Raw genomic sequence first — 104,698 nt, forward strand, 5'->3', positions numbered from 1 at the left:
TCATGGACACTAGTGTGTACTCGACTTTAATTCCTTCAGGGGTCCTGTGTCTTTACATCAATAAATTAATATGTATGCTGATTCACATAAATGTACTTACTTTTCTTATTTCTAGCATTAATAAAAATTCACATTTTAACAGCTTCTACATGAATTTGCTTTTGTTTTATATTGCCTTGGTAAAACCATGAGTACTAATGTGTGGGGATCTCTCGTCTTCCACAGTTGAGTAGACTATAATATAGTATGTATTAGTTCTTCTTACTTCTATTCCTCCATACATCCAGCATGCTCAAATACACGTGTTGAGTTGGGAGAGTGGTAGAAATGTGGGGAACACATGGGGATGGAATCATCCAGTTTTTCAACAAGCACGTTACAGATACCCTGCGTCTATTTCTTTCTTTCCTTTTGTTGTCTATTATCGCAGGGCTATACTTATCTTTAGCACCTTGAGGGGGGATGCAGGTATTTTTTATTTCACTAGGTTTCCACCACACATTAGATGAGATAGTGTAGAAAGTCCAGATTACAAAAGTCAGTGCACCTTATTTCTTCTAATTAAATCAGTAGTTTGTGGTGGAAACCTTTTAAGTTAGCTTTTGATTCACTGGTGACAGTTTTATCTTATTTTCTGTGCAGCACCATTATTTTAGCTATTTTGTTTTTGGAATTGTTATTATTTTTTCTTTAATATTAGTTAATTTGTAATAATTTAGAATTAAAAGTTAAAACATAACTTTTAATTCTAAAATGATTACATATATATTTACATACAATACAACTAAGACACCACTGTGGTTTAGCATTCACAATAAAAATAGATTCATTGATTCATGTTCGCAATGATTTTACTTTGTGTGTTCATTCTACCCTGTCTTAAATACATTTGCAGTTCAGGTTCTGGCAGTTTGTATGTCATACATGTCAATCTTTGTGTAGAGCTATAGTGGATAAGTTTAGGTTGTTACTAAATATCTGTTATGTATGTATGTATGTATGTATGTATGTATATGTGTATATATATATACGTAGATTGAGATAGCCATGTGATGACATATACCAATCAGTCTCTGTCATGCTCCTTAACCCCTATACTGCTGCCCACGTCTCACTTAGATGTCTGTGGTTAGTATTGCTTTTGACTTGACAAAGGGAGGCTTTTACTCTCAAAAGCTCATTACAATAGAATGTAGGTCCATTAAAAAAGGTACACTTTTGCATTACATTACTACATGGGCGTAGGAACCCCTAAAGATCATTTTCCCCCCATCATATCCCCACTTTCTCCCCATCTCTTTTTTTTGCAAACACGTACAATAATATATAACTTGAAACACTGGTAAAAATAATGTACGTTTAATACATTAAATATAGGAAAAAACTAAGCTTTGTAACAAAAACATTTTTTTAAATATTGAAAAATTGGACCCTAGGCAAGCATTTCCTTTGGCCGCGCTCCATGCTCCCAAGCATGCAATCACTCCCTCCACTCCCACACCCAAAAAAATATATGTGCCCCACTGACCGTAGATTTCGGGAAGACTGAGAGTCAGTGCATTCTTCCCTCCTTCTGACTACTCTGTGACATTAAATCCAAAATAGAGAAGCAGAGGCTCAACACTGAAATGGTAAGGTGAGTTTATTTCACACAGGCAATGTTTCGACACACAGGTCTTTCACGTTGCCTGCGTGAAATAAACTCACCTTACCATTTCAGTGCTGAGCCTCTGCTTCTCTATTTTGGATTTATTGAAGGACTTGGTGGTACCCTGGCTCGTGCTGCATTCCAACCTTTGTTTCTGTGTATACTCTGTGACATTGAGACATCCTCATCCCCCCCGCCCCCCCCCCGTAATCACCTGAGTCCCTTTGTCCCTCATTCACTAAGCCACACCTCTCTTTTACTTACTCCCTGTAGTTCAGGTATAGATCAAATAAACAACACATGGAAACAGCACATGCGTGTATAGATTAACTGAAAAAGACATACAAACCCTATATTTGTAGGTATATATGAATAATGTATGGAAACATACCAGATATGGATCAACAGAATAAAACATAAACCCAGCTTTGCAGGTATAAATCAACTGGAATTCACATAAAAAGTCAGCATTAAAGATAGAAACCCCCTAAATTATAGGCATAGATCACAGGTTGCACACCCCAAAGGCCAGCCCTGGCGTCCACATTCCCCACATAGAACCTGACCAGCACTCAGATTACACAAACAAATTACAGTCCAGAGTGAGACAACTTTGTCCCCAAACAGCCCAGTGTGAGCCAACTTTGTCCCCAAACAGCCCAGCATGAGCCAACTTTGTCCCCAAACAGCCCAGCTCACAAATAATGAAAGCAATTCATCCACACATTAATTCATTATTTCACTCATTCACACAATTCATTCACATGTGGATTAATTAATTATTTTACTCATTCACACAATTCATCCACACATTCATTCGTTCATTCTCACTCAATATTTCAATATGCTTACTACCCCCCTTTTGTTACTTTTATCCCCCCTTCTCACACTATCTACCCCCTCCCTACCCCGCCTTCTCACACTATCTACCCCCTCCCTACCCCCCTTCTCACACTATCTACCCCCTCCCTACCCCCCTTTCTCACACTATCTACCCTCTCACTAACCCCTTTTGTAGTTCATTTACCCTGCAGTCTTGTGGTGGGAGCTCAAGGCCTCTGTCGCACTGCTCTGCCGCGATACGCGCGGCTTCACTGCTGAGCACCATCATATGACGTCATATGCCGCCGCTCAGCGTCGGCACCGAGACAGACGCCTCACCACTGCAGTCAGGGCAGCGTTGAGGCGGGTGGCGGCAGGGAACAGAGGAGACAGAAGGACGCCAAGTGGTTGCTGAAAACGACCGCTAAGCACCCCTCTCTCTCCTCCTTCGGCGTTTCTATTGGGGGGGTTCCTACGGCCCTGGGGGGGGGATTTCTTAATTATCGCCCCCCCGCATGAGTTACTGGGGGGCTCTGTCCCCCCCACCCCCCCCAGTTCCTACGCCCATGCATTACTAATTTTCACGGGCGTAACTAGAAACCACCACGCCATGATGCGAAAATTAACCCCGGGGCCCCCAACTTCAACAGCTAGTTTGTGCCTTCTTTGCTCCTTGCCCCCCGCACTGCCAACATAAAACATATGTAAACACTCATACATACACTCACTGGCCACTTTATTAGGTACACCTTGCTAGTACCGAGTTGGAATCCCTTTTGCCTTCAGCACTGCCTTCATTCTCCGTGGCATACTTTCTACAAGGTGCTGGAAACATTCCTCAGAGATTTTGGTCCATATGGACATGGTGATTTGTCAGCTGCACATCCATGATGCGAATCCCCAGTTTCACCACATCCCAAAGGTGTTCTATTGGATTGAGATCTGCTGACTGTGGAGGCCATTGGAGTACAGTGAACTCATTGTCATGTTAAAGAAACCAGTTTGAGATGATGCGAACTTTGTGACATGGTGCATTATCCTGCTGGAAGAAGCCATCAGAAGATGGGTACACTGTGGTCATAAAGGGATGGACACAAATACATATACCCCCCCCCCCCACACACACACAGATGTTTCTTGAAGTTGTTAACCAGGTTCGCACACAACTCAGGAGGGATTTTGTCACTCCAATTTGCAGATCCTCTCCGAGTCATTAAGGTTTCGAGGCTGACGTTTGGCAACTAGAACCTTCAACTTCAGACTGGCTTGGCCACTAGAGAACCTTAATGGGCTTCTTCTTGAGCCCATTAAGGCCGTGTGTTTTGGGTCATTGTCATGCTGGAATACTGATCCACGCCCCATTTTCAATGGCCTGGCTGAGGGAAGGAGGGAAGATTTGACGGTACATGGCCCCACCTATCGTCCCTTTGATGCAGTGAAGTTGTCCTGTCCCCTTAGCAAAAAAACATCCCCAAAGCATAATGTTTCCACCTCCATGTTTGATGGTGAGGATGGTGTTCTTGGGGTCATAGGCAGCATTCCTCCTCCTCCAAAAACAGTGAGCTGAGTTGATGCCAAATAGCTTGATTTTGGTCTCATCTGACCACAACACTTTCACCCAGTTCTCCTCTGAATCATTCAGATGTTCATTAGCAAGCTTCAGACGGACTGTACATGTGCTTTCTTGAGCAGGGGGACCTTGCAGGCGCTGCATGATTTCAGTCCTTCATAGTGTAGTACATTACCAATTGTTTTCTTGGTGACTATGGTCCCAGCTGCCTTGAGATCATTGACAAGATCCCCCTGTGTAGTTCTGGGCTGATTCCTCACCGTTCTCATGATCATTGAAACTCCATGAGGTGAGATCTTGCATGGAGCCCCAGACCGAGGGAGATTGACAGTGTTTATGTGTTTTCTTCCATTTGCGACCAACTGTTGTCACCTTCTCACCAAGCTGCTTGGCGATAGTCTTGTAGCCCATTCCAGCCTTGTGTAGGTCTACTCTCTTGTCCCTGACATCCTTGGACAGCTCTTTGGTCTTGGTCATGGTGGAGAGTTTGGAATCTGATTGATTGCGTCTGTGGACAGGTATCTTTTATACAGGTAACAAACTGAGATTAGGAGCAATCCCTTTAGGAGAGTGATCCTAATCTCAGCTCGTTACCTGTAAAAAAGACACCTGGGAGCCAGAGATCTTGCTGATTGATAGGGGATCAAATACTTATTTCAAATCAATGCAAATCAATTTATTGAAATGCATCATTCTGGATTTTTTGTTTTTATTCTGTCTCTCACTGCTTAACCCCTTCGCGACCTTTGCCGGTTCAGGACCGTCATGACAAGAAGGTCACTAAATGACCTTTGACGGTCCTGAACTGTCAAAAAGTTAAATAAGCTTAGAAAGTGATCAAGGATCACTTTCTTCGCTTAAATGGCCTTGCTGCAATGCCTCGATGTCGAGGCATTCAGCAAGGCCGAGATCGGCATCGGGGGCCATGTCTGGCCCCTCCCCGGGGCGTCAACAGCCGCCATACATTGTATGGCGGCGGACGCCCGTTTTAAAAGCGTTTAGGAGGCGATCAACGATCGCCTCCTAAACTTAAATGGTGTCGCTGGAATGCCTCGATCAGGAGGCATCCAGCGACACCAAACACTTACCTATAGGTGGGCTGTGACCGCTCCGGAGAGCGGTCACAGCCGCAGCTGCCGGTGATCTTCGCCATCAAGTAAGATGGCCGCCGCTCTGTAAAAAAAACAAACAAGAAAAAGTTTGCTAGATGGTCTCCAGACCCTCTAGAGAACTGGCTCCACTTGCTGGTTGAATACAGGTACTGCATTCAACCATGCAAGTCAATGGAGCCCAGCTTTCTAATCACTATGTGATTAGTAAAATATTCAAAAAAAATTTAAAAAAAAAAAAAATATGCTAACATTTAAAAATAATTATGCAGTGATGTCACTAGATGAACCATCCAGTACCAGCAAAATGTGTAAAAAAAATATAAAAAAAGTATTAAAAAAAATAAAAAAAATAAAAAAATAAAGTTTATTATTTTGAGCAAGTGCTAAAATTTCTCAAAAATCTCAAAGAGTTAAAATAAAAGCACTTCAAATACCCAAGGGGTGTCAAATATATAAAAAAAATGGCTGGGGTAAATTGGAGTGGCCTAGCTCACAGATAGGGCATAGGTACAGACTGACCAAAATGGAGAAAAAAAGCGCACTTCCCAAATGTGGCATTTTAAATCTGAAACAACCCGACAAACCCATCCATGTTGGGTAATCTCAGCTCGTTACCTGTAAAAAAGACACCTGGGAGCCAGAGATCTTGCTGATTGATAGGGGATCAAATACTTATTTCAAATCAATGCAAATCAATTTATTGAAATGCATCATTCTGGATTTTTTGTTTTTATTCTGTCTCTCACTGCTTAACCCCTTCGCGACCTTTGCCGGTTCAGGACCGTCATGACAAGAAGGTCACTAAATGACCTTTGACGGTCCTGAACTGTCAAAAAGTTAAATAAGCTTAGAAAGTGATCAAGGATCACTTTCTTCGCTTAAATGGCCTTGCTGCAATGCCTCGATGTCGAGGCATTCAGCAAGGCCGAGATCGGCATCGGGGGCCATGTCTGGCCCCTCCCCGGGGCGTCAACAGCCGCCATACATTGTATGGCGGCGGACGCCCGTTTTAAAAGCGTTTAGGAGGCGATCAACGATCGCCTCCTAAACTTAAATGGTGTCGCTGGAATGCCTCGATCAGGAGGCATCCAGCGACACCAAACACTTACCTATAGGTGGGCTGTGACCGCTCCGGAGAGCGGTCACAGCCGCAGCTGCCGGTGATCTTCGCCATCAAGTAAGATGGCCGCCGCTCTGTAAAAAAAACAAACAAGAAAAAGTTTGCTAGATGGTCTCCAGACCCTCTAGAGAACTGGCTCCACTTGCTGGTTGAATACAGGTACTGCATTCAACCATGCAAGTCAATGGAGCCCAGCTTTCTAATCACTATGTGATTAGTAAAATATTCAAAAAAAATTTAAAAAAAAAAAAATATGCTAACATTTAAAAATAATTATGCAGTGATGTCACTAGATGAACCATCCAGTACCAGCAAAATGTGTAAAAAAATATAAAAAAAGTATTAAAAAAATAAAAAAAATAAAAAAATAAAGTTTATTATTTTGAGCAAGTGCTAAAATTTCTCAAAAATCTCAAAGAGTTAAAATAAAAGCACTTCAAATACCCAAGGGGTGTCAAATATATAAAAAAAATGGCTGGGGTAAATTGGAGTGGCCTAGCTCACAGATAGGGCATAGGTACAGACTGACCAAAATGGAGAAAAAAAGCGCACTTCCCAAATGTGGCATTTTAAATCTGAAACAACCCGACAAACCCATCCATGTCGGGTATCACTGCACTCAGGAGATGTTCCTGAACACATATTGGGGGGTTGTTTGACAGTGACATATACCAGAACCTGTATATCTATAACTAAAGTACAATTTGTGTGAAAAAAATTACTATTACAAAGTTTGACAAAGTGTAGTTCTATAATTGGTGCATGGAAAGGGTTAAAATAACAGCATTCGGAATACCCTGGGGTGTCTAGTTTTCCAAAATATATGGTTTGAATGGGTTAAATTGAGTTAACCGGCTTCAAAGATATTCCAAAGAGGAGATGGAGCCAGAATGACCAAATGACCACCTGGATTACGCATGCCCCAAAAGTAGCCTTTTACCAGCCAAACAATCTGACAAACCCATGCATGTGGGGTATCGCTGTACTCAGGAGATGTTGCTGAACACATATTGGGGGGTTGTTTGATAGTGACATATACCAGAACCTGTATATCTATAACTAAAGTACAATTTGTGTGGAAAAAAAAATAAAAAAAATTACCGTATTTGCTCGATTATAAGACAAGGTTTTTTTCAGAGCAAATGCTCTGAAAAATACCCCTCGTCTTCTAATCGGGGTCGTCTTCTAATCAGACCTCAAATAGAGGTCTGATTAGGAGACTAAGATCCAGATCCCCCGCACCGCTGCAGGGGACCTGGATCCTCCTGTCTCACCCGACCCCCCCCCCATACACACACTTACCGGTGCTTCCTGCTTTGTTGCCGGGGCAGCGGGTTGACGTAGACAACGTCCGCTGCAGCCGGAAGGAGGTGTGGCTAGCAGCGGGGGTTGTCTGCGTCCGTCGCATAGACCTTCCCCGACTGTCAGAGTCGGGGAAAGTATACGCGACGGACGCATACAAACCCCCGCTGCTAGCCACACCTCCTTCCGGCTGCAGCAGAAGGCGACGTCAACCCGCTGCCCCGGCTGGAAGCACCGGTAAGAGAGGGGGGAGAGCGGGGGAAGGGGGGTGAGAGAGAGAGGGGGGGGAGTGAGAGAGAGGGGGTGAGAGAGAGAGAGAGAGAGAGAGAGAGGAGAGAGAGAGAGAGAGAGAGAGTGTGTTAGTTAAATGGGGTTATAGGGTGTGTGTGTGTTAAATGGGGGCATAGGGCATTTCTGGAGTGGCGTTAAGGGGGCATTTAATAGAGCACTCTGCCTCCTGAAATGCCTTATACCTCCCTATATGCCACTCTGCCCCATAATATGCCTTTTAACCCCCTAAATGGCAGAGTGGCATATAGGGGTATAAGGCATTTCTGGAGGCAGAGTGCTCTATACAATGCCTTTTAACTCCCTTAATGCCACTCTGCCTCCTGAAATGCCTTATACCTCCCTATGTGCCACTCTGCCCCATAATATGCATTTTAACCCCCTAAATGCCAGAATGGGATATAGGGGTATAAGGCATTTCTGGAGGCAGAGTGGCACATAGGGGGTCAAAAGGCATACCATGGGGCACAGTGGCATATAGAGGGTTAAGAGGCATATCATGGGCCACAGTGCCATATTGGAGTGGCAAGCCTGGGGGCAGATGTGCGTAACTGGGGGACAGTTTGGAAAATACAAGAAATAAAAACAAAAGAAATCTTTTTCTCAATCATAGCTTTTATTAAAAAAAAGAGTTTACATGAATTAACATTTACTGGTAAAACTTTTTTCCTTTGGGGTCGTCTTATATTCAGGCTTTTTCTTTTTTTCCTAAGTTAATATTCAGATTTTGGGGGGTCGTCTTATAATCAGGGTCGTCTTATAATCGAGCAAATACGGTACTATTACAAAGTTTGACAAAGTGTAGTTGTATAATTGGTGCATGGAAAGGGTTAAAATAACAGCATTTGGAATACCCTGGGGTGTCTAGTTTTCAAAAATATATGGTCTGAATGGGTTAAATTGAGTTAACCGGCTTCAAAGATGTTCCAAAGAGGAGATGGAGGCAGACTGACCAGATTTGTTAAAAAAGATTTGGAAATCATAAAACGCTGCTTGTACTTATTGCCCTATAACTTACAAAAAACAGCAAAAAAACATAAAAACATTGGGTATCTCTAAACTCAGGACAAGTAGTAGAATCTATTTAGCTAGTTTTTTTACTTGCTTTTTTAGGTGAGTAAAAGATTTTTCAAATAAAAGTCATAAAATGTCTTTTTTTTTCAATTTTTCACCATGTTTTTTTTTTTTTATAGTAAATAAGATGATACGATCAAAATAATGGTATCTGAAGAAAGCCCATCTTGTCCTGAAAAAAACAATATATAACGTATGTGGGTACACTAAATGGGTGAGGAGAAAATTACACCTGAACACAAGCACCACAAAAGTGTCAAAACAGCCTCGGTCCCACAGGGTAGAAAACGAAAAATGAGCCCGGTCCTTAAGGGGTTAAATAAACGTACCATTAAAATTATAGGCTGATCAAGTCTTTGCCAGTGGGCAAACGTACAAAATCAGCAGGGGATCAAATAATGTTTTCCTTCACTGTATATGTCCAGGTAAAAAATAGGAGCACTCGCAGGACTTCATATTAAAGTGCAAAAATATTTATTAGTTTAGGTAATATGGACGTTCCGGTCAATCGCTAGACATCTAAGTGAATAGGCACACCGATGTAAAAAAAAATCAATAAAAACACGCAGAAGGAGCCCATAAAGGTTAACTTTCTGGCAAAAAGATAATCGCTAGACATCTAAGTGAATAGGCACACCGATGTAAAGGAATCATTAAAAACATGCAGAAGGAGCCCATAAAGGTTCACTTTCTGGCAATATCTAAGTGAATAGGCACAGTGATGTAAAAGAATCATTAACACATAGAAGGAGCCCATAAAGGTTCACTTTCTGGCAAAAGATAATCGTTCGAAATCTAAGTAAAGAGGCACAGCGATGTAAAAGAATCAACACGTAGAAGGAGCCCATAAAGGTTCACTTACTGGCAAAAGATAATCGCTAGATTATCAATAAAAACATGCAGAAAGAGCCCATAAAGGTTCACTTTCTGGCAAAAAGATAATCGCTAGACATCTAAGTGAATAGGCACACCGATGTAAAGGAATCATTAAAAACATGCAGAAGGACCCCATAAAGGTTCACTTTCTGGCAAAATCTAAGTGAATAGGCACAGTGATGTAAAAGAATCAACGCGTAGAAGGAGCCAATAAAGGTTCGCTTTCTGGCAAAAGATAATCGTTCGAAATCTAAGTGAATAGGCACACCGATATAAAAATATCATTAACACATAGAAGTAGCCCATAAAGGTTCACTTTCTGGCAAAAGATAATCGCTAGACATCTAAGTGAATAGGCACACCGATGTAAAAAAAAAATCATTAAAAACATGCAGAAGGAGCCCATAAAGGTTCACTTTCTGGCAAAATCTATGTGAATAGGCACAGTGATGTAAAAGAATCAACGCGTAGAAGGAGCCCATAAAGGTTCACTTTCTGACAAAAGATAATTGCTAGACATCTAAGTGAATAGGCACACCGATATAAAAATATCATTAACACATAGAAGGAGCCCATAAAGGTTCACTTTCTGTCAGAAAGATAATCGCTAGACATCTAAGTGAATAGGCACAGCAATGTAAAAATATCATTAAAACATAGAAGGAGCCCATAAAGGTTCACTTTCTGGCAAAAAGATAATCGCTAGACATCTAAGTGAATAGGCACACCGATGTAAAAGAATCATTAAAAACCTGCAGAAGGAGCCCATAAAGGTTCACTTTCTGGCAAAAGATAATCGTTCGAAATGTAAGTGAATAGGCACAGTGATGTAAAAGAATCATTAACACATAGAAGGAGCCCATCAAGGTTCACTTTCTGGCAAAAGATAATCGCTAGACATCTTTGTGAATAGGCACACCGATGTAAAAGAATCAACACGTAGAAGGAGCCCATAAAGGTTCACTTTCTGGCAAAAGATAATCGCTACATTATCATTAAAAACATGCAGAAGGAGCCCATAAAGGTTCACTTTCTGGCAATATCTAAGTGAATAGGCACAGTGATGTAAAACAATCAACACGTAGAAGGAGCCAATAAAGGTTGGTTTTCTGGCAAAAGATAACTGCTAGACATCTAAGTGAATAGGCACAGTGATGTAAAAGAATCATTAACACATAGAAGGAGCCCATAAAGGCTCACTTTCTGGCACAAGATAATCGCTAGACATCTTTGTGAATAGGCACACCGATGTAAAAGAATCATTAAAAACACGCAGAAGGAGCCCATAAAGGTTCACTTTCTGGCAAAATCAAAGTGAATAGGCACAGCGATGTAAAATAATGAAGGAGCCCATAAAGGTTCACTTTCTGGAAAAAGATAATCGCTAGACATCTAAGTCAATAAGCACACCGATGTAAAAAAATCATTAAAAACATGCAGAAGGAGCCCATAAAGGTTCACTTTCTGGCAAAAGATAATCGCTAGACATTTAAGTGAATAGGCACACCGATGTAAAAGAATCATTAAAAACATGCAGAAGGAGCCTATAAAGCTTACATTTCTGGCAAAAAGATAATCGCTAGACATCTAAGTAAATAGGCACTGAGATGTAAAGGAATCATTAACACATAGAAGGAGCCCATAAAGCTTCACTTTCTACAGTCCCTTTGGTCTAACTGCTGGTAAAGAGGTTTGGCTGCTCTCAAAGCAAACCCTTGTGGTTTCATTACGTGATATGGTCCTTACATGCATTTTGGCTCATACCCTTTATTATCTTTTAGTCAAGGACTGAATTGTGCCGCACAGATTTTTCTGACTACAACCAGATTTTATGGCTTAAAGGATATGTAATTTAATGTATATATATATATATATAGAGAGAGAGAGAAAGAGAGAGATAAATATATATATATATATATATATATATAGTTTAATAAGCTTCTCATAACCGTTATGTCAGTTCATCTTTATAAAAAGCAAGGTGCCCCTCCCCCGTAGGTGCTGGCATGTGCCCTGCTCTCCCTGTCATGACAGCAGTGCTATTGTGACATCATCAGAGCATAATAACCTCACACTGGGCGTGGAGCTTCAGTACTAGAGGAGACAGCAAGCTACTTGTAGTGACTGAACCTCCAGTAGTGCAAAAGATTAGTAAAGAGACTGACTTTTATTTCTTCATTTTGACCCATTTCTCCTCCTGCTTTTGTGATCGCTGAGTGAGGCAAGTCAGGGCAGATATTGTCGCAAAAACAACTGACGAGATGGGGACAACACTAGGCCCCTGGGAATGGATGTGTACCTGCTGCAAAACCACATGTGGCCTATGCCGGCGTGCCTGCCCCTGCGCCTGTTCCTGCAACTGTCCTTGCTCCTGCAAGTGCCCCTGCAAGCGCAAGTGCCCCTGCGACTGCCCCTGCGACTGCCCCTGCGACTGCCCGCGGGACTGCGACTGCCCTCGCGACTGCCCCTGTGACTGCTCCCGCGATTGCTTGTCAAACCTGTGCCCTGAAGAAGTGAAGGTCGAGGAAGTGAGCGCCGAGGATTACATTGACGAGGACAAAAAGGAGGTGAGAGCCCAACTCCGAGAGGACAACGCGGTGAAATCTTCTCTGAGGAGCTGTGGCGCCTTCACCTTTGGGTTGATTCTCACCGCCATGTATGCGGCCATCGTCCTCTTTGTGAAGAACTATAGCCTGAAGTACTGCATCGTGTCCTCAGTGGTCATCTGCATCCTCCTCACCCTCGGCATGGCCTTCTTCATGAAGATGCGGGTCACAGTGTTCCTTATGCTGCCCCAGCTCTTCTCAATTGAGGGCAAGACCATCGTGCTCCTGGTCGCCTTCTCGCTGGCCTTACAGGGACCTGCAGCCAACACCTTGGAGAATTTCCGGCGCTCATCTGAGTCCGTGTCCTGCGGCGTGGAACTGGCCATGAACCAGACCAAGGAGCTCCTGGAAAAAGTTAAAAGGCCGTTAGTGAGTGCGCTGGATATTCTGAGGAACATCGGCCAGAGGCTGAAAGGAGTGGCCGATCGGGCCAGAAAGTTCTTCAAGACGGTGACAGACGGAGTGAAGCACATCGGACGCGTCCTGCGGAATGTGTGGCGTTTTATCGCCAATATCGGGGAGGTCTGTAACGAGGAACTGGAAGTTCCCTATCTAAAGTGCAGGAAAATATTTGACACGGCACGGAATCAGTGCTTCCAGGTGATGCCATTCTTGTCATTCCTGTGCTACATTGTGGACGCCTTCAAACCGCTGTGTGGACTGGCTAAAACCGCTACAATCCTATGCCTCCTGCCAAAGTATCTCCAGAAATATGTCCGAAAGCATGTGAAAAACCCCATCATCAACATGCTCCGCAACATCAAGGACAAGTTTGAGTTTAACGTGACGGTTATTCACGACTTCGACATAAACCTGAACTCCAGCAAGAGCATCAAGCAGGTGGCAGTCGGCATCATGAGCGAAGTGCAGAGCACACTGAACCCCTATCTGGATGTGCTCAGCATGTTCAGCTATTCAATGACATTTGTTTGCCTCTTCATCTACATCATGGCCGCTCGGTACCAGCGCAAGTACCTCTATGAAGATAACCACGACAATATCTACATAACGCGGTCCTTCATAGAGCTGGACGTGATGAGAGCCAAGCAAGGGCGCAGAACCCTCCTGCCCCTTTCCGCCAGAGAGGCCTACAACTTCATCCTGCCAGGTTCGCTTTACCTGACCAAACGTGAGAGGAAGGGATATTCTTTTGACATTATCAACGTCTTCCGAAATGTTCTGGTGGTCGCATTTATGATGGTGATGGACTTCATCATCTACTGGGTGCTGGACATGGTGTATTACCTGCTGCAAGCGGACGTGGTTGCCAGAGCTCCGGTGACGTTCTCTGTGCTGATCAACGGCTCCGGTTATGCCAGCGAAATCTTCTCCAATGTGGTGTCTGCGTTTGACATCCTTCAGAGAGGGAACTTGACAGTTTTGTCAAAGAAATGCCTAGTCGCTCCGTCCGCCCCAGACTTTAAAGGATACATACTCATAGGTTCAATGTATGGCCTGTGCTTCCTCATTGCGATATTTGGCGTCTACATACGGAGGCTGCAGCGCGTAATCTGTGCCTATTATTACCCATCCCGTGAGCAGGAGCGCATCTGTTTTCTTTACAACAACTTGATAACCAAACGCACAAACATTGAGGACTCCTTGATCAGGAGCGTGAGGATGAATGCAGAGGACGGGGGGCACTCTAGCTTCCTGCAGGTCCTGGCGGCAAAACTCCCCGGGTGCCGCTGGTTTGCCCAGCTGTTGGGCACCAATGAGCAGTACTGCATGGCATGTGCCAAGATAATCACTGGCAGCGAGGGGCAGGACTGCGTGGCCTGCATCACCCCAGGCTGTAAAGGGATGTACTGCAGGGGCTGCTTTGAGATCCTTGATAACATCTGCACAATTTGTATGGCTCCACTGGCATACTCTGAGGCTATCGAAGAGGAGGTCGACTCCAGTGACGAAGAACAGGTCCACCTCTGGATCGATGCCATGAAAACCATTAAGGCTGAAGAGAAAGGAAAGAGGAAGAAGCTGAAAGAGGTTGTGAAGGATCGCATCAAACAGGTTCTCCGTAGCCAGGGTAGCAGAGCAGCGTTAGGCGAGAAGCTCCTGGAGAAGTATAAGGAGGAGGTCCGTGGCAGGGAGGAAGATGAGAGCTCAGGAATCAGTGAGGTTGAATCCAGTGAGGACTCTGAAGATACAGATTTTGAATATCAGAACTCAACAGAGGACACTGACTCTTCAGATTCTGAGGACCACACGACCCCCCCATTCACAAAGTGGACAGAAGCACGAAGGAAGAGGGATCTGGTCACCCCCGCGCGGCAGAGGCCACCCAGGAGGAGAGGACGGCGGGCGGTGAAGAATGGAGGTGGAAACTAGAATGGAATTCAGAAATATACCCACCCCTTCTTCTACCTAAATTTCCTTTGTAATCCCTTCACCACCAAGTGAATCGGCTTGCATCCTGTTCCTGCTGGTTTAGACCACAGTTTTTTGCGCCTTTCACTCTTAAATAAATTTTGACTTTGGGTTTGGGAAAACAAATAGCAGGTTTCTTTTAAGACATTTTAAATGTTCTTTTTTTATTATTTTTTTAGAAAACGAACAAAAAAGGATTAATACTTCAGGTCTACTGTACGTATTCCTTTCAATATTTAATGTTCCCAGATGTGAGTCATTACTGCCAACTGAATGCCCAATCCATTCTTATGACAAGCAGATCCAACAGAAGCTAGCACTTTAGGTCAGTATTGCTGACAGTAGATCGTCTATACCTGCTGAATACAGAACTAGACTGATGCATCATTTTCAAAGCCATTCGCATCTGGGAGGTATTTAGTTTTGCTGGCTTTAATCGCCAAATTCACAGGTTTCAGCATCTCTTTAAATGTAATACTTATATTTTAATGCTACCGAAAAATATATAATGGGAAAACTAAAAAGAAAGTTACCCGAATGGTCAATTCCCGCATTCAGATTCAATGGTCATGTTGTAGTATAAGCTGCATAGCATAGTCGGAGATGTTTATGAGTACTAATGTGTACTGCTTCTATTTAAATTGTAGTAGATATGAACATAGGGATAAAAAAAGAAGATGGGGTGCAAGTCACATTTTACCACTCAGTAAATTAAGCCAAACACGCGTATAGATCATTCCCCATTATTATTATTATTATTATTATTATCTTTTATTTATATAGCGCCAATAGTTTACGCAGGGCTTACTACAGTACATGAATTCAAGGGATATGACAAGACAAGAATTGACAGAGAGAGCCCTGCTCGCAAGCTTACAATCTTGAGGGAATGGGGTGACAAACATAAGGCACAGAGAAACTGTGAGAGGTAGTGTGATGGTTGTATCAATGACAAGGAAGTTCTAGCAGCTAAGATGGTATGCTTCTCTGAAGAAGTGGGTTTTGAGATGTTTCTTGAATGTCGGGAGGGAGGGAGGGTGAATGCTGAAGGTTCCTTGGGAGTAGATTCCAGAGATATATGGCAGCTCGAGTGAAATCTTGTAGACGGGAAAAGGAAGAGGTGATAAGTGAGGAGGAGTGCCTTAGCCCATGGGAAGAACGTAGGGATCGAGTAAGAGAGTATTTGCTAATGAGGTCAGAAATGTATGGAGGAACCGTATTATGGATGGCCTTATATGTCAGTACCAGGATTTTAAATGTAATTCTAAAGGCAATTGGGAGCCAGTGGAGGGTTTCACAGAGTGGGGAAGCAGAAGAGGAGCGACGTGCAAGGAAGATAAGGAAGTCCCTCAGACCAGAGGAGGATGTCTGGAGAAAACCAGATCAAGTGAGTGTCCTCAGACCAGAGGAGGATGTCGGGGAGAGGAGTTTAGAGCTAGCAGAGTTGTTAGATATATCTAAAGGAATGTTAAAGTCACCCAGAATAAGGCAGGGGATATTAGGAGAGAGGAAGAAAGGGAGCCAGGCAGTCAAAGAACTGTGAGGTAGGGCCTGGAGGGCGATATATGACAGCAATTTGAAGAGAGAGTGGAGAGAAAAGATGGATTGTGTGAACTTCAAAGCAACAGAATGAGAGGGAGGGCTTGGTATATGCTGGAAGGTGCAGTCAGGTGAGAGAAGGATGCCTACACCACCACCCTTTCTGCCATCAGGCCTAGGAGTGTGGCATCCTGTTATCTATGAAATCAAAGAGTATTTTGTGGGGGGGGGGAATCAGAGCTTTTGGCATACAAAGAAGAATGGATCCAGCCCCAAAATACCTTACCAACGATTAATGCATATTAAAGTACATAGGACCTACTTGAATATTTTGGGGTTTTGTTTACGTGAAAGAAAAGGAATAAACACCTGCTGGAGACACTGCGGCGCCAGAGCTGTTCAATGGAACGCATCTCCAGCAAGGCAAAAAGCTGAGGGCGGGGAAACAGCGCAAACGAGTTCTGATTAATCGCTCTATGCTTTTGCATAAAAAACAGGAAAATAACAGGTGACCCTCGGCTATCACAAACATCAAAAGACATATCGTGGCTAGAGTTTAACTTTAACCAATCTAGACGTTAGTTGGGTTTTCTCCACACTGTCCATCTCTCATTGTAATGTAGTGTAAAATAATTTAACCAACACACTTTAAACAGAGTTTAAACACAGGTTTACTTTGAATCTACTTAAAATACATTTTGTACCTTTCACTTTCCTAGATTTCCTTTCAAGTCCTAGATTTTGCAGTTCCATACACTAAAACATATGCCACGATGTTTAAAGATTACAGATTTAAGACATATTAATATATGCTTCAAAAAACTTCAAGGGGCAGGGAAATGACTAGATAATGCTGCCTGTTCCACAGTGAGACATAGATCTCAGCTTCCCGGAAGTAAACTAAATCACTACAAAATTACACTAATAAAACAATGTATCTCATTAGTTTATGAAACTGTTAGTATATGGCCAACTGAGGAGAGTTCAAAGATTCCAATATACTGATATGAATTTTGAAACAGCTGCCTCAGCGAAAAAGCTGCAAGGGTAAATCAATGTCAGGTTTGAACAGTATCAATGTATCTATTACTTATACAGCTAAGCCATTCTCCTAGCCAGTTTTAGTGGCTTTCACCCTGCATACACACATAAGCCGCTGAAATGAATCTTTCTGCGTGACACATTTTTTCTACTCTGCAATCTTGTGGTGTGGTGAAAATGTCATTAGGATGTAAGCCCCAAAAGGTAGACCGGCATTAACATACAGGCAACCCTGGGCAGGGCACCTAGATGGTAGGGGCACCTCTGCCAGGATGTCTGTTGGATTAGTAAGGCGGTATACACGAGGAGGCTCCAAAACCAGAGTTAGCCACAATTGACTCAATGACCTGACTAAACTTTAATTGATCTTAATGGTGTAAAACCAAATAAACACACTGGACAAGTAAAGCAAAAACAAAACCTTATAGCAAGGGTGTTTAACCGTCTCAATGCTGACCCAGTGACTTTGTCAAGTTCTGTGAATAATAGACTTAGAATTATAAGAGGCAAATGAGCCCAATTTCCGAGTTGCTGAGATCCTTGCATACTGTTAGGGGATTCCTGCCAAAGCAATAATTGGGCATTCAGTACTGTTCTGGGATCTCCACCAACTTAAATTAGAAACATGTGTCTGTCATTTTACACTTTAGATACCTCAGGTCTCTTTCTACAGTCCCTTTGGTCTAACTGCTGGTAAAGAGGTTTGGCTGCTCTCAAAGCAAACCCTTGTGGTTTCATTACGTGATATGGTCCTTACATGCATTTTGGCTCATACCCTTTATTATCTTTTAGTCAAGGACTGAATTGTGCCGCACAGATTTTTCTGACTACAACCAGATTTTATGGCTTAAAGGATATGTAATTTAATGTATATATATATATATATAGAGAGAGAGAGAAAGAGAGAGATAAATATATATATATATATATATATATATATATATATATAGTTTAATAAGCTTCTCATAACCGTTATGTCAGTTCATCTTTATAAAAAGCAAGGTGCCCCTCCCCCGTAGGTGCTGGCATGTGCCCTGCTCTCCCTGTCATGACAGCAGTGCTATTGTGACATCATCAGAGCATAATAACCTCACACTGGGCGTGGAGCTTCAGTACTAGAGGAGACAGCAAGCTACTTGTAGTGACTGAACCTCCAGTAGTGCAAAAGATTAGTAAAGAGACTGACTTTTATTTATTCATTTTGACCCATTTCTCCTCCTGCTTTTGTGATCGCTGAGTGAGGCAAGTCAGGGCAGATATTGTCGCAAAAACAACTGACGAGATGGGGACAACACTAGGCCCCTGGGAATGGATGTGTACCTGCTGCAAAACCACATGTGGCCTATGCCGGCGTGCCTGCCCCTGCGCCTGTTCCTGCAACTGTCCTTGCTCCTGCAAGTGCCCCTGCAAGCGCAAGTGCCCCTGCGACTGCCCCTGCGACTGCCCGCGGGACTGCGACTGCCCCTGTGACTGCTCCCGCGATTGCTTGTCAAACCTGTGCCCTGAAGAAGTGAAGGTCGAGGAAGTGAGCGCCGAGGATTACATTGACGAGGACAAAAAGGAGGTGAGAGCCCAACTCCGAGAGGACAACGCGGTGAAATCTTCTCTGAGGAGCTGTGGCGCCTTCACCTTTGGGTTGATTCTCACCGCCATGTATGCGGCCATCGTCCTCTTTGTGAAGAACTATAGCCTGAAGTACTGCATCGTGTCCTCAGTGGTCATCTGCATCCTCCTCACCCTCGGCATGGCCTTCTTCATGAAGATGCGGGTCACAGTGTTCCTTATGCTGCCCCAGCTCTTCTCAATTGAGGGCAAGACCATCGTGCTCCTGGTCGCCTTCTCGCTGGCCTTACAGGGACCTGCAGCCAACACCTTGGAGAATTTCCGGCGCTCATCTGAGTCCGTGTCCTGCGGCGTGGAACTGGCCATGAACCAGACCAAGGAGCTCCTGGAAAAAGTTAAAAGGCCGTTAGTGAGTGCGCTGGATATTCTGAGGAACATCGGCCAGAGGCTGAAAGGAGTGGCCGATCGGGCCAGAAAGTTCTTCAAGACGGTGACAGACGGAGTGAAGCACATCGGACGCGTCCTGCGGAATGTGTGGCGTTTTATCGCCAATATCGGGGAGGTCTGTAACGAGGAACTGGAAGTTCCCTATCTAAAGTGCAGGAAAATATTTGACACGGCACGGAATCAGTGCTTCCAGGTGATGCCATTCTTGTCATTCCTGTGCTACATTGTGGACGCCTTCAAACCGCTGTGTGGACTGGCTAAAACCGCTACAATCCTATGCCTCCTGCCAAAGTATCTCCAGAAATATGTCCGAAAGCATGTGAAAAACCCCATCATCAACATGCTCCGCAACATCAAGGACAAGTTTGAGTTTAACGTGACGGTTATTCACGACTTCGACATAAACCTGAACTCCAGCAAGAGCATCAAGCAGGTGGCAGTCGGCATCATGAGCGAAGTGCAGAGCACACTGAACCCCTATCTGGATGTGCTCAGCATGTTCAGCTATTCAATGACATTTGTTTGCCTCTTCATCTACATCATGGCCGCTCGGTACCAGCGCAAGTACCTCTATGAAGATAACCACGACAATATCTACATAACGCGGTCCTTCATAGAGCTGGACGTGATGAGAGCCAAGCAAGGGCGCAGAACCCTCCTGCCCCTTTCCGCCAGAGAGGCCTACAACTTCATCCTGCCAGGTTCGCTTTACCTGACCAAACGTGAGAGGAAGGGATATTCTTTTGACATCATCAACGTCTTCCGAAATGTTCTGGTGGTCGCATTTATGATGGTGATGGACTTCATCATCTACTGGGTGCTGGACATGGTGTATTACCTGCTGCAAGCGGACGTGGTTGCCAGAGCTCCGGTGACGTTCTCTGTGCTGATCAACGGCTCCGGTTATGCCAGCGAAATCTTCTCCAATGTGGTGTCTGCGTTTGACATCCTTCAGAGAGGGAACTTGACAGTTTTGTCAAAGAAATGCCTAGTCGCTCCGTCCGCCCCAGACTTTAAAGGATACATACTCATAGGTTCAATGTATGGCCTGTGCTTCCTCATTGCGATATTTGGCGTCTACATACGGAGGCTGCAGCGCGTAATCTGTGCCTATTATTACCCATCCCGTGAGCAGGAGCGCATCTGTTTTCTTTACAACAACTTGATAACCAAACGCACAAACATTGAGGACTCCTTGATCAGGAGCGTGAGGATGAATGCAGAGGACGGGGGGCACTCTAGCTTCCTGCAGGTCCTGGCGGCAAAACTCCCCGGGTGCCGCTGGTTTGCCCAGCTGTTGGGCACCAATGAGCAGTACTGCATGGCATGTGCCAAGACAATCACTGGCAGCGAGGGGCAGGACTGCGTGGCCTGCATCACCCCAGGCTGTAAAGGGATGTACTGCAGGGGCTGCTTTGAGATCCTTAATAACATCTGCACAATTTGTATGGCTCCACTGGCATACTCTGAGGCTATCGAAGAGGAGGTCGACTCCAGTGACGAAGAACAGGTCCACCTCTGGATCGATGCCATGAAAACCATTAAGGCTGAAGAGAAAGGAAAGAGGAAGAAGCTGAAAGAGGTTGTGAAGGATCGCCTCAAACAGGTTCTCCGTAGCCAGGGTAGCAGAGCAGCGTTAGGCGAGAAGCTCCTGGAGAAGTATAAGGAGGAGGTCCGTGGCAGGGAGGAAGATGAGAGCTCAGGAATCAGTGAGGTTGAATCCAGTGAGGACTCTGAAGATACAGATTTTGAATATCAGAACTCAACAGAGGACACTGACTCTTCAGATTCTGAGGACCACACGACCCCCCCATTCACAAAGTGGACAGAAGCACGAAGGAAGAGGGATCTGGTCACCCCCGCGCGGCAGAGGCCACCCAGGAGGAGAGGACGGCGGGCGGTGAAGAATGGAGGTGGAAACTAGAATGGAATTCAGAACTATACCCACCCCTTCTTCTACCTAAATTTCCTTTGTAATCCCTTCACCACCAAGTGAATCGGCTTGCATCCTGTTCCTGCTGGTTTAGACCACAGTTTTTTGCGCCTTTCACTCTTAAATAAATTTTGACTTTGGGTTTGGGAAAACAAATAGCAGGTTTCTTTTAAGACATTTTAAATGTTCTTTTTTTATTATTTTTTTAGAAAACGAACAAAAAAGGATTAATACTTCAGGTCTACTGTACGTATTCCTTTCAATATTTAATGTCCCCAGATGTGAGTCGTTACTGCCAACTGAATGCCCAATCCATTCTTATGACAAGCAGATCCAACAGAAGCTAGCACTTTAGGTCAGTATTGCTGACAGTAGATCGTCTATACCTGCTGAATACAGAACTAGACTGATGCATCATTTTCAAAGCCATTCGCATCTGGGAGGTATTTAGTTTTGCTGGCTTTAATCGCCAAATTCACAGGTTTCAGCATCTCTTTAAATGTAATACTTATATTTTAATGCTACCAAAAAATATATAATGGGAAAACTAAAAAGAAAGTTACCCGAATGGTCAATTCCCGCATTCAGATTCAATGGTCATGTTGTAGTATAAGCTGCATAGCATAGTCCCAGATGTTTATGAGTACTAATGTGTACTGCTTCTATTTAAATTGTAGTAGATATGAACATAGGGATAAAAAAAGAAGATGGGGTGCAAGTCACATTTTACCACTCAGTAAATTAAGCCAAACACGCGTATAGATCATTCCCCATTATTATTATTATTATTATTATTATCTTTTATTTATATAGCGCCAATAGTTTACGCAGGGCTTACTACAGTACATGAATTCAAGGGATATGACAAGACAAGAATTGACAGAGAGAGCCCTGCTCGCAAGCTTACAATCTTGAGGGAATGGGGTGACAAACATAAGGCACAGAGAAACTGTGAGAGGTAGTGTGATGGTTGTATCAATGACAAGGAAGTTCTAGCAGCTAAGATGGTATGCTTCTCTGAAGAAGTGGGTTTTGAGATGTTTCTTGAATGTCGGGAGGGAGGGAGGGTGAATGCTGAAGGTTCCTTGGGAGTAGATTCCAGAGATATATGGCAGCTCGAGTGAAATCTTGTAGACGGGAAAAGGAAGAGGTGATAAGTGAGGAGGAGTGCCTTAGCCCATGGGAAGAACGTAGGGATCGAGTAAGAGAGTATTTGCTAATGAGGTCAGAAATGTATGGAGGAACCGTATTATGGATGGCCTTATATGTCAGTACCAGGATTTTAAATGTAATTCTAAAGGCAATTGGGAGCCAGTGGAGGGTTTCACAGAGTGGGGAAGCAGAAGAGGAGCGACGTGCAAGGAAGATAAGGAAGTCCCTCAGACCAGAGGAGGATGTCTGGAGAAAACCAGATCAAGTGAGTGTCCTCAGACCAGAGGAGGATGTCGGGGAGAGGAGTTTAGAGCTAGCAGAGTTGTTAGATATATCTAAAGGAATGTTAAAGTCACCCAGAATAAGGCAGGGGATATTAGAAGAGAGGAAGAAAGGGAGCCAGGCAGTCAAAGAACTGTGAGGTAGGGCCTGGAGGGCGATATATGACAGCAATTTGAAGAGAGAGTGGAGAGAAAAGATGGATTGTGTGAACTTCAAAGCAACAGAATGAGAGGGAGGGAGGGCTTGGTATATGCTGGAAGGTGCAGTCAGGTGAGAGAAGGATGCCTACACCACCACCCTTTCTGCCATCAGGCCTAGGAGTGTGGCATCCTGTTATCTATGAAATCAAAGAGTATTTTGTGTGGGGGGGGGAATCAGAGCTTTTGGCATACAAAGAAGAATGGATCCAGCCCCAAAATACCTTACCAACGATTAATGCATATTAAAGTACATAGGACCTACTTGAATATTTTGGGGTTTTGTTTACGTGAAAGAAAAGGAATAAACACCTGCTGGAGACACTGCGGCTCCAGAGCTGTTCAATGGAACGCATCTCCAGCAAGGCAAAAAGCTGAGGGCAGGGAAACAGCGCAAACGAGTTCTGATTAATCGCTCTATGCTTTTGCATAAAAAACAGGAAAATAATAGGTGACCCTCGGCTATCACAAACATCAAAAGACATATCGTGGCTAGAGTTTAACTTTAACCAATCTAGACCTTAGTTGGGTTTTCTCCACACTGTCCATCTCTCATTGTAATGTAGTGTAAAATAATTTAACCAACAAACTTTAAACAGAGTTTAAACACAGGTTTACTTTGAATCTACTTAAAATACATTTTGTACCTTTCACTTTCCTAGATTTCCTTTCAAGTCCTAGATTTTGCAGTTCCATACACTAAAACATATGCCACGATGTTTAAAGATTACAGATTTAAGACATTAATATATGCTTCAAAAAACTTCAAGGGGCAGGGAAATGACTAGATAATGCTGCCTGTTCCACAGTGAGACATAGATCTCAGCTTCCCTGAAGTAAACTAAATCACTACAAAATGACACTAATAAAACAATGTATCTCATTAGTTTATGAAACTGTTACTATATGGCCAACTGAGGAGAGTTCAAAGATTCCAATATACTGATATGAATTTTGAAACAGCTGCCTCAGCGAAAAAGCTGCAAGGGTAAATCAATGTCAGGTTTGAACAGTATCAATGTATCTATTACTTATACAGCTAAGCCATTCTCCTAGCCAGTTTTAGTGGCTTCCACCCTGCATACACACATAAGCCGCTGAAATGAATCTTTCTGCGTGACACATTTTTTCTACTCTGCAATCTTGTGGTGTGGTGAAAATGTCATTAGGATGTAAGCCCCAAAAGGTAGACCGGCATTAACATACAGGCAACCCTGGGCAGGGCACCTAGATGGTAGGGGCACCTCTGCCAAGATGTCTGTTGGATTAGTAAGGCGGTATACACGAGGAGGCTCCAAAACCAGAGTTAGCCACAATTGACTCAATGACCTGACTAAACTTTAATTGATCTTAATGGTGTAAAACCAAATAAACACACTGGACAAGTAAAGCAAAAACAAAACCTTATAGCAAGGGTGTTTAACCCTCTCAATGCTGACCCAGTGACTTTGTCAAGTTCTGTGAATAATAGACTTAGAATTATAAGAGGCAAATGAGCCCAATTTCCGAGTTGCTGAGATCCTTGCATACTGTTAAGGGATTTCTGCCAAAGCAATAATTGGGCATTCAGTACTGTTCTGGGATCTCCACCAACTTAAATTAGAAACATGTGTCTGTCATTTTACACTTTAGATACCTCAGGTCTCTTTCTACAGTCCCTTTGGTCTAACTGCTGGTAAAGAGGTTTGGCTGCTCTCAAAGCAAACCCTTGTGGTTTCATTACGTGATATGGTCCTTACATGCATTTTGGCTCATACCCTTTATTATCTTTTAGTCAAGGACTGAATTGTGCCGCACAGATTTTTCTGACTACAACCAGATTTTATGGCTTAAAGGATATGTAATTTAATGTATATATATATAGAGAGAGAGAGAGAGAAAGAGAGAGATAAATATATATATATATATATATATATATATATATATAGTTTAATAAGCTTCTCATAACCGTTATGTCAGTTCATCTTTATAAAAAGCAAGGTGCCCCTCCCCCGTAGGTGCTGGCATGTGCCCTGCTCTCCCTGTCATGACAGCAGTGCTATTGTGACATCATCAGAGCATAATAACCTCACACTGGGCGTGGAGCTTCAGTACTAGAGGAGACAGCAAGCTACTTGTAGTGACTGAACCTCCAGTAGTGCAAAGGATTAGTAAAGAGACTGACTTTTATTTATTCATTTTGACCCATTTCTCCTCCTGCTTTTGTGATCGCTGAGTGAGGCAAGTCAGGGCAGATATTGTCGCAAAAACAACTGACGAGATGGGGACAACACTAGGCCCCTGGGAATGGATGTGTACCTGCTGCAAAACCACATGTGGCCTATGCCGGCGTGCCTGCCCCTGCGCCTGTTCCTGCAACTGTCCTTGCTCCTGCAAGTGCCCCTGCAAGCGCAAGTGCCCCTGCGACTGCCCCTGCGACTGCCCGCGGGACTGCGACTGCCCTCGCGACTGCCCCTGTGACTGCTCCCGCGATTGCTTGTCAAACCTGTGCCCTGAAGAAGTGAAGGTCGAGGAAGTGAGCGCCGAGGATTACATTGACGAGGACAAAAAGGAGGTGAGAGCCCAACTCCGAGAGGACAACGCGGTGAAATCTTCTCTGAGGAGCTGTGGCGCCTTCACCTTTGGGTTGATTCTCACCGCCATGTATGCGGCCATCGTCCTCTTTGTGAAGAACTATAGCCTGAAGTACTGCATCGTGTCCTCAGTGGTCATCTGCATCCTCCTCACCCTCGGCATGGCCTTCTTCATGAAGATGCGGGTCACAGTGTTCCTTATGCTGCCCCAGCTCTTCTCAATTGAGGGCAAGACCATCGTGCTCCTGGTCGCCTTCTCGCTGGCCTTACAGGGACCTGCAGCCAACACCTTGGAGAATTTCCGGCGCTCATCTGAGTCCGTGTCCTGCGGCGTGGAACTGGCCATGAACCAGACCAAGGAGCTCCTGGAAAAAGTTAAAAGGCCGTTAGTGAGTGCGCTGGATATTCTGAGGAACATCGGCCAGAGGCTGAAAGGAGTGGCCGATCGGGCCAGAAAGTTCTTCAAGACGGTGACAGACGGAGTGAAGCACATCGGACGCGTCCTGCGGAATGTGTGGCGTTTTATCGCCAATATCGGGGAGGTCTGTAACGAGGAACTGGAAGTTCCCTATCTAAAGTGCAGGAAAATATTTGACACGGCACGGAATCAGTGCTTCCAGGTGATGCCATTCTTGTCATTCCTGTGCTACATTGTGGACGCCTTCAAACCGCTGTGTGGACTGGCTAAAACCGCTACAATCCTATGCCTCCTGCCAAAGTATCTCCAGAAATATGTCCGAAAGCATGTGAAAAACCCCATCATCAACATGCTCCGCAACATCAAGGACAAGTTTGAGTTTAACGTGACGGTTATTCACGACTTCGACATAAACCTGAACTCCAGCAAGAGCATCAAGCAGGTGGCAGTCGGCATCATGAGCGAAGTGCAGAGCACACTGAACCCCTATCTGGATGTGCTCAGCATGTTCAGCTATTCAATGACATTTGTTTGCCTCTTCATCTACATCATGGCCGCTCGGTACCAGCGCAAGTACCTCTATGAAGATAACCACGACAATATCTACATAACGCGGTCCTTCATAGAGCTGGACGTGATGAGAGCCAAGCAAGGGCGCAGAACCCTCCTGCCCCTTTCCGCCAGAGAGGCCTACAACTTCATCCTGCCAGGTTCGCTTTACCTGACCAAACGTGAGAGGAAGGGATATTCTTTTGACATCATCAACGTCTTCCGAAATGTTCTGGTGGTCGCATTTATGATGGTGATGGACTTCATCATCTACTGGGTGCTGGACATGGTGTATTACCTGCTGCAAGCGGACGTGGTTGCCAGAGCTCCGGTGACGTTCTCTGTGCTGATCAACGGCTCCGGTTATGCCACCGAAATCTTCTCCAATGTGGTGTCTGCGTTTGACATCCTTCAGAGAGGGAACTTGACAGTTTTGTCAAAGAAATGCCTAGTCGCTCCGTCCGCCCCAGACTTTAAAGGATACATACTCATAGGTTCAATGTATGGCCTGTGCTTCCTCATTGCGATATTTGGCGTCTACATACGGAGGCTGCAGCGCGTAATCTGTGCCTATTATTACCCATCCCGTGAGCAGGAGCGCATCTGTTTTCTTTACAACAACTTGATAACCAAACGCACAAACATTGAGGACTCCTTGATCAGGAGCGTGAGGATGAATGCAGAGGACGGGGGGCACTCTAGCTTCCTGCAGGTCCTGGCGGCAAAACTCCCCGGGTGCCGCTGGTTTGCCCAGCTGTTGGGCACCAATGAGCAGTACTGCATGGCATGTGCCAAGACAATCACTGGCAGCGAGGGGCAGGACTGCGTGGCCTGCATCACCCCAGGCTGTAAAGGGATGTACTGCAGGGGCTGCTTTGAGATCCTTAATAACATCTGCACAATTTGTATGGCTCCACTGGCATACTCTGAGGCTATCGAAGAGGAGGTCGACTCCAGTGACGAAGAACAGGTCCACCTCTGGATCGATGCCATGAAAACCATTAAGGCTGAAGAGAAAGGAAAGAGGAAGAAGCTGAAAGAGGTTGTGAAGGATCGCCTCAAACAGGTTCTCCGTAGCCAGGGTAGCAGAGCAGCGTTAGGCGAGAAGCTCCTGGAGAAGTATAAGGAGGAGGTCCGTGGCAGGGAGGAAGATGAGAGCTCAGGAATCAGTGAGGTTGAATCCAGTGAGGACTCTGAAGATACAGATTTTGAATATCAGAACTCAACAGAGGACACTGACTCTTCAGATTCTGAGGACCACACGACCCCCCCATTCACAAAGTGGACAGAAGCACGAAGGAAGAGGGATCTGGTCACCCCCGCGCGGCAGAGGCCACCCAGGAGGAGAGGACGGCGGGCGGTGAAGAATGGAGGTGGAAACTAGAATGGAATTCAGAACTATACCCACCCCTTCTTCTACCTAAATTTCCTTTGTAATCCCTTCACCACCAAGTGAATCGGCTTGCATCCTGTTCCTGCTGGTTTAGACCACAGTTTTTTTGCGCCTTTCACTCTTAAATAAATTTTGACTTTGGGTTTGGGAAAACAAATAGCAGGTTTCTTTTAAGACATTTTAAATGTTCTTTTTTTATTATTTTTTTAGAAAACGAACAAAAAAGGATTAATACTTCAGGTCTACTGTACGTATTCCTTTCAATATTTAATGTCCCCAGATGTGAGTCGTTACTGCCAACTGAATGCCCAATCCATTCTTATGACAAGCAGATCCAACAGAAGCTAGCACTTTAGGTCAGTATTGCTGACAGTAGATCGTCTATACCTGCTGAATACAGAACTAGACTGATGCATCATTTTCAAAGCCATTCGCATCTGGGAGGTATTTAGTTTTGCTGGCTTTAATCGCCAAATTCACAGGTTTCAGCATCTCTTTAAATGTAATACTTATATTTTAATGCTACCAAAAAATATATAATGGGAAAACTAAAAAGAAAGTTACCCGAATGGTCAATTCCCGCATTCAGATTCAATGGTCATGTTGTAGTATAAGCTGCATAGCATAGTCCCAGATGTTTATGAGTACTAATGTGTACTGCTTCTATTTAAATTGTAGTAGATATGAACATAGGGATAAAAAAAGAAGATGGGGTGCAAGTCACATTTTACCACTCAGTAAATTAAGCCAAACACGCGTATAGATCATTCCCCATTATTATTATTTATATTATTATTATCTTTTATTTATATAGCGCCAATAGTTTACGCAGGGCTTACTACAGTACATGAATTCAAGGGATATGACAAGACAAGAATTGACAGAGAGAGCCCTGCTCGCAAGCTTACAATCTTGAGGGAATGGGGTGACAAACATAAGGCACAGAGAAACTGTGAGAGGTAGTGTGATGGTTGTATCAATGACAAGGAAGTTCTAGCAGCTAAGATGGTATGCTTCTCTGAAGAAGTGGGTTTTGAGATGTTTCTTGAATGTCGGGAGGGAGGGAGGGTGAATGCTGAAGGTTCCTTGGGAGTAGATTCCAGAGATATATGGCAGCTCGAGTGAAATCTTGTAGACGGGAAAAGGAAGAGGTGATAAGTGAGGAGGAGTGCCTTAGCCCATGGGAAGAACGTAGGGATCGAGTAAGAGAGTATTTGCTAATGAGGTCAGAAATGTATGGAGGAACCGTATTATGGATGGCCTTATATGTCAGTACCAGGATTTTAAATGTAATTCTAAAGGCAATTGGGAGCCAGTGGAGGGTTTCACAGAGTGGGGAAGCAGAAGAGGAGCGACGTGCAAGGAAGATAAGGAAGTCCCTCAGACCAGAGGAGGATGTCTGGAGAAAACCCAGATCAAGTGAGTGTCCTCAGACCAGAGGAGGATGTCGGGGAGAGGAGTTTAGAGCTAGCAGAGTTGTTAGATATATCTAAAGGAATGTTAAAGTCACCCAGAATAAGGCAGGGGATATTAGGAGAGAGGAAGAAAGGGAGCCAGGCAGTCAAAGAACTGTGAGGTAGGGCCTGGAGGGCGATATATGACAGCAATTTGAAGAGAGAGTGGAGAGAAAAGATGGATTGTGTGAACTTCAAAGCAACAGAATGAGAGGGAGGGAGGGCTTGGTATATGCTGGAAGGTGCAGTCAGGTGAGAGAAGGATGCCTACACCACCACCCTTTCTGCCATCAGGCCTAGGAGTGTGGCATCCTGTTATCTATGAAATCAAAGAGTATTTTGTGTGTGGGGGGGGAATCAGAGCTTTTGGCATACAAAGAAGAATGGATCCAGCCCCAAAATACCTTACCAACGATTAATGCATATTAAAGTACATAGGACCTACTTGAATATTTTGGGGTTTTGTTTACGTGAAAGAAAAGGAATAAACACCTGCTGGAGACACTGCGGCTCCAGAGCTGTTCAATGGAACGCATCTCCAGCAAGGCAAAAAGCTGAGGGCAGGGAAACAGCGCAAACGAGTTCTGATTAATCGCTCTATGCTTTTGCATAAAAAACAGGAAAATAATAGGTGACCCTCGGCTATCACAAACATCAAAAGACATATCGTGGCTAGAGTTTAACTTTAACCAATCTAGACCTTAGTTGGGTTTTCTCCACACTGTCCATCTCTCATTGTAATGTAGTGTAAAATAATTTAACCAACAAACTTTAAACAGAGTTTAAACACAGGTTTACTTTGAATCTACTTAAAATACATTTTGTACCTTTCACTTTCCTAGATTTCCTTTCAAGTCCTAGATTTTGCAGTTCCATACACTAAAACATATGCCACGATGTTTAAAGATTACAGATTTAAGACATTAATATATGCTTCAAAAAACTTCAAGGGGCAGGGAAATGACTAGATAATGCTGCCTGTTCCACAGTGAGACATAGATCTCAGCTTCCCTGAAGTAAACTAAATCACTACAAAATGACACTAATAAAACAATGTATCTCATTAGTTTATGAAACTGTTAGTATATGGCCAACTGAGGAGAGTTCAAAGATTCCAATATACTGATATGAATTTTGAAACAGCTGCCTCAGCGAAAAAGCTGCAAGGGTAAATCAATGTCAGGTTTGAACAGTATCAATGTATCTATTACTTATACAGCTAAGCCATTCTCCTAGCCAGTTTTAGTGGCTTCCACCCTGCATACACACATAAGCCGCTGAAATGAATCTTTCTGCGTGACACATTTTTTCTACTCTGCAATCTTGTGGTGTGGTGAAAATGTCATTAGGATGTAAGCCCCAAAAGGTAGACCGGCATTAACATACAGGCAACCCTGGGCAGGGCACCTAGATGGTAGGGGCACCTCTGCCAAGATGTCTGTTGGATTAGTAAGGCGGTATACACGAGGAGGCTCCAAAACCAGAGTTAGCCACAATTGACTCAATGACCTGACTAAACTTTAATTGATCTTAATGGTGTAAAACCAAATAAACACACTGGACAAGTAAAGCAAAAACAAAACCTTATAGCAAGGGTGTTTAACCCTCTCAATGCTGACCCAGTGACTTTGTTAAGTTCTGTGAATAATAGACTTAGAATTATAAGAGGCAAATGAGCCCAATTTCCGAGTTGCTGAGATCCTTGCATACTGTTAAGGGATTTCTGCCAAAGCAATAATTGGGCATTCAGTACTGTTCTGGGATCTCCACCAACTTAAATTAGAAACATGTGTCTGTCATTTTACACTTTAGATACCTCAGGTCTCTTTCTACAGTCCCTTTGGTCTAACTGCTGGTAAAGAGGTTTGGCTGCTCTCAAAGCAAACCCTTGTGGTTTCATTACGTGATATGGTCCTTACATGCATTTTGGCTCATACCCTTTATTATCTTTTAGTCAAGGACTGAATTGTGCCGCACAGATTTTTCTGACTACAACCAGATTTTATGGCTTAAAGGATATGTAATTTAATGTATATATATATAGAGAGAGAGAGAGAGAAAGAGAGAGATAAATATATATATATATATATATATATATATATATATATATATATATAGTTTAATAAGCTTCTCATAACCGTTATGTCAGTTCATCTTTATAAAAAGCAAGGTGCCCCTCCCCCGTAGGTGCTGGCATGTGCCCTGCTCTCCCTGTCATGACAGCAGTGCTATTGTGACATCATCAGAGCATAATAACCTCACACTGGGCGTGGAGCTTCAGTACTAGAGGAGACAGCAAGCTACTTGTAGTGACTGAACCTCCAGTAGTGCAAAGGATTAGTAAAGAGACTGACTTTTATTTATTCATTTTGACCCATTTCTCCTCCTGCTTTTGTGATCGCTGAGTGAGGCAAGTCAGGGCAGATATTGTCGCAAAAACAACTGACGAGATGGGGACAACACTAGGCCCCTGGGAATGGATGTGTACCTGCTGCAAAACCACATGTGGCCTATGCCGGCGTGCCTGCCCCTGCGCCTGTTCCTGCAACTGTCCTTGCTCCTGCAAGTGCCCCTGCAAGCGCAAGTGCCCCTGCGACTGCCCCTGCGACTGCCCGCGGGACTGCGACTGCCCTCGCGACTGCCCCTGTGACTGCTCCCGCGATTGCTTGTCAAACCTGTGCCCTGAAGAAGTGAAGGTCGAGGAAGTGAGCGCCGAGGATTACATTGACGAGGACAAAAAGGAGGTGAGAGCCCAACTCCGAGAGGACAACGCGGTGAAATCTTCTCTGAGGAGCTGTGGCGCCTTCACCTTTGGGTTGATTCTCACCGCCATGTATGCGGCCATCGTCCTCTTTGTGAAGAACTATAGCCTGAAGTACTGCATCGTGTCCTCAGTGGTCATCTGCATCCTCCTCACCCTCGGCATGGCCTTCTTCATGAAGATGCGGGTCACAGTGTTCCTTATGCTGCCCCAGCTCTTCTCAATTGAGGGCAAGACCATCGTGCTCCTGGTCGCCTTCTCGCTGGCCTTACAGGGACCTGCAGCCAACACCTTGGAGAATTTCCGGCGCTCATCTGAGTCCGTGTCCTGCGGCGTGGAACTGGCCATGAACCAGACCAAGGAGCTCCTGGAAAAAGTTAAAAGGCCGTTAGTGAGTGCGCTGGATATTCTGAGGAACATCGGCCAGAGGCTGAAAGGAGTGGCCGATCGGGCCAGAAAGTTCTTCAAGACGGTGACAGACGGAGTGAAGCACATCGGACGCGTCCTGCGGAATGTGTGGCGTTTTATCGCCAATATCGGGGAGGTCTGTAACGAGGAACTGGAAGTTCCCTATCTAAAGTGCAGGAAAATATTTGACACGGCACGGAATCAGTGCTTCCAGGTGATGCCATTCTTGTCATTCCTGTGCTACATTGTGGACGCCTTCAAACCGCTGTGTGGACTGGCTAAAACCGCTACAATCCTATGCCTCCTGCCAAAGTATCTCCAGAAATATGTCCGAAAGCATGTGAAAAACCCCATCATCAACATGCTCCGCAACATCAAGGACAAGTTTGAGTTTAACGTGACGGTTATTCACGACTTCGACATAAACCTGAACTCCAGCAAGAGCATCAAGCAGGTGGCAGTCGGCATCATGAGCGAAGTGCAGAGCACACTGAACCCCTATCTGGATGTGCTCAGCATGTTCAGCTATTCAATGACATTTGTTTGCCTCTTCATCTACATCATGGCCGCTCGGTACCAGCGCAAGTACCTCTATGAAGATAACCACGACAATATCTACATAACGCGGTCCTTCATAGAGCTGGACGTGATGAGAGCCAAGCAAGGGCGCAGAACCCTCCTGCCCCTTTCCGCCAGAGAGGCCTACAACTTCATCCTGCCAGGTTCGCTTTACCTGACCAAACGTGAGAGGAAGGGATATTCTTTTGACATCATCAACGTCTTCCGAAATGTTCTGGTGGTCGCATTTATGATGGTGATGGACTTCATCATCTACTGGGTGCTGGACATGGTGTATTACCTGCTGCAAGCGGACGTGGTTGCCAGAGCTCCGGTGACGTTCTCTGTGCTGATCAACGGCTCCGGTTATGCCAGCGAAATCTTCTCCAATGTGGTGTCTGCGTTTGACATCCTTCAGAGAGGGAACTTGACAGTTTTGTCAAAGAAATGCCTAGTCGCTCCGTCCGCCCCAGACTTTAAAGGATACATACTCATAGGTTCAATGTATGGCCTGTGCTTCCTCATTGCGATATTTGGCGTCTACATACGGAGGCTGCAGCGCGTAATCTGTGCCTATTATTACCCATCCCGTGAGCAGGAGCGCATCTGTTTTCTTTACAACAACTTGATAACCAAACGCACAAACATTGAGGACTCCTTGATCAGGAGCGTGAGGATGAATGCAGAGGACGGGGGGCACTCTAGCTTCCTGCAGGTCCTGGCGGCAAAACTCCCCGGGTGCCGCTGGTTTGCCCAGCTGTTGGGCACCAATGAGCAGTACTGCATGGCATGTGCCAAGACAATCACTGGCAGCGAGGGGCAGGACTGCGTGGCCTGCATCACCCCAGGCTGTAAAGGGATGTACTGCAGGGGCTGCTTTGAGATCCTTAATAACATCTGCACAATTTGTATGGCTCCACTGGCATACTCTGAGGCTATCGAAGAGGAGGTCGACTCCAGTGACGAAGAACAGGTCCACCTCTGGATCGATGCCATGAAAACCATTAAGGCTGAAGAGAAAGGAAAGAGGAAGAAGCTGAAAGAGGTTGTGAAGGATCGCCTCAAACAGGTTCTCCGTAGCCAGGGTAGCAGAGCAGCGTTAGGCGAGAAGCTCCTGGAGAAGTATAAGGAGGAGGTCCGTGGCAGGGAGGAAGATGAGAGCTCAGGAATCAGTGAGGTTGAATCCAGTGAGGACTCTGAAGATACAGATTTTGAATATCAGAACTCAACAGAGGACACTGACTCTTCAGATTCTGAGGACCACACGACCCCCCCATTCACAAAGTGGACAGAAGCACGAAGGAAGAGGGATCTGGTCACCCCCGCGCGGCAGAGGCCACCCAGGAGGAGAGGACGGCGGGCGGTGAAGAATGGAGGTGGAAACTAGAATGGAATTCAGAACTATACCCACCCCTTCTTCTACCTAAATTTCCTTTGTAATCCCTTCACCACCAAGTGAATCGGCTTGCATCCTGTTCCTGCTGGTTTAGACCACAGTTTTTTGCGCCTTTCACTCTTAAATAAATTTTGACTTTGGGTTTGGGAAAACAAATAGCAGGTTTCTTTTAAGACATTTTAAATGTTCTTTTTTTATTATTTTTTTAGAAAACGAACAAAAAAGGATTAATACTTCAGGTCTACTGTACGTATTCCTTTCAATATTTAATGTCCCCAGATGTGAGTCGTTACTGCCAACTGAATGCCCAATCCATTCTTATGACAAGCAGATCCAACAGAAGCTAGCACTTTAGGTCAGTATTGCTGACAGTAGATCGTCTATACCTGCTGAATACAGAACTAGACTGATGCATCATTTTCAAAGCCATTCGCATCTGGGAGGTATTTAGTTTTGCTGGCTTTAATCGCCAAATTCACAGGTTTCAGCATCTCTTTAAATGTAATACTTATATTTTAATGCTACCAAAAAATATATAATGGGAAAACTAAAAAGAAAGTTACCCGAATGGTCAATTCCCGCATTCAGATTCAATGGTCATGTTGTAGTATAAGCTGCATAGCATAGTCCCAGATGTTTATGAGTACTAATGTGTACTGCTTCTATTTAAATTGTAGTAGATATGAACATAGGGATAAAAAAAGAAGATGGGGTGCAAGTCACATTTTACCACTCAGTAAATTAAGCCAAACACGCGTATAGATCATTCCCCATTATTATTATTATTATTATTATTATCTTTTATTTATATAGCGCCAATAGTTTACGCAGGGCTTACTACAGTACATGAATTCAAGGGATATGACAAGACAAGAATTGACAGAGAGAGCCCTGCTCGCAAGCTTACAATCTTGAGGGAATGGGGTGACAAACATAAGGCACAGAGAAACTGTGAGAGGTAGTGTGATGGTTGTATCAATGACAAGGAAGTTCTAGCAGCTAAGATGGTATGCTTCTCTGAAGAAGTGGGTTTTGAGATGTTTCTTGAATGTCGGGAGGGAGGGAGGGTGAATGCTGAAGGTTCCTTGGGAGTAGATTCCAGAGATATATGGCAGCTCGAGTGAAATCTTGTAGACGGGAAAAGGAAGAGGTGATAAGTGAGGAGGAGTGCCTTAGCCCATGGGAAGAACGTAGGGATCGAGTAAGAGAGTATTTGCTAATGAGGTCAGAAATGTATGGAGGAACCGTATTATGGATGGCCTTATATGTCAGTACCAGGATTTTAAATGTAATTCTAAAGGCAATTGGGAGCCAGTGGAGGGTTTCACAGAGTGGGGAAGCAGAAGAGGAGCGACGTGCAAGGAAGATAAGGAAGTCCCTCAGACCAGAGGAGGATGTCTGGAGAAAACCAGATCAAGTGAGTGTCCTCAGACCAGAGGAGGATGTCGGGGAGAGGAGTTTAGAGCTAGCAGAGTTGTTAGATATATCTAAAGGAATGTTAAAGTCACCCAGAATAAGGCAGGGGATATTAGAAGAGAGGAAGAAAGGGAGCCAGGCAGTCAAAGAACTGTGAGGTAGGGCCTGGAGGGCGATATATGACAGCAATTTGAAGAGAGAGTGGAGAGAAAAGATGGATTGTGTGAACTTCAAAGCAACAGAATGAGAGGGAGGGAGGGCTTGGTATATGCTGGAAGGTGCAGTCAGGTGAGAGAAGGATGCCTACACCACCACCCTTTCTGCCATCAGGCCTAGGAGTGTGGCATCCTGTTATCTATGAAATCAAAGAGTATTTTGTGTGGGGGGGGGAATCAGAGCTTTTGGCATACAAAGAAGAATGGATCCAGCCCCAAAATACCTTACCAACGATTAATGCATATTAAAGTACATAGGACCTACTTGAATATTTTGGGGTTTTGTTTACGTGAAAGAAAAGGAATAAACACCTGCTGGAGACACTGCGGCTCCAGAGCTGTTCAATGGAACGCATCTCCAGCAAGGCAAAAAGCTGAGGGCAGGGAAACAGCGCAAACGAGTTCTGATTAATCGCTCTATGCTTTTGCATAAAAAACAGGAAAATAATAGGTGACCCTCGGCTATCACAAACATCAAAAGACATATCGTGGCTAGAGTTTAACTTTAACCAATCTAGACCTTAGTTGGGTTTTCTCCACACTGTCCATCTCTCATTGTAATGTAGTGTAAAATAATTTAACCAACAAACTTTAAACAGAGTTTAAACACAGGTTTACTTTGAATCTACTTAAAATACATTTTGTACCTTTCACTTTCCTAGATTTCCTTTCAAGTCCTAGATTTTGCAGTTCCATACACTAAAACATATGCCACGATGTTTAAAGATTACAGATTTAAGACATTAATATATGCTTCAAAAAACTTCAAGGGGCAGGGAAATGACTAGATAATGCTGCCTGTTCCACAGTGAGACATAGATCTCAGCTTCCCTGAAGTAAACTAAATCACTACAAAATGACACTAATAAAACAATGTATCTCATTAGTTTATGAAACTGTTAGTATATGGCCAACTGAGGAGAGTTCAAAGATTCCAATATACTGATATGAATTTTGAAACAGCTGCCTCAGCGAAAAAGCTGCAAGGGTAAATCAATGTCAGGTTTGAACAGTATCAATGTATCTATTACTTATACAGCTAAGCCATTCTCCTAGCCAGTTTTAGTGGCTTCCACCCTGCATACACACATAAGCCGCTGAAATGAATCTTTCTGCGTGACACATTTTTTCTACTCTGCAATCTTGTGGTGTGGTGAAAATGTCATTAGGATGTAAGCCCCAAAAGGTAGACCGGCATTAACATACAGGCAACCCTGGGCAGGGCACCTAGATGGTAGGGGCACCTCTGCCAAGATGTCTGTTGGATTAGTAAGGCGGTATACACGAGGAGGCTCCAAAACCAGAGTTAGCCACAATTGACTCAATGACCTGACTAAACTTTAATTGATCTTAATGGTGTAAAACCAAATAAACACACTGGACAAGTAAAGCAAAAACAAAACCTTATAGCAAGGGTGTTTAACCCTCTCAATGCTGACCCAGTGACTTTGTCAAGTTCTGTGAATAATAGACTTAGAATTATAAGAGGCAAATGAGCCCAATTTCCGAGTTGCTGAGATCCTTGCATACTGTTAAGGGATTTCTGCCAAAGCAATAATTGGGCATTCAGTACTGTTCTGGGATCTCCACCAACTTAAATTAGAAACATGTGTCTGTCATTTTACACTTTAGATACCTCAGGTCTCTTTCTACAGTCCCTTTGGTCTAACTGCTGGTAAAGAGGTTTGGCTGCTCTCAAAGCAAACCCTTGTGGTTTCATTACGTGATATGGTCCTTACATGCATTTTGGCTCATACCCTTTATTATCTTTTAGTCAAGGACTGAATTGTGCCGCACAGATTTTTCTGACTACAACCAGATTTTATGGCTTAAAGGATATGTAATTTAATGTATATATATATAGAGAGAGAGAGAGAGAAAGAGAGAGATAAATATATATATATATATATATATATATATATATATATATATATATAGTTTAATAAGCTTCTCATAACCGTTATGTCAGTTCATCTTTATAAAAAGCAAGGTGCCCCTCCCCCGTAGGTGCTGGCATGTGCCCTGCTCTCCCTGTCATGACAGCAGTGCTATTGTGACATCATCAGAGCATAATAACCTCACACTGGGCGTGGAGCTTCAGTACTAGAGGAGACAGCAAGCTACTTGTAGTGACTGAACCTCCAGTAGTGCAAAGGATTAGTAAAGAGACTGACTTTTATTTATTCATTTTGACCCATTTCTCCTCCTGCTTTTGTGATCGCTGAGTGAGGCAAGTCAGGGCAGATATTGTCGCAAAAACAACTGACGAGATGGGGACAACACTAGGCCCCTGGGAATGGATGTGTACCTGCTGCAAAACCACATGTGGCCTATGCCGGCGTGCCTGCCCCTGCGCCTGTTCCTGCAACTGTCCTTGCTCCTGCAAGTGCCCCTGCAAGCGCAAGTGCCCCTGCGACTGCCCCTGCGACTGCCCGCGGGACTGCGACTGCCCTCGCGACTGCCCCTGTGACTGCTCCCGCGATTGCTTGTCAAACCTGTGCCCTGAAGAAGTGAAGGTCGAGGAAGTGAGCGCCGAGGATTACATTGACGAGGACAAAAAGGAGGTGAGAGCCCAACTCCGAGAGGACAACGCGGTGAAATCTTCTCTGAGGAGCTGTGGCGCCTTCACCTTTGGGTTGATTCTCACCGCCATGTATGCGGCCATCGTCCTCTTTGTGAAGAACTATAGCCTGAAGTACTGCATCGTGTCCTCAGTGGTCATCTGCATCCTCCTCACCCTCGGCATGGCCTTCTTCATGAAGATGCGGGTCACAGTGTTCCTTATGCTGCCCCAGCTCTTCTCAATTGAGGGCAAGACCATCGTGCTCCTGGTCGCCTTCTCGCTGGCCTTACAGGGACCTGCAGCCAACACCTTGGAGAATTTCCGGCGCTCATCTGAGTCCGTGTCCTGCGGCGTGGAACTGGCCATGAACCAGACCAAGGAGCTCCTGGAAAAAGTTAAAAGGCCGTTAGTGAGTGCGCTGGATATTCTGAGGAACATCGGCCAGAGGCTGAAAGGAGTGGCCGATCGGGCCAGAAAGTTCTTCAAGACGGTGACAGACGGAGTGAAGCACATCGGACGCGTCCTGCGGAATGTGTGGCGTTTTATCGCCAATATCGGGGAGGTCTGTAACGAGGAACTGGAAGTTCCCTATCTAAAGTGCAGGAAAATATTTGACACGGCACGGAATCAGTGCTTCCAGGTGATGCCATTCTTGTCATTCCTGTGCTACATTGTGGACGCCTTCAAACCGCTGTGTGGACTGGCTAAAACCGCTACAATCCTATGCCTCCTGCCAAAGTATCTCCAGAAATATGTCCGAAAGCATGTGAAAAACCCCATCATCAACATGCTCCGCAACATCAAGGACAAGTTTGAGTTTAACGTGACGGTTATTCACGACTTCGACATAAACCTGAACTCCAGCAAGAGCATCAAGCAGGTGGCAGTCGGCATCATGAGCGAAGTGCAGAGCACACTGAACCCCTATCTGGATGTGCTCAGCATGTTCAGCTATTCAATGACATTTGTTTGCCTCTTCATCTACATCATGGCCGCTCGGTACCAGCGCAAGTACCTCTATGAAGATAACCACGACAATATCTACATAACGCGGTCCTTCATAGAGCTGGACGTGATGAGAGCCAAGCAAGGGCGCAGAACCCTCCTGCCCCTTTCCGCCAGAGAGGCCTACAACTTCATCCTGCCAGGTTCGCTTTACCTGACCAAACGTGAGAGGAAGGGATATTCTTTTGACATCATCAACGTCTTCCGAAATGTTCTGGTGGTCGCATTTATGATGGTGATGGACTTCATCATCTACTGGGTGCTGGACATGGTGTATTACCTGCTGCAAGCGGACGTGGTTGCCAGAGCTCCGGTGACGTTCTCTGTGCTGATCAACGGCTCCGGTTATGCCAGCGAAATCTTCTCCAATGTGGTGTCTGCGTTTGACATCCTTCAGAGAGGGAACTTGACAGTTTTGTCAAAGAAATGCCTAGTCGCTCCGTCCGCCCCAGACTTTAAAGGATACATACTCATAGGTTCAATGTATGGCCTGTGCTTCCTCATTGCGATATTTGGCGTCTACATACGGAGGCTGCAGCGCGTAATCTGTGCCTATTATTACCCATCCCGTGAGCAGGAGCGCATCTGTTTTCTTTACAACAACTTGATAACCAAACGCACAAACATTGAGGACTCCTTGATCAGGAGCGTGAGGATGAATGCAGAGGACGGGGGGCACTCTAGCTTCCTGCAGGTCCTGGCGGCAAAACTCCCCGGGTGCCGCTGGTTTGCCCAGCTGTTGGGCACCAATGAGCAGTACTGCATGGCATGTGCCAAGACAATCACTGGCAGCGAGGGGCAGGACTGCGTGGCCTGCATCACCCCAGGCTGTAAAGGGATGTACTGCAGGGGCTGCTTTGAGATCCTTAATAACATCTGCACAATTTGTATGGCTCCACTGGCATACTCTGAGGCTATCGAAGAGGAGGTCGACTCCAGTGACGAAGAACAGGTCCACCTCTGGATCGATGCCATGAAAACCATTAAGGCTGAAGAGAAAGGAAAGAGGAAGAAGCTGAAAGAGGTTGTGAAGGATCGCCTCAAACAGGTTCTCCGTAGCCAGGGTAGCAGAGCAGCGTTAGGCGAGAAGCTCCTGGAGAAGTATAAGGAGGAGGTCCGTGGCAGGGAGGAAGATGAGAGCTCAGGAATCAGTGAGGTTGAATCCAGTGAGGACTCTGAAGATACAGATTTTGAATATCAGAACTCAACAGAGGACACTGACTCTTCAGATTCTGAGGACCACACGACCCCCCCATTCACAAAGTGGACAGAAGCACGAAGGAAGAGGGATCTGGTCACCCCCGCGCGGCAGAGGCCACCCAGGAGGAGAGGACGGCGGGCGGTGAAGAATGGAGGTGGAAACTAGAATGGAATTCAGAACTATACCCACCCCTTCTTCTACCTAAATTTCCTTTGTAATCCCTTCACCACCAAGTGAATCGGCTTGCATCCTGTTCCTGCTGGTTTAGACCACAGTTTTTTTGCGCCTTTCACTCTTAAATAAATTTTGACTTTGGGTTTGGGAAAACAAATAGCAGGTTTCTTTTAAGACATTTTAAATGTTCTTTTTTTATTATTTTTTTAGAAAACGAACAAAAAAGGATTAATACTTCAGGTCTACTGTACGTATTCCTTTCAATATTTAATGTCCCCAGATGTGAGTCGTTACTGCCAACTGAATGCCCAATCCATTCTTATGACAAGCAGATCCAACAGAAGCTAGCACTTTAGGTCAGTATTGCTGACAGTAGATCGTCTATACCTGCTGAATACAGAACTAGACTGATGCATCATTTTCAAAGCCATTCGCATCTGGGAGGTATTTAGTTTTGCTGGCTTTAATCGCCAAATTCACAGGTTTCAGCATCTCTTTAAATGTAATACTTATATTTTAATGCTACCAAAAAATATATAATGGGAAAACTAAAAAGAAAGTTACCCGAATGGTCAATTCCCGCATTCAGATTCAATGGTCATGTTGTAGTATAAGCTGCATAGCATAGTCCCAGATGTTTATGAGTACTAATGTGTACTGCTTCTATTTAAATTGTAGTAGATATGAACATAGGGATAAAAAAAGAAGATGGGGTGCAAGTCACATTTTACCACTCAGTAAATTAAGCCAAACACGCGTATAGATCATTCCCCATTATTATTATTTATATTATTATTATCTTTTATTTATATAGCGCCAATAGTTTACGCAGGGCTTACTACAGTACATGAATTCAAGGGATATGACAAGACAAGAATTGACAGAGAGAGCCCTGCTCGCAAGCTTACAATCTTGAGGGAATGGGGTGACAAACATAAGGCACAGAGAAACTGTGAGAGGTAGTGTGATGGTTGTATCAATGACAAGGAAGTTCTAGCAGCTAAGATGGTATGCTTCTCTGAAGAAGTGGGTTTTGAGATGTTTCTTGAATGTCGGGAGGGAGGGAGGGTGAATGCTGAAGGTTCCTTGGGAGTAGATTCCAGAGATATATGGCAGCTCGAGTGAAATCTTGTAGACGGGAAAAGGAAGAGGTGATAAGTGAGGAGGAGTGCCTTAGCCCATGGGAAGAACGTAGGGATCGAGTAAGAGAGTATTTGCTAATGAGGTCAGAAATGTATGGAGGAACCGTATTATGGATGGCCTTATATGTCAGTACCAGGATTTTAAATGTAATTCTAAAGGCAATTGGGAGCCAGTGGAGGGTTTCACAGAGTGGGGAAGCAGAAGAGGAGCGACGTGCAAGGAAGATAAGGAAGTCCCTCAGACCAGAGGAGGATGTCTGGAGAAAACCAGATCAAGTGAGTGTCCTCAGACCAGAGGAGGATGTCGGGGAGAGGAGTTTAGAGCTAGCAGAGTTGTTAGATATATCTAAAGGAATGTTAAAGTCACCCAGAATAAGGCAGGGGATATTAGGAGAGAGGAAGAAAGGGAGCCAGGCAGTCAAAGAACTGTGAGGTAGGGCCTGGAGGGCGATATATGACAGCAATTTGAAGAGAGAGTGGAGAGAAAAGATGGATTGTGTGAACTTCAAAGCAACAGAATGAGAGGGAGGGAGGGCTTGGTATATGCTGGAAGGTGCAGTCAGGTGAGAGAAGGATGCCTACACCACCACCCTTTCTGCCATCAGGCCTAGGAGTGTGGCATCCTGTTATCTATGAAATCAAAGAGTATTTTGTGTGTGGGGGGGGGAATCAGAGCTTTTGGCATACAAAGAAGAATGGATCCAGCCCCAAAATACCTTACCAACGATTAATGCATATTAAAGTACATAGGACCTACTTGAATATTTTGGGGTTTTGTTTACGTGAAAGAAAAGGAATAAACACCTGCTGGAGACACTGCGGCTCCAGAGCTGTTCAATGGAACGCATCTCCAGCAAGGCAAAAAGCTGAGGGCAGGGAAACAGCGCAAACGAGTTCTGATTAATCGCTCTATGCTTTTGCATAAAAAACAGGAAAATAATAGGTGACCCTCGGCTATCACAAACATCAAAAGACATATCGTGGCTAGAGTTTAACTTTAACCAATCTAGACCTTAGTTGGGTTTTCTCCACACTGTCCATCTCTCATTGTAATGTAGTGTAAAATAATTTAACCAACAAACTTTAAACAGAGTTTAAACACAGGTTTACTTTGAATCTACTTAAAATACATTTTGTACCTTTCACTTTCCTAGATTTCCTTTCAAGTCCTAGATTTTGCAGTTCCATACACTAAAACATATGCCACGATGTTTAAAGATTACAGATTTAAGACATTAATATATGCTTCAAAAAACTTCAAGGGGCAGGGAAATGACTAGATAATGCTGCCTGTTCCACAGTGAGACATAGATCTCAGCTTCCCTGAAGTAAACTAAATCACTACAAAATGACACTAATAAAACAATGTATCTCATTAGTTTATGAAACTGTTAGTATATGGCCAACTGAGGAGAGTTCAAAGATTCCAATATACTGATATGAATTTTGAAACAGCTGCCTCAGCGAAAAAGCTGCAAGGGTAAATCAATGTCAGGTTTGAACAGTATCAATGTATCTATTACTTATACAGCTAAGCCATTCTCCTAGCCAGTTTTAGTGGCTTCCACCCTGCATACACACATAAGCCGCTGAAATGAATCTTTCTGCGTGACACATTTTTTCTACTCTGCAATCTTGTGGTGTGGTGAAAATGTCATTAGGATGTAAGCCCCAAAAGGTAGACCGGCATTAACATACAGGCAACCCTGGGCAGGGCACCTAGATGGTAGGGGCACCTCTGCCAAGATGTCTGTTGGATTAGTAAGGCGGTATACACGAGGAGGCTCCAAAACCAGAGTTAGCCACAATTGACTCAATGACCTGACTAAACTTTAATTGATCTTAATGGTGTAAAACCAAATAAACACACTGGACAAGTAAAGCAAAAACAAAACCTTATAGCAAGGGTGTTTAACCCTCTCAATGCTGACCCAGTGACTTTGTTAAGTTCTGTGAATAATAGACTTAGAATTATAAGAGGCAAATGAGCCCAATTTCCGAGTTGCTGAGATCCTTGCATACTGTTAAGGGATTTCTGCCAAAGCAATAATTGGGCATTCAGTACTGTTCTGGGATCTCCACCAACTTAAATTAGAAACATGTGTCTGTCATTTTACACTTTAGATACCTCAGGTCTCTTTCTACAGTCCCTTTGGTCTAACTGCTGGTAAAGAGGTTTGGCTGCTCTCAAAGCAAACCCTTGTGGTTTCATTACGTGATATGGTCCTTACATGCATTTTGGCTCATACCCTTTATTATCTTTTAGTCAAGGACTGAATTGTGCCGCACAGATTTTTCTGACTACAACCAGATTTTATGGCTTAAAGGATATGTAATTTAATGTATATATATATAGAGAGAGAGAGAGAGAAAGAGAGAGATAAATATATATATATATATATATATATATATATATATATATATATATATAGTTTAATAAGCTTCTCATAACCGTTATGTCAGTTCATCTTTATAAAAAGCAAGGTGCCCCTCCCCCGTAGGTGCTGGCATGTGCCCTGCTCTCCCTGTCATGACAGCAGTGCTATTGTGACATCATCAGAGCATAATAACCTCACACTGGGCGTGGAGCTTCAGTACTAGAGGAGACAGCAAGCTACTTGTAGTGACTGAACCTCCAGTAGTGCAAAGGATTAGTAAAGAGACTGACTTTTATTTATTCATTTTGACCCATTTCTCCTCCTGCTTTTGTGATCGCTGAGTGAGGCAAGTCAGGGCAGATATTGTCGCAAAAACAACTGACGAGATGGGGACAACACTAGGCCCCTGGGAATGGATGTGTACCTGCTGCAAAACCACATGTGGCCTATGCCGGCGTGCCTGCCCCTGCGCCTGTTCCTGCAACTGTCCTTGCTCCTGCAAGTGCCCCTGCAAGCGCAAGTGCCCCTGCGACTGCCCCTGCGACTGCCCGCGGGACTGCGACTGCCCTCGCGACTGCCCCTGTGACTGCTCCCGCGATTGCTTGTCAAACCTGTGCCCTGAAGAAGTGAAGGTCGAGGAAGTGAGCGCCGAGGATTACATTGACGAGGACAAAAAGGAGGTGAGAGCCCAACTCCGAGAGGACAACGCGGTGAAATCTTCTCTGAGGAGCTGTGGCGCCTTCACCTTTGGGTTGATTCTCACCGCCATGTATGCGGCCATCGTCCTCTTTGTGAAGAACTATAGCCTGAAGTACTGCATCGTGTCCTCAGTGGTCATCTGCATCCTCCTCACCCTCGGCATGGCCTTCTTCATGAAGATGCGGGTCACAGTGTTCCTTATGCTGCCCCAGCTCTTCTCAATTGAGGGCAAGACCATCGTGCTCCTGGTCGCCTTCTCGCTGGCCTTACAGGGACCTGCAGCCAACACCTTGGAGAATTTCCGGCGCTCATCTGAGTCCGTGTCCTGCGGCGTGGAACTGGCCATGAACCAGACCAAGGAGCTCCTGGAAAAAGTTAAAAGGCCGTTAGTGAGTGCGCTGGATATTCTGAGGAACATCGGCCAGAGGCTGAAAGGAGTGGCCGATCGGGCCAGAAAGTTCTTCAAGACGGTGACAGACGGAGTGAAGCACATCGGACGCGTCCTGCGGAATGTGTGGCGTTTTATCGCCAATATCGGGGAGGTCTGTAACGAGGAACTGGAAGTTCCCTATCTAAAGTGCAGGAAAATATTTGACACGGCACGGAATCAGTGCTTCCAGGTGATGCCATTCTTGTCATTCCTGTGCTACATTGTGGACGCCTTCAAACCGCTGTGTGGACTGGCTAAAACCGCTACAATCCTATGCCTCCTGCCAAAGTATCTCCAGAAATATGTCCGAAAGCATGTGAAAAACCCCATCATCAACATGCTCCGCAACATCAAGGACAAGTTTGAGTTTAACGTGACGGTTATTCACGACTTCGACATAAACCTGAACTCCAGCAAGAGCATCAAGCAGGTGGCAGTCGGCATCATGAGCGAAGTGCAGAGCACACTGAACCCCTATCTGGATGTGCTCAGCATGTTCAGCTATTCAATGACATTTGTTTGCCTCTTCATCTACATCATGGCCGCTCGGTACCAGCGCAAGTACCTCTATGAAGATAACCACGACAATATCTACATAACGCGGTCCTTCATAGAGCTGGACGTGATGAGAGCCAAGCAAGGGCGCAGAACCCTCCTGCCCCTTTCCGCCAGAGAGGCCTACAACTTCATCCTGCCAGGTTCGCTTTACCTGACCAAACGTGAGAGGAAGGGATATTCTTTTGACATCATCAACGTCTTCCGAAATGTTCTGGTGGTCGCATTTATGATGGTGATGGACTTCATCATCTACTGGGTGCTGGACATGGTGTATTACCTGCTGCAAGCGGACGTGGTTGCCAGAGCTCCGGTGACGTTCTCTGTGCTGATCAACGGCTCCGGTTATGCCAGCGAAATCTTCTCCAATGTGGTGTCTGCGTTTGACATCCTTCAGAGAGGGAACTTGACAGTTTTGTCAAAGAAATGCCTAGTCGCTCCGTCCGCCCCAGACTTTAAAGGATACATACTCATAGGTTCAATGTATGGCCTGTGCTTCCTCATTGCGATATTTGGCGTCTACATACGGAGGCTGCAGCGCGTAATCTGTGCCTATTATTACCCATCCCGTGAGCAGGAGCGCATCTGTTTTCTTTACAACAACTTGATAACCAAACGCACAAACATTGAGGACTCCTTGATCAGGAGCGTGAGGATGAATGCAGAGGACGGGGGGCACTCTAGCTTCCTGCAGGTCCTGGCGGCAAAACTCCCCGGGTGCCGCTGGTTTGCCCAGCTGTTGGGCACCAATGAGCAGTACTGCATGGCATGTGCCAAGACAATCACTGGCAGCGAGGGGCAGGACTGCGTGGCCTGCATCACCCCAGGCTGTAAAGGGATGTACTGCAGGGGCTGCTTTGAGATCCTTAATAACATCTGCACAATTTGTATGGCTCCACTGGCATACTCTGAGGCTATCGAAGAGGAGGTCGACTCCAGTGACGAAGAACAGGTCCACCTCTGGATCGATGCCATGAAAACCATTAAGGCTGAAGAGAAAGGAAAGAGGAAGAAGCTGAAAGAGGTTGTGAAGGATCGCCTCAAACAGGTTCTCCGTAGCCAGGGTAGCAGAGCAGCGTTAGGCGAGAAGCTCCTGGAGAAGTATAAGGAGGAGGTCCGTGGCAGGGAGGAAGATGAGAGCTCAGGAATCAGTGAGGTTGAATCCAGTGAGGACTCTGAAGATACAGATTTTGAATATCAGAACTCAACAGAGGACACTGACTCTTCAGATTCTGAGGACCACACGACCCCCCCATTCACAAAGTGGACAGAAGCACGAAGGAAGAGGGATCTGGTCACCCCCGCGCGGCAGAGGCCACCCAGGAGGAGAGGACGGCGGGCGGTGAAGAATGGAGGTGGAAACTAGAATGGAATTCAGAACTATACCCACCCCTTCTTCTACCTAAATTTCCTTTGTAATCCCTTCACCACCAAGTGAATCGGCTTGCATCCTGTTCCTGCTGGTTTAGACCACAGTTTTTTGCGCCTTTCACTCTTAAATAAATTTTGACTTTGGGTTTGGGAAAACAAATAGCAGGTTTCTTTTAAGACATTTTAAATGTTCTTTTTTTATTATTTTTTTAGAAAACGAACAAAAAAGGATTAATACTTCAGGTCTACTGTACGTATTCCTTTCAATATTTAATGTCCCCAGATGTGAGTCGTTACTGCCAACTGAATGCCCAATCCATTCTTATGACAAGCAGATCCAACAGAAGCTAGCACTTTAGGTCAGTATTGCTGACAGTAGATCGTCTATACCTGCTGAATACAGAACTAGACTGATGCATCATTTTCAAAGCCATTCGCATCTGGGAGGTATTTAGTTTTGCTGGCTTTAATCGCCAAATTCACAGGTTTCAGCATCTCTTTAAATGTAATACTTATATTTTAATGCTACCAAAAAATATATAATGGGAAAACTAAAAAGAAAGTTACCCGAATGGTCAATTCCCGCATTCAGATTCAATGGTCATGTTGTAGTATAAGCTGCATAGCATAGTCCCAGATGTTTATGAGTACTAATGTGTACTGCTTCTATTTAAATTGTAGTAGATATGAACATAGGGATAAAAAAGAAGATGGGGTGCAAGTCACATTTTACCACTCAGTAAATTAAGCCAAACACGCGTATAGATCATTCCCCATTATTATTATTATTATTATTATTATCTTTTATTTATATAGCGCCAATAGTTTACGCAGGGCTTACTACAGTACATGAATTCAAGGGATATGACAAGACAAGAATTGACAGAGAGAGCCCTGCTCGCAAGCTTACAATCTTGAGGGAATGGGGTGACAAACATAAGGCACAGAGAAACTGTGAGAGGTAGTGTGATGGTTGTATCAATGACAAGGAAGTTCTAGCAGCTAAGATGGTATGCTTCTCTGAAGAAGTGGGTTTTGAGATGTTTCTTGAATGTCGGGAGGGAGGGAGGGAGGGTGAATGCTGAAGGTTCCTTGGGAGTAGATTCCAGAGATATATGGCAGCTCGAGTGAAATCTTGTAGACGGGAAAAGGAAGAGGTGATAAGTGAGGAGGAGTGCCTTAGCCCATGGGAAGAACGTAGGGATCGAGTAAGAGAGTATTTGCTAATGAGGTCAGAAATGTATGGAGGAACCGTATTATGGATGGCCTTATATGTCAGTACCAGGATTTTAAATGTAATTCTAAAGGCAATTGGGAGCCAGTGGAGGGTTTCACAGAGTGGGGAAGCAGAAGAGGAGCGACGTGCAAGGAAGATAAGGAAGTCCCTCAGACCAGAGGAGGATGTCTGGAGAAAACCAGATCAAGTGAGTGTCCTCAGACCAGAGGAGGATGTCGGGGAGAGGAGTTTAGAGCTAGCAGAGTTGTTAGATATATCTAAAGGAATGTTAAAGTCACCCAGAATAAGGCAGGGGATATTAGGAGAGAGGAAGAAAGGGAGCCAGGCAGTCAAAGAACTGTGAGGTAGGGCCTGGAGGGCGATATATGACAGCAATTTGAAGAGAGAGTGGAGAGAAAAGATGGATTGTGTGAACTTCAAAGCAACAGAATGAGAGGGAGGGAGGGCTTGGTATATGCTGGAAGGTGCAGTCAGGTGAGAGAAGGATGCCTACACCACCACCCTTTCTGCCATCAGGCCTAGGAGTGTGGCATCCTGTTATCTATGAAATCAAAGAGTATTTTGTGTGGGGGGGGGGGAATCAGAGCTTTTGGCATACAAAGAAGAATGGATCCAGCCCCAAAATACCTTACCAACGATTAATGCATATTAAAGTACATAGGACCTACTTGAATATTTTGGGGTTTTGTTTACGTGAAAGAAAAGGAATAAACACCTGCTGGAGACACTGCGGCTCCAGAGCTGTTCAATGGAACGCATCTCCAGCAAGGCAAAAAGCTGAGGGCAGGGAAACAGCGCAAACGAGTTCTGATTAATCGCTCTATGCTTTTGCATAAAAAACAGGAAAATAATAGGTGACCCTCGGCTATCACAAACATCAAAAGACATATCGTGGCTAGAGTTTAACTTTAACCAATCTAGACCTTAGTTGGGTTTTCTCCACACTGTCCATCTCTCATTGTAATGTAGTGTAAAATAATTTAACCAACAAACTTTAAACAGAGTTTAAACACAGGTTTACTTTGAATCTACTTAAAATACATTTTGTACCTTTCACTTTCCTAGATTTCCTTTCAAGTCCTAGATTTTGCAGTTCCATACACTAAAACATATGCCACGATGTTTAAAGATTACAGATTTAAGACATTAATATATGCTTCAAAAAACTTCAAGGGGCAGGGAAATGACTAGATAATGCTGCCTGTTCCACAGTGAGACATAGATCTCAGCTTCCCTGAAGTAAACTAAATCACTACAAAATGACACTAATAAAACAATGTATCTCATTAGTTTATGAAACTGTTAGTATATGGCCAACTGAGGAGAGTTCAAAGATTCCAATATACTGATATGAATTTTGAAACAGCTGCCTCAGCGAAAAAGCTGCAAGGGTAAATCAATGTCAGGTTTGAACAGTATCAATGTATCTATTACTTATACAGCTAAGCCATTCTCCTAGCCAGTTTTAGTGGCTTCCACCCTGCATACACACATAAGCCGCTGAAATGAATCTTTCTGCGTGACACATTTTTTCTACTCTGCAATCTTGTGGTGTGGTGAAAATGTCATTAGGATGTAAGCCCCAAAAGGTAGACCGGCATTAACATACAGGCAACCCTGGGCAGGGCACCTAGATGGTAGGGGCACCTCTGCCAAGATGTCTGTTGGATTAGTAAGGCGGTATACACGAGGAGGCTCCAAAACCAGAGTTAGCCACAATTGACTCAATGACCTGACTAAACTTTAATTGATCTTAATGGTGTAAAACCAAATAAACACACTGGACAAGTAAAGCAAAAACAAAACCTTATAGCAAGGGTGTTTAACCCTCTCAATGCTGACCCAGTGACTTTGTCAAGTTCTGTGAATAATAGACTTAGAATTATAAGAGGCAAATGAGCCCAATTTCCGAGTTGCTGAGATCCTTGCATACTGTTAAGGGATTTCTGCCAAAGCAATAATTGGGCATTCAGTACTGTTCTGGGATCTCCACCAACTTAAATTAGAAACATGTGTCTGTCATTTTACACTTTAGATACCTCAGGTCTCTTTCTACAGTCCCTTTGGTCTAACTGCTGGTAAAGAGGTTTGGCTGCTCTCAAAGCAAACCCTTGTGGTTTCATTACGTGATATGGTCCTTACATGCATTTTGGCTCATACCCTTTATTATCTTTTAGTCAAGGACTGAATTGTGCCGCACAGATTTTTCTGACTACAACCAGATTTTATGGCTTAAAGGATATGTAATTTAATGTATATATATATAGAGAGAGAGAGAGAGAAAGAGAGAGATAAATATATATATATATATATATATATATATATATATATATATATAGTTTAATAAGCTTCTCATAACCGTTATGTCAGTTCATCTTTATAAAAAGCAAGGTGCCCCTCCCCCGTAGGTGCTGGCATGTGCCCTGCTCTCCCTGTCATGACAGCAGTGCTATTGTGACATCATCAGAGCATAATAACCTCACACTGGGCGTGGAGCTTCAGTACTAGAGGAGACAGCAAGCTACTTGTAGTGACTGAACCTCCAGTAGTGCAAAGGATTAGTAAAGAGACTGACTTTTATTTATTCATTTTGACCCATTTCTCCTCCTGCTTTTGTGATCGCTGAGTGAGGCAAGTCAGGGCAGATATTGTCGCAAAAACAACTGACGAGATGGGGACAACACTAGGCCCCTGGGAATGGATGTGTACCTGCTGCAAAACCACATGTGGCCTATGCCGGCGTGCCTGCCCCTGCGCCTGTTCCTGCAACTGTCCTTGCTCCTGCAAGTGCCCCTGCAAGCGCAAGTGCCCCTGCGACTGCCCCTGCGACTGCCCGCGGGACTGCGACTGCCCTCGCGACTGCCCCTGTGACTGCTCCCGCGATTGCTTGTCAAACCTGTGCCCTGAAGAAGTGAAGGTCGAGGAAGTGAGCGCCGAGGATTACATTGACGAGGACAAAAAGGAGGTGAGAGCCCAACTCCGAGAGGACAACGCGGTGAAATCTTCTCTGAGGAGCTGTGGCGCCTTCACCTTTGGGTTGATTCTCACCGCCATGTATGCGGCCATCGTCCTCTTTGTGAAGAACTATAGCCTGAAGTACTGCATCGTGTCCTCAGTGGTCATCTGCATCCTCCTCACCCTCGGCATGGCCTTCTTCATGAAGATGCGGGTCACAGTGTTCCTTATGCTGCCCCAGCTCTTCTCAATTGAGGGCAAGACCATCGTGCTCCTGGTCGCCTTCTCGCTGGCCTTACAGGGACCTGCAGCCAACACCTTGGAGAATTTCCGGCGCTCATCTGAGTCCGTGTCCTGCGGCGTGGAACTGGCCATGAACCAGACCAAGGAGCTCCTGGAAAAAGTTAAAAGGCCGTTAGTGAGTGCGCTGGATATTCTGAGGAACATCGGCCAGAGGCTGAAAGGAGTGGCCGATCGGGCCAGAAAGTTCTTCAAGACGGTGACAGACGGAGTGAAGCACATCGGACGCGTCCTGCGGAATGTGTGGCGTTTTATCGCCAATATCGGGGAGGTCTGTAACGAGGAACTGGAAGTTCCCTATCTAAAGTGCAGGAAAATATTTGACACGGCACGGAATCAGTGCTTCCAGGTGATGCCATTCTTGTCATTCCTGTGCTACATTGTGGACGCCTTCAAACCGCTGTGTGGACTGGCTAAAACCGCTACAATCCTATGCCTCCTGCCAAAGTATCTCCAGAAATATGTCCGAAAGCATGTGAAAAACCCCATCATCAACATGCTCCGCAACATCAAGGACAAGTTTGAGTTTAACGTGACGGTTATTCACGACTTCGACATAAACCTGAACTCCAGCAAGAGCATCAAGCAGGTGGCAGTCGGCATCATGAGCGAAGTGCAGAGCACACTGAACCCCTATCTGGATGTGCTCAGCATGTTCAGCTATTCAATGACATTTGTTTGCCTCTTCATCTACATCATGGCCGCTCGGTACCAGCGCAAGTACCTCTATGAAGATAACCACGACAATATCTACATAACGCGGTCCTTCATAGAGCTGGACGTGATGAGAGCCAAGCAAGGGCGCAGAACCCTCCTGCCCCTTTCCGCCAGAGAGGCCTACAACTTCATCCTGCCAGGTTCGCTTTACCTGACCAAACGTGAGAGGAAGGGATATTCTTTTGACATCATCAACGTCTTCCGAAATGTTCTGGTGGTCGCATTTATGATGGTGATGGACTTCATCATCTACTGGGTGCTGGACATGGTGTATTACCTGCTGCAAGCGGACGTGGTTGCCAGAGCTCCGGTGACGTTCTCTGTGCTGATCAACGGCTCCGGTTATGCCAGCGAAATCTTCTCCAATGTGGTGTCTGCGTTTGACATCCTTCAGAGAGGGAACTTGACAGTTTTGTCAAAGAAATGCCTAGTCGCTCCGTCCGCCCCAGACTTTAAAGGATACATACTCATAGGTTCAATGTATGGCCTGTGCTTCCTCATTGCGATATTTGGCGTCTACATACGGAGGCTGCAGCGCGTAATCTGTGCCTATTATTACCCATCCCGTGAGCAGGAGCGCATCTGTTTTCTTTACAACAACTTGATAACCAAACGCACAAACATTGAGGACTCCTTGATCAGGAGCGTGAGGATGAATGCAGAGGACGGGGGGCACTCTAGCTTCCTGCAGGTCCTGGCGGCAAATTCCCCGGGTGCCGCTGGTTTGCCCAGCTGTTGGGCACCAATGAGCAGTACTGCATGGCATGTGCCAAGACAATCACTGGCAGCGAGGGGCAGGACTGCGTGGCCTGCATCACCCCAGGCTGTAAAGGGATGTACTGCAGGGGCTGCTTTGAGATCCTTAATAACATCTGCACAATTTGTATGGCTCCACTGGCATACTCTGAGGCTATCGAAGAGGAGGTCGACTCCAGTGACGAAGAACAGGTCCACCTCTGGATCGATGCCATGAAAACCATTAAGGCTGAAGAGAAAGGAAAGAGGAAGAAGCTGAAAGAGGTTGTGAAGGATCGCCTCAAACAGGTTCTCCGTAGCCAGGGTAGCAGAGCAGCGTTAGGCGAGAAGCTCCTGGAGAAGTATAAGGAGGAGGTCCGTGGCAGGGAGGAAGATGAGAGCTCAGGAATCAGTGAGGTTGAATCCAGTGAGGACTCTGAAGATACAGATTTTGAATATCAGAACTCAACAGAGGACACTGACTCTTCAGATTCTGAGGACCACACGACCCCCCCATTCACAAAGTGGACAGAAGCACGAAGGAAGAGGGATCTGGTCACCCCCGCGCGGCAGAGGCCACCCAGGAGGAGAGGACGGCGGGCGGTGAAGAATGGAGGTGGAAACTAGAATGGAATTCAGAACTATACCCACCCCTTCTTCTACCTAAATTTCCTTTGTAATCCCTTCACCACCAAGTGAATCGGCTTGCATCCTGTTCCTGCTGGTTTAGACCACAGTTTTTTGCACCTTTCACTCTTAAATAAATTTTGACTTTGGGTTTGGGAAAACAAATAGCAGGTTTCTTTTAAGACATTTTAAATGTTCTTTTTTTATTATTTTTTTAGAAAACGAACAAAAAAGGATTAATACTTCAGGTCTACTGTACGTATTCCTTTCAATATTTAATGTCCCCAGATGTGAGTCGTTACTGCCAACTGAATGCCCAATCCATTCTTATGACAAGCAGATCCAACAGAAGCTAGCACTTTAGGTCAGTATTGCTGACAGTAGATCGTCTATACCTGCTGAATACAGAACTAGACTGATGCATCATTTTCAAAGCCATTCGCATCTGGGAGGTATTTAGTTTTGCTGGCTTTAATCGCCAAATTCACAGGTTTCAGCATCTCTTTAAATGTAATACTTATATTTTAATGCTACCGAAAAATATATAATGGGAAAACTAAAAAGAAAGTTACCCGAATGGTCAATTCCCGCATTCAGATTCAATGGTCATGTTGTAGTATAAGCTGCATAGCATAGTCCCAGATGTTTATGAGTACTAATGTGTACTGCTTCTATTTAAATTGTAGTAGATATGAACATAGGGATAAAAAAAGAAGATGGGGTGCAAGTCACATTTTACCACTCAGTAAATTAAGCCAAACACGCGTATAGATCATTCCCCATTATTATTATTATTATTATTATTATTATCTTTTATTTATATAGCGCCAATAGTTTACGCAGGGCTTACTACAGTACATGAATTCAAGGGATATGACAAGACAAGAATTGACAGAGAGAGCCCTGCTCGCAAGCTTACAATCTTGAGGGAATGGGGTGACAAACATAAGGCACAGAGAAACTGTGAGAGGTAGTGTGATGGTTGTATCAATGACAAGGAAGTTCTAGCAGCTAAGATGGTATGCTTCTCTGAAGAAGTGGGTTTTGAGATGTTTCTTGAATGTCGGGAGGGAGGGAGGGTGAATGCTGAAGGTTCCTTGGGAGTAGATTCCAGAGATATATGGCAGCTCGAGTGAAATCTTGTAGACGGGAAAAGGAAGAGGTGATAAGTATGGAGGAGTGCCTTAGCCCATGGGAAGAACGTAGGGATCGAGTAAGAGAGTATTTGCTAATGAGGTCAGAAATGTATGGAGGAACCGTATTATGGATGGCCTTATATGTCAGTACCAGGATTTTAAATGTAATTCTAAAGGCAATTGGGAGCCAGTGGAGGGTTTCACAGAGTGGGGAAGCAGAAGAGGAGCGACGTGCAAGGAAGATAAGGAAGTCCCTCAGACCAGAGGAGGATGTCTGGAGAAAACCAGATCAAGTGAGTGTCCTCAGACCAGAGGAGGATGTCGGGGAGAGGAGTTTAGAGCTAGCAGAGTTGTTAGATATATCTAAAGGAATGTTAAAGTCACCCAGAATAAGGCAGGGGATATTAGGAGAGAGGAAGAAAGGGAGCCAGGCAGTCAAAGAACTGTGAGGTAGGGCCTGGAGGGCGATATATGACAGCAATTTGAAGAGAGAGTGGAGAGAAAAGATGGATTGTGTGAACTTCAAAGCAAAGGTGCAGTCAGGTGAGAGAAGGATGCCTACACCACCACCCTTTCTGCCATCAGGCCTAGGAGTGTGGCATCCTGTTATCTATGAAATCAAAGAGTATTTTGTGTGTGGGGGGGGAATCAGAGCTTTTGGCATACAAAGAAGAATGGATCCAGCCCCAAAATACCTTACCAACGATTAATGCATATTAAAGTACATAGGACCTACTTGAATATTTTGGGGTTTTGTTTACGTGAAAGAAAAGGAATAAACACCTGCTGGAGACACTGCGGCTCCAGAGCTGTTCAATGGAACGCATCTCCAGCAAGGCAAAAAGCTGAGGGCAGGGAAACAGCGCAAACGAGTTCTGATTAATCGCTCTATGCTTTTGCATAAAAAACAGGAAAATAATAGGTGACCCTCGGCTATCACAAACATCAAAAGACATATCGTGGCTAGAGTTTAACTTTAACCAATCTAGACCTTAGTTGGGTTTTCTCCACACTGTCCATCTCTCATTGTAATGTAGTGTAAAATAATTTAACCAACAAACTTTAAACAGAGTTTAAACACAGGTTTACTTTGAATCTACTTAAAATACATTTTGTACCTTTCACTTTCCTAGATTTCCTTTCAAGTCCTAGATTTTGCAGTTCCATACACTAAAACATATGCCACGATGTTTAAAGATTACAGATTTAAGACATTAATATATGCTTCAAAAAACTTCAAGGGGCAGGGAAATGACTAGATAATGCTGCCTGTTCCACAGTGAGACATAGATCTCAGCTTCCCTGAAGTAAACTAAATCACTACAAAATGACACTAATAAAACAATGTATCTCATTAGTTTATGAAACTGTTAGTATATGGCCAACTGAGGAGAGTTCAAAGATTCCAATATACTGATATGAATTTTGAAACAGCTGCCTCAGCGAAAAAGCTGCAAGGGTAAATCAATGTCAGGTTTGAACAGTATCAATGTATCTATTACTTATACAGCTAAGCCATTCTCCTAGCCAGTTTTAGTGGCTTCCACCCTGCATACACACATAAGCCGCTGAAATGAATCTTTCTGCGTGACACATTTTTTCTACTCTGCAATCTTGTGGTGTGGTGAAAATGTCATTAGGATGTAAGCCCCAAAAGGTAGACCGGCATTAACATACAGGCAACCCTGGGCAGGGCACCTAGATGGTAGGGGCACCTCTGCCAAGATGTCTGTTGGATTAGTAAGGCGGTATACACGAGGAGGCTCCAAAACCAGAGTTAGCCACAATTGACTCAATGACCTGACTAAACTTTAATTGATCTTAATGGTGTAAAACCAAATAAACACACTGGACAAGTAAAGCAAAAACAAAACCTTATAGCAAGGGTGTTTAACCCTCTCAATGCTGACCCAGTGACTTTGTCAAGTTCTGTGAATAATAGACTTAGAATTATAAGAGGCAAATGAGCCCAATTTCCGAGTTGCTGAGATCCTTGCATACTGTTAAGGGATTTCTGCCAAAGCAATAATTGGGCATTCAGTACTGTTCTGGGATCTCCACCAACTTAAATTAGAAACATGTGTCTGTCATTTTACACTTTAGATACCTCAGGTCTCTTTCTACAGTCCCTTTGGTCTAACTGCTGGTAAAGAGGTTTGGCTGCTCTCAAAGCAAACCCTTGTGGTTTCATTACGTGATATGGTCCTTACATGCATTTTGGCTCATACCCTTTATTATCTTTTAGTCAAGGACTGAATTGTGCCGCACAGATTTTTCTGACTACAACCAGATTTTATGGCTTAAAGGATATGTAATTTAATGTATATATATATAGAGAGAGAGAAAGAGAGAGATAAATATATATATATATATATATATATATATATATATATAGTTTAATAAGCTTCTCATAACCGTTATGTCAGTTCATCTTTATAAAAAGCAAGGTGCCCCTCCCCCGTAGGTGCTGGCATGTGCCCTGCTCTCCCTGTCATGACAGCAGTGCTATTGTGACATCATCAGAGCATAATAACCTCACACTGGGCGTGGAGCTTCAGTACTAGAGGAGACAGCAAGCTACTTGTAGTGACTGAACCTCCAGTAGTGCAAAGGATTAGTAAAGAGACTGACTTTTATTTCTTCATTTTGACCCATTTCTCCTCCTGCTTTTGTGATCGCTGAGTGAGGCAAGTCAGGGCAGATATTGTCGCAAAAACAACTGACGAGATGGGGACAACACTAGGCCCCTGGGAATGGATGTGTACCTGCTGCAAAACCACATGTGGCCTATGCCGGCGTGCCTGCCCCTGCGCCTGTTCCTGCAACTGTCCTTGCTCCTGCAAGTGCCCCTGCAAGCGCAAGTGCCCCTGCGACTGCCCCTGCGACTGCCCGCGGGACTGCGACTGCCCTCGCGACTGCCCCTGTGACTGCTCCCGCGATTGCTTGTCAAACCTGTGCCCTGAAGAAGTGAAGGTCGAGGAAGTGAGCGCCGAGGATTACATTGACGAGGACAAAAAGGAGGTGAGAGCCCAACTCCGAGAGGACAACGCGGTGAAATCTTCTCTGAGGAGCTGTGGCGCCTTCACCTTTGGGTTGATTCTCACCGCCATGTATGCGGCCATCGTCCTCTTTGTGAAGAACTATAGCCTGAAGTACTGCATCGTGTCCTCAGTGGTCATCTGCATCCTCCTCACCCTCGGCATGGCCTTCTTCATGAAGATGCGGGTCACAGTGTTCCTTATGCTGCCCCAGCTCTTCTCAATTGAGGGCAAGACCATCGTGCTCCTGGTCGCCTTCTCGCTGGCCTTACAGGGACCTGCAGCCAACACCTTGGAGAATTTCCGGCGCTCATCTGAGTCCGTCTCCTGCGGCGTGGAACTGGCCATGAACCAGACCAAGGAGCTCCTGGAAAAAGTTAAAAGGCCGTTAGTGAGTGCGCTGGATATTCTGAGGAACATCGGCCAGAGGCTGAAAGGAGTGGCCGATCGGGCCAGAAAGTTCTTCAAGACGGTGACAGACGGAGTGAAGCACATCGGACGCGTCCTGCGGAATGTGTGGCGTTTTATCGCCAATATCGGGGAGGTCTGTAACGAGGAACTGGAAGTTCCCTATCTAAAGTGCAGGAAAATATTTGACACGGCACGGAATCAGTGCTTCCAGGTGATGCCATTCTTGTCATTCCTGTGCTACATTGTGGACGCCTTCAAACCGCTGTGTGGACTGGCTAAAACCGCTACAATCCTATGCCTCCTGCCAAAGTATCTCCAGAAATATGTCCGAAAGCATGTGAAAAACCCCATCATCAACATGCTCCGCAACATCAAGGACAAGTTTGAGTTTAACGTGACGGTTATTCACGACTTCGACATAAACCTGAACTCCAGCAAGAGCATCAAGCAGGTGGCAGTCGGCATCATGAGCGAAGTGCAGAGCACACTGAACCCCTATCTGGATGTGCTCAGCATGTTCAGCTATTCAATGACATTTGTTTGCCTCTTCATCTACATCATGGCCGCTCGGTACCAGCGCAAGTACCTCTATGAAGATAACCACGACAATATCTACATAACGCGGTCCTTCATAGAGCTGGACGTGATGAGAGCCAAGCAAGGGCGCAGAACCCTCCTGCCCCTTTCCGCCAGAGAGGCCTACAACTTCATCCTGCCAGGTTCGCTTTACCTGACCAAACGTGAGAGGAAGGGATATTCTTTTGACATCATCAACGTCTTCCGAAATGTTCTGGTGGTCGCATTTATGATGGTGATGGACTTCATCATCTACTGGGTGCTGGACATGGTGTATTACCTGCTGCAAGCGGACGTGGTTGCCAGAGCTCCGGTGACGTTCTCTGTGCTGATCAACGGCTCCGGTTACGCCAGCGAAATCTTCTCCAATGTGGTGTCTGCGTTTGACATCCTTCAGAGAGGGAACTTGACAGTTTTGTCAAAGAAATGCCTAGTCGCTCCGTCCGCCCCAGACTTTAAAGGATACATACTCATAGGTTCAATGTATGGCCTGTGCTTCCTCATTGCGATATTTGGCGTCTACATACGGAGGCTGCAGCGCGTAATCTGTGCCTATTATTACCCATCCCGTGAGCAGGAGCGCATCTGTTTTCTTTACAACAACTTGATAACCAAACGCACAAACATTGAGGACTCCTTGATCAGGAGCGTGAGGATGAATGCAGAGGACGGGGGGCACTCTAGCTTCCTGCAGGTCCTGGCGGCAAAACTCCCCGGGTGCCGCTGGTTTGCCCAGCTGTTGGGCACCAATGAGCAGTACTGCATGGCATGTGCCAAGACAATCACTGGCAGCGAGGGGCAGGACTGCGTGGCCTGCATCACCCCAGGCTGTAAAGGGATGTACTGCAGGGGCTGCTTTGAGATCCTTAATAACATCTGCACAATTTGTATGGCTCCACTGGCATACTCTGAGGCTATCGAAGAGGAGGTCGACTCCAGTGACGAAGAACAGGTCCACCTCTGGATCGATGCCATGAAAACCATTAAGGCTGAAGAGAAAGGAAAGAGGAAGAAGCTGAAAGAGGTTGTGAAGGATCGCCTCAAACAGGTTCTCCGTAGCCAGGGTAGCAGAGCAGCGTTAGGCGAGAAGCTCCTGGAGAAGTATAAGGAGGAGGTCCGTGGCAGGGAGGAAGATGAGAGCTCAGGAATCAGTGAGGTTGAATCCAGTGAGGACTCTGAAGATACAGATTTTGAATATCAGAACTCAACAGAGGACACTGACTCTTCAGATTCTGAGGACCACACGACCCCCCCATTCACAAAGTGGACAGAAGCACGAAGGAAGAGGGATCTGGTCACCCCCGCGCGGCAGAGGCCACCCAGGAGGAGAGGACGGCGGGCGGTGAAGAATGGAGGTGGAAACTAGAATGGAATTCAGAACTATACCCACCCCTTCTTCTACCTAAATTTCCTTTGTAATCCCTTCACCACCAAGTGAATCGGCTTGCATCCTGTTCCTGCTGGTTTAGACCACAGTTTTTTGCGCCTTTCACTCTTAAATAAATTTTGACTTTGGGTTTGGGAAAACAAATAGCAGGTTTCTTTTAAGACATTTTAAATGTTCTTTTTTTATTATTTTTTTAGAAAACGAACAAAAAAGGATTAATACTTCAGGTCTACTGTACGTATTCCTTTCAATATTTAATGTCCCCAGATGTGAGTCGTTACTGCCAACTGAATGCCCAATCCATTCTTATGACAAGCAGATCCAACAGAAGCTAGCACTTTAGGTCAGTATTGCTGACAGTAGATCGTCTATACCTGCTGAATACAGAACTAGACTGATGCATCATTTTCAAAGCCATTCGCATCTGGGAGGTATTTAGTTTTGCTGGCTTTAATCGCCAAATTCACAGGTTTCAGCATCTCTTTAAATGTAATACTTATATTTTAATGCTACCGAAAAATATATAATGGGAAAACTAAAAAGAAAGTTACCCGAATGGTCAATTCCCGCATTCAGATTCAATGGTCATGTTGTAGTATAAGCTGCATAGCATAGTCCCAGATGTTTATGAGTACTAATGTGTACTGCTTCTATTTAAATTGTAGTAGATATGAACATAGGGATAAAAAAAGAAGATGGGGTGCAAGTCACATTTTACCACTCAGTAAATTAAGCCAAACACGCGTATAGATCATTCCCCATTATTATTATTATTATTATTATTATCTTTTATTTATATAGCGCCAATAGTTTACGCAGGGCTTACTACAGTACATGAATTCAAGGGATATGACAAGACAAGAATTGACAGAGAGAGCCCTGCTCGCAAGCTTACAATCTTGAGGGAATGGGGTGACAAACATAAGGCACAGAGAAACTGTGAGAGGTAGTGTGATGGTTGTATCAATGACAAGGAAGTTCTAGCAGCTAAGATGGTATGCTTCTCTGAAGAAGTGGGTTTTGAGATGTTTCTTGAATGTCGGGAGGGAGGGAGGGTGAATGCTGAAGGTTCCTTGGGAGTAGATTCCAGAGATATATGGCAGCTCGAGTGAAATCTTGTAGACGGGAAAAGGAAGAGGTGATAAGTGAGGAGGAGTGCCTTAGCCCATGGGAAGAACGTAGGGATCGAGTAAGAGAGTATTTGCTAATGAGGTCAGAAATGTATGGAGGAACCGTATTATGGATGGCCTTATATGTCAGTACCAGGATTTTAAATGTAATTCTAAAGGCAATTGGGAGCCAGTGGAGGGTTTCACAGAGTGGGGAAGCAGAAGAGGAGCGACGTGCAAGGAAGATAAGGAAGTCCCTCAGACCAGAGGAGGATGTCTGGAGAAAACCAGATCAAGTGAGTGTCCTCAGACCAGAGGAGGATGTCGGGGAGAGGAGTTTAGAGCTAGCAGAGTTGTTAGATATATCTAAAGGAATGTTAAAGTCACCCAGAATAAGGCAGGGGATATTAGGAGAGAGGAAGAAAGGGAGCCAGGCAGTCAAAGAACTGTGAGGTAGGGCCTGGAGGGCGATATATGACAGCAATTTGAAGAGAGAGTGGAGAGAAAAGATGGATTGTGTGAACTTCAAAGCAACAGAATGAGAGGGAGGGAGGGCTTGGTATATGCTGGAAGGTGCAGTCAGGTGAGAGAAGGATGCCTACACCACCACCCTTTCTGCCATCAGGCCTAGGAGTGTGGCATCCTGTTATCTATAAAATCAAAGAGTATTTTGTGTGGGGGGGGGAATCAGAGCTTTTGGCATACAAAGAAGAATGGATCCAGCCCCAAAATACCTTACCAACGATTAATGCATATTAAAGTACATAGGACCTACTTGAATATTTTGGGGTTTTGTTTACGTGAAAGAAAAGGAATAAACACCTGCTGGAGACACTGCGGCTCCAGAGCTGTTCAATGGAACGCATCTCCAGCAAGGCAAAAAGCTGAGGGCAGGGAAACAGCGCAAACGAGTTCTGATTAATCGCTCTATGCTTTTGCATAAAAAACAGGAAAATAATAGGTGACCCTCGGCTATCACAAACATCAAAAGACATATCGTGGCTAGAGTTTAACTTTAACCAATCTAGACCTTAGTTGGGTTTTCTCCACACTGTCCATCTCTCATTGTAATGTAGTGTAAAATAATTTAACCAACAAACTTTAAACAGAGTTTAAACACAGGTTTACTTTGAATCTACTTAAAATACATTTTGTACCTTTCACTTTCCTAGATTTCCTTTCAAGTCCTAGATTTTGCAGTTCCATACACTAAAACATATGCCACGATGTTTAAAGATTACAGATTTAAGACATTAATATATGCTTCAAAAAACTTCAAGGGGCAGGGAAATGACTAGATAATGCTGCCTGTTCCACAGTGAGACATAGATCTCAGCTTCCCTGAAGTAAACTAAATCACTACAAAATGACACTAATAAAACAATGTATCTCATTAGTTTATGAAACTGTTAGTATATGGATTCCAATATACTGATATGAATTTTGAAACAGCTGCCTCAGCGAAAAAGCTGCAAGGGTAAATCAATGTCAGGTTTGAACAGTATCAATGTATCTATTACTTATACAGCTAAGCCATTCTCCTAGCCAGTTTTAGTGGCTTCCACCCTGCATACACACATAAGCCGCTGAAATGAATCTTTCTGCGTGACACATTTTTTCTACTCTGCAATCTTGTGGTGTGGTGAAAATGTCATTAGGATGTAAGCCCCAAAAGGTAGACCGGCATTAACATACAGGCAACCCTGGGCAGGGCACCTAGATGGTAGGGGCACCTCTGCCAAGATGTCTGTTGGATTAGTAAGGCGGTATACACGAGGAGGCTCCAAAACCAGAGTTAGCCACAATTGACTCAATGACCTGACTAAACTTTAATTGATCTTAATGGTGTAAAACCAAATAAACACACTGGACAAGTAAAGCAAAAACAAAACCTTATAGCAAGGGTGTTTAACCCTCTCAATGCTGACCCAGTGACTTTGTCAAGTTCTGTGAATAATAGACTTAGAATTATAAGAGGCAAATGAGCCCAATTTCCGAGTTGCTGAGATCCTTGCATACTGTTAAGGGATTTCTGCCAAAGCAATAATTGGGCATTCAGTACTGTTCTGGGATCTCCACCAACTTAAATTAGAAACATGTGTCTGTCATTTTACACTTTAGATACCTCAGGTCTCTTTCTACAGTCCCTTTGGTCTAACTGCTGGTAAAGAGGTTTGGCTGCTCTCAAAGCAAACCCTTGTGGTTTCATTACGTGATATGGTCCTTACATGCATTTTGGCTCATACCCTTTATTATCTTTTAGTCAAGGACTGAATTGTGCCGCACAGATTTTTCTGACTACAACCAGATTTTATGGCTTAAAGGATATGTAATTTAATGTATATATATATAGAGAGAGAGAAAGAGAGAGATAAATATATATATATATATATATATATATATATATATATATAGTTTAATAAGCTTCTCATAACCGTTATGTCAGTTCATCTTTATAAAAAGCAAGGTGCCCCTCCCCCGTAGGTGCTGGCATGTGCCCTGCTCTCCCTGTCATGACAGCAGTGCTATTGTGACATCATCAGAGCATAATAACCTCACACTGGGCGTGGAGCTTCAGTACTAGAGGAGACAGCAAGCTACTTGTAGTGACTGAACCTCCAGTAGTGCAAAGGATTAGTAAAGAGACTGACTTTTATTTATTCATTTTGACCCATTTCTCCTCCTGCTTTTGTGATCGCTGAGTGAGGCAAGTCAGGGCAGATATTGTCGCAAAAACAACTGACGAGATGGGGACAACACTAGGCCCCTGGGAATGGATGTGTACCTGCTGCAAAACCACATGTGGCCTATGCCGGCGTGCCTGCCCCTGCGCCTGTTCCTGCAACTGTCCTTGCTCCTGCAAGTGCCCCTGCAAGCGCAAGTGCCCCTGCGACTGCCCCTGCGACTGCCCGCGGGACTGCGACTGCCCTCGCGACTGCCCCTGTGACTGCTCCCGCGATTGCTTGTCAAACCTGTGCCCTGAAGAAGTGAAGGTCGAGGAAGTGAGCGCCGAGGATTACATTGACGAGGACAAAAAGGAGGTGAGAGCCCAACTCCGAGAGGACAACGCGGTGAAATCTTCTCTGAGGAGCTGTGGCGCCTTCACCTTTGGGTTGATTCTCACCGCCATGTATGCGGCCATCGTCCTCTTTGTGAAGAACTATAGCCTGAAGTACTGCATCGTGTCCTCAGTGGTCATCTGCATCCTCCTCACCCTCGGCATGGCCTTCTTCATGAAGATGCGGGTCACAGTGTTCCTTATGCTGCCCCAGCTCTTCTCAATTGAGGGCAAGACCATCGTGCTCCTGGTCGCCTTCTCGCTGGCCTTACAGGGACCTGCAGCCAACACCTTGGAGAATTTCCGGCGCTCATCTGAGTCCGTGTCCTGCGGCGTGGAACTGGCCATGAACCAGACCAAGGAGCTCCTGGAAAAAGTTAAAAGGCCGTTAGTGAGTGCGCTGGATATTCTGAGGAACATCGGCCAGAGGCTGAAAGGAGTGGCCGATCGGGCCAGAAAGTTCTTCAAGACGGTGACAGACGGAGTGAAGCACATCGGACGCGTCCTGCGGAATGTGTGGCGTTTTATCGCCAATATCGGGGAGGTCTGTAACGAGGAACTGGAAGTTCCCTATCTAAAGTGCAGGAAAATATTTGACACGGCACGGAATCAGTGCTTCCAGGTGATGCCATTCTTGTCATTCCTGTGCTACATTGTGGACGCCTTCAAACCGCTGTGTGGACTGGCTAAAACCGCTACAATCCTATGCCTCCTGCCAAAGTATCTCCAGAAATATGTCCGAAAGCATGTGAAAAACCCCATCATCAACATGCTCCGCAACATCAAGGACAAGTTTGAGTTTAACGTGACGGTTATTCACGACTTCGACATAAACCTGAACTCCAGCAAGAGCATCAAGCAGGTGGCAGTCGGCATCATGAGCGAAGTGCAGAGCACACTGAACCCCTATCTGGATGTGCTCAGCATGTTCAGCTATTCAATGACATTTGTTTGCCTCTTCATCTACATCATGGCCGCTCGGTACCAGCGCAAGTACCTCTATGAAGATAACCACGACAATATCTACATAACGCAGTCCTTCATAGAGCTGGACGTGATGAGAGCCAAGCAAGGGCGCAGAACCCTCCTGCCCCTTTCCGCCAGAGAGGCCTACAACTTCATCCTGCCAGGTTCGCTTTACCTGACCAAACGTGAGAGGAAGGGATATTCTTTTGACATCATCAACGTCTTCCGAAATGTTCTGGTGGTCGCATTTATGATGGTGATGGACTTCATCATCTACTGGGTGCTGGACATGGTGTATTACCTGCTGCAAGCGGACGTGGTTGCCAGAGCTCCGGTGACGTTCTCTGTGCTGATCAACGGCTCCGGTTATGCCAGCGAAATCTTCTCCAATGTGGTGTCTGCGTTTGACATCCTTCAGAGAGGGAACTTGACAGTTTTGTCAAAGAAATGCCTAGTCGCTCCGTCCGCCCCAGACTTTAAAGGATACATACTCATAGGTTCAATGTATGGCCTGTGCTTCCTCATTGCGATATTTGGCGTCTACATACGGAGGCTGCAGCGCGTAATCTGTGCCTATTATTACCCATCCCGTGAGCAGGAGCGCATCTGTTTTCTTTACAACAACTTGATAACCAAACGCACAAACATTGAGGACTCCTTGATCAGGAGCGTGAGGATGAATGCAGAGGACGGGGGGCACTCTAGCTTCCTGCAGGTCCTGGCGGCAAAACTCCCCGGGTGCCGCTGGTTTGCCCAGCTGTTGGGCACCAATGAGCAGTACTGCATGGCATGTGCCAAGACAATCACTGGCAGCGAGGGGCAGGACTGCGTGGCCTGCATCACCCCAGGCTGTAAAGGGATGTACTGCAGGGGCTGCTTTGAGATCCTTAATAACATCTGCACAATTTGTATGGCTCCACTGGCATACTCTGAGGCTATCGAAGAGGAGGTCGACTCCAGTGACGAAGAACAGGTCCACCTCTGGATCGATGCCATGAAAACCATTAAGGCTGAAGAGAAAGGAAAGAGGAAGAAGCTGAAAGAGGTTGTGAAGGATCGCCTCAAACAGGTTCTCCGTAGCCAGGGTAGCAGAGCAGCGTTAGGCGAGAAGCTCCTGGAGAAGTATAAGGAGGAGGTCCGTGGCAGGGAGGAAGATGAGAGCTCAGGAATCAGTGAGGTTGAATCCAGTGAGGACTCTGAAGATACAGATTTTGAATATCAGAACTCAACAGAGGACACTGACTCTTCAGATTCTGAGGACCACACGACCCCCCCATTCACAAAGTGGACAGAAGCACGAAGGAAGAGGGATCTGGTCACCCCCGCGCGGCAGAGGCCACCCAGGAGGAGAGGACGGCGGGCGGTGAAGAATGGAGGTGGAAACTAGAATGGAATTCAGAACTATACCCACCCCTTCTTCTACCTAAATTTCCTTTGTAATCCCTTCACCACCAAGTGAATCGGCTTGCATCCTGTTCCTGCTGGTTTAGACCACAGTTTTTTGCGCCTTTCACTCTTAAATAAATTTTGACTTTGGGTTTGGGAAAACAAATAGCAGGTTTCTTTTAAGACATTTTAAATGTTCTTTTTTTATTATTTTTTTAGAAAACGAACAAAAAAGGATTAATACTTCAGGTCTACTGTACGTATTCCTTTCAATATTTAATGTCCCCAGATGTGAGTCGTTACTGCCAACTGAATGCCCAATCCATTCTTATGACAAGCAGATCCAACAGAAGCTAGCACTTTAGGTCAGTATTGCTGACAGTAGATCGTCTATACCTGCTGAATACAGAACTAGACTGATGCATCATTTTCAAAGCCATTCGCATCTGGGAGGTATTTAGTTTTGCTGGCTTTAATCGCCAAATTCACAGGTTTCAGCATCTCTTTAAATGTAATACTTATATTTTAATGCTACCAAAAAATATATAATGGGAAAACTAAAAAGAAAGTTACCCGAATGGTCAATTCCCGCATTCAGATTCAATGGTCATGTTGTAGTATAAGCTGCATAGCATAGTCCCAGATGTTTATGAGTACTAATGTGTACTGCTTCTATTTAAATTGTAGTAGATATGAACATAGGGATAAAAAAAGAAGATGGGGTGCAAGTCACATTTTACCACTCAGTAAATTAAGCCAAACACGCGTATAGATCATTCCCCATTATTATTATTATTATTATTATTATCTTTTATTTATATAGCGCCAATAGTTTACGCAGGGCTTACTACAGTACATGAATTCAAGGGATATGACAAGACAAGAATTGACAGAGAGAGCCCTGCTCGCAAGCTTACAATCTTGAGGGAATGGGGTGACAAACATAAGGCACAGAGAAACTGTGAGAGGTAGTGTGATGGTTGTATCAATGACAAGGAAGTTCTAGCAGCTAAGATGGTATGCTTCTCTGAAGAAGTGGGTTTTGAGATGTTTCTTGAATGTCGGGAGGGAGGGAGGGTGAATGCTGAAGGTTCCTTGGGAGTAGATTCCAGAGATATATGGCAGCTCGAGTGAAATCTTGTAGACGGGAAAAGGAAGAGGTGATAAGTGAGGAGGAGTGCCTTAGCCCATGGGAAGAACGTAGGGATCGAGTAAGAGAGTATTTGCTAATGAGGTCAGAAATGTATGGAGGAACCGTATTATGGATGGCCTTATATGTCAGTACCAGGATTTTAAATGTAATTCTAAAGGCAATTGGGAGCCAGTGGAGGGTTTCACAGAGTGGGGAAGCAGAAGAGGAGCGACGTGCAAGGAAGATAAGGAAGTCCCTCAGACCAGAGGAGGATGTCTGGAGAAAACCAGATCAAGTGAGTGTCCTCAGACCAGAGGAGGATGTCGGGGAGAGGAGTTTAGAGCTAGCAGAGTTGTTAGATATATCTAAAGGAATGTTAAAGTCACCCAGAATAAGGCAGGGGATATTAGAAGAGAGGAAGAAAGGGAGCCAGGCAGTCAAAGAACTGTGAGGTAGGGCCTGGAGGGCGATATATGACAGCAATTTGAAGAGAGAGTGGAGAGAAAAGATGGATTGTGTGAACTTCAAAGCAACAGAATGAGAGGGAGGGAGGGCTTGGTATATGCTGGAAGGTGCAGTCAGGTGAGAGAAGGATGCCTACACCACCACCCTTTCTGCCATCAGGCCTAGGAGTGTGGCATCCTGTTATCTATGAAATCAAAGAGTATTTTGTGTGGGGGGGGGAATCAGAGCTTTTGGCATACAAAGAAGAATGGATCCAGCCCCAAAATACCTTACCAACGATTAATGCATATTAAAGTACATAGGACCTACTTGAATATTTTGGGGTTTTGTTTACGTGAAAGAAAAGGAATAAACACCTGCTGGAGACACTGCGGCTCCAGAGCTGTTCAATGGAACGCATCTCCAGCAAGGCAAAAAGCTGAGGGCAGGGAAACAGCGCAAACGAGTTCTGATTAATCGCTCTATGCTTTTGCATAAAAAACAGGAAAATAATAGGTGACCCTCGGCTATCACAAACATCAAAAGACATATCGTGGCTAGAGTTTAACTTTAACCAATCTAGACCTTAGTTGGGTTTTCTCCACACTGTCCATCTCTCATTGTAATGTAGTGTAAAATAATTTAACCAACAAACTTTAAACAGAGTTTAAACACAGGTTTACTTTGAATCTACTTAAAATACATTTTGTACCTTTCACTTTCCTAGATTTCCTTTCAAGTCCTAGATTTTGCAGTTCCATACACTAAAACATATGCCACGATGTTTAAAGATTACAGATTTAAGACATTAATATATGCTTCAAAAAACTTCAAGGGGCAGGGAAATGACTAGATAATGCTGCCTGTTCCACAGTGAGACATAGATCTCAGCTTCCCTGAAGTAAACTAAATCACTACAAAATGACACTAATAAAACAATGTATCTCATTAGTTTATGAAACTGTTACTATATGGCCAACTGAGGAGAGTTCAAAGATTCCAATATACTGATATGAATTTTGAAACAGCTGCCTCAGCGAAAAAGCTGCAAGGGTAAATCAATGTCAGGTTTGAACAGTATCAATGTATCTATTACTTATACAGCTAAGCCATTCTCCTAGCCAGTTTTAGTGGCTTCCACCCTGCATACACACATAAGCCGCTGAAATGAATCTTTCTGCGTGACACATTTTTTCTACTCTGCAATCTTGTGGTGTGGTGAAAATGTCATTAGGATGTAAGCCCCAAAAGGTAGACCGGCATTAACATACAGGCAACCCTGGGCAGGGCACCTAGATGGTAGGGGCACCTCTGCCAAGATGTCTGTTGGATTAGTAAGGCGGTATACACGAGGAGGCTCCAAAACCAGAGTTAGCCACAATTGACTCAATGACCTGACTAAACTTTAATTGATCTTAATGGTGTAAAACCAAATAAACACACTGGACAAGTAAAGCAAAAACAAAACCTTATAGCAAGGGTGTTTAACCCTCTCAATGCTGACCCAGTGACTTTGTCAAGTTCTGTGAATAATAGACTTAGAATTATAAGAGGCAAATGAGCCCAATTTCCGAGTTGCTGAGATCCTTGCATACTGTTAAGGGATTTCTGCCAAAGCAATAATTGGGCATTCAGTACTGTTCTGGGATCTCCACCAACTTAAATTAGAAACATGTGTCTGTCATTTTACACTTTAGATACCTCAGGTCTCTTTCTACAGTCCCTTTGGTCTAACTGCTGGTAAAGAGGTTTGGCTGCTCTCAAAGCAAACCCTTGTGGTTTCATTACGTGATATGGTCCTTACATGCATTTTGGCTCATACCCTTTATTATCTTTTAGTCAAGGACTGAATTGTGCCGCACAGATTTTTCTGACTACAACCAGATTTTATGGCTTAAAGGATATGTAATTTAATGTATATATATATAGAGAGAGAGAGAGAGAAAGAGAGAGATAAATATATATATATATATATATATATATATATATATAGTTTAATAAGCTTCTCATAACCGTTATGTCAGTTCATCTTTATAAAAAGCAAGGTGCCCCTCCCCCGTAGGTGCTGGCATGTGCCCTGCTCTCCCTGTCATGACAGCAGTGCTATTGTGACATCATCAGAGCATAATAACCTCACACTGGGCGTGGAGCTTCAGTACTAGAGGAGACAGCAAGCTACTTGTAGTGACTGAACCTCCAGTAGTGCAAAGGATTAGTAAAGAGACTGACTTTTATTTATTCATTTTGACCCATTTCTCCTCCTGCTTTTGTGATCGCTGAGTGAGGCAAGTCAGGGCAGATATTGTCGCAAAAACAACTGACGAGATGGGGACAACACTAGGCCCCTGGGAATGGATGTGTACCTGCTGCAAAACCACATGTGGCCTATGCCGGCGTGCCTGCCCCTGCGCCTGTTCCTGCAACTGTCCTTGCTCCTGCAAGTGCCCCTGCAAGCGCAAGTGCCCCTGCGACTGCCCCTGCGACTGCCCGCGGGACTGCGACTGCCCTCGCGACTGCCCCTGTGACTGCTCCCGCGATTGCTTGTCAAACCTGTGCCCTGAAGAAGTGAAGGTCGAGGAAGTGAGCGCCGAGGATTACATTGACGAGGACAAAAAGGAGGTGAGAGCCCAACTCCGAGAGGACAACGCGGTGAAATCTTCTCTGAGGAGCTGTGGCGCCTTCACCTTTGGGTTGATTCTCACCGCCATGTATGCGGCCATCGTCCTCTTTGTGAAGAACTATAGCCTGAAGTACTGCATCGTGTCCTCAGTGGTCATCTGCATCCTCCTCACCCTCGGCATGGCCTTCTTCATGAAGATGCGGGTCACAGTGTTCCTTATGCTGCCCCAGCTCTTCTCAATTGAGGGCAAGACCATCGTGCTCCTGGTCGCCTTCTCGCTGGCCTTACAGGGACCTGCAGCCAACACCTTGGAGAATTTCCGGCGCTCATCTGAGTCCGTGTCCTGCGGCGTGGAACTGGCCATGAACCAGACCAAGGAGCTCCTGGAAAAAGTTAAAAGGCCGTTAGTGAGTGCGCTGGATATTCTGAGGAACATCGGCCAGAGGCTGAAAGGAGTGGCCGATCGGGCCAGAAAGTTCTTCAAGACGGTGACAGACGGAGTGAAGCACATCGGACGCGTCCTGCGGAATGTGTGGCGTTTTATCGCCAATATCGGGGAGGTCTGTAACGAGGAACTGGAAGTTCCCTATCTAAAGTGCAGGAAAATATTTGACACGGCACGGAATCAGTGCTTCCAGGTGATGCCATTCTTGTCATTCCTGTGCTACATTGTGGACGCCTTCAAACCGCTGTGTGGACTGGCTAAAACCGCTACAATCCTATGCCTCCTGCCAAAGTATCTCCAGAAATATGTCCGAAAGCATGTGAAAAACCCCATCATCAACATGCTCCGCAACATCAAGGACAAGTTTGAGTTTAACGTGACGGTTATTCACGACTTCGACATAAACCTGAACTCCAGCAAGAGCATCAAGCAGGTGGCAGTCGGCATCATGAGCGAAGTGCAGAGCACACTGAACCCCTATCTGGATGTGCTCAGCATGTTCAGCTATTCAATGACATTTGTTTGCCTCTTCATCTACATCATGGCCGCTCGGTACCAGCGCAAGTACCTCTATGAAGATAACCACGACAATATCTACATAACGCGGTCCTTCATAGAGCTGGACGTGATGAGAGCCAAGCAAGGGCGCAGAACCCTCCTGCCCCTTTCCGCCAGAGAGGCCTACAACTTCATCCTGCCAGGTTCGCTTTACCTGACCAAACGTGAGAGGAAGGGATATTCTTTTGACATCATCAACGTCTTCCGAAATGTTCTGGTGGTCGCATTTATGATGGTGATGGACTTCATCATCTACTGGGTGCTGGACATGGTGTATTACCTGCTGCAAGCGGACGTGGTTGCCAGAGCTCCGGTGACGTTCTCTGTGCTGATCAACGGCTCCGGTTATGCCAGCGAAATCTTCTCCAATGTGGTGTCTGCGTTTGACATCCTTCAGAGAGGGAACTTGACAGTTTTGTCAAAGAAATGCCTAGTCGCTCCGTCCGCCCCAGACTTTAAAGGATACATACTCATAGGTTCAATGTATGGCCTGTGCTTCCTCATTGCGATATTTGGCGTCTACATACGGAGGCTGCAGCGCGTAATCTGTGCCTATTATTACCCATCCCGTGAGCAGGAGCGCATCTGTTTTCTTTACAACAACTTGATAACCAAACGCACAAACATTGAGGACTCCTTGATCAGGAGCGTGAGGATGAATGCAGAGGACGGGGGGCACTCTAGCTTCCTGCAGGTCCTGGCGGCAAAACTCCCCGGGTGCCGCTGGTTTGCCCAGCTGTTGGGCACCAATGAGCAGTACTGCATGGCATGTGCCAAGACAATCACTGGCAGCGAGGGGCAGGACTGCGTGGCCTGCATCACCCCAGGCTGTAAAGGGATGTACTGCAGGGGCTGCTTTGAGATCCTTAATAACATCTGCACAATTTGTATGGCTCCACTGGCATACTCTGAGGCTATCGAAGAGGAGGTCGACTCCAGTGACGAAGAACAGGTCCACCTCTGGATCGATGCCATGAAAACCATTAAGGCTGAAGAGAAAGGAAAGAGGAAGAAGCTGAAAGAGGTTGTGAAGGATCGCCTCAAACAGGTTCTCCGTAGCCAGGGTAGCAGAGCAGCGTTAGGCGAGAAGCTCCTGGAGAAGTATAAGGAGGAGGTCCGTGGCAGGGAGGAAGATGAGAGCTCAGGAATCAGTGAGGTTGAATCCAGTGAGGACTCTGAAGATACAGATTTTGAATATCAGAACTCAACAGAGGACACTGACTCTTCAGATTCTGAGGACCACACGACCCCCCCATTCACAAAGTGGACAGAAGCACGAAGGAAGAGGGATCTGGTCACCCCCGCGCGGCAGAGGCCACCCAGGAGGAGAGGACGGCGGGCGGTGAAGAATGGAGGTGGAAACTAGAATGGAATTCAGAACTATACCCACCCCTTCTTCTACCTAAATTTCCTTTGTAATCCCTTCACCACCAAGTGAATCGGCTTGCATCCTGTTCCTGCTGGTTTAGACCACAGTTTTTTTGCGCCTTTCACTCTTAAATAAATTTTGACTTTGGGTTTGGGAAAACAAATAGCAGGTTTCTTTTAAGACATTTTAAATGTTCTTTTTTTATTATTTTTTTAGAAAACGAACAAAAAAGGATTAATACTTCAGGTCTACTGTACGTATTCCTTTCAATATTTAATGTCCCCAGATGTGAGTCGTTACTGCCAACTGAATGCCCAATCCATTCTTATGACAAGCAGATCCAACAGAAGCTAGCACTTTAGGTCAGTATTGCTGACAGTAGATCGTCTATACCTGCTGAATACAGAACTAGACTGATGCATCATTTTCAAAGCCATTCGCATCTGGGAGGTATTTAGTTTTGCTGGCTTTAATCGCCAAATTCACAGGTTTCAGCATCTCTTTAAATGTAATACTTATATTTTAATGCTACCAAAAAATATATAATGGGAAAACTAAAAAGAAAGTTACCCGAATGGTCAATTCCCGCATTCAGATTCAATGGTCATGTTGTAGTATAAGCTGCATAGCATAGTCCCAGATGTTTATGAGTACTAATGTGTACTGCTTCTATTTAAATTGTAGTAGATATGAACATAGGGATAAAAAAAGAAGATGGGGTGCAAGTCACATTTTACCACTCAGTAAATTAAGCCAAACACGCGTATAGATCATTCCCCATTATTATTATTTATATTATTATTATCTTTTATTTATATAGCGCCAATAGTTTACGCAGGGCTTACTACAGTACATGAATTCAAAGGATATGACAAGACAAGAATTGACAGAGAGAGCCCTGCTCGCAAGCTTACAATCTTGAGGGAATGGGGTGACAAACATAAGGCACAGAGAAACTGTGAGAGGTAGTGTGATGGTTGTATCAATGACAAGGAAGTTCTAGCAGCTAAGATGGTATGCTTCTCTGAAGAAGTGGGTTTTGAGATGTTTCTTGAATGTCGGGAGGGAGGGAGGGTGAATGCTGAAGGTTCCTTGGGAGTAGATTCCAGAGATATATGGCAGCTCGAGTGAAATCTTGTAGACGGGAAAAGGAAGAGGTGATAAGTGAGGAGGAGTGCCTTAGCCCATGGGAAGAACGTAGGGATCGAGTAAGAGAGTATTTGCTAATGAGGTCAGAAATGTATGGAGGAACCGTATTATGGATGGCCTTATATGTCAGTACCAGGATTTTAAATGTAATTCTAAAGGCAATTGGGAGCCAGTGGAGGGTTTCACAGAGTGGGGAAGCAGAAGAGGAGCGACGTGCAAGGAAGATAAGGAAGTCCCTCAGACCAGAGGAGGATGTCTGGAGAAAACCAGATCAAGTGAGTGTCCTCAGACCAGAGGAGGATGTCGGGGAGAGGAGTTTAGAGCTAGCAGAGTTGTTAGATATATCTAAAGGAATGTTAAAGTCACCCAGAATAAGGCAGGGGATATTAGGAGAGAGGAAGAAAGGGAGCCAGGCAGTCAAAGAACTGTGAGGTAGGGCCTGGAGGGCGATATATGACAGCAATTTGAAGAGAGAGTGGAGAGAAAAGATGGATTGTGTGAACTTCAAAGCAACAGAATGAGAGGGAGGGAGGGCTTGGTATATGCTGGAAGGTGCAGTCAGGTGAGAGAAGGATGCCTACACCACCACCCTTTCTGCCATCAGGCCTAGGAGTGTGGCATCCTGTTATCTATGAAATCAAAGAGTATTTTGTGTGTGGGGGGGGGGAATCAGAGCTTTTGGCATACAAAGAAGAATGGATCCAGCCCCAAAATACCTTACCAACGATTAATGCATATTAAAGTACATAGGACCTACTTGAATATTTTGGGGTTTTGTTTACGTGAAAGAAAAGGAATAAACACCTGCTGGAGACACTGCGGCTCCAGAGCTGTTCAATGGAACGCATCTCCAGCAAGGCAAAAAGCTGAGGGCAGGGAAACAGCGCAAACGAGTTCTGATTAATCGCTCTATGCTTTTGCATAAAAAACAGGAAAATAATAGGTGACCCTCGGCTATCACAAACATCAAAAGACATATCGTGGCTAGAGTTTAACTTTAACCAATCTAGACCTTAGTTGGGTTTTCTCCACACTGTCCATCTCTCATTGTAATGTAGTGTAAAATAATTTAACCAACAAACTTTAAACAGAGTTTAAACACAGGTTTACTTTGAATCTACTTAAAATACATTTTGTACCTTTCACTTTCCTAGATTTCCTTTCAAGTCCTAGATTTTGCAGTTCCATACACTAAAACATATGCCACGATGTTTAAAGATTACAGATTTAAGACATTAATATGTGCTTCAAAAAACTTCAAGGGGCAGGGAAATGACTAGATAATGCTGCCTGTTCCACAGTGAGACATAGATCTCAGCTTCCCTGAAGTAAACTAAATCACTACAAAATGACACTAATAAAACAATGTATCTCATTAGTTTATGAAACTGTTAGTATATGGCCAACTGAGGAGAGTTCAAAGATTCCAATATACTGATATGAATTTTGAAACAGCTGCCTCAGCGAAAAAGCTGCAAGGGTAAATCAATGTCAGGTTTGAACAGTATCAATGTATCTATTACTTATACAGCTAAGCCATTCTCCTAGCCAGTTTTAGTGGCTTCCACCCTGCATACACACATAAGCCGCTGAAATGAATCTTTCTGCGTGACACATTTTTTCTACTCTGCAATCTTGTGGTGTGGTGAAAATGTCATTAGGATGTAAGCCCCAAAAGGTAGACCGGCATTAACATACAGGCAACCCTGGGCAGGGCACCTAGATGGTAGGGGCACCTCTGCCAAGATGTCTGTTGGATTAGTAAGGCGGTATACACGAGGAGGCTCCAAAACCAGAGTTAGCCACAATTGACTCAATGACCTGACTAAACTTTAATTGATCTTAATGGTGTAAAACCAAATAAACACACTGGACAAGTAAAGCAAAAACAAAACCTTATAGCAAGGGTGTTTAACCCTCTCAATGCTGACCCAGTGACTTTGTTAAGTTCTGTGAATAATAGACTTAGAATTATAAGAGGCAAATGAGCCCAATTTCCGAGTTGCTGAGATCCTTGCATACTGTTAAGGGATTTCTGCCAAAGCAATAATTGGGCATTCAGTACTGTTCTGGGATCTCCACCAACTTAAATTAGAAACATGTGTCTGTCATTTTACACTTTAGATACCTCAGGTCTCTTTCTACAGTCCCTTTGGTCTAACTGCTGGTAAAGAGGTTTGGCTGCTCTCAAAGCAAACCCTTGTGGTTTCATTACGTGATATGGTCCTTACATGCATTTTGGCTCATACCCTTTATTATCTTTTAGTCAAGGACTGAATTGTGCCGCACAGATTTTTCTGACTACAACCAGATTTTATGGCTTAAAGGATATGTAATTTAATGTATATATATATAGAGAGAGAGAGAGAGAAAGAGAGAGATAAATATATATATATATATATATATATATATATATATATATATATATATAGTTTAATAAGCTTCTCATAACCGTTATGTCAGTTCATCTTTATAAAAAGCAAGGTGCCCCTCCCCCGTAGGTGCTGGCATGTGCCCTGCTCTCCCTGTCATGACAGCAGTGCTATTGTGACATCATCAGAGCATAATAACCTCACACTGGGCGTGGAGCTTCAGTACTAGAGGAGACAGCAAGCTACTTGTAGTGACTGAACCTCCAGTAGTGCAAAGGATTAGTAAAGAGACTGACTTTTATTTATTCATTTTGACCCATTTCTCCTCCTGCTTTTGTGATCGCTGAGTGAGGCAAGTCAGGGCAGATATTGTCGCAAAAACAACTGACGAGATGGGGACAACACTAGGCCCCTGGGAATGGATGTGTACCTGCTGCAAAACCACATGTGGCCTATGCCGGCGTGCCTGCCCCTGCGCCTGTTCCTGCAACTGTCCTTGCTCCTGCAAGTGCCCCTGCAAGCGCAAGTGCCCCTGCGACTGCCCCTGCGACTGCCCGCGGGACTGCGACTGCCCTCGCGACTGCCCCTGTGACTGCTCCCGCGATTGCTTGTCAAACCTGTGCCCTGAAGAAGTGAAGGTCGAGGAAGTGAGCGCCGAGGATTACATTGACGAGGACAAAAAGGAGGTGAGAGCCCAACTCCGAGAGGACAACGCGGTGAAATCTTCTCTGAGGAGCTGTGGCGCCTTCACCTTTGGGTTGATTCTCACCGCCATGTATGCGGCCATCGTCCTCTTTGTGAAGAACTATAGCCTGAAGTACTGCATCGTGTCCTCAGTGGTCATCTGCATCCTCCTCACCCTCGGCATGGCCTTCTTCATGAAGATGCGGGTCACAGTGTTCCTTATGCTGCCCCAGCTCTTCTCAATTGAGGGCAAGACCATCGTGCTCCTGGTCGCCTTCTCGCTGGCCTTACAGGGACCTGCAGCCAACACCTTGGAGAATTTCCGGCGCTCATCTGAGTCCGTGTCCTGCGGCGTGGAACTGGCCATGAACCAGACCAAGGAGCTCCTGGAAAAAGTTAAAAGGCCGTTAGTGAGTGCGCTGGATATTCTGAGGAACATCGGCCAGAGGCTGAAAGGAGTGGCCGATCGGGCCAGAAAGTTCTTCAAGACGGTGACAGACGGAGTGAAGCACATCGGACGCGTCCTGCGGAATGTGTGGCGTTTTATCGCCAATATCGGGGAGGTCTGTAACGAGGAACTGGAAGTTCCCTATCTAAAGTGCAGGAAAATATTTGACACGGCACGGAATCAGTGCTTCCAGGTGATGCCATTCTTGTCATTCCTGTGCTACATTGTGGACGCCTTCAAACCGCTGTGTGGACTGGCTAAAACCGCTACAATCCTATGCCTCCTGCCAAAGTATCTCCAGAAATATGTCCGAAAGCATGTGAAAAACCCCATCATCAACATGCTCCGCAACATCAAGGACAAGTTTGAGTTTAACGTGACGGTTATTCACGACTTCGACATAAACCTGAACTCCAGCAAGAGCATCAAGCAGGTGGCAGTCGGCATCATGAGCGAAGTGCAGAGCACACTGAACCCCTATCTGGATGTGCTCAGCATGTTCAGCTATTCAATGACATTTGTTTGCCTCTTCATCTACATCATGGCCGCTCGGTACCAGCGCAAGTACCTCTATGAAGATAACCACGACAATATCTACATAACGCGGTCCTTCATAGAGCTGGACGTGATGAGAGCCAAGCAAGGGCGCAGAACCCTCCTGCCCCTTTCCGCCAGAGAGGCCTACAACTTCATCCTGCCAGGTTCGCTTTACCTGACCAAACGTGAGAGGAAGGGATATTCTTTTGACATCATCAACGTCTTCCGAAATGTTCTGGTGGTCGCATTTATGATGGTGATGGACTTCATCATCTACTGGGTGCTGGACATGGTGTATTACCTGCTGCAAGCGGACGTGGTTGCCAGAGCTCCGGTGACGTTCTCTGTGCTGATCAACGGCTCCGGTTATGCCAGCGAAATCTTCTCCAATGTGGTGTCTGCGTTTGACATCCTTCAGAGAGGGAACTTGACAGTTTTGTCAAAGAAATGCCTAGTCGCTCCGTCCGCCCCAGACTTTAAAGGATACATACTCATAGGTTCAATGTATGGCCTGTGCTTCCTCATTGCGATATTTGGCGTCTACATACGGAGGCTGCAGCGCGTAATCTGTGCCTATTATTACCCATCCCGTGAGCAGGAGCGCATCTGTTTTCTTTACAACAACTTGATAACCAAACGCACAAACATTGAGGACTCCTTGATCAGGAGCGTGAGGATGAATGCAGAGGACGGGGGGCACTCTAGCTTCCTGCAGGTCCTGGCGGCAAAACTCCCCGGGTGCCGCTGGTTTGCCCAGCTGTTGGGCACCAATGAGCAGTACTGCATGGCATGTGCCAAGACAATCACTGGCAGCGAGGGGCAGGACTGCGTGGCCTGCATCACCCCAGGCTGTAAAGGGATGTACTGCAGGGGCTGCTTTGAGATCCTTAATAACATCTGCACAATTTGTATGGCTCCACTGGCATACTCTGAGGCTATCGAAGAGGAGGTCGACTCCAGTGACGAAGAACAGGTCCACCTCTGGATCGATGCCATGAAAACCATTAAGGCTGAAGAGAAAGGAAAGAGGAAGAAGCTGAAAGAGGTTGTGAAGGATCGCCTCAAACAGGTTCTCCGTAGCCAGGGTAGCAGAGCAGCGTTAGGCGAGAAGCTCCTGGAGAAGTATAAGGAGGAGGTCCGTGGCAGGGAGGAAGATGAGAGCTCAGGAATCAGTGAGGTTGAATCCAGTGAGGACTCTGAAGATACAGATTTTGAATATCAGAACTCAACAGAGGACACTGACTCTTCAGATTCTGAGGACCACACGACCCCCCCATTCACAAAGTGGACAGAAGCACGAAGGAAGAGGGATCTGGTCACCCCCGCGCGGCAGAGGCCACCCAGGAGGAGAGGACGGCGGGCGGTGAAGAATGGAGGTGGAAACTAGAATGGAATTCAGAACTATACCCACCCCTTCTTCTACCTAAATTTCCTTTGTAATCCCTTCACCACCAAGTGAATCGGCTTGCATCCTGTTCCTGCTGGTTTAGACCACAGTTTTTTGCGCCTTTCACTCTTAAATAAATTTTGACTTTGGGTTTGGGAAAACAAATAGCAGGTTTCTTTTAAGACATTTTAAATGTTCTTTTTTTATTATTTTTTTAGAAAACGAACAAAAAAGGATTAATACTTCAGGTCTACTGTACGTATTCCTTTCAATATTTAATGTCCCCAGATGTGAGTCGTTACTGCCAACTGAATGCCCAATCCATTCTTATGACAAGCAGATCCAACAGAAGCTAGCACTTTAGGTCAGTATTGCTGACAGTAGATCGTCTATACCTGCTGAATACAGAACTAGACTGATGCATCATTTTCAAAGCCATTCGCATCTGGGAGGTATTTAGTTTTGCTGGCTTTAATCGCCAAATTCACAGGTTTCAGCATCTCTTTAAATGTAATACTTATATTTTAATGCTACCAAAAAATATATAATGGGAAAACTAAAAAGAAAGTTACCCGAATGGTCAATTCCCGCATTCAGATTCAATGGTCATGTTGTAGTATAAGCTGCATAGCATAGTCCCAGATGTTTATGAGTACTAATGTGTACTGCTTCTATTTAAATTGTAGTAGATATGAACATAGGGATAAAAAAAGAAGATGGGGTGCAAGTCACATTTTACCACTCAGTAAATTAAGCCAAACACGCGTATAGATCATTCCCCATTATTATTATTATTATTATTATTATCTTTTATTTATATAGCGCCAATAGTTTACGCAGGGCTTACTACAGTACATGAATTCAAGGGATATGACAAGACAAGAATTGACAGAGAGAGCCCTGCTCGCAAGCTTACAATCTTGAGGGAATGGGGTGACAAACATAAGGCACAGAGAAACTGTGAGAGGTAGTGTGATGGTTGTATCAATGACAAGGAAGTTCTAGCAGCTAAGATGGTATGCTTCTCTGAAGAAGTGGGTTTTGAGATGTTTCTTGAATGTCGGGAGGGAGGGAGGGTGAATGCTGAAGGTTCCTTGGGAGTAGATTCCAGAGATATATGGCAGCTCGAGTGAAATCTTGTAGACGGGAAAAGGAAGAGGTGATAAGTGAGGAGGAGTGCCTTAGCCCATGGGAAGAACGTAGGGATCGAGTAAGAGAGTATTTGCTAATGAGGTCAGAAATGTATGGAGGAACCGTATTATGGATGGCCTTATATGTCAGTACCAGGATTTTAAATGTAATTCTAAAGGCAATTGGGAGCCAGTGGAGGGTTTCACAGAGTGGGGAAGCAGAAGAGGAGCGACGTGCAAGGAAGATAAGGAAGTCCCTCAGACCAGAGGAGGATGTCTGGAGAAAACCAGATCAAGTGAGTGTCCTCAGACCAGAGGAGGATGTCGGGGAGAGGAGTTTAGAGCTAGCAGAGTTGTTAGATATATCTAAAGGAATGTTAAAGTCACCCAGAATAAGGCAGGGGATATTAGAAGAGAGGAAGAAAGGGAGCCAGGCAGTCAAAGAACTGTGAGGTAGGGCCTGGAGGGCGATATATGACAGCAATTTGAAGAGAGAGTGGAGAGAAAAGATGGATTGTGTGAACTTCAAAGCAACAGAATGAGAGGGAGGGAGGGCTTGGTATATGCTGGAAGGTGCAGTCAGGTGAGAGAAGGATGCCTACACCACCACCCTTTCTGCCATCAGGCCTAGGAGTGTGGCATCCTGTTATCTATGAAATCAAAGAGTATTTTGTGTGGGGGGGGGAATCAGAGCTTTTGGCATACAAAGAAGAATGGATCCAGCCCCAAAATACCTTACCAACGATTAATGCATATTAAAGTACATAGGACCTACTTGAATATTTTGGGGTTTTGTTTACGTGAAAGAAAAGGAATAAACACCTGCTGGAGACACTGCGGCTCCAGAGCTGTTCAATGGAACGCATCTCCAGCAAGGCAAAAAGCTGAGGGCAGGGAAACAGCGCAAACGAGTTCTGATTAATCGCTCTATGCTTTTGCATAAAAAACAGGAAAATAATAGGTGACCCTCGGCTATCACAAACATCAAAAGACATATCGTGGCTAGAGTTTAACTTTAACCAATCTAGACCTTAGTTGGGTTTTCTCCACACTGTCCATCTCTCATTGTAATGTAGTGTAAAATAATTTAACCAACAAACTTTAAACAGAGTTTAAACACAGGTTTACTTTGAATCTACTTAAAATACATTTTGTACCTTTCACTTTCCTAGATTTCCTTTCAAGTCCTAGATTTTGCAGTTCCATACACTAAAACATATGCCACGATGTTTAAAGATTACAGATTTAAGACATTAATATATGCTTCAAAAAACTTCAAGGGGCAGGGAAATGACTAGATAATGCTGCCTGTTCCACAGTGAGACATAGATCTCAGCTTCCCTGAAGTAAACTAAATCACTACAAAATGACACTAATAAAACAATGTATCTCATTAGTTTATGAAACTGTTAGTATATGGCCAACTGAGGAGAGTTCAAAGATTCCAATATACTGATATGAATTTTGAAACAGCTGCCTCAGCGAAAAAGCTGCAAGGGTAAATCAATGTCAGGTTTGAACAGTATCAATGTATCTATTACTTATACAGCTAAGCCATTCTCCTAGCCAGTTTTAGTGGCTTCCACCCTGCATACACACATAAGCCGCTGAAATGAATCTTTCTGCGTGACACATTTTTTCTACTCTGCAATCTTGTGGTGTGGTGAAAATGTCATTAGGATGTAAGCCCCAAAAGGTAGACCGGCATTAACATACAGGCAACCCTGGGCAGGGCACCTAGATGGTAGGGGCACCTCTGCCAAGATGTCTGTTGGATTAGTAAGGCGGTATACACGAGGAGGCTCCAAAACCAGAGTTAGCCACAATTGACTCAATGACCTGACTAAACTTTAATTGATCTTAATGGTGTAAAACCAAATAAACACACTGGACAAGTAAAGCAAAAACAAAACCTTATAGCAAGGGTGTTTAACCCTCTCAATGCTGACCCAGTGACTTTGTCAAGTTCTGTGAATAATAGACTTAGAATTATAAGAGGCAAATGAGCCCAATTTCCGAGTTGCTGAGATCCTTGCATACTGTTAAGGGATTTCTGCCAAAGCAATAATTGGGCATTCAGTACTGTTCTGGGATCTCCACCAACTTAAATTAGAAACATGTGTCTGTCATTTTACACTTTAGATACCTCAGGTCTCTTTCTACAGTCCCTTTGGTCTAACTGCTGGTAAAGAGGTTTGGCTGCTCTCAAAGCAAACCCTTGTGGTTTCATTACGTGATATGGTCCTTACATGCATTTTGGCTCATACCCTTTATTATCTTTTAGTCAAGGACTGAATTGTGCCGCACAGATTTTTCTGACTACAACCAGATTTTATGGCTTAAAGGATATGTAATTTAATGTATATATATATAGAGAGAGAGAGAGAGAAAGAGAGAGATAAATATATATATATATATATATATATATATATATAGTTTAATAAGCTTCTCATAACCGTTATGTCAGTTCATCTTTATAAAAAGCAAGGTGCCCCTCCCCCGTAGGTGCTGGCATGTGCCCTGCTCTCCCTGTCATGACAGCAGTGCTATTGTGACATCATCAGAGCATAATAACCTCACACTGGGCGTGGAGCTTCAGTACTAGAGGAGACAGCAAGCTACTTGTAGTGACTGAACCTCCAGTAGTGCAAAAGATTAGTAAAGAGACTGACTTTTATTTCTTCATTTTGACCCATTTCTCCTCCTGCTTTTGTGATCGCTGAGTGAGGCAAGTCAGGGCAGATATTGTCGCAAAAACAACTGACGAGATGGGGACAACACTAGGCCCCTGGGAATGGATGTGTACCTGCTGCAAAACCACATGTGGCCTATGCCGGCGTGCCTGCCCCTGCGCCTGTTCCTGCAACTGTCCTTGCTCCTGCAAGTGCCCCTGCAAGCGCAAGTGCCCCTGCGACTGCCCGCGGGACTGCGACTGCCCTCGCGACTGCCCCTGTGACTGCTCCCGCGATTGCTTGTCAAACCTGTGCCCTGAAGAAGTGAAGGTCGAGGAAGTGAGCGCCGAGGATTACATTGACGAGGACAAAAAGGAGGTGAGAGCCCAACTCCGAGAGGACAACGCGGTGAAATCTTCTCTGAGGAGCTGTGGCGCCTTCACCTTTGGGTTGATTCTCACCGCCATGTATGCGGCCATCGTCCTCTTTGTGAAGAACTATAGCCTGAAGTACTGCATCGTGTCCTCAGTGGTCATCTGCATCCTCCTCACCCTCGGCATGGCCTTCTTCATGAAGATGCGGGTCACAGTGTTCCTTATGCTGCCCCAGCTCTTCTCAATTGAGGGCAAGACCATCGTGCTCCTGGTCGCCTTCTCGCTGGCCTTACAGGGACCTGCAGCCAACACCTTGGAGAATTTCCGGCGCTCATCTGAGTCCGTGTCCTGCGGCGTGGAACTGGCCATGAACCAGACCAAGGAGCTCCTGGAAAAAGTTAAAAGGCCGTTAGTGAGTGCGCTGGATATTCTGAGGAACATCGGCCAGAGGCTGAAAGGAGTGGCCGATCGGGCCAGAAAGTTCTTCAAGACGGTGACAGACGGAGTGAAGCACATCGGACGCGTCCTGCGGAATGTGTGGCGTTTTATCGCCAATATCGGGGAGGTCTGTAACGAGGAACTGGAAGTTCCCTATCTAAAGTGCAGGAAAATATTTGACACGGCACGGAATCAGTGCTTCCAGGTGATGCCATTCTTGTCATTCCTGTGCTACATTGTGGACGCCTTCAAACCGCTGTGTGGACTGGCTAAAACCGCTACAATCCTATGCCTCCTGCCAAAGTATCTCCAGAAATATGTCCGAAAGCATGTGAAAAACCCCATCATCAACATGCTCCGCAACATCAAGGACAAGTTTGAGTTTAACGTGACGGTTATTCACGACTTCGACATAAACCTGAACTCCAGCAAGAGCATCAAGCAGGTGGCAGTCGGCATCATGAGCGAAGTGCAGAGCACACTGAACCCCTATCTGGATGTGCTCAGCATGTTCAGCTATTCAATGACATTTGTTTGCCTCTTCATCTACATCATGGCCGCTCGGTACCAGCGCAAGTACCTCTATGAAGATAACCACGACAATATCTACATAACGCGGTCCTTCATAGAGCTGGACGTGATGAGAGCCAAGCAAGGGCGCAAAACCCTCCTGCCCCTTTCCGCCAGAGAGGCCTACAACTTCATCCTGCCAGGTTCGCTTTACCTGACTAAACGTGAGAGGAAGGGATATTCTTTTGACATCATCAACGTCTTCCGAAATGTTCTGGTGGTCGCATTTATGATGGTGATGGACTTCATCATCTACTGGGTGCTGGACATGGTGTATTACCTGCTGCAAGCGGACGTGGTTGCCAGAGCTCCGGTGACGTTCTCTGTGCTGATCAACGGCTCCGGTTATGCCAGCGAAATCTTCTCCAATGTGGTGTCTGCGTTTGACATCCTTCAGAGAGGGAACTTGACAGTTTTGTCAAAGAAATGCCTAGTCGCTCCGTCCGCCCCAGACTTTAAAGGATACATACTCATAGGTTCAATGTATGGCCTGTGCTTCCTCATTGCGATATTTGGCGTCTACATACGGAGGCTGCAGCGCGTAATCTGTGCCTATTATTACCCATCCCGTGAGCAGGAGCGCATCTGTTTTCTTTACAACAACTTGATAACCAAACGCACAAACATTGAGGACTCCTTGATCAGGAGCGTGAGGATGAATGCAGAGGACGGGGGGCACTCTAGCTTCCTGCAGGTCCTGGCGGCAAAACTCCCCGGGTGCCGCTGGTTTGCCCAGCTGTTGGGCACCAATGAGCAGTACTGCATGGCATGTGCCAAGACAATCACTGGCAGCGAGGGGCAGGACTGCGTGGCCTGCATCACCCCAGGCTGTAAAGGGATGTACTGCAGGGGCTGCTTTGAGATCCTTAATAACATCTGCACAATTTGTATGGCTCCACTGGCATACTCTGAGGCTATCGAAGAGGAGGTCGACTCCAGTGACGAAGAACAGGTCCACCTCTGGATCGATGCCATGAAAACCATTAAGGCTGAAGAGAAAGGAAAGAGGAAGAAGCTGAAAGAGGTTGTGAAGGATCGCCTCAAACAGGTTCTCCGTAGCCAGGGTAGCAGAGCAGCGTTAGGCGAGAAGCTCCTGGAGAAGTATAAGGAGGAGGTCCGTGGCAGGGAGGAAGATGAGAGCTCAGGAATCAGTGAGGTTGAATCCAGTGAGGACTCTGAAGATACAGATTTTGAATATCAGAACTCAACAGAGGACACTGACTCTTCAGATTCTGAGGACCACACGACCCCCCCATTCACAAAGTGGACAGAAGCACGAAGGAAGAGGGATCTGGTCACCCCCGCGCGGCAGAGGCCACCCAGGAGGAGAGGACGGCGGGCGGTGAAGAATGGAGGTGGAAACTAGAATGGAATTCAGAACTATACCCACCCCTTCTTCTACCTAAATTTCCTTTGTAATCCCTTCACCACCAAGTGAATCGGCTTGCATCCTGTTCCTGCTGGTTTAGACCACAGTTTTTTTGCGCCTTTCACTCTTAAATAAATTTTGACTTTGGGTTTGGGAAAACAAATAGCAGGTTTCTTTTAAGACATTTTAAATGTTCTTTTTTTATTATTTTTTTAGAAAACGAACAAAAAAGGATTAATACTTCAGGTCTACTGTACGTATTCCTTTCAATATTTAACCCCTTAACGACAATCCCCGTACATGTACGGGGTTGCCGTGCAACGGGTTAACGACAATGCCCGTACATGTACGGGCTGCCGTTAAATAGCTGCAGCGCCGCGATCGCGGCGTTTTCGCCGCGATCGGCGGCTTTGCAGCATCCACGGAAGCCTCACAAGTGAGGCTGACCGTGGATCCGGGGAGGGCAGCCCTCGGCAGCCCTCCCCGGAAGAAAAATGGCCGCCGCCGCACCGATCATCAAAGATCGCGGCGGCGCCCGGCTAAAACTGCTTAGGAAGCGATATGAATCGCTTCCTAAGCATAAATGGTGTTACTGACATGCCTCGATATCGAGGCATGTCAGCAACACTACCCCCCGACCCCCGATCGCCTTGTGATTGCTCCGAGGAGCAACCACAAGTGCCATCCTGTGAATGACGTTGCCGTCATTCACAGGATGGCATTAACAAGAGAAATGAGTTCATAGAGGGTCTATCCAGACCCTCTTGAGAACTCTCGAGCTCCTCCTGCAGGTTGAATGCAGGTACTGCATCCAACCATGCAAGGTCAATGGAGCCCAGCTCACTAGTGAGAGTGACTAGTAAAAAAAAAAAAAAAAAAAAAAAAAAAAAATTAAAAAAAAAAATTTAAAAAATGTTTCAAAAAAATGTCAAAAATATGGTAACATGTAAAAATCCCCACTGTCACCAAAAAAAAAAAAGTTTTTAATAAGCAAGTCCTAAAATTTTTACAAAATATGTCCTAATATCTTTACAAAAATTCCATTATGGAAAGAGTTAAAATATTGGCATTACAAATGCCCATAGGGTGTCTAGTATTAAAAAATATATGATTTGATGGGGTAAATTGAATTGGCCGGGTTCAAAGATGTCCCAAATATGGGACATGGGGCAGATGTCTAAATGGCAAAAAAATACACACCTCACAAAGGCGGCCTTTTACCTCCCAAATAACCCTACAAACCCATGCATGTGGGGTATCGCTGCGCTCAGGAGATGTTACTGAACACATATTGGGGTGTTGTGTGACACGGACATATACCAGGAGCGATAAATTTATACAACATGTGTGAAAAAAATACAAAAAGAATTACTACCATAAAGTTTCACAAAGGGTAGTGGTAAAATTAGTGCATTGAAAGGGTTAAAATACCAGCATTTCAAATACCTTGGGGTGTCTAGTTTTTAAAAATATATGATTTGATGGGGTAAATTGCATTGGCCGGCTTCAAAGATACCTGAAATGGCACATGGGGGGAAGAATTACCAGATTTGGAAAAAAAGGTTTTGAAATGGCAAAACGCTACCTGTACTTATTGCCCCATAACGTGCAGAAAAAAGCAAAAAAACATAAAAACATTGGGTATTTCTAAACTCAGGACAAATAGTAGAATCTATTTAGCAGGTTTTTTCATTCGTTTTTGCAGATGAGTAAAAGTTTTCTGTTTAAAAAGTGAGAAAAAGTAATTTTTTAACAAAAAATCCCCATATTTTATCATTTTTTTTATAGTAAATTAGATGATATGATAAAATTAATGGTATCTAAAGAAAGCCCTGTTTGTCCTGAAAAAAACAATATATAATATGTGTGGGAGCATGAAATGAGAGAGAAGAAAATCACAGCTAAACAGTAACACTGAAAAACGTTAAAAGAGCCATTGTCCCACAATATACTACGAGTAAAAACCCCTATTGTCCTTAAGGGGTTAATGTCCCCAGATGTGAGTCGTTACTGCCAACTGAATGCCCAATCCATTCTTATGACAAGCAGATCCAACAGAAGCTAGCACTTTAGGTCAGTATTGCTGACAGTAGATCGTCTATACCTGCTGAATACAGAACTAGACTGATGCATCATTTTCAAAGCCATTCGCATCTGGGAGGTATTTAGTTTTGCTGGCTTTAATCGCCAAATTCACAGGTTTCAGCATCTCTTTAAATGTAATACTTATATTTTAATGCTACCGAAAAATATATAATGGGAAAACTAAAAAGAAAGTTACCTGAATGGTCAATTCCCGCATTCAGATTCAATGGTCATGTTGTAGTATAAGCTGCATAGCATAGTCCCAGATGTTTATGAGTACTAATGTGTACTGCTTCTATTTAAATTGTAGTAGATATGAACATAGGGATAAAAAAAGAAGATGGGGTGCAAGTCACATTTTACCACTCAGTAAATTAAGCCAAACACGCGTATAGATCATTCCCCATTATTATTATTATTATTATTATTATTATCTTTTATTTATATAGCGCCAATAGTTTACGCAGGGCTTACTACAGTACATGAATTCAAGGGATATGACAAGACAAGAATTGACAGAGAGAGCCCTGCTCGCAAGCTTACAATCTTGAGGGAATGGGGTGACAAACATAAGGCACAGAGAAACTGTGAGAGGTAGTGTGATGGTTGTATCAATGACAAGGAAGTTCTAGCAGCTAAGATGGTATGCTTATCTGAAGAAGTGGGTTTTGAGATGTTTCTTGAATGTCGGGAGGGAGGGAGGGTGAATGCTGAAGGTTCCTTGGGAGTAGATTCCAGAGATATTTGGCAGCTCGAGTGAAATCTTGTAGACGGGAAAAGGAAGAGGTGATAAGTGAGGAGGAGTGCCTTAGCCCATGGGAAGAACGTAGGGATCGAGTAAGAGAGTATTTGCTAATGAGGTCAGAAATGTATGGAGGAACCGTATTATGGATGGCCTTATATGTCAGTACCAGGATTTTAAATGTAATTCTAAAGGCAATTGGGAGCCAGTGGAGGGTTTCACAGAGTGGGGAAGCAGAAGAGGAGCGACGTGCAAGGAAGATAAGGAAGTCCCTCAGACCAGAGGAGGATGTCTGGAGAAAACCAGATCAAGTGAGTGTCCTCAGACCAGAGGAGGATGTCGGGGAGAGGAGTTTAGAGCTAGCAGAGTTGTTAGATATATCTAAAGGAATGTTAAAGTCACCCAGAATAAGGCAGGGGATATTAGGAGAGAGGAAGAAAGGGAGCCAGGCAGTCAAAGAACTGTGAGGTAGGGCCTGGAGGGCGATATATGACAGCAATTTGAAGAGAGAGTGGAGAGAAAAGATGGATTGTGTGAACTTCAAAGCAACAGAATGAGAGGGAGGGAGGGCTTGGTATATGCTGGAAGGTGCAGTCAGGTGAGAGAAGGATGCCTACACCACCACCCTTTCTGCCATCAGGCCTAGGAGTGTGGCATCCTGTTATCTATGAAATCAAAGAGTATTTTGTGTGGGGGGGGGAATCAGAGCTTTTGGCATACAAAGAAGAATGGATCCAGCCCCAAAATACCTTACCAACGATTAATGCATATTAAAGTACATAGGACCTACTTGAATATTTTGGGGTTTTGTTTACGTGAAAGAAAAGGAATAAACACCTGCTGGAGACACTGCGGCTCCAGAGCTGTTCAATGGAACGCATCTCCAGCAAGGCAAAAAGCTGAGGGCAGGGAAACAGCGCAAACGAGTTCTGATTAATCGCTCTATGCTTTTGCATAAAAAACAGGAAAATAATAGGTGACCCTCGGCTATCACAAACATCAAAAGACATATCGTGGCTAGAGTTTAACTTTAACCAATCTAGACCTTAGTTGGGTTTTCTCCACACTGTCCATCTCTCATTGTAATGTAGTGTAAAATAATTTAACCAACAAACTTTAAACAGAGTTTAAACACAGGTTTACTTTGAATCTACTTAAAATACATTTTGTACCTTTCACTTTCCTAGATTTCCTTTCAAGTCCTAGATTTTGCAGTTCCATACACTAAAACATATGCCACGATGTTTAAAGATTACAGATTTAAGACATTAATATATGCTTCAAAAAACTTCAAGGGGCAGGGAAATGACTAGATAATGCTGCCTGTTCCACAGTGAGACATAGATCTCAGCTTCCCTGAAGTAAACTAAATCACTACAAAATGACACTAATAAAACAATGTATCTCATTAGTTTATGAAACTGTTAGTATATGGCCAACTGAGGAGAGTTCAAAGATTCCAATATACTGATATGAATTTTGAAACAGCTGCCTCAGCGAAAAAGCTGCAAGGGTAAATCAATGTCAGGTTTGAACAGTATCAATGTATCTATTACTTATACAGCTAAGCCATTCTCCTAGCCAGTTTTAGTGGCTTCCACCCTGCATACACACATAAGCCGCTGAAATGAATCTTTCTGCGTGACACATTTTTTCTACTCTGCAATCTTGTGGTGTGGTGAAAATGTCATTAGGATGTAAGCCCCAAAAGGTAGACCGGCATTAACATACAGGCAACCCTGGGCAGGGCACCTAGATGGTAGGGGCACCTCTGCCAAGATGTCTGTTGGATTAGTAAGGCGGTATACACGAGGAGGCTCCAAAACCAGAGTTAGCCACAATTGACTCAATGACCTGACTAAACTTTAATTGATCTTAATGGTGTAAAACCAAATAAACACACTGGACAAGTAAAGCAAAAACAAAACCTTATAGCAAGGGTGTTTAACCCTCTCAATGCTGACCCAGTGACTTTGTCAAGTTCTGTGAATAATAGACTTAGAATTATAAGAGGCAAATGAGCCCAATTTCCGAGTTGCTGAGATCCTTGCATACTGTTAAGGGATTTCTGCCAAAGCAATAATTGGGCATTCAGTACTGTTCTGGGATCTCCACCAACTTAAATTAGAAACATGTGTCTGTCATTTTACACTTTAGATACCTCAGGTCTCTTTCTACAGTCCCTTTGGTCTAACTGCTGGTAAAGAGGTTTGGCTGCTCTCAAAGCAAACCCTTGTGGTTTCATTACGTGATATGGTCCTTACATGCATTTTGGCTCATACCCTTTATTATCTTTTAGTCAAGGACTGAATTGTGCCGCACAGATTTTTCTGACTACAACCAGATTTTATGGCTTAAAGGATATGTAATTTAATGTATATATATATATAGAGAGAGAGAGAGAAAGAGAGAGATAAATATATATATATATATATATATATATATATAGTTTAATAAGCTTCTCATAACCGTTATGTCAGTTCATCTTTATAAAAAGCAAGGTGCCCCTCCCCCGTAGGTGCTGGCATGTGCCCTGCTCTCCCTGTCATGACAGCAGTGCTATTGTGACATCATCAGAGCATAATAACCTCACACTGGGCGTGGAGCTTCAGTACTAGAGGAGACAGCAAGCTACTTGTAGTGACTGAACCTCCAGTAGTGCAAAAGATTAGTAAAGAGACTGACTTTTATTTCTTCATTTTGACCCATTTCTCCTCCTGCTTTTGTGATCGCTGAGTGAGGCAAGTCAGGGCAGATATTGTCGCAAAAACAACTGACGAGATGGGGACAACACTAGGCCCCTGGGAATGGATGTGTACCTGCTGCAAAACCACATGTGGCCTATGCCGGCGTGCCTGCCCCTGCGCCTGTTCCTGCAACTGTCCTTGCTCCTGCAAGTGCCCCTGCAAGCGCAAGTGCCCCTGCGACTGCCCCTGCGACTGCCCGCGGGACTGCGACTGCCCTCGCGACTGCCCCTGTGACTGCTCCCGCGATTGCTTGTCAAACCTGTGCCCTGAAGTGAAGGTCGAGGAAGTGAGCGCCGAGGATTACATTGACGAGGACAAAAAGGAGGTGAGAGCCCAACTCCGAGAGGACAACGCGGTGAAATCTTCTCTGAGGAGCTGTGGCGCCTTCACCTTTGGGTTGATTCTCACCGCCATGTATGCGGCCATCGTCCTCTTTGTGAAGAACTATAGCCTGAAGTACTGCATCGTGTCCTCAGTGGTCATCTGCATCCTCCTCACCCTCGGCATGGCCTTCTTCATGAAGATGCGGGTCACAGTGTTCCTTATGCTGCCCCAGCTCTTCTCAATTGAGGGCAAGACCATCGTGCTCCTGGTCGCCTTCTCGCTGGCCTTACAGGGACCTGCAGCCAACACCTTGGAGAATTTCCGGCGCTCATCTGAGTCCGTGTCCTGCGGCGTGGAACTGGCCATGAACCAGACCAAGGAGCTCCTGGAAAAAGTTAAAAGGCCGTTAGTGAGTGCGCTGGATATTCTGAGGAACATCGGCCAGAGGCTGAAAGGAGTGGCCGATCGGGCCAGAAAGTTCTTCAAGACGGTGACAGACGGAGTGAAGCACATCGGACGCGTCCTGCGGAATGTGTGGCGTTTTATCGCCAATATCGGGGAGGTCTGTAACGAGGAACTGGAAGTTCCCTATCTAAAGTGCAGGAAAATATTTGACACGGCACGGAATCAGTGCTTCCAGGTGATGCCATTCTTGTCATTCCTGTGCTACATTGTGGACGCCTTCAAACCGCTGTGTGGACTGGCTAAAACCGCTACAATCCTATGCCTCCTGCCAAAGTATCTCCAGAAATATGTCCGAAAGCATGTGAAAAACCCCATCATCAACATGCTCCGCAACATCAAGGACAAGTTTGAGTTTAACGTGACGGTTATTCACGACTTCGACATAAACCTGAACTCCAGCAAGAGCATCAAGCAGGTGGCAGTCGGCATCATGAGCGAAGTGCAGAGCACACTGAACCCCTATCTGGATGTGCTCAGCATGTTCAGCTATTCAATGACATTTGTTTGCCTCTTCATCTACATCATGGCCGCTCGGTACCAGCGCAAGTACCTCTATGAAGATAACCACGACAATATCTACATAACGCGGTCCTTCATAGAGCTGGACGTGATGAGAGCCAAGCAAGGGCGCAGAACCCTCCTGCCCCTTTCCGCCAGAGAGGCCTACAACTTCATCCTGCCAGGTTCGCTTTACCTGACCAAACGTGAGAGGAAGGGATATTCTTTTGACATCATCAACGTCTTCCGAAATGTTCTGGTGGTCGCATTTATGATGGTGATGGACTTCATCATCTACTGGGTGCTGGACATGGTGTATTACCTGCTGCAAGCGGACGTGGTTGCCAGAGCTCCGGTGACGTTCTCTGTGCTGATCAACGGCTCCGGTTATGCCAGCGAAATCTTCTCCAATGTGGTGTCTGCGTTTGACATCCTTCAGAGAGGGAACTTGACAGTTTTGTCAAAGAAATGCCTAGTCGCTCCGTCCGCCCCAGACTTTAAAGGATACATACTCATAGGTTCAATGTATGGCCTGTGCTTCCTCATTGCGATATTTGGCGTCTACATACGGAGGCTGCAGCGCGTAATCTGTGCCTATTATTACCCATCCCGTGAGCAGGAGCGCATCTGTTTTCTTTACAACAACTTGATAACCAAACGCACAAACATTGAGGACTCCTTGATCAGGAGCGTGAGGATGAATGCAGAGGACGGGGGGCACTCTAGCTTCCTGCAGGTCCTGGCGGCAAAACTCCCCGGGTGCCGCTGGTTTGCCCAGCTGTTGGGCACCAATGAGCAGTACTGCATGGCATGTGCCAAGACAATCACTGGCAGCGAGGGGCAGGACTGCGTGGCCTGCATCACCCCAGGCTGTAAAGGGATGTACTGCAGGGGCTGCTTTGAGATCCTTAATAACATCTGCACAATTTGTATGGCTCCACTGGCATACTCTGAGGCTATCGAAGAGGAGGTCGACTCCAGTGACGAAGAACAGGTCCACCTCTGGATCGATGCCATGAAAACCATTAAGGCTGAAGAGAAAGGAAAGAGGAAGAAGCTGAAAGAGGTTGTGAAGGATCGCCTCAAACAGGTTCTCCGTAGCCAGGGTAGCAGAGCAGCGTTAGGCGAGAAGCTCCTGGAGAAGTATAAGGAGGAGGTCCGTGGCAGGGAGGAAGATGAGAGCTCAGGAATCAGTGAGGTTGAATCCAGTGAGGACTCTGAAGATACAGATTTTGAATATCAGAACTCAACAGAGGACACTGACTCTTCAGATTCTGAGGACCACACGACCCCCCCATTCACAAAGTGGACAGAAGCACGAAGGAAGAGGGATCTGGTCATCCCCGCGCGGCAGAGGCCACCCAGGAGGAGAGGACGGCGGGCGGTGAAGAATGGAGGTGGAAACTAGAATGGAATTCAGAACTATACCCACCCCTTCTTCTACCTAAATTTCCTTTGTAATCCCTTCACCACCAAGTGAATCAGCTTGCATCCTGTTCCTGCTGGTTTAGACCACAGTTTTTTGCGCCTTTCACTCTTAAATAAATTTTGACTTTGGGTTTGGGAAAACAAATAGCAGGTTTCTTTTAAGACATTTTAAATGTTCTTTTTTTATTATTTTTTTAGAAAACGAACAAAAAAGGATTAATACTTCAGGTCTACTGTACGTATTCCTTTCAATATTTAATGTCCCCAGATGTGAGTCGTTACTGCCAACTGAATGCCCAATCCATTCTTATGACAAGCAGATCCAACAGAAGCTAGCACTTTAAGTCAGTATTGCTGACAGTAGATCGTCTATACCTGCTGAATACAGAACTAGACTGATGCATCATTTTCAAAGCCATTCGCATCTGGGAGGTATTTAGTTTTGCTGGCTTTAATCGCCAAATTCACAGGTTTCAGCATCTCTTTAAATGTAATACTTATATTTTAATGCTACCGAAAAATATATAATGGGAAAACTAAAAAGAAAGTTACCCGAATGGTCAATTCCCGCATTCAGATTCAATGGTCATGTTGTAGTATAAGCTGCATAGCATAGTCCCAGATGTTTATGAGTACTAATGTGTACTGCTTCTATTTAAATTGTAGTAGATATGAACATAGGGATAAAAAAAGAAGATGGGGTGCAAGTCACATTTTACCACTCAGTAAATTAAGCCAAACACGCGTATAGATCATTCCCCATTATTATTATTATTATTATTATTATCTTTTATTTATATAGCGCCAATAGTTTACGCAGGGCTTACTACAGTACATGAATTCAAGGGATATGACAAGACAAGAATTGACAGAGAGAGCCCTGCTCGCAAGCTTACAATCTTGAGGGAATGGGGTGACAAACATAAGGCACAGAGAAACTGTGAGAGGTAGTGTGATGGTTGTATCAATGACAAGGAAGTTCTAGCAGCTAAGATGGTATGCTTCTCTGAAGAAGTGGGTTTTGAGATGTTTCTTGAATGTCGGGAGGGAGGGAGGGTGAATGCTGAAGGTTCCTTGGGAGTAGATTCCAGAGATATATGGCAGCTCGAGTGAAATCTTGTAGACGGGAAAAGGAAGAGGTGATAAGTGAGGAGGAGTGCCTTAGCCCATGGGAAGAACGTAGGGATCGAGTAAGAGAGTATTTGCTAATGAGGTCAGAAATGTATGGAGGAACCGTATTATGGATGGCCTTATATGTCAGTACCAGGATTTTAAATGTAATTCTAAAGGCAATTGGGAGCCAGTGGAGGGTTTCACAGAGTGGGGAAGCAGAAGAGGAGCGACGTGCAAGGAAGATAAGGAAGTCCCTCAGACCAGAGGAGGATGTCTGGAGAAAACCAGATCAAGTGAGTGTCCTCAGACCAGAGGAGGATGTCGGGGAGAGGAGTTTAGAGCTAGCAGAGTTGTTAGATATATCTAAAGGAATGTTAAAGTCACCCAGAATAAGGCAGGGGATATTAGGAGAGAGGAAGAAAGGGAGCCAGGCAGTCAAAGAACTGTGAGGTAGGGCCTGGAGGGCGATATATGACAGCAATTTGAAGAGAGAGTGGAGAGAAAAGATGGATTGTGTGAACTTCAAAGCAACAGAATGAGAGGGAGGGAGGGCTTGGTATATGCTGGAAGGTGCAGTCAGGTGAGAGAAGGATGCCTACACCACCACCCTTTCTGCCATCAGGCCTAGGAGTGTGGCATCCTGTTATCTATGAAATCAAAGAGTATTTTGTGTGGGGGGGGGAATCAGAGCTTTTGGCATACAAAGAAGAATGGATCCAGCCCCAAAATACCTTACCAACGATTAATGCATATTAAAGTACATAGGACCTACTTGAATATTTTGGGGTTTTGTTTACGTGAAAGAAAAGGAATAAACACCTGCTGGAGACACTGCGGCTCCAGAGCTGTTCAATGGAACGCATCTCCAGCAAGGCAAAAAGCTGAGGGCAGGGAAACAGCGCAAACGAGTTCTGATTAATCGCTCTATGCTTTTGCATAAAAAACAGGAAAATAATAGGTGACCCTCGGCTATCACAAACATCAAAAGACATATCGTGGCTAGAGTTTAACTTTAACCAATCTAGACCTTAGTTGGGTTTTCTCCACACTGTCCATCTCTCATTGTAATGTAGTGTAAAATAATTTAACCAACAAACTTTAAACAGAGTTTAAACACAGGTTTACTTTGAATCTACTTAAAATACATTTTGTACCTTTCACTTTCCTAGATTTCCTTTCAAGTCCTAGATTTTGCAGTTCCATACACTAAAACATATGCCACGATGTTTAAAGATTACAGATTTAAGACATTAATATATGCTTCAAAAAACTTCAAGGGGCAGGGAAATGACTAGATAATGCTGCCTGTTCCACAGTGAGACATAGATCTCAGCTTCCCTGAAGTAAACTAAATCACTACAAAATGACACTAATAAAACAATGTATCTCATTAGTTTATGAAACTGTTAGTATATGGCCAACTGAGGAGAGTTCAAAGATTCCAATATACTGATATGAATTTTGAAACAGCTGCCTCAGCGAAAAAGCTGCAAGGGTAAATCAATGTCAGGTTTGAACAGTATCAATGTATCTATTACTTATACAGCTAAGCCATTCTCCTAGCCAGTTTTAGTGGCTTCCACCCTGCATACACACATAAGCCGCTGAAATGAATCTTTCTGCGTGACACATTTTTTCTACTCTGCAATCTTGTGGTGTGGTGAAAATGTCATTAGGATGTAAGCCCCAAAAGGTAGACCGGCATTAACATACAGGCAACCCTGGGCAGGGCACCTAAATGGTAGGGGCACCTCTGCCAAGATGTCTGTTGGATTAGTAAGGCGGTATACACGAGGAGGCTCCAAAACCAGAGTTAGCCACAATTGACTCAATGACCTGACTAAACTTTAATTGATCTTAATGGTGTAAAACCAAATAAACACACTGGACAAGTAAAGCAAAAACAAAACCTTATAGCAAGGGTGTTTAACCCTCTCAATGCTGACCCAGTGACTTTGTCAAGTTCTGTGAATAATAGACTTAGAATTATAAGAGGCAAATGAGCCCAATTTCCGAGTTGCTGAGATCCTTGCATACTGTTAAGGGATTTCTGCCAAAGCAATAATTGGGCATTCAGTACTGTTCTGGGATCTCCACCAACTTAAATTAGAAACATGTGTCTGTCATTTTACACTTTAGATACCTCAGGTCTCTTTCTACAGTCCCTTTGGTCTAACTGCTGGTAAAGAGGTTTGGCTGCTCTCAAAGCAAACCCTTGTGGTTTCATTACGTGATATGGTCCTTACATGCATTTTGGCTCATACCCTTTATTATCTTTTAGTCAAGGACTGAATTGTGCCGCACAGATTTTTCTGACTACAACCAGATTTTATGGCTTAAAGGATATGTAATTTAATGTATATATATATAGAGAGAGAGAGAGAGAAAGAGAGAGATAAATATATATATATATATATATATATATATATATATAGTTTAATAAGCTTCTCATAACCGTTATGTCAGTTCATCTTTATAAAAAGCAAGGTGCCCCTCCCCCGTAGGTGCTGGCATGTGCCCTGCTCTCCCTGTCATGACAGCAGTGCTATTGTGACATCATCAGAGCATAATAACCTCACACTGGGCGTGGAGCTTCAGTACTAGAGGAGACAGCAAGCTACTTGTAGTGACTGAACCTCCAGTAGTGCAAAGGATTAGTAAAGAGACTGACTTTTATTTCTTCATTTTGACCCATTTCTCCTCCTGCTTTTGTGATCGCTGAGTGAGGCAAGTCAGGGCAGATATTGTCGCAAAAACAACTGACGAGATGGGGACAACACTAGGCCCCTGGGAATGGATGTGTACCTGCTGCAAAACCACATGTGGCCTATGCCGGCGTGCCTGCCCCTGCGCCTGTTCCTGCAACTGTCCTTGCTCCTGCAAGTGCCCCTGCAAGCGCAAGTGCCCCTGCGACTGCCCCTGCGACTGCCCGCGGGACTGCGACTGCCCTCGCGACTGCCCCTGTGACTGCTCCCGCGATTGCTTGTCAAACCTGTGCCCTGAAGAAGTGAAGGTCGAGGAAGTGAGCGCCGAGGATTACATTGACGAGGACAAAAAGGAGGTGAGAGCCCAACTCCGAGAGGACAACGCGGTGAAATCTTCTCTGAGGAGCTGTGGCGCCTTCACCTTTGGGTTGATTCTCACCGCCATGTATGCGGCCATCGTCCTCTTTGTGAAGAACTATAGCCTGAAGTACTGCATCGTGTCCTCAGTGGTCATCTGCATCCTCCTCACCCTCGGCATGGCCTTCTTCATGAAGATGCGGGTCACAGTGTTCCTTATGCTGCCCCAGCTCTTCTCAATTGAGGGCAAGACCATCGTGCTCCTGGTCGCCTTCTCGCTGGCCTTACAGGGACCTGCAGCCAACACCTTGGAGAATTTCCGGCGCTCATCTGAGTCCGTGTCCTGCGGCGTGGAACTGGCCATGAACCAGACCAAGGAGCTCCTGGAAAAAGTTAAAAGGCCGTTAGTGAGTGCGCTGGATATTCTGAGGAACATCGGCCAGAGGCTGAAAGGAGTGGCCGATCGGGCCAGAAAGTTCTTCAAGACGGTGACAGACGGAGTGAAGCACATCGGACGCGTCCTGCGGAATGTGTGGCGTTTTATCGCCAATATCGGGGAGGTCTGTAACGAGGAACTGGAAGTTCCCTATCTAAAGTGCAGGAAAATATTTGACACGGCACGGAATCAGTGCTTCCAGGTGATGCCATTCTTGTCATTCCTGTGCTACATTGTGGACGCCTTCAAACCGCTGTGTGGACTGGCTAAAACCGCTACAATCCTATGCCTCCTGCCAAAGTATCTCCAGAAATATGTCCGAAAGCATGTGAAAAACCCCATCATCAACATGCTCCGCAACATCAAGGACAAGTTTGAGTTTAACGTGACGGTTATTCACGACTTCGACATAAACCTGAACTCCAGCAAGAGCATCAAGCAGGTGGCAGTCGGCATCATGAGCGAAGTGCAGAGCACACTGAACCCCTATCTGGATGTGCTCAGCATGTTCAGCTATTCAATGACATTTGTTTGCCTCTTCATCTACATCATGGCCGCTCGGTACCAGCGCAAGTACCTCTATGAAGATAACCACGACAATATCTACATAACGCGGTCCTTCATAGAGCTGGACGTGATGAGAGCCAAGCAAGGGCGCAGAACCCTCCTGCCCCTTTCCGCCAGAGAGGCCTACAACTTCATCCTGCCAGGTTCGCTTTACCTGACCAAACGTGAGAGGAAGGGATATTCTTTTGACATCATCAACGTCTTCCGAAATGTTCTGGTGGTCGCATTTATGATGGTGATGGACTTCATCATCTACTGGGTGCTGGACATGGTGTATTACCTGCTGCAAGCGGACGTGGTTGCCAGAGCTCCGGTGACGTTCTCTGTGCTGATCAACGGCTCCGGTTATGCCAGCGAAATCTTCTCCAATGTGGTGTCTGCGTTTGACATCCTTCAGAGAGGGAACTTGACAGTTTTGTCAAAGAAATGCCTAGTCGCTCCGTCCGCCCCAGACTTTAAAGGATACATACTCATAGGTTCAATGTATGGCCTGTGCTTCCTCATTGCGATATTTGGCGTCTACATACGGAGGCTGCAGCGCGTAATCTGTGCCTATTATTACCCATCCCGTGAGCAGGAGCGCATCTGTTTTCTTTACAACAACTTGATAACCAAACGCACAAACATTGAGGACTCCTTGATCAGGAGCGTGAGGATGAATGCAGAGGACGGGGGGCACTCTAGCTTCCTGCAGGTCCTGGCGGCAAAACTCCCCGGGTGCCGCTGGTTTGCCCAGCTGTTGGGCACCAATGAGCAGTACTGCATGGCATGTGCCAAGACAATCACTGGCAGCGAGGGGCAGGACTGCGTGGCCTGCATCACCCCAGGCTGTAAAGGGATGTACTGCAGGGGCTGCTTTGAGATCCTTAATAACATCTGCACAATTTGTATGGCTCCACTGGCATACTCTGAGGCTATCGAAGAGGAGGTCGACTCCAGTGACGAAGAACAGGTCCACCTCTGGATCGATGCCATGAAAACCATTAAGGCTGAAGAGAAAGGAAAGAGGAAGAAGCTGAAAGAGGTTGTGAAGGATCGCCTCAAACAGGTTCTCCGTAGCCAGGGTAGCAGAGCAGCGTTAGGCGAGAAGCTCCTGGAGAAGTATAAGGAGGAGGTCCGTGGCAGGGAGGAAGATGAGAGCTCAGGAATCAGTGAGGTTGAATCCAGTGAGGACTCTGAAGATACAGATTTTGAATATCAGAACTCAACAGAGGACACTGACTCTTCAGATTCTGAGGACCACACGACCCCCCCATTCACAAAGTGGACAGAAGCACGAAGGAAGAGGGATCTGGTCACCCCCGCGCGGCAGAGGCCACCCAGGAGGAGAGGACGGCGGGCGGTGAAGAATGGAGGTGGAAACTAGAATGGAATTCAGAACTATACCCACCCCTTCTTCTACCTAAATTTCCTTTGTAATCCCTTCACCACCAAGTGAATCGGCTTGCATCCTGTTCCTGCTGGTTTAGACCACAGTTTTTTGCGCCTTTCACTCTTAAATAAATTTTGACTTTGGGTTTGGGAAAACAAATAGCAGGTTTCTTTTAAGACATTTTAAATGTTCTTTTTTTATTATTTTTTTAGAAAACGAACAAAAAAGGATTAATACTTCAGGTCTACTGTACGTATTCCTTTCAATATTTAATGTCCCCAGATGTGAGTCGTTACTGCCAACTGAATGCCCAATCCATTCTTATGACAAGCAGATCCAACAGAAGCTAGCACTTTAGGTCAGTATTGCTGACAGTAGATCGTCTATACCTGCTGAATACAGAACTAGACTGATGCATCATTTTCAAAGCCATTCGCATCTGGGAGGTATTTAGTTTTGCTGGCTTTAATCGCCAAATTCACAGGTTTCAGCATCTCTTTAAATGTAATACTTATATTTTAATGCTACCGAAAAATATATAATGGGAAAACTAAAAAGAAAGTTACCCGAATGGTCAATTCCCGCATTCAGATTCAATGGTCATGTTGTAGTATAAGCTGCATAGCATAGTCCCAGATGTTTATGAGTACTAATGTGTACTGCTTCTATTTAAATTGTAGTAGATATGAACATAGGGATAAAAAAAGAAGATGGGGTGCAAGTCACATTTTACCACTCAGTAAATTAAGCCAAACACGCGTATAGATCATTCCCCATTATTATTATTATTATTATTATTATTATCTTTTATTTATATAGCGCCAATAGTTTACGCAGGGCTTACTACAGTACATGAATTCAAGGGATATGACAAGACAAGAATTGACAGAGAGAGCCCTGCTCGCAAGCTTACAATCTTGAGGGAATGGGGTGACAAACATAAGGCACAGAGAAACTGTGAGAGGTAGTGTGATGGTTGTATCAATGACAAGGAAGTTCTAGCAGCTAAGATGGTATGCTTCTCTGAAGAAGTGGGTTTTGAGATGTTTCTTGAATGTCGGGAGGGAGGGAGGGTGAATGCTGAAGGTTCCTTGGGAGTAGATTCCAGAGATATATGGCAGCTCGAGTGAAATCTTGTAGACGGGAAAAGGAAGAGGTGATAAGTGAGGAGGAGTGCCTTAGCCCATGGGAAGAACGTAGGGATCGAGTAAGAGAGTATTTGCTAATGAGGTCAGAAATGTATGGAGGAACCGTATTATGGATGGCCTTATATGTCAGTACCAGGATTTTAAATGTAATTCTAAAGGCAATTGGGAGCCAGTGGAGGGTTTCACAGAGTGGGGAAGCAGAAGAGGAGCGACGTGCAAGGAAGATAAGGAAGTCCCTCAGACCAGAGGAGGATGTCTGGAGAAAACCAGATCAAGTGAGTGTCCTCAGACCAGAGGAGGATGTCGGGGAGAGGAGTTTAGAGCTAGCAGAGTTGTTAGATATATCTAAAGGAATGTTAAAGTCACCCAGAATAAGGCAGGGGATATTAGGAGAGAGGAAGAAAGGGAGCCAGGCAGTCAAAGAACTGTGAGGTAGGGCCTGGAGGGCGATATATGACAGCAATTTGAAGAGAGAGTGGAGAGAAAAGATGGATTGTGTGAACTTCAAAGCAACAGAATGAGAGGGAGGGAGGGCTTGGTATATGCTGGAAGGTGCAGTCAGGTGAGAGAAGGATGCCTACACCACCACCCTTTCTGCCATCAGGCCTAGGAGTGTGGCATCCTGTTATCTATGAAATCAAAGAGTATTTTGTGTGGGGGGGGGGAATCAGAGCTTTTGGCATACAAAGAAGAATGGATCCAGCCCCAAAATACCTTACCAACGATTAATGCATATTAAAGTACATAGGACCTACTTGAATATTTTGGGGTTTTGTTTACGTGAAAGAAAAGGAATAAACACCTGCTGGAGACACTGCGGCTCCAGAGCTGTTCAATGGAACGCATCTCCAGCAAGGCAAAAAGCTGAGGGCAGGGAAACAGCGCAAACGAGTTCTGATTAATCGCTCTATGCTTTTGCATAAAAAACAGGAAAATAATAGGTGACCCTCGGCTATCACAAACATCAAAAGACATATCGTGGCTAGAGTTTAACTTTAACCAATCTAGACCTTAGTTGGGTTTTCTCCACACTGTCCATCTCTCATTGTAATGTAGTGTAAAATAATTTAACCAACAAACTTTAAACAGAGTTTAAACACAGGTTTACTTTGAATCTACTTAAAATACATTTTGTACCTTTCACTTTCCTAGATTTCCTTTCAAGTCCTAGATTTTGCAGTTCCATACACTAAAACATATGCCACGATGTTTAAAGATTACAGATTTAAGACATTAATATATGCTTCAAAAAACTTCAAGGGGCAGGGAAATGACTAGATAATGCTGCCTGTTCCACAGTGAGACATAGATCTCAGCTTCCCTGAAGTAAACTAAATCACTACAAAATGACACTAATAAAACAATGTATCTCATTAGTTTATGAAACTGTTAGTATATGGCCAACTGAGGAGAGTTCAAAGATTCCAATATACTGATATGAATTTTGAAACAGCTGCCTCAGCGAAAAAGCTGCAAGGGTAAATCAATGTCAGGTTTGAACAGTATCAATGTATCTATTACTTATACAGCTAAGCCATTCTCCTAGCCAGTTTTAGTGGCTTCCACCCTGCATACACACATAAGCCGCTGAAATGAATCTTTCTGCGTGACACATTTTTTCTACTCTGCAATCTTGTGGTGTGGTGAAAATGTCATTAGGATGTAAGCCCCAAAAGGTAGACCGGCATTAACATACAGGCAACCCTGGGCAGGGCACCTAGATGGTAGGGGCACCTCTGCCAAGATGTCTGTTGGATTAGTAAGGCGGTATACA

General features: G+C 44.8%; 13 protein-coding genes and 1 pseudogene across 13 annotated transcripts; all 14 read left to right on the forward strand.

The window, feature by feature from the left end:
- The first annotated feature begins 12,073 nt into the window (after positions 1 to 12,073).
- On the forward strand, positions 12,074 to 14,749 carry LOC128483994 (DC-STAMP domain-containing protein 2-like). The gene has a single exon (XM_053460315.1). The coding sequence runs from the start codon at positions 12,074 to 12,076 to the stop codon at positions 14,747 to 14,749; it is 2,676 nt and encodes an 891-aa protein (XP_053316290.1).
- Positions 14,750 to 18,650: 3,901 nt separating this feature from the next.
- Positions 18,651 to 21,302, forward strand: LOC128483995 (DC-STAMP domain-containing protein 2-like). The gene has a single exon (XM_053460316.1). The coding sequence runs from the start codon at positions 18,651 to 18,653 to the stop codon at positions 21,300 to 21,302; it is 2,652 nt and encodes an 883-aa protein (XP_053316291.1).
- Positions 21,303 to 25,202: 3,900 nt separating this feature from the next.
- Positions 25,203 to 27,866, forward strand: LOC128483996 (DC-STAMP domain-containing protein 2-like). The gene has a single exon (XM_053460317.1). It carries the CDS (start codon positions 25,203 to 25,205, stop codon positions 27,864 to 27,866), a length of 2,664 nt encoding a protein of 887 aa, XP_053316292.1.
- A 3,913-nt stretch (positions 27,867 to 31,779) lies between these two features.
- On the forward strand, positions 31,780 to 34,443 carry LOC128483998 (DC-STAMP domain-containing protein 2-like). The gene has a single exon (XM_053460318.1). It carries the CDS (start codon positions 31,780 to 31,782, stop codon positions 34,441 to 34,443), a length of 2,664 nt encoding a protein of 887 aa, XP_053316293.1.
- Positions 34,444 to 38,353: 3,910 nt separating this feature from the next.
- Positions 38,354 to 41,017, forward strand: LOC128483999 (DC-STAMP domain-containing protein 2-like). Its single transcript, XM_053460319.1, has one exon. It carries the CDS (start codon positions 38,354 to 38,356, stop codon positions 41,015 to 41,017), a length of 2,664 nt encoding a protein of 887 aa, XP_053316294.1.
- A 3,915-nt stretch (positions 41,018 to 44,932) lies between these two features.
- LOC128484000 (DC-STAMP domain-containing protein 2-like) lies at positions 44,933 to 47,596 on the forward strand. Its single transcript, XM_053460320.1, has one exon. It carries the CDS (start codon positions 44,933 to 44,935, stop codon positions 47,594 to 47,596), a length of 2,664 nt encoding a protein of 887 aa, XP_053316295.1.
- Positions 47,597 to 51,509: 3,913 nt separating this feature from the next.
- On the forward strand, positions 51,510 to 54,172 carry LOC128484001 (DC-STAMP domain-containing protein 2-like; annotated as a pseudogene).
- A 3,863-nt stretch (positions 54,173 to 58,035) lies between these two features.
- On the forward strand, positions 58,036 to 60,699 carry LOC128484002 (DC-STAMP domain-containing protein 2-like). Its single transcript, XM_053460322.1, has one exon. It carries the CDS (start codon positions 58,036 to 58,038, stop codon positions 60,697 to 60,699), a length of 2,664 nt encoding a protein of 887 aa, XP_053316297.1.
- Positions 60,700 to 64,576: 3,877 nt separating this feature from the next.
- On the forward strand, positions 64,577 to 67,240 carry LOC128484003 (DC-STAMP domain-containing protein 2-like). Its single transcript, XM_053460323.1, has one exon. The coding sequence runs from the start codon at positions 64,577 to 64,579 to the stop codon at positions 67,238 to 67,240; it is 2,664 nt and encodes an 887-aa protein (XP_053316298.1).
- A 3,900-nt stretch (positions 67,241 to 71,140) lies between these two features.
- LOC128484004 (DC-STAMP domain-containing protein 2-like) lies at positions 71,141 to 73,804 on the forward strand. The gene has a single exon (XM_053460324.1). The coding sequence runs from the start codon at positions 71,141 to 71,143 to the stop codon at positions 73,802 to 73,804; it is 2,664 nt and encodes an 887-aa protein (XP_053316299.1).
- Positions 73,805 to 77,720: 3,916 nt separating this feature from the next.
- LOC128484005 (DC-STAMP domain-containing protein 2-like) lies at positions 77,721 to 80,384 on the forward strand. The gene has a single exon (XM_053460325.1). It carries the CDS (start codon positions 77,721 to 77,723, stop codon positions 80,382 to 80,384), a length of 2,664 nt encoding a protein of 887 aa, XP_053316300.1.
- Positions 80,385 to 84,282: 3,898 nt separating this feature from the next.
- On the forward strand, positions 84,283 to 86,934 carry LOC128484006 (DC-STAMP domain-containing protein 2-like). Its single transcript, XM_053460326.1, has one exon. The coding sequence runs from the start codon at positions 84,283 to 84,285 to the stop codon at positions 86,932 to 86,934; it is 2,652 nt and encodes an 883-aa protein (XP_053316301.1).
- Positions 86,935 to 92,545: 5,611 nt separating this feature from the next.
- Positions 92,546 to 95,206, forward strand: LOC128484007 (DC-STAMP domain-containing protein 2-like). Its single transcript, XM_053460327.1, has one exon. The coding sequence runs from the start codon at positions 92,546 to 92,548 to the stop codon at positions 95,204 to 95,206; it is 2,661 nt and encodes an 886-aa protein (XP_053316302.1).
- A 3,900-nt stretch (positions 95,207 to 99,106) lies between these two features.
- On the forward strand, positions 99,107 to 101,770 carry LOC128484009 (DC-STAMP domain-containing protein 2-like). The gene has a single exon (XM_053460328.1). The coding sequence runs from the start codon at positions 99,107 to 99,109 to the stop codon at positions 101,768 to 101,770; it is 2,664 nt and encodes an 887-aa protein (XP_053316303.1).
- The last annotated feature ends 2,928 nt before the right edge of the window (positions 101,771 to 104,698 follow it).

This window comes from Spea bombifrons, chromosome 3 (assembly GCF_027358695.1).
Source record: "Spea bombifrons isolate aSpeBom1 chromosome 3, aSpeBom1.2.pri, whole genome shotgun sequence".
Taxonomy (NCBI): domain Eukaryota; kingdom Metazoa; phylum Chordata; class Amphibia; order Anura; family Pelobatidae; genus Spea; species Spea bombifrons.

Coding starts and splice junctions, on each gene's coding strand:
- LOC128484003 (XM_053460323.1), top strand. CDS start 64,577: ATGGGGACAACACTAGGCCCCTGGGAATGGATGTGTACCTGCTGCAAA.
- LOC128483994 (XM_053460315.1), top strand. CDS start 12,074: ATGGGGACAACACTAGGCCCCTGGGAATGGATGTGTACCTGCTGCAAA.
- LOC128483999 (XM_053460319.1), top strand. CDS start 38,354: ATGGGGACAACACTAGGCCCCTGGGAATGGATGTGTACCTGCTGCAAA.
- LOC128484000 (XM_053460320.1), top strand. CDS start 44,933: ATGGGGACAACACTAGGCCCCTGGGAATGGATGTGTACCTGCTGCAAA.
- LOC128484002 (XM_053460322.1), top strand. CDS start 58,036: ATGGGGACAACACTAGGCCCCTGGGAATGGATGTGTACCTGCTGCAAA.
- LOC128484007 (XM_053460327.1), top strand. CDS start 92,546: ATGGGGACAACACTAGGCCCCTGGGAATGGATGTGTACCTGCTGCAAA.
- LOC128483995 (XM_053460316.1), top strand. CDS start 18,651: ATGGGGACAACACTAGGCCCCTGGGAATGGATGTGTACCTGCTGCAAA.
- LOC128484006 (XM_053460326.1), top strand. CDS start 84,283: ATGGGGACAACACTAGGCCCCTGGGAATGGATGTGTACCTGCTGCAAA.
- LOC128483996 (XM_053460317.1), top strand. CDS start 25,203: ATGGGGACAACACTAGGCCCCTGGGAATGGATGTGTACCTGCTGCAAA.
- LOC128484009 (XM_053460328.1), top strand. CDS start 99,107: ATGGGGACAACACTAGGCCCCTGGGAATGGATGTGTACCTGCTGCAAA.
- LOC128484005 (XM_053460325.1), top strand. CDS start 77,721: ATGGGGACAACACTAGGCCCCTGGGAATGGATGTGTACCTGCTGCAAA.
- LOC128484004 (XM_053460324.1), top strand. CDS start 71,141: ATGGGGACAACACTAGGCCCCTGGGAATGGATGTGTACCTGCTGCAAA.
- LOC128483998 (XM_053460318.1), top strand. CDS start 31,780: ATGGGGACAACACTAGGCCCCTGGGAATGGATGTGTACCTGCTGCAAA.